This window comes from Enoplosus armatus, chromosome 7 (genome assembly GCF_043641665.1).
Source record: "Enoplosus armatus isolate fEnoArm2 chromosome 7, fEnoArm2.hap1, whole genome shotgun sequence".
Lineage (NCBI taxonomy): Eukaryota > Metazoa > Chordata > Actinopteri > Centrarchiformes > Enoplosidae > Enoplosus > Enoplosus armatus.
The window spans coordinates 26,320,488-26,464,666 of record NC_092186.1 but is presented as its reverse complement, the minus strand read 5'-3'; the positions used below and the strand labels follow the sequence as shown (position 1 = coordinate 26,464,666).

Genomic DNA, 144,179 nt, shown 5'->3' with positions numbered 1-144,179 from the left:
ATTGCACAATGGGATTTCCTGTCATCAAGAGAAAAACATGCTGTATTATGTTATAAGAAACCAACCTTTATCTTCAGATTCTGTGCCAGTTGTTGCACATGAGATTTAAAACAGAGACTGGTATTTAACCAAAAACTTTACTTAAGATGAACAACTTCAATATCAGTACAACTATGTGTATGGATGGCATGGAGATGTAAAAAAATCTTTTTCTTAAATCTTAAGTCTTAAGTCTATGTTGGTGTAATAATATTGTCTATGTAGATTGTAAATATGAAAGGACCCAATTGGTTATTAAAAGAGAGGTTGTTGTGAGACAGTACAGCTTGCCTGTGTTCTATCAGATAAATATGTTTTGAACCAGTTCTAAGCGTGGCCATCCAAACCACGACAGCGTAATTTGTTCAGTAATAAATCTGAATTGTGCTTTAATCCATCCATGAACTTTTTGAAACATTTCTCCAGTGCTGTAACAGTTGCTTTTCCAGTCGACAGCTTTCCTACAGGGAGGTGGTAATGTGCTGTGTTAGCTTCTGCTCTACATTCTCCACTTGTTTTCCAAGCAGACAGACCACTGTACAAATGAGGACTTTACATTCATCATAGATGACAGTATATCACCGACCTCTTTCCGAAAGCTTTTGACAACTGGCCAGAGCCACAGCAGACACATTAATGTGCCAGCCTCACCACAGTCATGTAGGATTATTACATTTCACTTCATTACTCGACAGGACTGGACAAATAGAAAGAAGCTACGGTATCTCTGACTCTTGTTCTGTCTGGGTTTCTTTGGCACACGCTGTGGGCTCAGTGTCAAAGGCCAAATTGTAAGATACTGACTCCAATCAGGCACCCTGACGGAAAACGGCCGAGACTGGTCTGCTTATCAATTTGCGTCAGAGAATGCACTCGCGACAGAATGCTTCTCTCATATATCTGATGAATATACCGGTGCAGAGTGGTACTCAAGAGGACTGGGAGAAACCTGACGGGCTGGGACTGTTTTGGGGCCGACACTATGTGCTGACAATGCAGAGCCTTTGCTGCGACCTGACCTGGCTCGGCCTACACATTCAAACACACACACACACACACACACACACACACACACTGGTCACAACCAAGTCTACAATCAACAAAAGAGCAGCCCTTCCTGGCACAGTGGTCTTGCCTGTCCAGTAGGTAAGTGGGTTTTGCCAATGCTTAAGGAGAGAAACATGAACATATGTCCAGTCCTCAATGACTAGATTTTATTTTTCGTTGAACTTCTTCAATAACAAATCCATCAAAGTAGTAGTAGTAGTAGTAGTAGTAGTAGTACTTCAGTTGCATTTTGCCAACCTGGATAAAACTACATACTACTTCACAGTTCACAAGTGTTGACTGTTTTACGTCTCAATTCTTGTCATTTTAACCTGCTTAGACAAATAAGGGACATACATGGGGTTGAATACAGAATGTTCTGAAGGCAATGCATGAGCTTATACATAAAGGAGTGTATAACATAACTGACAAAAGGCGCACTGCAAGACAGACAGGACAAGAAAGGAAAGGAATGGAGAGGAAAGGGAGAAGGTGAGTGGTAAATCAAGTGTGAGGAGTGTCAATGGAGCAGAAGAAAGAACAAATCACCTGCCAGGTCTGTCATGTTGTCGGTGCTTACACTCTCTCTCTCTCTCTCTCTCTCTCTCACTGTGTTAATACGAGCTGACATGTTGACACTCACATCAACAGTTCTGCTCTGATGCTTCCTGCTTTGTGAGAGTTAGTACATCAGAGCATTAGTCTCTCTCGCTCTCTCTCTGCTCTTCCTTTCCATAAAGGTGCCCTGTGTTCATTCCTAACATTAAATGCTAATGCGTATGATTAAACACAAATAAAAGTCATTGTGCCTGGGGCTTAATGATGGGCTTCAGTGGGGATGGAATGTCACATAGTATACCATTGCTTCACAACACGCACTCATGCTCAATCACAAATGCCTTGCGCATAGGTACAAGTGCCTGTTCAAACACAGGCACACACAGGCCTCTGGACAGCAGTAATGTGAAGATAAATGTGGGTGATCAATCTGCTACACCTTTTTGTTCTGTTGTGATCTGTATTGTTTGTGTGTGTGTGTGTAGCATAAAGGCACAACAAATTTTGTTAGTAACCTTGTGTTGTAAACCCACGACCATTAAACGAACCCTCGAACATCCATGTAGTCACGCTGAAGCTTCTTCCAGTCAGGAAACTTTTGTTCCCAGTTCCCTAGTGTAACCCGTCTATGGCTAGGGTCTCCATCCAAATGTAGCACAAATTTGAACCCGAGTTTTGAGAAAATGAAAAAGCAAATATTAGGAGTTGGTTCATCAAGATAAACAGCTGCTGGCACAAATTTACCAGTGCCATTAAGCCATTGCAGAAGAAGAGGGTGCAACAAGATGACCTAATTAAACGAGCACCAGTCAAACCTCATACAGTCATTTATATGTTTCATGGATTCGTTTGAGGAACACCAGTCTCCTCCTCGCCCCACACAGTTTTCATTCTTCATCTCTTCAGTGAGGCAGAAGTTTCAGTGGCTGTTTAAGTCATGTACATCTTGATTTATTATGACGCTCGGTGTGTTTCCATTGCTCTTTGTCCCATTTTGCTTTTATAGATAAACCAAGCTTATTTATAAACCAAGATATTTCATGCTTTTTTAATTTTTTTTTTCATCGTTTCCATTGAGGTTTTTTTTGTTGCATAAAAACAGGTTATGTCAGCCCTTAACAAATATGATGCGGAGTGTAAAGTAACTGTAAATAAATATATAGTTCAATAGTATGTGAACTGTGTGACAAACTTTCTAATGTTGTAGTTTTGTAGTTCTGGCCATCAGTTGTAATGAATATTCATAATACGAAGACCCACTTCAGGTTTCAACTTTGACCAACTGTACTCACTTCAAGGGCGGCGTGGTGGTGGAGTGGTGAGCGCTGTTGCACAGGGGGAAGAGCAGGGTAGAGTAGGTTGGTGTTCGATATAACGCCCCCCCCCCCCCCCCCCGTCCACATGAACCCTAAGTTGCTCCTGATGGAGGCCAGCACCTTGCATGGCATTGCATTCCATGATCGCAGTTAAGCTAAATGGCATGTTTCCCACCTTTGTAAACAGTCAGACTCCTGTGTGCATTGACAGCCAGGCAGCCAAACAATCAGCGACGGGATCGAGTGAATCAACTCAAAGGGTGGTCCAAAAATGTGGGATTTTTTTTTTTATTACTTCTGTTTTGTCAGTTGCTGAAAATTGTAAAATGATCTTTGATATAGGCTGCTTAAACATGAGCTTCTCCATAAGTTTCTTTTTAAAAAGTCAAAAAGTGGGGTAGCAAAACCATAACTTTACTCTCCCTAATTGAATAATGGCGATGCATTTGCTCCTCTTTAGGGACGGGTACCGAAAACCCAGTATTACCCCGAGGTATCGATAAGCTCTCTCTCCCCTGCCTTTTCCTCTCTCTCTATTTTCCCGTCAAATGATTTGAGATGTATATAATAACCCTTTTAAAGATTTTTATGAAAAGTAACCATTAGTCAGCTGATTGTTTAGCTCTAAATATGAGTGTGTTCATAACAAAAAGAACCAATAAGAATACTGTTAAAGTACCGTATCGATACCCATCCCTACTCCTCTTGCTCCATTGCTCAGGCGCCTATGCCCATGACATTTCATGTGCGCTCACTTTCAGTTTGACCTCCAAACAAAGTGATTTAGATCATCTGGATAAATTGTTGTTTCCCACATGTCTTACTTTTTTTTTTTTTGCTGTGTCCAATTTTGTTGTGAGTTGTGATAAACCAGAATTATGCTTTAAGCTAGTTTGACTGTCTGGGGAAAAAAAGGCTATTTCTGTGAAATCTGGACTGCCTGACCCAGGAGTCATGCACATGCTTCCTACATTTACACAAATATTGTACTTAATTACAGTTTTGCGGTACTTGTGTTTTTATTTGAGTATTTACATTTTCTACTACTTTATACTATACATTTCAGAGGGAAATATTATACTTTTTACTGCACTACATTTATCAGAGAACTAGAGTTACTGTTACTTTACAGTAACTTCACTACCATCAGCTCCATCTATCTCTCTCTCTTTCCCTCCCTGTAAACATATGCGAGCGTAGTTCCTTACCTTCTATTTGCTGGAACTGAAGTGTTCTCACTCTGGCAGGGTCAATATTGACAGAGTCAGTGTGTGTGTGTGTGTGTGTTGTGAATGTACAGTAATTCCCCTCCCAATAGCAGCTGAGCTGAGTTGCTCAACACTGAAAAGCAGACAAAGGCATCAGTCAGATAGATTTACTGAGACCTCACACAAGGAGGGGAAACAGGAGCATGGAGAGATCCTGGAAAAGCACACACACACACACACACACATTTGCAAATAGTGTGGAATAAGATTAGGCAACCCTTCAAATTAAACATTTAAATTGCAGCTCCCTCATGTCTGTGATTGCAGGCCAGACATTAGACAAAAACAAAACACATCATGGACCAACTGCTAAAGGGAAACTATGCAACTGCAGTAGCTTAGTAGGTGTTGTAATTGTTTATTTTGCCGTATAGATTCACAACCAGCATTTGTGCTGAGCTAGGCTAAACACAGACTATCTGCACCGGACACGCTGAGGTGAAACTCAGAGGCATCTTCTTGTGGCAAACAAGTGTATTTCAGAAGAAAGCCACCTTTAAAGGATAATTCATGTTTTTTACAACTTGGGTTTTGTTTTTGACCATAGCATTCAGCATATGATAACATTGTACTCACCAAGTTAATTACTGAGATCTTTGAACATAGCAACATCTTAAAAAGAAGTCAGATGGGTCAAGAAGCGCCAGCAGTCAGACGACTCACAGAAGGCTCAGTAGGTCAAAGTTGTAAATTGTGATGGACGTTTACAACGGACAGCAACGGACAAAGGGGGTAACTCCCCTGGGACTCCAGAAATCAACTGGTTTATGTTAATTTAAAGTAGGAGGCAATATTATTGAAATATAATTTTAGTTTAAAAATTTTGACCATTGCATTCCACTAACAATATCTAATTGAAGGGCTCCTTATAATAAAATGTGTCTGTGAGCACCCGCCCCCTTTGTATTTCGTCTTTTAAAAAAACTGGACCAGGTCCGAATCAAACAACCCATCAGGGCCAGCTAGCACGTAACTGGCCAATCACATCGACTCTGTACAAACAACGGCTTCTACAGAAGGTTCCACCTTCTGGATCGGAGTGTGAATCAGAACGGTTGGAAGAGAGGAATCCAAAAACAGAACCCCCTGCTTGGCATGGTCAAAATTAGTTATTTCAACCTAACTTATAATTTGATAATATTGCCTACTGTAGCTTTTTGTAGCTTTTTGTAAAGACTTTGTCTTTACACTGAAGTATATCTCTGTAGTTAAAAGCCCTCAGCAGAGCCTCTCAGTGACACCCCATATCATCTCACGTTGACAGATGGAGTAGATGGGATCTTCATAGGCAGTTAACTGCCTTTCAGCAGTGCCTTGTGCACACATGAAGGACTTAAGCTTGCACACCATTATCCTTGCATTGTGCTGCACACATGCCACGGGTGGGGAATTCACTGGCTGAAAAAGAGGTGGAACAGAATCTTTGAAGTGTGTGTTGCCAGCTTAATGCTAGTTAAAACACGAAGAAGGAATTTCCTTACAAATGAAAATAAGATTAAAGAATGTTCAGCGTGATGGAATGTTGTCAACAGTTTCACTTTTATTTCTTCTTTCTGGTCCTGGTCATTTATCAGTCAATGTTTATTTGAATGTGATCCAAAAATTGAGCGCATGAACTGAAACTTTACACACTGCAGGGTAACAATGAGACAAATACAGCATCATATATGTCTTTGAACATTTTTTTGTTAACAGCTTCAGATGAGCCAATCACTCGTCTCTAATGGGATGCTGCAATCCTCAGTCCTCTTACATTATTGGTAATCTTGGATTTAATTTTGTTATTGACTACTGCAAGTTTTAACACCACAAGCAGATACTGGTTTCATGATATTGTGAGGACAGAGGATCGGCTCATTCATCATATTGATGGTATTCTTTTCTTCATTTGATCAGCTTGAGGAAGAATACAACATTCTCATGTTGCAATATGTGACCTGTCTATGTGTTGGCAAGTATTATTTAATATACAGTACTTTCACATACTGTTTTATGGAAGGGTAGTTGTATGTACACCCAATCATCCAATATTTAGGCCAGGCTTGCATATTTAGTAAAAGGCCAAAACTTTATTTGACTGAACAGGCAACATTTTTTTGATCATACTGAGTCTTCATCAGGCAAAGGGCTGAGTATATATATAGGCATGCACTTTCACTAAGACACTCATTACATTACATATGTAACTGGCCTGGTTAAAAGGATACAGACACGCAGCTTCATTCTTTCTCTTCAGCTGCTGTGTGAGCCTCCTTCTCCCTTTCTGGGTCCAGGAGTGTGGTGTGTAACACACTGTTGTTTTATTTATTTCAGGTCGTTCAGTTTTAATTGTATTCCAGGCCAATGTTCCCAGTTCTCAGCGTTGTTCTCATGTTGCATGCGTACCTCCAGTTGGATATGCAGAGGCACCAGGCTCCGAGATTGCCGTCGGGTACGGAGATATTCTCTGCTGCATCGCTGGTTGTGGGAGGTGACAGACAGCTGAGGTAACCCTTTAAATTCATATCCTTTTTTTAATGCCTGAATATAGTATAATATAACACACACAGGTTGCACACACACTTACATAATATATATATCTGGCAGCTGTAATGTCATGAGTTACTCTTCTTTTGCAGCCTAAATATTGCCACTACTGTCTTGTCTTGCTTTTAGCCTGCCTTTAGTCGCTTTCCCTTTATTTTGTTTTACGTTTATTTTGTTTCTGTTTGCCTGCTTTTCATTTTACTGGTTGCTGTCATTGGCTGTGGCCCCTTGGATTAGCTCTTCCGCTTAGTAGGTTGTTTACTGTAACGGCTCATGCTGGACTAGTGCTCTGTTCCATGCAGATTAAATGTGTCTATTTAATTAGGATTGTTGTTGTTTATTGAATATATGGTTTGAGCCCCTACTACCGTTGTGATGTTGGGCAGGCCGGCTAAATTGTATTACTGTCAGGAGCGGTTGCAGCAGCATTATTATGGGGCATGTTGCACCGCAGGTGTGTTGATTCTCGACATAACTCTCATGCATTTGCTCCGTGTGATCCGTTGCTAGTTTATCTTCCTTTTCTCCTGTTTGCAGTGTGTGGCGCTCCGCATAGAGTTTGCAGGCCACTTGCCCTGCAATAACCCTCTGCTGCATTCAGCTGCAGGGCTCTGCCCTTCTCAGTGGTGCTCTCATTTTAGAGAAGATCCTATTTTTATGGTGATCACATAAAATTGTTTTTATATTTGTACATGCAAATGTCTCCGTATTCATTTGTGGGCTTACCTGTGTTTAATGGGGAACCCTCTTGTTGAGAGGTGGAGAAATTTAGGTAATAAATAAAGCCCAACTTTTTGATATTCACTGTGTATTCTTTTGGTGAAAGTCCCAAGATGGCGTATTGGCTTATTGGTATTTAAAGCCACATTAATCATAAAGTTTGTTTTTTGATCCACTTGGGGAGCTGAACTACAAGGTTTGACATTATGTATACAGTTGCTACAGCTAACATTTATTAGCAAACCGTTGCCTTTTTATACATCCAGCAGACACAGAGCAACCCTCCTTTTAGCTCTGTTTTTGGTCTCTACCAACTCCAGCAAGAGAAAAACATCAACTAAATGCTCCATTACACTCAACGTCTAGTCTCCACAGTGTCTGTCTGCTGTTTGCTGCTGGGCAGAGTCGTGCACAGGGGACTTATCAGAGCTCTTTTACTGAAAACAACTCCCTGGAAACAACGGTGATGAGAGAGGTGAGACTGAACCAAAATAGAGAAGTTGCAAAGCCAAAAACAATGAGCTTGAAAACACTAAAAAGCAAAGAGCTTCGCAGAGCTGAGGTGAACTGTGCGGGTTTGTCACCACGAGCGACACCTTTCACGTTTCACATAGTAATTTGACCCATTGTTTATAGAAAAGTATTGATTAGTGCATATTTTTTAAAAGGGGGCATACGACTACAATACTGTAACTGACTGTAAGATGTGGTAAAGGCTGGAAAGATTCCTCCAAACTAAGGGAAATGTAACTACATGATCAGCCACAGTATTGTCTTGTGCACTTTTTGATATTGTCATACTGACATTGCTGCCGCTTTCTCTGTATTGTTTTATTCAGTTGTGTTTCTGAAGTCTTAAGCATTTCAAATTGAACAGAATAGAGCCTGTGTGTGGATTGTTGTTCAGTATATAGAGTAAAGCAGATGTTTGCTCAGTTTATTTTTAATCAACACACACTGACACACAGGTACTTGAATTAAAGGCAAGAACGCACAAGGCCAAATACATAATGGGTGGTGAAATCACCTATTTTCGGAGAAGAAAGAAAGAGAAAGGAACTGTGTCTATACATTCCTGGGAAGTGTGCTGCAGACGGAGGAAGCTGCATTGTGCTGAAAGCGGAGTAATCTGCCCGTTTTAACTCTGCGGCATTATTGTGGCAAGAACAATGACACCGTGTCACCCTGATACACTAAACTCAAGTGTGAGAACTGTGGGTCTGTATGTAGGATTGATCATATTTCTAAGAACTGTTGCATTGCTGGCCCAGTTTTTTGTGAGTGCATGAACAATATGCTACAGCTGACACCATGAGGCAACAGCATATATACATGGCAACAACAGCCAAAGTTACATACTACCTTTTACCTTACACTTAGTCTTTATCCAAGGAATTTCAACTGATGTTCATACTGGGAGTTGTCCAGGAGTTCTGTTCAACTGTTCTGTTGAAGAAAAAGAAATGTCATTCTCTGCCTCTTCAAAGATTAAATAACATACCCACCCACAACATACGCAGTTAATTATTACAAAATAGCACTGAAATCAGTGTTGACAGATTAACTTTTCAAATTTGTACCTTACATCACATTCTAGCAGCCTGATAAGAAAAGTGCGTCGATATGCTTCCAAGTTGTTGAACCACTATGAGTCACTGTACTATCACAGGAAACTGATTAAACTCTATACGTCCTTTTATCGTCTACCTGTATGAGTGATATCAGTCACTGCACAGATATTGCTATATGCTGTTTGAATCTCCAATCCCCCACCTTTATTTATCATAGATACCGAATGTGTCAGCATATTCTATGAGTTTGTATCACCCAACTAATATAACTGGATTGATATATAGCAAATACAGGTCTACCAGGTTTTCTATATTATCACCAAGCTGTAGTTATCAAAGGTCAACATTTGATATATAGGCATGTGTACACCTCATGTGTAATCACCTTCAGTACCTACACTTATCTTGATGTACACAAGTATCTGTATGCACACACGTAGATGTGGGGAAACATCATTAAAAGAGAATGATCCTGTCTCTCCATCAGGTAAAGTGATTTTATAGATGCAGCATTTAAATTTTGGTGGATGCACAAATCAGAAAATCTAAAATACTCTGCCACTTTTAGAGGTGGAGTAGTCTTTTGGGTCTTTACACTTCAACCCCTTTCAGTGCTTCAACTTCAACTCCAAGTGACAATTCAACTCCTTTAAATGCTAACATTCAACTGACATTTCGACCCCTTTCAATGCTTCAACTCCAACTGACACTTCAGCTCCTTTAAATGCTAACATTCAATTGACATTTCGACCCCTTTCAATGCTTTAACTTCAACTGACACTTCAACTCCGACTGAAACTTCACTTCCTTTAAATGCTTAAACTTCAACTTTAGCCCGTCAGTGTTTCAACTTCAGCTGTCTCTTCAACTCCTGTTGTTCCTACAAAACCGTTCAGTCAGGAAGAAATAACAACAGAGTCAGCAAGCACTCTGGTTTGTTCCAGTTTAATTTTACTTTTTAAAATTTAACTCCAGGACTCACTCTTTGGGATTTTGTTTACACGGTCATCCATATATCAAGTGTTTTATGTCCCAGGAAAACTCTAGAGCGGAAATTCATCGTGTTTGGTCCCTCTGCCATGTGTGCATTAAGCATGTATTTTTTGCTCAGGACGAAAGCATGGTGACATCAATCAGTCATTTCAACACTCCAGAGAGAGATACTGCTAATCAGAAACATGTTGCGGAAATTCATGCTGCCCAGACTATGATACCTAATGTTTTATTGACTTTTGAGCTATTCAAATATGTCCTCCCAGAAGGGACATGACCAGAAAAGGTGAGATGGGGTTCTATCTTCTGATTTATGCTGGCCTATATGGATGGAATAGAAGATTAAGTGCCTGGAGATGCATTCTCCCCACTGTTCAAAAATATACCAGCTCTGCATTTTAGTCCACAAGATGTCTGCATACAGCCCAAGGTTTGAGACCCACCGACTGCACATGTGTGAACAAGTGCAGATGCCCAATGTAGTGTAAAGGCCCTGATATTCTCCAAAAGAGACACGGACGCGGACATAGACACAGACGTGGACAATAAATTCAGTGTACAGTTCTGTTTTACTATTATGGATGTCCACGCGGCCATAAATTTGGGCTGAACATGGACCCTTGCAACTATGTAGACATGGAAAGAATGATTTGAGCTTTAACAGAACCACATGCGCATCTGTTCTCCACGTACGTGATGGTGCATGCGAGAAGTCTGTCTCTGAGCTCTCAGAGAAACCTGAGGAATGAGTACACAGAGAGAATGAACGAAAGGTTTCATCAGGGAATGTTCTCCGCCCCGCTGGGCCTGTGCAGGAAACTCTGCACTGTTCCATATCGACTGTTGTGTGTCCAGGACAATCTGTTACCATGCTCACTATTACATAAAACCTCTGTTCCTGCGCAAATGCATTGTTTGATTTTCAGATCAGAAACGGACATCAAGCAAAGACTCTGGGCACACACACACACACACAGACAGTTAATGACAGATCATTAATTGCGTTAAATGTATGAAGTATAGTGTTTCATGTTTTATATTATGACTGGTTTGACATCATAACACACTTCACGATTTAGTTTGATTGTGTTCTATTGTACAGCACTTTTTCCCCCCAACAAAGTTAATTGCTTTAAACTTTTGTGTTAATTGTAGAAAATGTACATTTTATATTCTGGCATTTGTATTTGACTGTCATTAACTAACAGGCAGCGAGAGGGAGTGTGTGGGAGTGTACAGTGGTACAGTGTTTGTGTATGTGAAAAGATTACAAGTGTAAATGTGGGTGTGCAGAGAGAGAGAGGGAAGTGAAAGTGTGTATTCAGGGCAGTGAAAGAACAACCAGAGCATGCGAAGACATGGCAATCGCAGCAATGTTCAGAGGCCGGCTGCATGTTCATGAGGAGTGGGACATGTTGTTTGATGTTGAATAACATTGTACCACTGTTTGAAATGTTTCCAAGTAGGCCCGTAATGACGAGAAACGAGATTTGTAGTCATCCAGCTGCTATAATGCTGGTTTTAATGCGATCAGGATATTACACATTTATAGATACATTCGGTGGCATTCACTAAAAAGAAGCTTTTTCCACATTTCCAATTTGCCTGTGTGGCTACATGAATATGTTGTGCATGAAGCCTGAACTCCATAACCAAATTTGCAAAGTGCGAACAGATCACCAGGAATGAAATCCATTTTCAAAGTCATCTCTCGGTGTCTGTCAAATATCGACAGAAACATTTTTGAATGTTTATGCATCAAGCGTATTTCTGATGACTTGCCTTGAACTCGGGTTGTATACACACATTTACATTTTATTTGGGGTGACCGGCTCACTCACACCATCATATAAATATTAGCTTTAGGTTGTAGTAGCTAGCAGAGCAATATCATAGGAGATGTGTGTTTGGATGTCAGTCGGAAAAAAACTTCCAAAATAGTGCGATCGATGTCTAATTTCCATCTCTGTCTTGTCCTCCTCCTCCCAATCTAACAGTGTGAGTGAGAGAGGTGTGGGTGGAGGTCAACAGGTCCTCCTGAGGGTGCAAACACACAGAATGGCAAGTCCACCAACCAGACCAGTCAATCCAAATGCAGTTCACTGCTGTTTCCACTGATTTTCCTGTCAATGTCCACATGTGAAGTTGATCCCCTTGGCCTTCTTGTGCTCTGCGTTTTACCCTGAGAGTCCGTGGCGTGGTTGCTAAGTCGTGTCCACTACTGAGTGATAAAATCTAATCCCTAAATCTCTGTCATAATTGTTCCCCTCCTACATATTCTGTTTCCATAGACCATAGGGTTACAATTAACAAAAAACAATTGAACGCAATGAACCCCCCCCCCCCCCTGTTTCTTCAGCAGAAATGTACCCATCTTAATCAGGATTCTCTTAATAATAAATACCTCCCTAACAAAGGAGTTTGTTCTCTCTATTCAATAGATTTTATCAACTTCACTAGATAAAAAATATGGTTGGACACCTCACGGCCTAATGCAGTCATACGGAGGCCAGTGTCAGGGTTACTACAGGACACTTAGATGCGCTGCAGCACATGTGCCGCACTGCTCACTACTCTGTTTACTTTCCGACCAAAACACTGATTCCACACACACACACACACACACACACCAGCACGTCCACATCGCTATCACCGTCAGCACTTCCCCAAGTCGTACACTGGTCCACAAAACGCTGCCAACACACCACTACACAGATCCACACATACATACACACTTTAGGGAGACACACACACAGCGCCACTCGACTATCAACAGGAAACATCTTTTGCAGAACAGGAAGTGCTACTCTCTAATTGGTTGGGTGTGATTCAGTGAGAACTGTGGTCTCAGCCAATCCGGGAGCTCTTATTTTAGGGGTAGGTATAAAAGGAGAGAGGCTTGCTCTGACGATGGTCAGACTGAGAGTGACATTTCTGTGTGTGTGTGTGTGTTCACATTTCTAATGACTCACAATTTCCCTTTTGTCTTCTTACCACTGATTCATTTTTGAATTAAATGTCACATGCAGTCAACAGAATTTGAAGTTAAAAGTTTAAAGCTGGTGTCACTGATCTAACATGCTTTAACATGAAAGCCTCTAACACAAGCCATCCCCCCACGGCTCACTTTCATTTGGCTCCATGTTGCGATGTGAGGCTCTCGCTCTACTGTGTACGAGGCCACAGCATAGCAGCACACTTCATGATCAAACTCCAGGCTTATTTGTGTTGACTGTACGTTTGATCTTAAATAGCTTTGAAAAGATATTTTGGATTTAACTTGTGATTAGCTAAAGGACCAAATGTGTACTGTGTGTGCAAATGTACATTTCTGTAATGTAATGTCATGTATTGCATTTGAGTTATATATATATATGGCTGAACCTGACCTCTGACTGCAGTGGACACCTACAGTAAAGGTTAGGGAAGCAGATTTGTGACAGGAAGCTCACAAATTAAATCTCCTGATCTGAGCAGTAGTTGTTCCTCCGTCTTTACCAACACCGGAGTGCCTTTGAGCAAGGCCCTTAAAAGATTTTTGGGAAATACAGTCATCCAATTTCGCGTTGAGACTGAGATGAGAAGATGGATTTCATATCTGTTACGGTTAGGGTGTCCGTTAAGTACAGAGCTGGAGACAGAAGGTGATTAGCTTATGTTTAGCAAAAAGACTGGAAGCAGATGGGCACAGCTAGCCTGGCTCTGTCAAGTTAAAAGATCTAGGGCCAGATCTATAAACGATGTGTACGCACAAAAGCCATGTATACTTCATTTCCCACATATAAACTGGTATTTATAAAAGAAGAATGTGCTGTTAGAATGCGTGCCCCTCACGCAGACTTCAGACCAGGCTTACAGTTTTCTGGCGATAACTGCAGGTGAAATGATGAGGCGGACATGAAATATAAGGCGAGAGAAAGCAACCTTGTAGTATACAAGTATACAGTATGTATACTTGTATACTACAAGGTTGAGTTAGAGTCTACGATGATTCAGTTCATAAGACATGACGAGAAGAGTTGTTTGTTCAGACGTTTAATGACGTGTATTACATTCAGAGCCAAAGCAGGAAGTCGCGTGAAGTTCTTAAAGCGCAGTCAGGAAGTGGAGGTCCGGCGAGCAAAGGATGTCCCAAAGGGATGTCACGCGGGGCTAACCCACCATTGGGTTTGTTGGGGGAATGACATCAACATTGAATCATCCAAACAAAAGCGCACATTACTACGATATAAGTGTGTGCACTTCTCTTTTGGCTATGTGTAATGCTGCTGCCGGGGACGTTCAGTGCATGTTTGCAATGCCTGAAAAAGAAATGTTTTTTTCGTGCCCTTCATGTTGTGTGTATCCCTTTTGTTTTAACGACTCTGAAAACGTATTTCTTCTGTGAACAGTCCAACATTAACACACACCATTCTGCCAAAGTCAGATTTTTTGGTTAATTCGCAGGAGAGATTTCTGCTGATCTCACTTCTGGCCCACTCAGTCCTGATGAGGCAGTTTTAGAGTTTGATAAAGGATCTCAATTAAAGGGTGTTTTCTGTCGGACTTTAACTTTGAATGTCCTTATTTAGTTATGAATATTAATGTAATACTTGAGAATTAAAACCAAGCTTCAATTATTTGATATAATGACTTCAAAGTGCAGCAGCACTTTTGTGAACTTGTGAACTGGAAAGCTTCTCTAACTCCCATCTGTCCTTTAGTCATAGAGAAACTATGTAGCACATATGTAGTTCTGAATGTAATCTATGAGTCTGTGCAGCAGATATTCATTGGAACTCCTCTATCAGCTTGCATGACACATCTCAGTGTGAGCTGAAAACTGTGTTTTACTGTTAGAGTGTTCAGAGGATTCAGCTGACACACACACACACACACACACACACACACACTGATCTCTTACATTCCTCATCCTCTTCAGATTATGTTGAATCAAACCAGCAGATGTAATTCCACTTTCGTGTTGTGATCATGTCTGTGTGTCTTTAACCATCTCTGCTGACTGAAAACATCCCTGTTTGAGATAAATAAGCTGCTCTGATGACACTTAGAACCTGAGGTGAAAGGGCCTAGTGGCACCCATAGACATGTGAGGAGCCTGTTCACACTGTATTAAAAAGCTCTCACAAGAAAGATTTTCAAATCTTATCACTGGAAATCTATACTGTGTATAAAATGTTCGTCGCTGATTGAGCTAAACTTCTGCAGAGTTTGGAGTGGGAGGACCCACTGATTTTCAAAAGCAATGTTAGATGACTGACAGTTGGAGCACTTTAAGTCTTGGCTGAACATGAAAATGAAACTCTGGTTGAGTCATCAGAACAAAAGATCAAACATAGAACAACTGTGTTCGAAAATATCTTGTTCATTGATAAAAAGTCAAAAGTAGAAGCCTATGGACATAAAAAAGGTGCATTTCAGTAAGAAACATCCAATCACGAAGCTTAGAATTCCGTTGCGTGTGACACTAAAGAATAGCAAAAGTTACAGACCACACTTTGATGAAACCATTCTCCATAACAATGGTGGCTGAGGCTCATGGAACAACAGTAACCCCCCCTTGTCTCACATAGCCAGTCCTGTCTCCACACTTTGGAGAAAGGTCTGGCTCAACCCATCGTCATTCTGAGATAGGGGGAAAAAACGCCCTGGCTTATTTATTTTTCTTTAAACCAATCACATTCGCCTTGAGTGGCGCTAAGCCTAGGATGCAGCAACGGTGCCCTTGCAAAATAGTGACTGGGGGGAACTTGTTTTGGTGGAACATTTGCGCATGGTGAGGCGAGCCTTGGCATCAAAATGGTTAAATCCCCGTCCAAAGAAAACGCCACATAAAATAGTAAACAGCGTATGTAGACTATGTGATTTTACAACTTTTGCTAAATAAGACAAACATACCTTGATCATTGGTGTGCAAGAGGTGAAGCCTTCCTATACTTCAGTTCTGGAGTCACTGGACTCGTTAACCCCCCCCCCCAAACACACACAAACTCTATAGCTGCTGAGGTTTTTTACTGTTATTTGTATTACAGTATTGTCTTTTTTTGGATGGCTGATGGCTGAATGCAGATGAGTCTGGTTCTGCTCGAGGTTTCTGCCTCTTCAAAGGAAGTTTTTCCTTGCTGCTCTTGCCAAAGTGCTTGCTCATGGTGGGAACTGTTGGGTCTCTGTAACAATATTATAATGAGCACGGTCTAGACCGGCTCCATATGTCAAGTGTCATAAGATGACTTTTGTTGTGATTTGGCGCTAGGAATAAAATTGAATTGAATTGAACTGAAATGAATTGAATTGAATGCAGGTTAGGTGTCACCATGTGTGTGTGCACCGGGTCTCTTGCAGTTGTGAGGTGTGCCGTTTTATCTTTATCAAAATAATGTCGTAAATAAAACTGGACATCATCTGTTTACACAGAGTTTTAAAAACGCTTTTCTTCAATGGTGGGATGCAACCCGTTGCAGATAGAGCAGGGAAGTGCTGTGGCATGGCCGTGGGGTTCGTTTGTTTTTTTCGTTGATGGGGAATAAAGTTGAAAGTGGTTCTGCTCTTTAGGATACTGTGTGAATGACCTGTTAGACCACAACAGGCAGCCAGTGAGTGAGTGACAAGGAATCTGGAAAAAAAAAACTCTCCGTATTTCTATCTACAAACAACAGGGCCCACAGTATGTTTCTGTTAGCTCTCTTTTTGTAGCTTATTTCTTAGCCTATTTGTGCCCTCAGCAAAGTCTATGCTGGACTTCTGTAATGCTGTTCCATACAGATTTATGACACAGATCCAATCTGTTGATCATATACTGTATATTTTACATAAGCCTTATGAGAGTTGTTTTTTTTCCCCCCTTTTTTCTTAACATGTATGTGCACGTGTCTCTCTCTTTACTTTTGAACGTGTGCGTGTATAGTCATGTGGGTTTGTGTGTGTGGTCGTCTAACGTTGGCCGGCCCGATGTATTCTAACAAACACAATGAGAGCTGATGGGATGGAATGGAATCCAGCCAGGGCTGGCTCGATTTCAGGGGTGTTAAAAGCTGCAGGCGTCACAGTGGAGCATCGCGCCGCGCACATCTCTCATCAGCCAACCCAACTGTGATTACGCGTCTGCTGCCAGCGGCTGATGCTCAGAAATCACTGCAGGTCCCAGGCAAACACAATTATCGAAGGGGGGAAATCCAGAAACTCTGGTGCCAGCTGTATGTGTGTCAGAGTGTGTGTATGCACTATCTGTGCCAGAGCGTGTGTGAGGTCATTTTATTACACGCTTTTCGGGGGCAGCCTGCTTCCCTCTCTGCCAACCAAGTCCGAAGTTAGAAAAAGCACCTCTGGGTGCTGCCAGGAGTACCAGGGATAGATTAACAGAGTTACGGAGAGCTATGACACACGTGTGATGAAAGCTTAAAACACACACACACACACACACACACCACAACAGAGAGAGAAGGAGAGGGCTCTCACTATGTCCCCACAGTATCAAGTAGGTTGCCAAGTACACAAAAAGTCAAACAATGTTAGAAGGACAACAATCACAATGGGAGTGTGATCAACAGTGTTTAAAAAGAGGGGCTCTGTCTTGGGCCTAATTTGTGTAATTAAGACAGTGTTTGATTTATCGAGTGTGCTTTGTCCTCTTGGTTTGGGTTTTGTTTTCACAGATGACTGATGGCTTATGGGCGGAGGGCTTTGCAGTATTTCTTTTTTTCCGTGTTTGTTACAGCCTGGACCAAGGCTGCTGTCTGTCTAAAAAAAGAGAGCTGGTGTTTGGAAAATGGAATTCTCTGCGGGAGTTCCCTCTCTTTCACATGACCTTCTCTCTTTAGCGCCTATCTTTGTTTTTTTGTTTTTTTTTCAATCTTTTTTTTATATCAGGAAATGCCCTCATATGAGCTATTAAAGGATGATTACAGAGTATTACAATCTTTTTTTGGTTTTGTTTTGGCCATCATTTCTATCAGTAATGATGCCACTGTGGTTAATAGCTGAGATCTGGGACCACGGCTCACAGGTACAGTGTACCCGTGCTTAGTGCTTCTCATTGTTCCCCACAAGAGTTCCAATGCTTCCTTTAGCGTAGGGGTCACCTCCTAGTGAAGCTGGTAAAATGGCTTAAATGAAAAAAATGTCCTTGTTCGAATTAATTTGCCAAAAGAAAAATAAAAAGGTAAAATTTATATTAAGGAAACTCCAAAGATCTTCTCAGTTGCTGAATTAAGTTGTTCACTGCACAGGTCCTGTTGCCCATTACATTACATTCATTTAGAGGATGCATCTGAGCATAACAACTTACATTAAATCCAACAGGCTTACAGCTGACTGCTTGTGCTTGTCGATCTGTTGGACTTTGATGTAGAGATGTCACCGCGCTTTCCAATTAATACCCAAGTTGTAATGAAGTGGAATCCTCCTTTAATGGCTCTTTTTCCTTTATTTTGTTAGTAATTGTAATAATATTTTCAGTATTCATGTCTCATCATGTTTTGCTTCTCTCTATTAATGACTGATATAACAGTCATTCAACCTGCTGTGTGTCCACTTGATGACTGATCTAACTTCTTGGTTTCTGGCCGAAAGTCAAATCTGTGTTTTAAATAGCTTTCCTTAGCTGTGGGGAGCATGCATTAAAATGTTACCTCCACCAGTGTAGTTCCCAGTGGTTTATAATTGACGTTTTTCCATGACTGCTCAAAAGAAAAAAAGAACACCTTCCTCAACCATAGTTTGAGTTTTTGAGTGGGTGAGTGACCCTGAAATATGCTCACTTCCCTCCTCAGCCTCTATTTTTTACAGGGCCAATCCAAAACGAGCAAATGAAGACAGATGAAAGCATGTGAAACTAAAGTTAGTCTCCATTTCTAGTATGGAGGAAACGCTAAAGATAACGTAGGGGTTTAGAGGTCCTAATGAAAACATATAAATATATATACATATATTTACCCTCCCATACTGTGTAGTCAATGCAGCATTCCTAATATGGGCCCATTTCCTGGTATTTCAATCATGTTTTCGGCTTGAATCTTGCAAAACTGCTCTGTATATAACTCAGTTAGTTATACAGGCACACAGGGAGATGTTCTTATTGTGGACCAGCAGTGTGTAGGGGAGCTGCGCAATGTGTGTGTGTGTGTGTGTGTGTGTGTGTGTGTGTGTGTACACTGGTTGCCTAGGCTGAGTGGAAAGCAGCGCAGATTAACAGGTGTCTGCGTGACACTTTATAGAGCTCCACCTGGCCAGCAGGAATTTTAACTGGTTGACTAATCCTTACCGACCTCCCTGTCCTCCTTTGCGGTCTTGACACATGTACAACACTCGCTGCAGTCACACAGCAGCGCGTGTGTGCGTGTGGGAGAGTTTGCACGTCTGTCCTTGTGAGACAGATTTAAGCCATCAGACCGACATTTTTGCTAAGTGAGGTCATTTTGCTGCTCTCTTTAAGGTGCTGATTCAGAAAGAGGGTTCTCATATAAAGGTAAAAACATGTCCAATTGTCCGATAGAGCAGGTCTTGACTGCACTCTTTACAACAAGTTGTGAATTTAGTCATGGTCACAGTAACCTACCTGGGGGCCCTTATGGACACCTTAAAGTTGACAAAAGAACTTCAAAATGAAGAGGGCTCTTCTACAAGACATCATGCTCTCGAGATTATGTAGTAATGCAGGACATGGCCACATCAATTCCTGCTGATATTTTAATTTAGCGGCGCACCTTCTTAAACAGGTTTTTTTAGCCACGCTAGCACTGTGTGGCTTTGGGAATGGCATTGTCAGTCGGTTTGGTTGGACTGCCACTTTGTTCTAGACTGAAATATCTCACGAATATTTATGGTGTCCAGAGAATTCATTCGAATGACTTTAGGGATCCCCTGACTTTTCATATAGCTCCACCAGCGAGTCATTGGTCAGCTTGGGCCGCTTGTTTTTTCTCCTACAAGTTTCTGATGCAGATTGGAGTATACTGTATACGGCAGGACTCCTGTGGTTGTGTGCTTTGGAGTCCGTTTGCGGGTATGAATCTTTCAAATCAAATAGTTTTGACGACAATGGAGCATTATGGGCGCAGAGGGTTCAGATACACACACAATGCTTGTTAGCAGAATCAATTCAGACTTGCACAGTCACTTTAAAATATGTTTAAAGGACAGTAGGCACGTGTAGATGTCTATAGTGGAAATGATGGCTTAAACCATAGGTCACTAACAGGCGGACAATTTAAAATTTTGACGGGGCACTTCTATTTTAACCGGCGCAGCTTTTCTAGTCTTTACGGCACTGGTTTAGAGGATCAGGAAACTCACAGACCAATTAACAAAGAAAAAGCTTTGTTAACTGAACAAACTTTATTTTGCTTTTCTAAAATTAAGCACTTTATTTTAAGATGCACAATTTTATTTTTTTTCTCTATTTTATTTTTGAATGCAGCCCTTCTTTTACTTTACATTATACATATCTACAGTATTATATATCTGTTTAGTTCAATGTTAAGTGACAATAAATATTGTCAAAATGTTTTTGAATTGTACTTTCTTTCAACAGTCAGTTGTTGATTACGTGCAGACATTGATACAACTACGAGGCTACTTCAATATATATCACACTAAATCACAACGCAAGTTAGACGTTATGATGTTCCGGACCTTTGCTTGAGGACATTTTCTCTAACTGGACCTCTTTGAATTTTAGTTGAATACCCCTGGCTTAAACCATTCACTACTTACTTTTTCCATGGTGTGTATAGATGCACTTTTACTGCAAGTTTCCCCCTGTTCACAACATCGTGGCAGTACTCCATTTAAGAATTACACATGGAGGCCTGCCAGCTCTTCTAGCAACAATCCTACCCACTGCCGCCCCCCGCCCCCACCCCCTTCTAAGGAAGGGTGTCTGCAGGAGCGTGTGGAGGCAATGACACTGTGAAATAGCTTTTGTGCCCAGCGCCTTGTGTGCGTGGGGGGTGGGGTGGGAGGGGAGCACTCTTTGGTATGTTCCAGGAGGCTTTATATGGCACCTGTTGGAGTAGGAGGTGGGGGGGTGGGGACCTAACCTTTTGGGCTCCATGTGGAACTGAGTGTAAAAATTTGATTTGTATACAAAAACAAAGTGTGTTTCTCATACAAGTAAAAAACACTCACAATCACAGTCCTGTCTGCTTTTGATTAGGAGCACATTGTGTAGTTTGCATACTACCTCTTTTACTGTCAGGCCAGGAGATGTAGTTTACCACAGGGCTTAATGGTTCGTTGCAGAACAAATAAAAGTTGCACCCAGCCTTATGATACAAAGAGAGAGTTTGGCCAGTCTTCCTTGTAAAAATAACTGTAATGAGGGATGTGTCAGTACAGCCAGGGTACATACATGTGTCACATAAGCTGTATGTTTCTTTGACTTGGTTATAATGCTTTGTGAAGCATCTGGGGCCTCATTTATAAAACCGACTTAATTTGGAAATGGTCTTATCTCTAAGTAAACCTTAGACTTGACGTAAGTGATTTTCCTGCTGGTTATGTAGGGGTGTTGCAGTTTGGGACGTGTATGCACCCAAGCCTGTGGTGAACAATGAGATAGGAATTATCAATTAAAGGCGTGACGAATGAATTACCAGATGCAAGGAGTATATATAAATACTACTATAAACACTGTCGAATTAGAAAGAAGTAACCATGGCTGTAATTGCATTATTGGAAGACCTTGAAAACTGTGCTTTAAGAAAGCCGGAATAACTTTTTTGCACATGATGATCCATGGCTTATAAGTCGCTATCGTCTCCAAAGAAATGTTCTGTTAGATTTGAGCACAGATTTAGCCCCCCCATCTGGAAAGGAAGACACGCTGTAATCAGGTAATGCCTGTATCTGTCCAAGTTTTGTCCACTTTGGGATATGAAGGGGAAATCGCCGTAAGGCAGGTGTTTTAAGTTAATTTGAGATTTGAGATGTCTTTTATTAATCGAACGTAAGCACACCGCTGGAAATTATCTTAAAACGAAGTTCAAGTATAAATCTAAGAACATTTTTATAAATGAGGCCCCCCGATGATCCTGTTCCCAAAACCTTTCCTGCCATTGCAGTTTGTTGCTGTTCCACCCTTCTCCTCCCCAAACACCAGCAGCTTCTAGGCTCTGGAGAACCACACATAAACTTCTAATTTATAAAAGAAGAACCTTGCAGCAAAACATTGTTTGTTTAGATTTGTTTGCCAATTTTCACTGATTGCGTTATTGTTTTTGCAATCTACACAGCGATCTGTAAAAGGCGCATTTATCAATTTAATTTCAAATTATTTATGAGTGTTGGATTTTATTGTTCTTTTTGTTAACATTTTGGCAGTGGGATTACTCTTCTTCTTTTTTGTCGTTCTTCTTATTGACAGGTCCAATGAGTGGCAGAGCATGCAGAGGTAGGCCTACATGCGGCTTTCTAAATGTGTATGCATATTTCTGTCTTTGTGTGTCCACATTAGTTTTATGCATGTGGCCCCCTGCTGTCTGTTAATGGCACCCCATGTGTGAGCATGGATCCAGGTGTGAAGGCCATAGCCAAACCTTCATCACGCTTGTTATGCATGTTGCGCAAGCTTTTCACACTGCATATTCCTAGTACCCCCGTTTCACACCGGCACCTGCCTGTTTCTGTTTCTCAGAAGATAACCCTGCAAACTCAGGGCCAGCAAGCCCTAGGCTAAAGTCGGGGGTTAGCCCAGTTGGACTGTTCCAGAACTGTACCAGTGTGAAAGCTTTCTTAGCCTGGGGCTAATTGCAATGTTAAAAAACCCATATTCACCCACAGAGTATTCATAATTAAACCTCTTTCCAGGACTGTGCGGAGCATGTATGATCTAGGCTTGATCGACACTCCCCTGTGAGTTTTGTTTCACTTGTTAGGGTGGGGCAACTTAAACCTGTTTTCATTCTTATTTGGTGGATAAAGGTGTAGTGGGAAAAGGTCTGTGACATCACGTAATACTAAGCATAGCTCCACCCAGCTTTAACCTGACTAGAGGTCTAATCAGAGAAATGAAAAAGACCTGGAGACAAATTTAGAAAAATTGTGACTATGGTTAATGTATGTTTTTACCACTTCACCGCTGTAGCTATGTGCCTCTCTGAGGTTTCAGTTTTATTTTTATTCTATGTGAGCTCACCAAAGCAATTCCCTATGAACTATCTTAAGTTGCAATCAAGTTTTGAATCTCTCATCAGCCAAGTGTAAAACCTTTTTACCTTTTTTATTTGTTCTATTTACACTAAATTGAAAATGCACAGGATGGATGCAAATGGAAAATACTAAAAGTTGCAACTTTCTAGACTAATACAAACAACTAGGACTCTCCTGAGATATTCACAGTGAAAATTGTTATATTCATTGTTCCTATGTGAGTCAGATTCATAACCAGAAGAACCTTGAACCCCCACTACCCAGCATCCTCCTGGCTTCCTTTGCATTTATCAATATACTTGCAATAGCAGGTGTTTTCCAAACGCCAATGATACGATGATGTGTAGGCTAACTGCTGGCTTCTGTTCTGAGATCGCCTGACGAATGAACGACAAATGTAGCAAAATAAAGAACAAAACAGAATGAGGAGACAGGGAGAAAGACAGAGGTCACGAGGTCATGGCTGAGGACCTGTTTATCTCTTCAGTCTCACTTGAACTCCCAGGCAGATTTTATGAAGAAGCAGCACATGAGTCCATTTTCATGCTTGGGTATTTTGGGTTACAGTTACATTCCTGCACCTTTGGGTCAGTGGAAACACACGATCAAAACGAAGAGGTTTAAAGAAATGCCTAATGTGTTGCTGATTACTCATTACAAGTCATCATCTGCACATTGTAAACACACGCTATGAGTGTATTAGAGCCATTTTATGCAACAGCCTGTGTTGGGATTAGATAAGAGCTTTTCCATGGCTGCTCAACACTCAAACTTCTTTACATTTACACGTTTCTGTCCAACAGTGCTTGTTGTTTAGCAACAGTCAATTAATGACACAAGACCCACACTCCATATTATGTTATTACTTCATTATAGCATTATAAAGCTAATTTGCAAAAGCCCAGCAGCTTTAACAGTCATATCAGAGTTGTCATGAATATGATTCCTATCATTACACAACACCTACATTTCTAATGAAAGAAGACTGTATAAGTGCCAAGAATGCTCTTATGGTGCTGATGGTATGAAAAACATGAGTAATTACGCAAACTCCCCTCAAGCCTTGCCACAGTAAGTACAATCACAAAAGACCCTGGGGAGCTTCACCCTCTGGTCATCAGTTCAATTCAATTCAATTCAATTTTATTTGTATAGCGCCAAATCACAACAAAAGTCATCTCATGACACTTTACAAATAGAGCAGGTCTAGACCGACTCTTTATAATGTTATCACAGAGACCCAACAGTTCCCACCATGAGCAAGCACTTTGGCGACAGTGGCAAGGAGAAACTTCCTTTTCAGAGGCAGAAACCTCGAGCAGAACCAGACTCTAGGTGGGCGGTCATCTGCTTTGACCGGTTGGGTTTGAGAGAAAGAGAGAGAGAGAGAGAGAGAGAGAGGGGGAGAGAGAGAGGGAGAAAGAGAGAGGGGGAGAGACAGACAGACAGACAGACAGAAAGAGACAGAGAGAGAGAGATAGACGTAGAGACACAGATCGACAGACAGACAGACAGACAGACAGACAGGCAGAGATGTATGGCAGCAGTAGCAGTAGAAATAGCAGCTATAATTATAACAATACTGGAAATATGACTGATAATAGTAGTTACAGCTGTAATAGTAGCTGAGATTAATAATAGCAATAACAGCTTAATAGTAACAGAACTGCGACTAAACATAATAACTGTAGTGATGAGAGTCAAGCAGGCCCATAGCAGCAGCACCCAGGCGTGCTGCTGCTATGGGCCACGATCCACAGCAACAGGACCACGATCCACAGCAACCTGCGAGACGACAAAGCACAAAGAAACTCCGGGGAAGATATAAAGTTAGTAACATGCATTGGACTGTGATGAATGCGCAAAGATGAAGAGGGAGAGGAGGAAAGCTCAGAGCATCATGGGAAGTCCCCCGGCAGTCTAGGCCTATAGCAGCATAACTAGGGGGCTGGTCCAGGCAGGCCTGAGCCAGCCCTTAACTATAAGCGTTATCAAAAAGCAAAGTTTTAAGCCTACTCTTAAAAGTAGAGAGTGTGTCTGCCTCCCGGACCCAAACTGGGAGCCGATTCCACAGGAGAGGAGCTTGATAGCTGAAGGCTCTGGCACCTGTTCTGCTTTTGGAGACTCTAGGAACCACAAGCAACCCTGCATTCTGGGATCGCAGTGCTCTAGTGGGGTAATAGGGTACTATGAGCTCTTTAAGATATGATGGTGCCTGACCAGTAAGAGCTTTGTAAGTCAGGAGAAGGATGCATCATGCACCACCTGGCACCAAACTACCCGTGTGTCTGATATTTACTCCATCTGCCACTTTGCTGTGGACCCAGAGGGCATATATATAGAGTAGGAGGAGGAGTATGGCTGATAAGATACACAGAACAATAGTAGGGAGGGATATACTGTGACATGAATACTGGTTTTAATTTGATGGTCGCAAATATAACTGCTTCCTCCAATTTTGACTTTTTCCAAATTTCCTCAAATGTCAGTTGAGACTTTTTTCTTTCTTTGAAGGTCAGGTTCAAACACAAATTACATTTTCTTATTATTTTCAATAAGGTGCATGTTTTTTTTTTATAGATACACGTATGAGAAGTATAAATGAAAATGAAGCAGACTAGACCATTTAGGGTGGCATGGCGGCGCAGAGGTTAGCACTGTCGCACGGGAGGTAGAGGGACCTTGCCATCGGTGTGTGAATGTGTGTGTGAATGGGTGAATGAGCCCTGGTCTGTAAAGCACATTGAGAACCGTTAAGGTTGAAAAGTCCATTTATAACAACTTCATGTACAAACCATGTCCACTTTTGGTATAGATCTAAATAATAGCTTTGCATTACACATTCAAATTCATTGATTAGAGTGTCAGTCATCATCAACAAAAACTATGACGAAAACAACCTATTTTCATGACAAAAACAAGAAAAAAAAGTAACCATTGAAAACAAGAACTATTCTCACGGGGGATCGTACTGTTCGACCAAGTTAATATAGTGCAGGAAGAGACACTCAGGGCGCAGAGTTGGAATGAGTGAAGCACCATTGTCCCTATTACAAGTCAGTGTACCATCTAAGTGATAGTGAAGCTGTTATTGTGACGTGTAATTACATATAGAGCACTACTGAAACCAGCCCCAGGTTTCCATCACACTATATCCCGAGAAGGGTGTTATACAGAAACATGTCTCATGCACAAGATGAATCAACACTTGTGACAGGAAGTCAAACGGTATTTTCTTTATGACCAATTAAAAACTGCACTGCAGCCATTTTCTCTAGTCACTCAGACACAAAACACACGCACATAAGGACACAGTGTAGGAACTTATAGTAACCCCCATAGTTGTACCAGAAAACTCCTGTACCGCAGACAGGAAAGTGTGTGTATGTGTATGTGTATATGTATGCGTGTGTCTGTGCAAGCACATGTTTATGGGTGCATGTGGAGGACATTTTAGATTTTACATAGGAAAGATCATATCACTACTCATCACAGTCCCAATGTACATGATGACTTTAATCAGTTTAACTCATACAATTTTTTATTACATTCCCTTTAATTTGAATTTTGCTTTAGCCTGCAATGCCCTGACTCAAGATTGCTCAGATTTCACATGGCATTTTGCAGATGTGAACCAGTTTTTGTTTTAGTTTTTTTTTTTTAACAAAAGCTACTACAAATGCACTTTCTTACAAAATCAGGGCAACCACATTTTGCCTAAAGTCACACCTGCTTTTAGAGAGTTATGACTTAAATGGACTAGATCATGTATTTTTCAGAGATTTAACAGAAATGTTAAGAATGCTTTCCTTTGTGGGAATGTGAATTCTTGCTCGTCCTTTTGGTAGCAAACTACACCTGCCCGTGTTTATGTTTATCAGAGCATCTATATCTGCAGATTTCTGCTCCAGATGTGTGTCATCTATCTACCACCTATCACAGAAGTGCAAGGGTTCATGTCCCCATTACTAGACCACAGGGTGACTTTGATACGGGGGCACCAGGCTTGTCACAGCAATGTGACAGGTGTGGCCTACCGCTGTGGTCAGATGCAGCTGGGGCTGTAGTATACTCGACATATGCATGCACATATATAATAACACACAAATACGCACATGCTGATATCTTTTAATCTACCCAGTAAAGTGATGCTTCTTTGCAGATACAGTCATGTTTAACAAAAGAACCTCATCATAACACAACTGTTGGTCCCTGTTGTGTTTATTTCATCATAGTACCTCAAAGGATAGATAGGTGATGGTTTGAATTAAGCATGGTTGAAAGAGTATGGCTGAGTCTGATCAATGTTGAGTTGAAGAACAACTTAACACCTGGCTTTACAGGTCATAAACCTCGCCCTCTCCATGTTAGCAGATAGGATGTGGGCCAAACAAAAAAAATCAAATACATTTTTGCTAAAGATGGTTTCTGTCATTTTAGGTAGTTCTTATCACACTGATGTTTGTTCAAGTGTTCATTTTTCTGATAAGTTTGGTATTAATTAGTTATTTGATACGATATAAAGGGGGTGAGATGTCATGATTGACAGTCGTGATTGACTGTGGTGTGCTCACTGATTGGGTCGGGCGCAGACTCTTGATCCAAATTATGTTACCAACGCAAGATGGCAGCGGCCGTATCCGGGAGAGTTTGGCTTCATTTTTGCACAGCTGGAGGAAGCAGAGACGTGTCGTCCATACAGTCTATGGCCTCAACCGTCAGGCCACCAAGGCAGCTCATGCTTCAGTTTTAATCAATACATATTTATATAGTTATGTCCACAATGGCCAGGTAACAGGCATTGCGGACATAACTGCAACCCGAAACTCGCGCATAACTGCATCGCAAAGTGTATTTTTTACATGACAGGGAAAGCAGTGACGGTGACTCCAGTTTTGCAAGTGACCTGACCATTTGCAAAAAGGTAAATGGACTTCACTTACATAGTGCTCTTCAACAGTTCCCAAAGCGCTTTACAGATCAAGTCTCATTCACACACACACACACACACACACACACACACACACCAATGGCGACCGAGCTGCCATGCAAGGTGCTGGCCTCCATCAGGAGCAACTTAGGGTTCAGTGTCTTGCTCAAGGGCACTTTGACTTGTGGACGGGGGGAGCCCAGAACCCGCACTACCCTGATCTACCGCCAGTGCTAACCACTGTACCACCATACCGCCCAACAACCACAGAACAGTCTGTGTTAAAGACTCTAAAGCCAGACGGTGGGCCAGAGTGGTACTTGTTTGAACCTCTCACTAAAGTTAGCAAGACTTCTGCAGATAGGGCATAGGATAGTGAGGTAGAGAGGATGTTTGATTTGTTCCAACAGTGTAGACTGCTATAACTACCCTGGGTCACAAGTAAGTTCTCCATCTCAATCTCTTTGCAACTCCAACTCCAACAAGTCCTGCTTGCTCGCAGGTATGGGGATGAGCCAGATCCTAAAATTGCCACTACAATGGCAATTTATCCAGGGTGTTTCTCTTCTCTCTAGTATCCAGTCACTATTTACAATAGTCAGTTGTTTCTATTCAGTATTCTATTCAGCTATTCAGTGTATGAAAATATGACTCCAGTCCTCTTGTGGAGCATAAATAAAATCCTAAACTTTGCCTGCCTCACAGTTTTTCATGAAATCCAAGCATTCCTTGATGGAATGTAGAAAAAGCCATGAAAAGATGGACAGCCTGGATTTGTCTAAGATCCCAAGGTTTGGTCAACTGCTGCCTTCTCAGAGCTCTATCAAGGAGCTGTCACTGAGGGGAAACATGTATTACTGCACTAAATCACACAGCTCTGACCACAGAGGGAGTATAACGGACACACAAACACTTAGACAGACACACACACACACACACACACACACACACACACAGAGGGAGTGGCCCAATGTCGTCCACTAGAGAGAATGAGCTAAGGCCCAGCTGTGTGTGTGATGATAAAATTGCGATTGCACTGACCTCAGTGAGCGCGTCAGACTGAAAGCTGAAATGATGTAACACAGCACACGAGGAGAGCAAGAGATGGACACAGCCAGGCAAACACAAAGTGTGGGAAAGAAGGAAAGAGAGGAAAAAGTAATAGAGATAATGAAAACTGTGCTCATGACAAGACTGAGATGCTTGGAGCAAAAACAAACTGTAATAATTCCCAACAGCTGGAGCATAAACAATTCAAATCACAAAACATATGTTAGAGAGTTTAACATGTCTCTTACCTAGTACCAAAGGATAGCAAAACTGACTTTGAGTTTCTGACAATTGTGTTGTTCTAATGCTATACCTAATTAAATGGACAATAATGGAGTTAGCCTTTATGTAAACATGATTTATAGTAAAAGCCCTAAAAGATTGATAATCACTGGTAAAATACACAATACACAGTGGCCCATCTGCAGTCAAAACAACAGTTAGACAAAGACTGCAATAAATTAGAAGTAGCTATAAGAAAATGGGAACAGAAAGGTAGGAAAATTTGCACTACGCACTAAAAAACTATAACTTTTTGCTCAAAACGCTGATGTCACTACACTTTGGACAGTCCTTTTTCGCATTGGTACAGCAGGGCAGTCACATCTGCAGCTAATAAAATTGATATAGTGTTCCAGTCAGCAAGCACACAGCAATAGTGTCTATTATCAATGCTGGTCACCGGCTTACCTAAATCAAACGTTGTCTGTTAAAAAAACTTTTGGTCTCCAAGCCCAAGCCAAAATAAACATGATGACATTAGTATGGCATCGTGAGGGGTTATTTGTTTCTTGGTAAGCAAGTACACATACATTTTATTAAATATATGTCACCTTTTTTAATTTTTCTATCCAGTGACACCTACTGTATGTGAAAGGCTCCCTTCAGAAGCAGTGTAAGTATTGATCGGGGGATCAACAACAATTCAATGGAATCATATGCAAAAAAAAAAAAAATGCCAGAAGTAGAGAAAGTGAGGTAAGATCCAGGAGAGGGAAAACAAGGAAGAAAGAAATGTTAACCAGTTTGTTATTGTGAGGGATTCTGGTTGTCAAGGCAATAGAGGGGGAAACCCACACAGCTGTTGTCCAGCTAATGTTGCATTCAAGTCCTGCGAGGAAATTGTAGATACTTCTGCGTTCATGCAGTAAATCTTGCTTGCCCGATTTTCTACAACTTCCGGAATTCTTGGTAAATAGTTGGTGTAGGTCACTATTTCTCTCAACAGCATCCAAAGAAGCACCTGTTATCCAGCCAATGGACTGAAATATACGCTTGAAATGGCAGGAACAAAAATTACTTTGATTACATTACATTACATTTTGTGATCATAACATGCCAAGAAAGTAGTTGGGACGGACATTTTAAAAAGGTTTATGCAAAATGTATTATTTACTAAGTTTAATTGTCAAGTGTGAGTTTAAAAACAGTGAAAACATATCAGGAAGAACCAAAAATGACAAGAAAAATGTGTGTCACGATGTGTCCTATTACATTAAGATGTTCAAAAGGAAATTCCCGTAAGAAGTGAATGCAGCATAAAGGCAGGAGAGAGCGACTTAAGTATGGAGGGCTGGAGGAGGACGGATTGCAGTGTTGGTGTAACGTCTCCTCAGGGTCTGCTGGCTCCTGATTGGCTAGCGGGGGAGGAGGAGGAGGAGAGACCAATGGCTGTATCTTACTGTGCTGTTGAGCGCCAGGCTGGGTTTCATCATGTGAGAGGCCCAGTGCACTCTTTAACACAAAGCAGATGTCCTCAACCTCACTGGTGCCACTAACACTCTCACTGTACCGATGGAGCAATCCCCTATCCCATCTATCTCTTCCTCCACTCCTTTTGACCTCTCTCTAGCACTTGCTACCTTCCCTCTCTCCCTTCTGGATCTTTCACACGTTCCCCCAATACAGTAAAAAAAAGGGCTCTGCATAAGACTATAAAAAGGTTCTTTCAGTGTGTATTGTACCCATTACCCTAGTACACTCTCAAATGTCAAAAAATGGATCTATAGGTATTGTACTATTGTAGAACATTGTTTTCAAGCTTACATTTTGGAATTGTGGGAAGGTTTTCTGGGAAACATAATAGACTGAAGAGTTGTGCGAGTGTGAAACACCAGCACTGCATAGACAGTACAATTGCCGGTAATGTTCGGGGGGTGAGAATTCAGCGATGGAGGATAATGTCCTTGTCACTTCACTAAGGACTGGTTGGTCAAGGTGCCTACACAAAGTGGGATGGATCTGGGTAGCATGGATGGCATGAACCTCAGTACATGTCATGCCCCTACGGGGAAGCTGGCAGGTGAAGAGAAGTGGGGTAATATCTACATGTGTATCAGATGAAGCATATGGCCATCTACGAACTCCCCACACATGCAGAGTATGCACAGTCATAAATTTTGGGCTGCACACCCCTCGTGGACCCACGGGCAGATTCTGATTTTGATTTTATTGTCCCAGAGGGAGATTTGTTTTCACAGCCAATACAACACAGAGACACACACATACACACAGCAACATATGGATGTACTCAATGCACAAAATCTTCATGTATAAATTCAAGTCATCCCGGCTCACGGCAGTGTCAGTGAGGCAGTTTGTTCAGGGCTGCTATGGCAGAAGGGACAAAACTCCTGCTGTAGAGAGCTCTTCTCCATTTTAAAGTCCTGTGTCTCTGACCAGATGGTAGCAATGTTAAGTGTTGATAGATCAGTGTCATTTGCTATTGTAAGTGCTCTGCGTGTGATGGCGCAGTGGTTCATGTTTGAGAGATTGGGTGTGGGAAGGCAGACGATTTTGGAGGAAGTATGTGCAATGCCAGTGAGTTTGTTTTTGTTGGAGGTGGTTAACATGGTGAAGAAGCAAGGGGGAACAGTACAGCTGGATGGGCTGAATTATGCTTTTGAAAATCAACAACAGAAGGTGGCAATAGGCAATAGACTGATCTGAATTTGCGGACGACATGGAGTCTTTGCCGGGATTTTGGATATAAGTGACGTCTTCATCAAAACGTAGTTTATTATTAATAATGAGTCCAAGCTGCTCAACTGTTCAACTGTCTGGCCGTGGATGGAGGTGGGGTTCACTCCAGCGTGGGGTGGTGTGTTTGATGTGCTAATGACCAGTTCTTTCCCTTTGTCCACGTTCAGCTGCAGGTAGATATCAGTGCACCATTATGTGAAGTGAGAAATGGCTGTAACTGAGTTATTTTCATTGATTAGTCCAAGTATGGCGGTGTCATCAGAGTATTTGTGGTATGTGATGATGGGAGAAGGGCTGGTATAGTCATTCGAGTAGAGCGTGTAAAGGAAGGGAGTGAGGACATAGCCCAAAGGGGCTCCGGTGTTGGTGATGACAGTTGACGATGTTACAGTGGTGTGTTCTTGAGGAAATTGTGAACCCAGTGGATGAGGATTGGAGGGATGTTGAGATGGTTTTTCTGGTGGAGTTTCTGGTGGTGGTGAATTGTCTTGAAGGCGGCGCTGTAGTCAACAAAATGGATGAGGTCTCCTGGTGATTACAAATGTTGGAGGAGACATGCATCCTCTGTCCCTCGTTTGGCCTGACAGGCAAACTGGGGGGGGGGGGGGGCATCCAGCTGTGGTCTGACGGCTGGCAGGATGGTATTCAGAATCAGTTATCCCAGGCATTTCATGATAATTGGAGTGAGTTCGACGGCCAGTCAGAAATGGTTGTGTTCTGAAGCAAGTTTGTCACATTTAACTCATCCTGGCTACTGCATCTTGACTAGTTCTGACTGTGTGGTGCACCACAGACAAAAGATATAAAACCACCAAAAAGGATATTCTTTACCCTGGGAAGAGTTTTGTTGTCCCACAACAGCAAGAATGATGCGGACCACAGGGCACAGATCAGAACCTTTGTGTTGAAAAGTAAAAGAGCTCTGTCAAAAGTAGGAATGTTGTCCAGAGCACGTTTTGTTTTTTGCTGTTGATCATTGCAAAAATGTCATTATCAGCTTACAAAAATGGACTAACCCACTTAATTCATCTCCAGTCCTGCACTTTTGTTTTTCTTCATTTCATTTTTTCACCCATTTAAACTAAAGCACACTGTCACATGTATGCCTCATGTATTCTCTCACAGTCTCTCTGTCACACACCCTCTGTCCTCTCCCCTCTCGTCAGTTTGTTCTATTGGTTATAGATCTTTGCCGTATCCAGATGCTTTCCTTCTAAACATGTTTCAGGGTTTCATGCGACTACGAGCTTTGAGCTTTGCTTGTTTATATACACAACAGGCTCATATACAGCAGATGCACACGGAGGGTTCGTGTGTCTAACGGATAAGAAACACCTGTGGCTATATAGTCAAGTGGTGCTCATAGTATGTTTGGACATGCAGCGCACACACACACACACACACATAAAAGCCACCAAATAGTCTGAAAGGGGTTACATCTTTGTCTCATCTTAAGATTGCAACTTCACAGGGACAGCATGTCACCTCTCTTTAGAGAGGCAGGGCCTGCCTGTTGTTTTCCTCAGCAGTTTGCAAGCATGCTTTGACTCAGTTCAAGCAAATCTAAGTCAGGCTAACCTTGTGGACTCTGAGCAGCATGTAAGAACACCCTTGAACACTGTAGCAGTAGATGATGGTCTAACAGATGGCGCTGGTCTTGTCTTCTAGGGTCATCAGAAGGAAGACAAACAAAACAATCTCAAACTCAAAGTATACTTTCTAGCTTTTGCCATAGCTTTCAACCTCATCTCACAGTCCTCATCGGAGGATGGATCATTTGTCATCACACAAACTAATTATGGAACTTTGGTTATATGATAACAGGTGGTCATGTTTGGGGGGGAGATCCCCTCCAAAACCAGAAACAGCGTAGACTCAGAGAGTGGTCAGAGGTCATCAATCCAATCAAAGGATCAAGGAGGACACTGATGTCTGTCAATAGAGACAGGAGTTACCATCCACCCCCCCATAAACAACCACCTGTTATCACATGACCGAAGTTCCTCACTTAGGTCGCATTTTGGTGACCGAGCCAACAACTCCACTTGCCAATGAAGACCAAGACACAGGGTTGACAGCTCCTTTCCTATTTGCCCATATTGTTTGTATCAGTCATAATAACTCTGTGTCTTGACCTGTCAGCGATGTCTTCATGTTCCCAGATCTCAGGAATTTCTTTAGTGAGTACGAGGATATACAATACAAACACAAACATTACAAAAATAAGACTCAAGCTGTAATATAACAGAGATTAGCTTCACGGTAAACTCCAGTTAAGATTACTTTCAATGACGGCCCTCAGAAGTGCAGTAATACATACTTTCCCTCCTCTGCCCCCTATTAAACAGTGAAAGCCATGGCCAAATAACTCTCTCTCTCTCTCTCTCTCTCTCTCTCTCTCTCTCTCTCTCTCTCTCTGTATATCTCTCTCAGTACCAGTTTGTACCAACACTTCAGTTCTCAGTGGTTTTGGTTATATAACCCTCCCTACAGCTGTTGCTCAGTCCACCTCAAGAAACTTTACTGGCATGGCACAAGCATTTCCAAACTGTATGTGTACAGCTCAGTTCACACACACACACACACACACACACACACACACAAGCACATGTATGTTGTACTACATGGGAATAGTGCCTAAAGATGAGAGTACATGAGATGCAACTTTAGGAGAATTAGTATAGAATAAGAATTAGTTTAAAATTCAACTTTGTTTCTGAGAAATCAGTTTGCTATGGCGGTTGTCTCTAAATGTTACGATTGCCATAAGCCACATCCACCATTGCCATAGAGAAGAAGCTGGCTAGAGGTGTAGCATGTGTAGTATGTAGTCAAACATAGCATTAAAAGGAGGAGCTGGGGTGGAGGTGGGTTGCAAAGCAGTTTGCAGAGGCAGCAACAGTAGGCAGGCGAAGGTAGCTTAAATAGGGTGCTCTGTATGACATTTGCAAATGGATGCATGGAAGCTGATGTAGGCTGCCTTAAAGGTTTTTAGGAGCCTGTAAGTGCTACATGCTGGACATCGCTGTGCTCACAGCTGCAGTGAGGCATAGTGCAGCTCCTTTGTGATACCTGAGGTTTTCTGGGTTTTGCTGGTGAGAGGTTTGGTCGGGCCTGAGCATTAACACAATACATCCAGAAAAACAGATCACACACATACACACACACACACACACACACACACACACACAGACACACACACACACACACACACACACACCGAGCACATTCTTGCTGGTAGGCACAGCTCGTATGCATGCACAATTGAAGAAAGTGCAGCATGGAGGATGTGGTTTTTACTCACTCTGTGTAGAGGAAAACACCTCTGATGTTTGTTATTCACCTCTCGGAGTTTAAACGAAAAACAGCAGTTAAGCATCAAAGTTGGTTTCAGTGCTGTCAGCTTGGTTTGCATCAGCCGTGAAGGTGATAAGTCATTGCATTGCAAAAAAAAAAAGAAAAAAAAAAAGGAGACAATCCAACAATTTAAATAAATGGTGAAACAAAAATTCTGCTGCTAAATCTGACAGTCTGAGTCTGGAAAGTACCGTGCTCCTAGTGTGTGTTGTAATCCATGGTGAGTTTCAGTCGTAAGTAAGTTTTGAATAGAGTGGGTTTCTAAGAATCGTTGCTTTTGAAGATTTATTTAATCTCTTCCATCTTTAATACAGACATGCAGTCCATGTCATGGCAGATATGGTGTGGGCCTGGGAGACAATCTAGATAAATCACACAGGGGTCCTTAATGTGAGCTGTAGAAATACTCATATCTGCAAGTACCCACACTGGGTATTGTCAGTTACAAAACAGTTATGAAAATGTAGAAAACCCACAGAATCAGTTATGAAACAAATCACAGCCACCCAAAAGCAACGGGGAGTGACACGTTCCTCTCAAAATACAGATATCAAATCACTTTCAACTGTTTGAATCAGTGCTGTATCAACTCATCCTGAGACAAATCAATGTCGCGCTTGTAAACGTGCACTGGGGTTGTGCATTCAAGGTTTTACTGTACTGGTGTGTTGGAACGGGGGCTGTGTCTAACTGTAAACGTGTCTGCAAAGGAAAGTACAGTGTTTAGATGGCAGCCAACAGATCACATTATGATAGACAGAGATGAATAGAATGTGAGCTGTAGAAATACTCATCTCTGCAAGTTTGTAGGCAAACCCGGACGTTAGCATCTCCATGGTTCCCTCGACAAAAAGCTAATGGGATTTTTCCATGGGATTTTGGATCATTGCAGAAAATAAGCTCTGTGGCAAAACAAAAGTTTATGATATTTACCCGTTTTGTTCAGCAAGATAATCTTCACTAATGAACGCCACTTTTGTGATTTTTGAAGCGTAAATGGAATCGCCAGAAGTAAAAAGCTAACGTTAGGCTATAAACGAACTCCACCACGGTCGCATTACTTCAACGTCACCACCGCTAATCTTCACTTTGAAGAGAATATAGATAGATATAGGTATATAGACAGATAGATATAGAGTATAAACACAACGAGGCTGTAAAAACGGACTAGTGAGTGTCGTTAATTTCTTCTTCATTCCCCGGATGTTGGCGATGATTCGATGATGGAAGGAAACTCCGCTGATACTGACTTTTCACATAATATTCTTTATTTGCATCAAAGTTCAGGATCAACAGGCATGCGCATCTTGGCCTGGACAGCACCCGTAGCCGAATCAGTACTGCTGCCCCGAACACTGTCCAAGCTCATCTTTTATACCTTTAGACATGCATGGGGTCCTACTACAACACACAAGTCTGTAAACTTCCGTTCCCTATCTAGGGGTCAGGAAAAGAAACCTCTCAGAATGATGTTTCACGTACCTTAACCTCTCAGAGATAACTTTTCACATACCAAGGAAGATCTCGTCTAAACAACAATGCATCTTATCTTTAAGGTGCCCCAACATCTATTAATTGTTTACCTGGAACATTGCATACATGGCAACTTTGTACTACATATCATTGTCTGAAAAGACTACCTCTATGATTAGTATCAAATAATACACATCATGAGTAGATGACTTTCCGTGTTCGGCATGAAGACGTTTAATGTCCGCGACAACCTCTGTAGTCTCATTTAGCCGCTTGTTAGCAACCGCCTTTTTTAAGACAAGTAAAAGCTTCAAAATTCATGAGTGGGGGTATCTACTGACTTATTTTATGCTTGTGTTAACCACAGACCTTATTTCAGGCATCTGACCAAAAACCCATTGACTTTGAGACGAGGAAACGCGTAAGTGTAAAAAGTCTAACTAATTTCTGGGTTTTAGGACTCATACCTGCAGCACTCTATTTATTATCATCATCATTTTGCTTCCCTCCATTCATTTCCTCCAACTAATCACCTGCTTGACCATCAACTGCAGTTCTGCGCAAAAGGGTTTGCAGGTGGTGAAGAAATATGAGCAAGAACAGACTAATGCGATGGATAGATTGTGTTTGTGTTCTACCTCTATCTGTTTACAATGCACATTTGCAAAAACTGCACACATTATGTATATCTGCTCTCTTCTATCTTGATACCTGGTCATGAGATTCTCCGGCAAAACACAGTTTTCATTTTCTGTCACTGCAATGTGTACTCATCCTCCGAAAAAAAAGTTTGACTTGACTTTCAGGGCTGCACTTTGTTAAAATATCTTGTATTCTCACTATCTATCAGGCTTTGATCCTAAATTTAAAGGATAAGGACAAGGATAATAATGCCAAACAGTCAGATGAGGTTCGATAAACTTATTTCGAAGTCAAAACAAAGGTGAACAGTTAAAATTACTACCCAGCCTGTCGGTTGTAAATACAATTGTAATTACAGACCCACTTCCTGCCTCAACTTTGACCTGTAGTACTTGTGATAGTAATATAGTTGAACCATAGTTGTGTGCACACAGTTTTCCAGTGTGATGAGCAATTGTTTCCTTAATTTCAGGTGCACTCACTTTCAGTTTGACCTCCAAATAAAAATAGTGTCGATGATTATTCAGGAATACTGAATAAATCCGAATGACAACTAATTCAGGCTTTTAAAGTCAGGTAGCTTCCCCTTTGTCTCTGCTACTAACAGTTGTCACTCTCAGGGCTCGCTACAATGTGCAAGGATCACATGACCAGAGCCAGCAGGTTGCACATGATGTGGCCTGTACATCTGCTTGTTGATTTTAACAGCCGAGGAAAAGAAATGTGACAGCAGTAGGAAACAAAATAATCTGTGATCTGTTGGTTTATCAGAAAGGAAACATGAAAGGTGTGAGCGCTTTCCCACACATCCGAAATAATGAATGTAACAACCAAGTTTTGACACATCTAAAAGTGTGTGAGAACTTGTGTAACACATAGAAATGTCCCACACATTTGAAATCATGATTGCACTTCAATATCTAATCTAAGCACTGCAGGTGCACAAGTGAGCTTTGCATGAGTCAGGTAAGTGAAAACACAATATTTAATATGATAAAATAATGAGGTGCAGCCATCAATCAGACACGCCTCAGTATGTTAGTGACTGTTCATACTAGAAGCTACTGGAAATCGGTGTCAATGGATGTGACTCTGCTCTTTATAGTATTATTTGTGTCAAGAAAGAATAAGCAGTAGAATGTGCTACATCCTGTGGAGAAGTGGAAAACTAGCTCTGATGAAGTTAGTGACAGATTTCAAAAAAGAATGGTCAGATATGAAACAGCAGAGGCAAAGATATCTTGACTTTTACTCCCTAAAATGAGTCATTTCCCTCGAAGACACTGGATCCTACAATTTACCAAAAACAACGATATCTTTCAAAATTCCATCCCACTGAGGAAGACCATGACATATGGTTGAAAGCCTAAGTGGACCTTGAGTTGAAATGTGTTTTTTTTTTGTCAAACTACTGTTTCCATGGTCAAGAATGAACTTTCATGCTCTCCCACACCTCCAGTTTGTTACACATTTGCGATATCCAAGCCCATCACCAGGGTTATTGACTTTTTTCCAAAAAGGGAGAGATATCTTGAAAACAAGTGATTTTTTTAATGCAAAATTTTATACAAATTCAAATAGAAGAACAGTTTCATTTCATCCAATTTGCCATTTATCAGCGTTGTCACTCAATTAATAGGGCCTCAGAGACATAACTTGCACACACAGACACACATGCACAGTCATTCCACGCAGTCAGTTTGCAACAGTAAGGTGTTATCAGATTGGGGGAGCTAAGAGTGAGAGTCATCAACACATCAACTTAGTTTGCTACTATACTGAGACTTCTGTTAACTGAAATTAGCAATACAAGGAGCGAGACATGCCGCATGTACTGTGACTCAATCGACAGAGAAAATGAAAAGGAAGATTCCGAGAGCTAAACCAGCGGTATATATCCAAACTAAATGGAATTTGACGTGTTCTCACAGGCACTATCACCTGTGCTCCCACCACGTCAACAGAGAAAGGGGTTTGAGAACAGGTCAATGTGCTTGTCAATAGAACCGCGTCAGAACTGTCCCACGACTAAGCCAGCGCACATCTGAGTGTCAGCTTACAACAGGAAAGCCGAAAAATTGTATAGGTGCACATGTTTGTGACGTTGTAGTAAGTATTGTTGTTTTGGGAGAGGGGCGAGTTCATATCATATCTAGTCCACCAGAGCTGTTTTTAAGTAATAATAATAATAGCTTGCATTTATATAATGCCTTTCTGAGGACCCAAGTCTATGGGCCTTGGTGAAGAGGTAGGTTTTTAGAAGGGTCTTGAAGATGTCCAAATGAATGAGGATGTCTGCCGGGAGAGAGTTCCTCTGTCTCCAAAAGTCAGCTAGGCGGGTGTGAGGGGTGGGGAGCAGACCTGAGTCAGAGGACCGCAGGTTCCTTTACGGGTATAGGGGTGGAGAAGGTCTGACATTTATTGGGGGGGGGGGGCAAGGGTATGGGATGGGATTTGTAGGTGAGAAAGAGGATTTTGTATGAGATACGGGACCTGACCGGGAGCCAGTGGAGGCGGATGAGGGTAAAGTCTTTTAGGGCAAGTCCTCTCTTCTCTTCTCTCTTTTGTCCTCAGTCATAAAGCCTTGCAATAACCAAAAAACGTTCCACTCAAGTCAGAACATTTCCATCCTCCGGCGGAGGCATGAAAATTTGTTTCTGTTCACGTCCACTCATGTCTGTCTATAGAGTTCGTAAGTAGACACACCGCCTGTAAACGGCACACAGTAGGCATGGCCAGGCAAAAATACTGCGGTTCAGCACCCCAGTGTGTCTTTCGCAGGTCCTCTTTATCAAAGCTGTGTGGTTCAAAGATCATCAAGAACTAGGAATGACAGCAGAAATCACACTGGCCTGTGGTTTTAATCACATTTCACATAAAAAAAAAATAGCGACATCACACCTACAAGAAGAGTAACACTTGTCATCCTCGTGTCCAGACAGTGAGCTGCCGTTGGATACAGACAGCAAACAGGAGAAGGAGGAAACCAATAATAATAATGATGATGGTAATGGTGGGCAAGTAAAAGAGCCTCCTGAACATTGTTTGATGTGTGTGCGTAAGCATCAAACAGAGCCGGTGATGAGTGGGTTAATATAAGGGCTGAGGCTTTTTTTTTCCCTCTGTAGTTCAGAGGCTGCCGCCATGTGCCGCCACCCCTGTAGAGAACACCGCCTAATTACAAGCACTATCAAGGCACGACCGTGTGCCTTGTGTGTGTATGTACATGACGGTCTTTGTGTGTGTCTGTGTGTGAGTAATTACCCCCCCCCCGCCAATAAAACAGGTTGTCTACAGGCATCATGAAAGGAGAATGGCAGCCTAATGGAGTGGTGCGAGGAACACCCACCACTTTAAAACAAGACTACTGCTACTGGAGCCTCAACACTGTACACGCGTGTGTGTCTCTGCGCGCCATGATGTATGGTGGCGCTCAGTAAAACAATAATATAATATTTGAAATAGAATTTTAAATTTGATTGTAAAAAGAGACGGGGATCCATTGTCACCCACATGTGCTTTTGACCGTTGCAATAGTTGAGATGAGAGAAAACTGAAGCACTGATCCATGTCTGCATCAGAAAGACATGGTCTGACTGCAATACTGTGCTCTGTAGAATTCCATTATCTATTACATATTCTATAATGGACACCCAAAATTACACGGCACAGTTGAAGCACAAAAAATGAAAATATGAGTGGATCGTCTATAGGCCTCTGTGGAAAACTATTATCATGCACACAAGGGACCAGGTTACTGGCAGGGATCAGGTTAGGCGTGAAATCAGATGACGTGTGTTGAACTTGCTGTCACATCAACACTTTTTCCGTCTTTGTCCTGCACATGCACACATGTAAAAAAAAAAAAAAAAAAGGCAATTCGATTTTCAGATTCGTGTGTATACATGCTTTCTGAGGAATCTAGGCAGAGAAATCAGGTTTATCTAATCCCCCACCCTGAAACTTGGATTCTTGCAGGCACGACGTTGAAGAAATCAGATCGCTGCAGAAAGCCGACGGTAACCCTTTTACTCACAGCAACTGCAAATAAATCCCCCTGATGCTGGCAGTGGAGAATGATGAACATTATAAACAAAAACAGTTGTCCCGATCTTTCATCAGAAATCTTCATCTCTTGATTTTCACCACGCACTATAACCAGAAACTACTAGCATGTTTTTAACTCAGTTTGTATGGGATGAACTATGCCTTATTACTACTGGGCTATAAAGCAACCTCCCTTTATGCCAAACATTATGAATGTTTGCAAATTTCTTGCATGCACAAACTGCCAATGTTCACAATAATGGCTTTTTTTTTAATTTAGTATATTAATGTCTTTGGGTGGTGGAAAAAGATGTGGTTCAAACTGACAGCCATTGCAACTGTAGAATGATTTAGCCATTTGTTGTTGTTGTTTTTTTGTTAGAGAGTAGAGACACACCAGGTAATGAAGACAAAACTCTATGGATAGTCAGTATTGAGTATTGACTCCAGCCCAAGTTCCACCACCACACTTCCTGACTTCTTTTCAATAGCCTCGGTCCCAAACTAAGATTTATTTTTCTATCTTTTTTTCTGTCCGTAGTCTAAAATTCTTCAGCAATATAGAATACTTTTAAATTTGACCCATTTTAAAAAACGCACTTCTGAATGGAAAAAAAGCTATCACTGGAGATTCTATGTCCAGGTTTGGTCAAATCACCCAGTAGTTTTCCAGATTTCATGCCACCATGAGCCCTACAATGATTAAATCCCAGAATAAAAAGCACCTCACGCCATAAACACACATCTCGGTGTGTATACAGATAGACGGCTACACGGAGCCTCCAAGACACAGAGGCACCAAACACCACAACATTCCCTTACCTTCCTTTTCTTATTCCTCTGCAGATTAAACAAACACAGACATACAACCACCTCGCGCCACAAAGACACAATCATGTGGTGCCTCCAAGACACACAAGCATCACAGCCATCCGTGCTTTCCTTTTTGTCCCAACTTAGACAAACAAAGACTGACCCAACTGGTATTTTCCAGCGTCTGGTGACTTACCGTGCAGCAGTGCCCCTGCTACCCACTATTATGCCCCTCAGCCAGTCTAAATGTTCCTCGGCACAAAACCAAAAACATACACATTGCGTAACGGTATCTGTGAGTTAGTGTGTGTGTGTGTGTGTGTGTGTGTATGTGGGGTGTAAATGTATACATGTTTGTGCACGTGTCTGCAGTGTTCTTGTATACGTGTGTGTGTGTTTCTGTGTGTGAATATCTATGGTCTGTAAATATATATACTTGGCAGTATACTTAGTATACTTAGTATACTTGGCATCTGTGAGCATATGGTGCCTGAACCCGTGGTGCACATAAGTGTGCGTGTGTGTGTGTGTGAGAGAGAGAGAGAGAGAGAGAGAGAGAGAGAGAGAGAGAGAGCCCTGGAGCCACCCAGCTGCAGTTGGTATGTTTTTAACCAATTCTGTCTCCTGTGTTTGGACTGTAGGGGAAAAAAGACCACCCTGGAAAAATCCCTATTTACAGCCCCCCCCCCACCCCCACTCCCCCCTCCATTTTTCTCTCTCTCTTAACCACTATAATATTGAAGGTTTCCTAACCTGTGCCCTTGAGTTACAGTTCTGAATCCACCAAACACTCAATTACACTTTAAATATCTGTTAGAGGGACGTCTGCGAACTCTCAGTGCTATATTTCTTTCAGCATGCTGGACCGCACTGAGAATGAATTGAGCTCGAGCTGAACTTGAGCTGGCCTTGGTGTGTCTTTCAGCGGTGCAGCTCCAGTTGCCCAAATTCCTTCTCCCACTTCAGAAACAACAAGATTTTGCCAAAAACATATTGAAAATAGTGACATGTAAGGTGACATTTTTGGGCAACTTAGTATATCCTTCAGTATGATAGCTGATATCTCCATTTTGGAGCTGTGAGATGATAGAAACTTGTTACCAAAAGAAAGAATGGGAAAGCTGCACACACTGACTACTCTGACGAGACCCTTTGTTTCCACTTCGATATGGGATTTTGGTTAACTGCCTTCTTCATAATGAAATCTGACATTCAACTGACCAACGTTTATACTCAGCAGGACAAGTGTTTCAAATGACAGCTCTCGCACATTCAACTTAAAGGAAAGGAGTCCCTAGAGAGTCCTTGCATAACCAAGAAAGGCCTGCGACAAAAACATGTCCACATATCTAAAAAAACAAAAAGCGCAAAATAAAGAACTACTGGGGGAAAAATTGGAATGGAACACATTTTAGTGCTTACATTCTAAACAGGCAATGATAATGTATCCCAATCAATATCACGTTCATGAGTCTCACATTCAACATTATTACAAACCAGTAACAAAAGGACACAAAAGGTTTATTTACCATTGTCCTCTAAGTATATATATATATATATATATAAGGAGCATGCACAGAAAATCATAGAGGACAGGCTATCAATTGGGTCTGGAGTCCAAGTCCTCACTACGTCTAGGCTAGACAACCTTCTCAATCATTTTTACACATTTAAGTGTAACAATTTTCAACTATTGGGAGAGATTAGTCCACAGATTGGATTTCTTTTGCAAAGAGAGGGAACACATTAGTATGTGCTATTGCGTTGAGCCCATGCAAAAATCTGCAAACTATCAGAAGAGATGTTTAAATATGGTTTATACCAGGGGTTGGCAAACTTTCCTATGATGATGTCAACTGTCAACTCATCCATTCACACATCTAGGTAGATCTGAATGTGGAGATTAATCACCAACACGCCACAATGCCTCGGCCTGTGGCAGCATTTTCAAGCGTTTTTGCAGAGCTCTGTGACTTTGAAGATGCCTTAAACTCAATATGCTGCATATCGAACTCCCTGATCCCAATCCACTCAAAGAGGGGGAACACCATATTCATCTCTTCAAAGTGTTCGAGCTTGATAATGAAACGCTGGCTTGTACTGCAGAAGATCTTGCAATCTGAAAGTCATCTTTGAAGTTTTTCCTCATGCTTAGTTTCAAAATGATGCTTTACACTTGGCGCTTTATCGCGCTTTATACTTGACTTCAACATGCACAAGCCTTCTCTTGCAAATGCTGCTGTCAAACTAGGTTGAAAAGGCCTGCTAGATTTGCTTGCCACGCAAGCAAATGTTGGAGCTTTGCCAGGTTACAGCACCTGTGCTGTTGTATAGTAGCTGAAAGACCAGCTACTGTTTTTTGTAAATGCAGATTTGTCATTTGTCATGACCCCTGGCAGATATCCCTTATGGTCTTCACTTATATAGTGCTTTTCAACCTTAACATTTCCCAAAGCCCATGCAAGGCGCTTGCCTCCATCGGGAGCAAGTAAGAGTTCAGTGTCTTGCTCAAGGACACTTCGACATGAACCCCCAACCCGCACTACCCTGCTCCATGCCGCCCTTATGTATCTGGGTGACTTAGGCCATTGCAGGCAATGTTGCAAATGAGCAAGACTGCTGCTTTATGGCAATATTATGCAATATTAGTATCAATCAAGCTCCTTGATTTGTCAGGTATCAATATTGGCATATAAAATTATATATACTATGATATAAGAATGTATTCTTATCTGCCACTCCTAGTCAGTGCTATAGACACATACCCACTTCCATACCCAGTCCTACTGTGCAGTGGCTGCTGCCCTTTTGAATCACATGTGAGAATTTTGTTGAGAGAAGCTGCAAAACTTCAATGTTATTCTCCAGTCTACAACCATACTTACAGTGACGTTACATACTTGTCTCAAAAAGTCTCAAATCCTTTTGAAGCATCCATTCTATCTTACAGTGAGATTGAGCTTCTCCTCTCTAGATAAAGATGTAAGGTTAAAGGTTAAAGTGTGTAATCCTTTAACATCCAGTTCCCTTAAATGTCTCATCTAAGTAGCTGGAAGGTTGGAATAATCTTCCAACTCCACTATATTAATCGGCATCAGCTTGCTCCAGCTCTCTTCCTTTGAAGGAACCGGTGGCAGCCATCAGATACCACGTTGATGAAGGCAAGATAGCCGATAATGTTGTAGGATTGTGTGATTTCTTCAATGAGGAGAGAGCATTTGTGGCAGCTTCCACCTGCTTCCAGTCTTTGTGCTAAGCTAGGCTAAACACTTAGCCATTCTCTTTACTCTGCCCACAGAGGTGAAACTGACATGTAAAACGTGTGTTTGTTGAGGAGAGGTTTTGTCCTTTTGTCTTCTGTCTAACTACTTGTGAATTATCTCACCTTTGCCTGTGGGTGATGTGTGTTGCAGAGCATAGGTGTCAACCAGAATTAACTTTGCGAAGAGGAGTGTGTGATAAAACCTCTCCTGTGGTTTGTAGACCACACATCCTGCTGCAGCGATGCTAATTAAACCTGCACGTGGTCTTGCACACCGCATACATACACACAAGTTCTCTGAAACGTGTGCAGAAATTTGCACTGTAATACCTGCACATCTGCACAGACACACATACACACACACACACACACGGCCTTCATCTGTTCCTCTTAATCAAAATCATGCAAGTGAAGTGTGAATACACACTGTGAAGACAGCAGCCGTGAGTGCGATCAGCACCCGACCACAAGCTCACCACCAGTCAAAGTGAAAAACACAGCTTTTAAATGAGCTGCTGGGTGGGGGGACGCTTTCAAATCTTCATCACCAGTAACTGTCACATTACAGCTAGCAACAAATTTTCAGTCAGTCAAAGTCAGTTGTTTTTTCTTCTTTTAACCTGAGCCTGCATGTACAATAGGAGCAGAAATCCACTACGTTGTTTATTTAAAAATTTTGTCTCCATTGTTAGTGCTCAGCACTTGGTGGGATCACACTGTTTTTTTGTTGATGTAGCTGGCATGTTTCTTTTTTATTTCAGACATGCAGGCATTGTGGTTACTACCCAGCTCTTCTTTTATGTATTCCAAACATCACTTCATGTGACAGAAGACCTTCCCCAAACTAAGCAGACACCAGCTGTCTAGAACAGCAAATGTGAAAGTCCTCATCTATTGGCAATATGCTGTAAAAACATTGGGCCTCAAGCAAGAACATTTTCGTATTCTCATACTCTCTTAACTGCACAAACTCGTAGCAAATTGTTGGTTTCAGCCTGATGAATGCCACCTGTTCAGGTGATACGCATTTGTGAGATCCAATCATTAGCATAATTGATTGCCCCTAAAATTGCAATATTGGGAGCATTTTGTTCACAAAAATGTTACCAAATGGATAGTTTCAGGTAAGACTTTTTGATAAAAATAATCTCAACACAGTGATGCATGCAGATTGTGAGGGCAGAAGCACCCTCCATGTTGTTCGATGGATTATGCTCACAAATGCCCCCTTGCTGGTGCCGTATTAATGCAAGGGCTGTTGTTGAGAGACTACCGACTAACATGAGAGACTACTGTATACATTTCCTTATCAAATCGTATCGTTTTGACTCGGTAGCTCATTGTACTCACTCAAGTAATTAACTAAGCACGGTGACATCACTGAAAAGAAGTGATGCGTCAAGAAACACAGGCCGCCAGACGATCAGACATTTCATTTGTAGGTCAAACTGAAAGTGAGTGCACCTGAAATGTCACTATTAATCCCGCATTGCACAGGAAAACTGTGCACACAACTACAACAAGCACGGTAGCTGCACTTACTAATGTGAGTGTGCTGTTATGATGGCCAATATTTAGTAAATAAAACCCAAGTTGTAATAAACTGAAATTATTACCCTGACCCTACATTACATTGGTGTCAGACAGTGTTGAACTGCTGCCTTGTTGTCAACCTGTGGATGCAAGAAAAGGGAAGCTTTCTGATTGGCCCTTCACTTACTCCACGTGGGACTTCCTGGAGATCGCACAACTCAACACACTGTTGTCTACCTTAAAGGTCACATATTGTAGAAAGCGATATTTCCATGTGTTTTTTGGTTTTCGTGTGTCTAGGTGCTATATAAATACTGTAAGTATTCTGTAAGGTTGTGATGTCACAACTATACAGTCACCGCACTCAGCCATGTCCCCAGCAGGTCATCTACTCCAGGCGCCGCACGCCTACCAAGTACAGAGGCGCTCATCCACCCGCTCAGTCTGTCTAAGTTATTGGAGCGCTCTGCTCAGGACTACTCTTCAAGTTTTTGGAGGTTGTCTGACACAAGCCGTTTTAGACAAACTGAACAGAGGGTGAACTGAGGGGCTGCAGAAAGGGCCAGTAGAAGATAAATAACGACTCGTGAGTCATGCAAAGCTACTCTAGTGGAGTCCCAGGATAAAAATATAAAGCTGAAATGAGCATAAACCTTTAAAACAGAGTTACAATCAATTTAAAATCCGTTCCACTTCTCTCATATCAAAGTACAATAACATGTTTGAGGCTGCATGCACATTAACATTACCTTGCAATGCAGACTGAGAACATGGTCGTCAATGGCTCAAGCCAAGTTACTCCATGGTGCAGCTTTGTGACCAAATTCTGAAACAGCAAGTGAAACCCTGGCAGCCCACATAAAACTTTACATTTGACTTGGGCAACAAAATCATGTTACGCTCAAAAGAAAACAGCAAAGAACACATGGATTAGCGTTTAAATAACTTTGAGAGCTACTCTGAGTCTATTTGGAAAATATATGTTAAGTGTACCACTTGGCTACATAGATTTATAATATGCCTTTTATTTTGAACAAGTAAATGCTGCTGGGAGACAGATAAAAGACACAGAGGCGCATCATATTCACCAAATAAAAATAAATTGGAGGCCTTATCTTGTAAATGTGACTTCTGTATCTCATAAATAGAGAAAATGTTAAGGTGTTTATCATTGCTATTAGAGAAGACAGAGGCATGATGGCAGTACCTGATTTAGTTTGCTTTTATTTCCTCCTTGGTTTGAGACCTTGGGAGATATTAATGTCACTGGGTAGTGTAAGTGGTTTTATTATCAGCGTGGTATTCTATGCTTTGAGCGAATAATCACTTAGATGTGACTGTCTTGACTTGTCTCAGACTTCTTCAGACCTGTCTAGATGTTACATAACTGACATGAGTAAATCTCAGGTTGAACGATACGACTTGGCTTGACCTTCCCCCAGAATATCTTTTCTGGATCAGGAAAAACACATGTTAATGTAAGTTGTAAATGCACTGCAAGCATTGCAATTGGAATGCGATCGGATCAGAAAGACCACATCTGGAGATGGTCTGGCTCGCATTGTGCTTGGATCTCAGCCAGGTGTAAATGATATCTGTACAGTGTGACAACAACTATGATAAAACCCAACAAGTTGAAAGGTCACCTTAATCCACCTCTTCCTGCTTTCTCGAGCTGCGCATCAAAAAAGCTACAGACGAGCCCTTCCTCTCCGAGCGAAAAGTAATATGGGAGAGTGGCAGCACTAGTCAGAGCAAGCTCCTGCATTGGCTCTGATTGTCTTCTTACAGAATAGATAACATTAACCTAGTTATCAAGGCTACCAAAAAGTCATCACGTGACCCTCAACTTGTTGTATGTATATTGTAGCAGTCCCTTAAGTGTATCCCATGTTGTATCCAAAAGACCCCATGATCAGACACTGTTATCCAGATACAGATTACACATTTATACCAGGTGGAAATGGGGTCTAATTGGATTCAGTGACATGACATTCAACCTGTGCTGATTCCAGAAAATGCTTTCAGAAATCAGTGTCACATGCACGAGTTCAACCCTAACCTCTAGGTGAGCTGTTCATGTAGGTCACTGGCCAACGAGAAAGCCAATTTCTACAAAGCATCAATCGCTGTCCGACATGGGTTGAGAGTTTTTTGTAAAAAACCTATTACAGAGCTTAAATAATTTGGGACTTACTGTACCTTTGATTCAGCGAGGTTGCCATGGTTCCAGTAAAACTGTCTACAGAAAAACTGTCTTAAAGAAAAATATGCAAAATTTCAATGTCATAAATGATGGCATGAATGACCCTCTAAAAAGGCCCAGGATGAAGAATCCAGCACAGGAATGCTTCAGTAATTTGTGGTTGGGGAACCTTGGTATTCTGGGTCTGAAAATGCTGGAGACCAGTAAGGGCAGTGTTGGTACAAGAGGGAGTTCAAAGTGGGAGTACAGTGGAGAACCTGTTCTGCAGCCAGGACAGACTATTTGGACAGCTGGCACAGTTTAAGGAGACTTGTTAGAGTGTGACTGAGTTTGTGGTTAAGAGTTGCATATGAAAATCCTGTGGCCCTAGCAATCTGTGTTTGTCTCTGTCTTGATCTATGTCTGTTTGATAGCTCCTCATTCTGTCTCTGATTGCACATCTCTCTCCCTTATCCTCTTCTTCTTTCTTTTCTCTACATTCTCTTCTTCTCTTTGCCAAAAAAGTCAGCCCTGCATTGTAAGCATTCACTCGACAATTCCTGTCGCTCAAATAAAAGGGAGACTGCATTTCTGGCAGGCCATCCCAACAGCAATCCTGTGGCTTTGGCATCTTCAGAAATAGAGAGGGAAAGAAAGGGTGGGATAGAAGGGGAGGTAGAGAAAGAAAAAGAGGGAGAGAGATTGTCTAGGAGTTTACCAAAATGCTTCCAACTGAGGTTCAGCTCCAGAAAATTTCAACTCAACCTTATAATCTACTCTTCTGACAATCTCTGGACACTCTACCCTGCTGCTCTCCAACTCCCCAGGTCCTCCTGGTACAATTAAAACCAGGCTCAACTGAAACTGCGTGTGTGTGTATACTGTATGTGCGTATACTGCTTGCCATCTCCAATTCTCTAGTGTTCAGCAGACGTATGTCTGCCTTACTGTTGGTAAAATAACACACAGAGCACTGCAACCTCAGGATCACATTGTAACTTTTATGGACTTGCGTTGCTGGAAACTGTGCAGAACTCTACAGGAATTACAACATAAAGCTTAAACAACTCTACTATTATCAATGTGTAAGTCAGCCCAGACTCCCTAGGAGATACGTTCATATTCATTAAGTCCTCATGCCTAAACGACAGAACAGGTCACTTGTCTTCAAAAGACAATCTATGGTCTAGTGCCCCCATCAGTAGGTCGACTCAGTTTGAGAGTGCTTTCCAAAACAACCCATATGGCCATTACATCTTAATATGAGGATTTTCTGATTTGCCATGTCTATAGTTAAGCTTTAGTAGGGTTTAGGGAACCAAAAATATTTGACTGAGGTTAGGGTGAGATTGTGGTCATGGTTGAAGGAAACCAACGTTGACTGTTGGTAGGAAGCGGGATGCGCACAGGTCTCTGAAACACAGTCTCCAGTGTCGCACACTTTGTTCAGTGGTTGTACAACGCTTATTATTCTTTAAGTTCTCTGCAATTAAGTCTCTCCTGATTGAACTGAGGACAGTCTTGTACAACAACATTGAGCTTAGTTGAAACATTCATATCAATGCATTGGTAAGCCTTAGTCCTGCCTACAGTGCCATTGCAGGTAGTAGCGTTCTCCTAATGTGGTGAAAATAAAAGGTGTAGAGGTCGGGGTGGTAAGTGGGGCCATAGCATTTCTGAGTTTCATGCTGGAGTTGGGAGTTTGCTTCCCTTCAGAGATCAACAATTAACCAGTCTTTGCCTAAACTTTTCTGTCCAACTGAGGGCAGCAGAAAAAGCTGTAAACGCACACACGGACATAAGATCACAGAATCGTAAGTTCTTATTGCAAACATTGCAACTTTACATCCGACACACAGAGTAACATAAGCATTCATTTTGAGTCGTGTTTCTGTTTCAAATATTCATCTTTTTATCTGTTTTTGTCTCCCACCAACTCCTGAGAAAATGATCCGGCTCTTGAACTGCTAAATGCTCCGTGTTCACCGGCTAGTATCTTAACCATACTGTTTATTGCATGCTCAGATATTGTACATCATTTTCAAAACATGGGCATTCAATGGTCAAAAACGTCGCTGAACATAATCTGTGGTTCATCAGAATCATTAAATATTAACATTCTGTCTAGCACGTGAGCTGCATAAATGAATCCAACTCACAAGGGAAAACACAATGCTTCCTACTGAGTGACCTTCTATTCAAACCATTACAGCAAGGTGTACTGTGATATGTGGTTATCAAGAGACATTGAAAATAACTTTTAATAAACACATGCACACAGACAGCCATGTATACTTCCTTGAGCTTATTCCGCAGTGTGATCCACCTCTGTTTAGTTACATCCACCGTTGACAGGCAACTAAAGAAAACAAGAGAGGAAACAAGGCAAAGAGTGAAAATGAGGTCTTACTCTTCACCTTTAGTCAAAAAATGAAAACATTCAATTGCTCTCGGCCAGCTTGTGTGTATATCTGTGTGTGTGTGTGTGTGTGTGTGTGTGTGTGCGTGTGTGTGTGTTTGGGCTTTCAGAGCGGGTATGTGGGTGTGTGATGTTAGTGGTGGAGTGTTAACAGCTAATAAATTACTTTTTTTCTCTCTCTCCGGTGTATAACTCAACCAATAGGATCCACATGTAGCCAGTCAACACATATACACGTATGTGCACATGCATGCACACATAGATTTGCAGTATTCTGGACTTGTTGTTCGTAGAAAAAGAGTTCTTTATAGTGAACATACAACGAACGTAGGCCCTTCTGAGGGCTGGTAGTCCAGCATTAGTACACACAAATATGCACACAAGTATGGCTGAAACAGTATCCAGGTTGTTAAAACTCCAGTGGTGTTAAGAACCAATAGCTCCTCTGCTGCTTACACAAACTCCTGTGCAACACACACACACACACCAATTATCCAGTAACTGGGTAGCAGTGACCTCACAGCTCTTCACTGCCCCGAGCGCTTTAATTAAATCCCTCATAAAAACTCTCCTTTAGTATGGCCATCCAGGTGTTTTTTTTTTTAATGATGTCAAACTTCAAGAAGCAACTGATAATGACTAATATTTGGTTTTCAGATCAGGTGAAGTGTTGCTTTGAACTTGCCCGCTTCGTTTCCCACTTCTACACGTCTTAATAAAAACTAATAAAGCCACTAACACGCCAGTGTGGTTGCGGAATACAGCCTGTATCAGCCCGTTTTCATTGGCTTATGGAATGTCCACTGCCAGCAAACTGTTAATCGCACACATATGAACAATATTGACTCAACAAACATTCACATTCATACATGTCCTCGGAACTAGAACACTGGTCCAGGGAAAGGGTTTAAATTGACGATATTCCAGTCACAAACCAATGTAAAATATGAGGGTTTTCTCCATGATTTTCCTTAACTAAGCCATCTGGTTAAATGCTTTTAGCCTGTCTACAATATCTGCACATGACAATTAAGACGAAGAGGAGGTTTGAGATGCATGTTGGCTTGAAGACCTCATGGAAGTAGAAGATTTTGAGTTGGACAACAAACAACAACAATGCCAAGAAAGGATGAGATGAATAAAACCAAAGTAAAATTTGACGAGGCTAAAGAACTCATCCCAGAGGAGTGGCTATAATTAGTCGAGGATGGTAAATGGACTTCACTTATATAGCACTTTTCAACCCCAATTCTCACACCGATGGAGACCAAGCTGCCATGCAAGGATGAACTCTATAGCCAAAGGATCAAAGAAGAACTCATTGTCCATGATACATTTTCTTGTGGACTTTTGTTACTTACACAGGGAAGTTAATTTGCAGTCAACAACTTAAACAATTAACATCACAATTTGTTTGAGTGGTAATTCGTTATATTGATCATTTGTTTCTTTGTCTTTGAGCTATCATGGTTGTTGGGGGAGGTTCCTTCCTGGTTCAGCAAAAGGCGTGGCTGAGGGCTGAGGACTCTTAAATCCTGGAGCCTTGTCATGTGGGGAGGGGGGGTTTGGGTTTAGTTAGTTTTGCTTTGTATTTAGTTGTAGTTGGTGTCCATGTTGTTTACCCCTTGTGTTTTATTTGATTTGGCTGAGCCACTATATATATGTAGTTCTTGGTTTGTTCAGTTAACACCTTGATTAGTTGTTATATTGAATATGGTTATGTTTTTGACCTCTTTTTTAGGCCTAATTATCAACATCTTGGTTTATAATGTTTTTGCGTTTTTGAGGTAAATAAAAACCCAGGTTTTCAACTCCTGTTTCCTCATTGCCTCACTGCTTGGTCCCGAACAGGCATCAACAAGAAAGTGATCCCTCACCAGCTTCCCACCAAGCAAGCACTGTGTTCAATGGAGAGACACCCAGAGAGTTTTCATTTTTGTTCAGTGCAAATGATAGTTCAATGAAAGATTTGTATTTGAAATTATAAGAATTCTTGAAAATGTTACCAATCACCACCCTTTCCTGCAGAACAAAATGCAGAACCACTGTGAGCAGCAGTGAAACTAAATCAGAACTTTAGCATGTTGTATTTTGCTGTTGGCATGAAGGAAGATTAAGAGTGATTGGAGAATTGTTTGATGAATAGCTATGTCCTTTACACAAGTTCAAAACACTTTTGGATTTCCACAAAGACGTTTTTGGCTATATATACAGTATATCAATACAAATGTTAAGTAAACATACAATATTGCCCTCCTTGGTCCAGTCAAAATGTGTATAATTAATTTCACATTGAATAAAGATTGTATTTGTATATTTATATTAAACTTAGTCTTTGTTTAATGTTGTTGTTTGAATAATTCTTTTGGACAGTTTTAACCATTTTATTATAGAATATGGTTGTTGTATTTATCTATGGTTTATTTGGTGGGTATTTATTTCCTCTGTTTTTGGAAATCAGTGTTGGTTAATGGGGGTGGGAGCACTGTAATCTCAATGATTTTGTGAATGAATAAATTGAACCTTAATGAAATGAAATGTGTATAAATGGGTCCAAGATCTTTGTCGTGTAAAGGAACAATGTTCCCTTTTTTTATGACTTTTTTAGTTTACTTCAGCAAACCATCCTATCCCTCTACCTCAACTCAACCATCCATCACCCAAATCCTCAAACATATGCATTTAATTTATGGAGCTACTTGGGAGTGCTACACAGCCTGAGAGGAAGCACCACCTGACAGGCCCTTTTCAGAGTAAAATATTCCAGAAAGTTGCTCTCTCCTTGGCTTTCTGTCTGCATAGACTAACACTCACATTTACATAAATCTCTCCACACAAAGCACATTTCTCTTCCCAATGACATTACTTCTCATTATTATAAAATTATTGGCAAGTTCTTTAAGTGCTGGCATAATTAATCACAACAGAACCTAAAAAGAACCCAGTGGGACTGTGTTTTCAGCAGTCAGTTTAATCAGAGAAGGCTGTGGTGTCAATATGTGCTGCTGTCTACAAGGATTATGTTTTTTAAAACTACACTCTGTATTAAAATGATGTCTCTTTATGTTTCTACCTAAACTGTACCATACTCTCCAGATTCCCTATAAACTCCAGCTCTCCACTGTAACAGAAGTGCAGCTCGGTCCAACTAGGCCCACAGCTATGCATGGAATCCTACCCCTCCTTTTCCTACCAGAGTTCCTCTGATTTCTGTTTTCCCCTCTATTCCATTTCAACTGTGGAGTTTGTGCTCACACATCGCTTGACAATCTGCTCACATAAGGTGTTATAATCCTCCCAAATGAGCGTATTGTCATCATCATAAGTGTACCTTGGTGTGTATAATATGTGAAAATATGTCAAACGCTCCTGACAGCAAGGTCATTACACATAAGTATCAGATTCATAGCTTACTATAAGGCAAGTCATAACACATTGTGTTATTTAGGCCCACTGCTGATTTGATTCAATAAGTATGATGTAATGGGATGCAATAGTGTACATAGTGTATATAAATGACATGGCTGTGTTGCTCTGTGATGCATTGTGGGTGCACTTTAAGTGCAATGTTGCCACAAAGAAAAGAGTTATACAGTGCAGCTGAAGCGTTGGGGTTGAAATATCAAACTTGTGGCCATACAGGTTGATGGTTTACCAGCCAGAGGATTGTTAATGACTGAAGGCAACTGCCCTTTACAAGGTGTCAAGGTTTTGGTGTCAATACTGACTCTTGCTGTAGTTGACATTTAACGTGTGTCAACACCAACTAGGGTATGCGTTTCTCAACACTAGTGTGAAGTATTAGAAATGACCCCACAGTGTCATTTGTTAACGATACAGGTTTTGCCTCCATTGTAACACTATCAGGTGTAGTTATAGTTCCGTATAATTTACTCACAAATCACATCTAATAATAACAAATAATAAAAAGTGAAACATTTACATACACAATTTTTTTCAAAACAGGTAGTAATATTAGTCATAACACATTCATTTATGTTCATGTTCGTAAAAGTAGTGACATGACTTTACAACAAGACAAGACTTTAGCCAGCATCCCCATTATGCATTAGATTCAATTAAGCGTAGTTAGCTTAGCATAGTATAATTAAATCAACAAATACAAAGTTAAACTGGCCAACATGAGCCAATATCGTATATTTCTCTTAGGGAATGACTTACTTAATTCCGCATTTTGCAGATGACACTGTCTTATATGACATATATCTGTTGAACTTTGGACTTTAGTCTAAATGAGACTACCTGTTTTAATTAAAGGATAAGACATTATTCTATCTTTTCGTATAGTCAACAACTCCTATGCAAAGACCAAAACCAACAATGTTTAGTCCCTCTGTCTTACTTTTCTCCATACTTTTCGACTTCCTTACCCTGTCTGTGGCTCTCAGCCCCAAGCCCATTGGTTCCTATTACTGCTTCACATCTCTCTCATCTCTTCCCCCAACCAATGTCTGTCTCTTTGTGTTTCTCTCTTTGTGTCCATTGCTCTCTCTCTCTCTCTCTGAGGTATTCCAGAGGGACACTTTAACAAGGGCTGGAGGCAGCCCAGGCCTTCGCATGTCAGACTCTGAACAAGTGCCAGCTCCCCCCCCCCCCCTCCTCCTTTCTCTCCCTCTCTCTCTCTCTCTCTCTATGTCTCTCACCCCCAGTGCCTGACCCTCTCAGCGCTATCGCTCCCTCGGTTCCCTCCGAGTCGGCACGCCGTGCCGGCAGGAAACTCAGCCAAGTGGGCTTCCTGAGCGAGCGGGAGAGGAAGTGCAGTAATAAGGAATAAGGAAGGGGGTGTGGGTTTAAAAATAACCCGCCTATATAAGCTGAGGCAAGAGCCCACTCTCTGTCTCAAACTCTCACTCTCTGCTCAAACACTGCTCTGCCTCGGCCAGAGGCTTGCCTCCGCTCGCTCTGTCTCACACACACACACACACACACACACACACAGAACATCACAGCTTTCCTGCCGTGCAGAGGAAAGTGGAGAAGTCAAAGCAGGTGTTTCCAAGAAGTTTAACAAAGACATGAACTATGTGCGCTGAGGAGAGCCACTTTATCCCCAAACAGGCTGCAATAACTTTGACAGAGGGAGAAAGTCCCGTCTGTTTCCAATAAAAAAATCAAGGCTCATAGCAGAAACGCATTATTCTGATAAGCCTTGGACAACTGATACTTTTCCTCAGCACACTGTAAGCCAGGCTGAATTCATTGCATGCTGATAGTAGATTGGTACAGTGCTGTGTATGCAGTCATGACGCGAAGGGTGTTTTAGCCGAGCTTATGGTGTTTTAACAGCGTGCTTCGTAACCCTCACACAAGACTGGCTTTGCACTCAATGGAAGAACATTTGTCGAGAATCTAAAACACACAATTGTTTACTCTGTGTGATTTGCATCATGTGTAACACTGTGTAACATTAAGCCTTCTTGAAAGGATAGTTTCAGTTAATTACAACTTGTGTCTTATTCTTCCTGTCAGTAACTACAACAATTTCTTGATCAATCAATTGGTCTATATAACATCAACAACTTAAAGGACATCAGACAACATGTTTCATGTGTACTCCATCCACGAGAATCCATTCTGGGTTTAAACTCAGTTTCGCATCAGTGCCTTAAGCTTTACACTGTTTGTTCTATCTTTATATCAATCATGACACTATGTACAGATCCCACCTATCCTAGTAATTGCAGGGTACAGCCCGTGAGCCAATCTATCACTCTTTGCACCAGTTGACATTATTAGTTATTAGCCGTTTAGTGTGTTGACAGATGACACAGTCAAATATGTAATTCTGTCAAGGCTAACATCATAAGAGGCTGTCAATCCAAAAAAAGGATTTTAGAGAAGACTTGTGTGAAGTGTGAATTTGCTTAGCTGTACCTTACTGAGTACACATAATATTATAAAGAGTACGGTCTAGACCTGATTTATATGTAAAGTGTCGTGAGATAACTTTTATTGTGATTTGGCGCTATATAAATAAAACTGAATGGACTGGACTGGTTTCGAATCTAAATAAACATTTGAACAATTATAAAAACATACAGCTAAAAGACTGAACAAATCAAATCAAATTGAGGCATTGTTATTTTATCTTTGTAAGTTAGTATCCCCCAACATACATTGCCCATTTAGGTTTAGGGTGTAGGGTATTTGAAAATGTGAGTGATATTAAGTAGCGTTTGCAACTTTAGATATGACAAAAAAAAACATTTTAATCGTAAGATTGGTCTCATATAAACATTCATTTCAAAAGCCCAGAGCGATTTAAAACCATTATATCTGAACTGTTTTTGTGTCCATAAGTTGAAAACACTCCAAGGTAAGCCAAAATTCTCATTGGTAGTGGAAGGTAAAACAAGCAGCTCTGAGCATTTTGTCAATCCGTGTCAATGCTTTGACAATGCCGAGAGCACACCCTGCAACCTTTTTTTGAATTGCATACAGACACTCTGCGCAGGAATTGCGTCTATGTTTGATGAGCCTGCGCCTGATTTACCTCCAGAGGCAAGGTTCAGTTCCAGTGCAGGTATTAGTCGGCCCAATATATGGGTATTTGTGTTTACATGCAGATGGAGCAGCTAGTAGCTAAATCTGGTACAAGTTCACATCCTGTCACAATTAAGGTTAATCTTTTTTATTAAGGGTAACCATGATCTTTCCCTAACCTTAACCATACCATGGTTGCCATGTGCAGATATTGTAGAAAGTGAGACTTTTAATAAAAATGTCACACTACTTCAACCTTTCTAATGTCTATATCTATGTGTGTATGCCCATTTTGAACTGAATGTTTTAATTTGGGAAGGAGTTTCAAAAAGTATGTTTAGGTCATGTGTTTGCAGCCAGGCCCATCAGCCTTGCTGTGCCATGATGTAAATCTCAGTCTAAACAACGTCACAGAACCAGATGAGCACATGTGAGAACCTCTGAGGCTTGCACAAAGGAAACACCCAGCCAGCCAGTACTCACTTCCACATGGAAATCATACACCGCTCCATCATGGTGTGACAACAGGCCAAAACACACACAGACTCTAGCCTCTCAAACACAAATGTATGCATACATTTCCATGTAAAATCTAATACTTTCAGCATGTTGAGTACAGCTTTTACTGCTGGCTGAGAGAGCATACACAGCACAGGTCCACTGTTTGCTGTTCAAGTCTCAATTAAAGGATCGGATCGCCTTAGCACGGTGCGAAAAAAGTAACTGGGAGAGAAAGTGCGTTCCTGCTATGTGGGGAAAGTATGTGTTAAATATGTATTCAGTTATTGCTACAGCACCATCAGCATGGACACAGGTAACTCCAGCACACACACACACATGGGCGATTACTGAGCCATGAATCAGTGTGTTTGGAGAAGGAGAAGACAGGAGAGACAAGACGGAGATGAAAGTAGATGAGTCATTGGAGACATGAGATGAGCGTTGCGGAGGAAATAGAGGAAAAAGACAAACATTCAACAGAGAGCAGAGTGTCAGAGCCGGCAAGCTGCTGCTTTTCATCTGGCGAACAACTGTTGAAGCATGCAGAAGCATGCTATCATTATCAAAGTGATAGCAGAGGCGGAGCGCTTGGCTTTGGCAGTGACTTCTAGATGATAGGAACAAGTGGCGCATTCTGTTAGTGGAAACTGTGAAATACAGACCAGAGACTTTCTCTGTCGGGATGCATCGGTTGCCTGCCACAGCTCCAACACTGCCACTGCTGGCAAGGAAAGAAACGACAAAATGAAATGGGCATGATTGAACTGATGAGTGAAGTAAATAAATTGAGGGCTGTAAAGTGCAAGAAATCTTAGTTTTGAAATGACCCCCACGTTTTGTGCAAAACTGCAACTTTCACGCCACAGTATTAAAGAAACAGTCTGACATTTTGGTCATGTTATCCACTGAGAGGAATGATAGCAGTGTCATCTCTGCGCATCAAGTACAGAGTCTGGGTGAGAATGCAAAGTACAAGGGGTCTCTGACCTCTTATAGGAAAATTCCGGTATTCTATCAACCTGGGTCTTATTCTCATTATGTCTATTCTGACTATGGTTCATGCAAACTTTGCAATTCCTATGCAGTTAGCTACAGTACCATAGCTAATCCTGGGGGCTACTTTCTGTGTTCACTGTCGGTTGGATTCAAATCTCTACAATGGAGGAATTAAAGGTCCCATATTGTAGAAAGTGAGATTTTTACGCTCAGTCCACAGAGAAATGTACACAGCCCATATTCAGAAACCGTGCCTTTAAACGAGCCGTCAGGACTTCCGTAAGGTTGTGATGTCACAACTATACAGTCACCGCACTCTGCAGGTCATCTGCTCCAGGCACAGCACCACCCACCAAGTACAGGGACGCTCATCCACCCGCTCAGTCTGTCTAGGTTATTTGACTGCTCTGCTCAGGACTGCTCTTCAAGTTTTTGGAGGTTGTTCAGTTTGTCTAAAACGGCTTGTTTCAGACACAGGGGGAACTGAGGGGCTGCAGAAAGGACCAGTATAACATAAATAAGGATTTCTTTGTACTGTGAATCATGCAAAGCTTCTCTAGTGGAATCCAAGAATAAAAATATAGAGCTGAATTGAGCATAATAAGGGACCTTTAAGTTAAAGGTTAGTATGATCAATGACCGCAATTATGAGAATAAGATCCAGGTTAAGAAATTCCACAACATTCCTTTATTTTAACATCAAGGACCCCTGGAAAACCCAAAAATCAAATGTTAGGACGTCTGATGGTGAGGAGCAGCCCAGAAAACGTGACTGATAGACAGCTAATGCAGATCTCGCTGATGCCACAACTGCTGGCATGGATGTTGGTGCAGTTGGTTATAGTTGTGGGAAACTAAAAATAATGAGAAAATAAATAAGTTTGAAAACATGCAAAGTCTCTTAAATAAATGCATTAATCAAATGGAAAAAATTAAGTCCTGAAAACAGTCCTTATATCACAAAACAAATCTACACAACCGAACATAGTTTTAACCAGGAAGTAGTTTCAGGTTTCTTAAACTTGCTTTGAAATGTTTTCAGTGACATTTCTTTCCTGGCATATAGGATATTTAATTGTGGGGTGTTGTTGTAAAGCTACAGGACTGTGTACAGTTATCATACGGTGTTTTACACACTGGTCCAGGATGTATTAAGTCTAGTCTAGTCTAGTACAGAGACTGGAAGCAGAGAAAGGGCTAGCCTCGGTCAACAGTGAAACATGTGTCCATATGGACCTATCTCTGTGCTAGATGCGTCGAAGACCAATGCTAGACTGTGGCCATAGAGCGCTGCAGGGATGACGTATTTTTGTAGGCCAACCCGGAAGTTAGCATCGCCCTGGTTCCCTCGACAAAAAGCCAATGGGATTTTTCCATGGGATTTTGGATTATTGCAGAAAATAAGCTCTGTGGCAAACAAAAGTTTATGATATTTACACGTTTTGTTCAGCAAGATAATCTTCACTAATGAACACCACTTTTATCATTTTTGAAGCATAAATGGAATCGCCAGAAGTAAAAAGCTAATGTTAGGCTATACACAAACTACAGCACGGTCGTGTTACTTCAACGTCATCACCACTAAGCTTCACTTTGAAAAGAATATAGATAGATATAGATATAGAAGATGTTAATGTCCGCGACAACCTCTGTAGTCTCATTTAGCCACTTGTTAGCAACCGCCTTTTTTAAGACACATAAAAGCTTCAAAATTCACGAGTGGGTGTATCTACTGACGTATTTTATGTCATAGAACAAAACATTGAAACCTCTTAAGCTTGTGCTAATCGCAGACCTTATTTCAGGCATCTAACCAAAAACACATTCAAGAAACCCACTGACCTCCAGACGAGGGAACTGGAAATGTAAAAGTGCTAACTCATTTCCCGGTTTCAGGGCTCAGTCCTGCAGCACTCTATTTACATTGTATTTATAACATTAGATTTCTTTTTACACATCCACTACAAAAGAAACAGCAGTAAAGCTGGGGGGTCCATTAGGTCCAATATACATTCAAAAGCCACCAGGAGTCCTACCAAGATATTAACATCATCCAGGGACACACAGTTATGACTCTGCGTAAGACAGAATATGGATTTCCCAAAGTGTTGGAGAGTTCTGAGAACATATGACAGTGGTTTCTCCAGTCTGATAAGAGCAGATCACCAAAGGGACGTCAGCCCACTGATAGCTGAAAGGTTACTGTAAAGCTGCTTGTTACAGTAAGGCAGGCGGAATGCATCACTGGGTCAAAAAGTGATGTCTGAATCATCCTCTGCAGTACCTTCAAAACAATACTGGGAGCGCATGCTGTGAACACACTGAGGCCTCAGGCATCAATCGCATTACTAACCGTGAGCACTTAACCTGCCCCTTATAGTAAATCATGGCACAGTACGGTAAAAGACTTTTGGTGCTACATATCACCACCTGAATTCGGAAGGGAAAACCACAGAACAAGGAGTCTCACAGTCAATACATCCAGTCAGACACATCAGTCACAAGGATTACCACACATCAGAAGTGTTCAGATTAACACACTTTACTATTATACTATCACACAGTATCATCCTGGAAAACAGCACCACAAAGTGACTCACTCAGCGTGAGGAGGTTGGGTCACCATATTCAGTTTTTCTTATGACATCCATGTTTTCACAGCCTCCTCCTACTGCTGATGTGAGAACATGTGAGAGTGTTCAACATGTGCAGAAGTTTGGATCTATAACCACCGGGATAACCAAGAGTCAACTTTGGTGTTACTTACTTTCCCCCCCTCGCTGCTGTGAATCAGAATCAGAATCGGGTTTATTGCCAAATAGGTTTTTAACATACAAGGAATTTGCTTTGGTATTTAAAACGTAGTAATATATATAAACATAGTAAGAGGGGGGGTAAAAGTAAGTGTCAGTGGGAGTCCACTTGTTGATGAGGCCAGCTGCAGACAGGAAGAAACTGTTCTTGTTGCGTGAGGTTTTGGTCCTGATGGACAGCAGCCTCCTGCCAGAGGGGAGTGTCTGAAGCAGTTTGTGCATGTATCTATTACAGGGACTACTTTCGGCGGAAGAAACAGCCCCTGTGGAAACCGAGATATGTTTGGGTGAACTGACCCTTTACAAAGTCAGTATCTGCAAACAATAAAGGTGTGTACAGAGGCTGCACATTTACTCAGACTATAACTACAATGGAACGCCACCAAATCACCAACGGCCGCCAGGCTTCCAACAATAATTGGGAAACTATCAAGGGCCAGTCAGCCTTTAATTAGAGTTTAAAAATCTGCGTTCACCAGAGGGCAAAACACTGTAAAACTGCAGTATGTTATACGACACACCCCTTGTTCTCTCTCTCTCTATGTCTGCTGCCAACTGGCTGTACATCTGTCATTATTAACCAAGGAGAAGCTCCAACACAGACAAACTGGTATTTCGGATGGCTATTAGAAATGTTTGACATCTGTCTGGCTTTTTCCATTAAATGATTTAGTGAAGCAGCTCACACACTGGAGAAACGATGCTATGTGGAGACAGGACGGCGTATTTACGTTCCGTTTTGAAGGAAGAGTCAGGTGAGGTGAAGGCAGTGACAGATCTGTGGGTCAGGCGAGGTAGAAGCTTTATTGCGTGGTATGCGACTTGGAATGATGATTGTTGAGTCAATGAGTCACCCCTAAGTGGGTATATGTCATACGTAACATAGATCTGGTTTGCATAGCAGTAGTGTTCCTCCCGTTGCACGCCTTATGAAACAGGTATGAAGGCAGGGCTGGTTACCTACTGGGCAAAGTGGGCTGATCATCAGGATATTTATCTAGTGCAAGATATCCTGATAACCCTGTCACATGAGGAACAGTGTGGAAATTAAATGACATTAGAGGAGGTTAAAACAGCTATTGGCGACTTACAGAGTGGGAAATCTCCAGGGTAGGACTTTTTCAGATCTACTTTAAGGTTTTTACTTTAAGGATGCGGTAGAGGTCTCTCCCAGACCGTGTGCAAACTTCTATAATCACTTTGATTCATTAAAAAAAGGTAGGGACCCACAACATTGTGGTAGCCACCACCCTGTATCATTCATTAACATTGATGCCAAGCTACTTTCCGAGATTTCGGTGTCCAGACTTTTTTTTGTGCAAAATGAGTATTTTTGCTGTATGTATATTTTCTTGTATATTTTCTACTTACTACTTAGTAAGTACTTTTACTAATGAAACATTTTCAGTGTGGCAGTTATACTCGTAATGGAGTATTATTACGTTGTGCTATTACAACTTTTACTCAAGCAAAGGATGTGAATACTTTACTTCCACAACTTCTCCACTTTTTATTTGTCCAATCACAAGAATGCATTATGCAAATCCCAAATTTGCCCGGGGGGGGGGGGGGGGGGGCTTACTGTTCTCTATGCCGATACCAATGCGAAAACCGGAGAGCCTTATTATCACCTGAATGAGGCTTCATGGAGCAGCGAAGTATAGAGGGAGAGAAGCCGTGGTGTAGCTGGCGCCTGGTGGCTGAAGCCTGCAGCAGAAAATACCCCCCCCCCCCCCCCCCCCACACACACACACACACACACACCCGCGCGCGTTGCTCCGGGTATGACAGTCGGGTAGGAACCGACTTTTTGTGAGGAAACTGCCTGATCCGAGTCAATCATGACCGGCAGGCAGGCAGGCAGGCAGGCAGACAGACAGGCAGGCATGGGCTCTCTCTGACACCTCATCTTCTCAGAGACAAAATTCCTCTTTCTGACAGACAAACAGAAGGGTTCACATGTGGTCATATGCCCAGCTACACGGTAAACAAATGCATAGATGAAGCGACACGATCATAATTAAAGAAAGAATGCCGCATTATCTGCGTGCGTAAAAGCGCACCGTACCCAAATGCGTAATACGCGGGGCACCTGCAGCATCTCCCTTCCTCTTCGTGTAAAGCCTGCGTGCCCTTTTAGTATCGGTTTCGTTGCTCTTTTTTCAACAACGTGTTAATTGCTTGTTATGTATTTTAGTTGTACTGGTCTAGGGGCGGTTCCACCTCTCTCTCTCTCTCTCTCTCTCTCTCTCTCTCTCTCTCTCTGCCAGTTGTTTGCCAGGTTTGACGAGTGGGCGGGTTCTCCCCGAGAAGGTTAAGTAGCTGCCCACAGCGGAGTGGCGAGAGCATTCCGCACCAGTCCTCCTCCGACTCTCCCACCACCTCTCTGTCTCTGACTCGCAGGGAAACTCGGGCTTTTATACCGGGGCTAAATTTAGGGGGCTGGCCGGTGCGCAGCGTCCCCATCCTGGACGCGCTTCCTTCCCCCAGCCTCGCATTGGTCTGATTGTGCTGCGAACAATATTTATAAGAAAAGCAGCTCCCTCCAGACGCACAAGCTGCACACGAGCGAGGAGCAGCAGCTCATCGGACGACAGAAGAAGCAACGCGCTCTGCAGCTTTTTTTCTTCTTCTGGAGACTCAGCGGACTCTGGTGATTCCTTTAAAACAGAGAAAGTGTCTTTTCTCAACATTCAAGGAGGCTTTTTCTACTTTTTTTTTTAAAATAACGCATGGAAATGGCCTTGAGTGGGACCATTTTACCATCAATCTCCACGTTTGCCAACCAAAAGCAGAAATGCTGGGAAGATGTAAGTTGCGCTGTTTATACATTTACACTTGTTTTGAGCACAGAGAGAGTGTTTTTTGACTTCATCACTCAATTGAATGCACTTGTTTTGCTGCTATCAGTCTGTCATATCAGAACACATACACTGTTTGTGAATTTTGCTTAGTTTCTAGGCACAACAAGTGTGGTTAAACTATGTTTTTGTACGGTTTCTTGGTAATATCCAGCCCTCTCTTGTGCGCTGGTTTCAAGCTCTTTTATCTAATGAGTTATCTGGAAGTTCTGTGAAAACATGTCAAGTTTTTAAAAACACACTCATTCTGATCTCTCATCCTCGCTCCAGAGGTGGAAGGGCGACATGAGCAGCGTTGCGCCCGACATGGACAGCGGCTGCCTGGGCAGAAAAGACGAGGAGGACCTGGATAAGTTCTTGGATCTCGAGTTTATTCTCGCCAACACCGCCGGCTCCAACGGCGCGCCTTCCTCCGGGACGGAGTCAGAGCCCTTTCGGCTCCAGGAGTCCGGGCCGTCCGTGTATCACCAGCAGCAGCAGCACACCGGGATGCCCCAGCAGCCGGCCAATTACGCATCTGTCCCAGACATGAGCAGCCCTCCTCCGCCCTATAACAGCCTGATGGCGGAGCTCCTTCGCTCCGACGTAGACACCAGCTTCCTCCCCGGGAACAGCCCCGGCATCCAGGGCAGATTCCTGATCAGCTCCACGCCTTTTCAGACCACTCAGGATTTATTCCCCGAGCATCCCAACATTAAAGTGGAGCCCGCCTCCATGGACACGTACGGACCTGTCATGGGTCTGGTGCCTCAGAGCTGCACCAAAATCAAGCACGAGGGGAACGTCTCCTGCATGATGTCATACGAGCAGCAGCCGCGGTTGGCCAACTCCCCGCAGGCAGCGCTGGGCAGCATGACGCCGCCGCTCAGCCCGGACGACCTGATGAGCTCCGAGTGCCACCAGGCTCACCTGTGCAACTCCACCTCGCTGACGTTCCCGCAGAGCTTCCACACCCACCACCGCAGCGCGCCGGCGGGATTCCCTCACCCGCACACCGCGCTGCAGCTCCCTTTCCCCGGAGCGCACCACCATCACCAGTTCACCGGCATGTTCGGGGAGGACGCGGCCATGGGTATGCAGCAGCAGCAGCAGCAGCAGCAGCCGGCGGCCGGCCAGCGGGTCCTGCTCACCCCGCCGTCCTCCCCGCTGGAAATGATGGACACCAAGCCGAAGAGGGGTCGCCGTTCCTGGCCGAGGAAACGGACTGCGACACACACCTGCACTTTCACCGGCTGTGGGAAGACCTACACCAAAAGCTCGCACCTGAAGGCGCACCACAGGACTCACACAGGTAAGTCCAGATCCGCCCGCGGGTTGAATGTGGCTAATGACGCTTTTTATTCATCCACGCCGTCATTACGCCAAACAGTGACGTCACCACGGCTGTTTTTTTTTTGTGTGTGTTTACAGGAGAGAAACCATACCACTGCAGCTGGGAGGGTTGCGGTTGGAAGTTCGCTCGCTCCGACGAGCTCACGCGTCACTTCCGGAAGCACACCGGACACCGGCCGTTCCAATGTCACCTGTGCGAACGGGCCTTCTCCCGCTCCGACCACCTGGCCTTGCACATGAAGAGGCACATGTGAGGGAAGCCCCGAAGGACAAACAGGGACCAGACAAGGACTTCTATGCACCGCATCAACCCCATTAAAAAGAACTATAATAATCCTATGATCAGCTACAGAAGGACGCTATGCAAGTATATAGACGCAAGCTCCTATAGGAGTATTAACTGTAGTGGTACCATGACAGCATAAACTGTCATACAGTATGATGAGGCCACTATTGACTACACTGTAACACCTATAGGTATATTATAGGAGCAATATAGTGATTTCTTTCCATCGGGGCAAAATGCACATCAAGATGAGATGCCCTCAAATTCTATTTTGTAAAAGAAAAAAAAAATCTATTTAAATGTTTGTTTGTTTTTTGAGACAAACAAAAACCACAAAACAAGGAGGAAACACAGCCCAGATACGACAGAAGCAGATGAGTTCTGTTTGGACAAAACTTTTCTCAACTATGTAGCTGGTACTACTTCTTCTTCTTCTCCTTCTGTTTGTGTATGGAATGCTGTTTATATAGTCAACAAATTAAAGGAAAAACATTCCACTCAACATGTCAGGCACATGCCATTGAAGCAACTGGAAGCAGACAATCCTTTGAAGAGCGATGATTTTGTATGTGTGTGTGTGTGTGTGTGTGTGTGTGTGTGTGTGTGCTTGTGTGTGTTTCACCTTCAGTGCCTTCGATAACACATTATTACACATCTTTACGAGTGCCATATCCTCCACTGGCTAAAAGACAATCAAAGTTTGTATTCTGTGTTATATTGTAAGTGTAAGCAGCACGTGAAAATAAGCTTTGAGACAATGTTTTGTTCCAAAACTGCCTTTTTATTCTGTCCTCCTCGAAGGCTTAAATAGAATGTCGTGTCTGTGTCAACGCCACCTTGATTGACAAAGGGCTACACGGTCTTTGGCGGAAAAGACTTGTTTGTTTGTGTCTTGAAGAAATGTACTGCCTTGTAAATAGAATCTTTTTTTTTTTATATATTGTAAATAGTTTATTTTAATGTACATATTAAACTAAATGAACAACATGATTTCTGAGTCCGGGAGTGTGATTGTCAAAGATTCTGGGTAGAGGGTTGCCAATCGTATAATACACACATACACTCACAAGTTCACACTTTAAAGGCTCAGATTTGTGCCTGTGACCCCCCCCCCCCCCCCCCCCCTAATGCAGTGGTTCCTAACCTGGAGGTCTGGAGCCCCAAGACTAATCTTAACCACATTAAAAAAGAAGACACTCAAAGTAATGTTTTGTGATTTTTGTACATTTCTACAAGTCTTTGTTGTTGTTTTTTTCCTCTGAAATACTGGAGAATTTGACTTTTTTTCAAGGCTTAAGTATTAAAATGAAACATGAAACTGAGAGGGGAACATAATACTGGTCTGAACTGGTCATAGACACACACACAATCTGTGGCAGGGGGTTGTGAGTAGGGACCAAAAAGGTTAGGTACCACTGCCGAAGGTTTTCCTACTTGCAACTGCTTGCCGGACCGCCAAGGGTTCATTTTCAAAAGCAGATAGCTCCGTTTTATTCATACATTTCTTTGTGTGCTCTTCAAGGAATATTAATCTGTTTTTCTGTTTTTGCAAGTGAACTCTTTCTTTCCTTTCAGATTGTATTATTTTAATACATTTTACATGCCAGAGGAGGCAAAAATTAAGCAGTAATTCACAGAGAAAAGGGCATTAGAGAGATTACAACTAAATTCCAAAGATACCAAAATGTCAGGTTAAATTTTGGGGGCGATGTACATAAAATGAGGCACAAGACATGTAGAATATCTCTGCTTTAATCCTGAAGGTAATTGGTTTAAAGGTTTAGCGCCAGGTGAGCCATCCTCAGAAGCTGGTTCCTTCCAGGCCAGGGCCCCGAGCATCAGGCCGATGATTCCCAGCTGGGAAGGAGCAGCTGCCAGAGCGCTGTGGCAGCCGCCTATAAATACAAACATTACATTGGACATAATTACAGAGGCTCGATATAGATGGAGGCTGCGTCGGGGGCACATAAGCGAACCGCAATGAGCGGGAGGGATGGAGGGGTAAAAAGAAAGAGAAAGCCTGTCTCAAATAAACCGAAAAGACCCCGCTGGGATGAAGGAAAGTTCAGCGGGAAGGATGAAAATCCGCTCAAAGGACAGGAAAGTGTTCGGGCTGCTTGTAGGGATGGATAGTGAGGATTTTCACATGCAATCTTTTTATTTACAAAGAAAAGACATAAAACACAGTGATCCCTGTGAGCCAGCAGATTTGTTTCAACCTCCTAGAAAGCAGGTGTTCAGATGACAAAGATAACATCAGGGCTGTGGGTTGAATCACTATTGTGTTACATCAGGAGTCGGTGATAGAGAGCCCGCAACATGGAAATTATTTATATGAAAATGACTTTTGCGCCAGAGTCCACAAGAGCATGACAGAGGTGCTCAAGGGGGGAAGATAGAAAGAGTTTGTCAGCATTGCCCACACAGTGACTGGTCAGGTGTGAAAGTAGGCGAGGTTTAAAACGTCTGCTCTCAAGCTCTCTCTTCTTCTTTTTTTCATTCTTCCCACAACTACTTCTGTCACTTTTCATGTGGTCGACCGAGCGAAACACCGTGAGCGTCTTCAAGGAGAGGCCGTCTGAAAGTGCGCAACGTTACTTACTGGTACTTTTCGCCAGGCCAAGCGCTACTACAGTGTTTCAGCCTGGTTTTAGGGTTTGATGGATATTATTAAAGCTACAGTAGGCAATATTATTGAATTATAATTTCAGTTGAAATGACCAATTTTGACCACTGAATGTCACTAACAATATTTAACTGAAGGGCTCATTATAGGGAACATTATAATTCAGTAATATTGCTTGCTATAGCTTTAAGTTAAGCATGCTAATGGAAATATGATTTTAAAGGCTATTTTTGGTTGGTCATTTTTATAGTTTTGGCCATCATCACAAACAAGAGGTGATACTTGCTCATGAAACTCACACTTGCACTGGTGTCTATTTTTGGTTGTGAAAGTGCCCCACATCTCAGTGTCATCTCCAGGATGGCCCCGTGCCAGCCCTGAGAAAAGAGGAACACCCACCCTTCTATCATTAGTACATTTACTCAAGTGAAAAATCGAACATTTTCATTTCACTTTTTCAGCTGGGTACAGGAGGGTGGCTGCCACTGCAGAGCGTGGGAAGCTCCGACCTCGGGGCGGGGGTGGGGGTGGGGGGGTCAGATGGTTTTACATGGTTTCTGCGTTCTCTCAGATGTGCAGCCATGTGTGTGTGTGTGTGTGTGTGTGTGTGTATGGCTCCTAAAGACTCTCTAAAAATCCAGAAGTTTTTGAAGATACCAAATATGTCTGAATTTGGAGGGAAAGTCTATAAAAGAATGCACAAGAGATCTAGAACGTTTCCGTTTGCTGGAAAGGTGCGACTTATAATCAGCGAAAGCTGCTATATTTATGTGATGCTATCATAGTGTTGATTTCCTTTCTTGCTTTAAAGGGTCGTTTCGTCTAAGCTCCATTTTCTCACTTACCTCTCATTGTATCTACTACATGTAGGTAGTTCAGGTTCATTCGCCCAGCAGGTATCTGCCTCCACTCCAATACAATGGAGGTGAATGGGATTTCTTTTAGTAGTGCTGACAGCCGAGTCCATAGCCATGATTTAATATGGAGGTCATGAGTCCAGATTTCCTCCATCACGGTCCCGCCCACCTGAGGAAACAAAACGATATCTCCCTACATTCACAATGCTGTTTCAAAGCCTTCCTTACACAGACGAGTGTGTATTCCATTGGGTGTTATTTATTCATTTTGTCTAAAAGCAGTCCAATTTGAACACATTCAGTTTCAAAATCAGAATTGGCCAACTTCCTACATGTGGAATATGTGTGCAACCGTAGAATGTAAATGCTTCCTCATGACGTTAAAGCCCCAAACTCCTAGAAATCTGATCAAACATGACCTTGGTGTTGTTGGTAGTAGCTCTGGCCCTGCCTGCAGCATTGAAAAATTATGAATTTTAATCATAAATGTTAATAGTCTGTGACAATCCCACAGTTCTCCATCTCAATTTACTTGATTAAGATATGAAAAAAGGACAAGGGGCTTTTATTTGGTTCCCTGATTGCACATGAACCATTCCACACACACACACACACACACACACACACACACACACACACACACACACACACACACACTTCCAGTGAGGGTCGTGTTGGAGCAACACTCCTCCACCTACAATCTATAAACCTGAGGCATAAAACCCATTCCCACAGTGAGGCATTCTCCCCCATTTCGATTGCAAGATTCTCCCTCCTGCCTCGCTCTCCGAGGCTAATATTTTCAGTCGGTAAGAGGCTGTAAACACGCTCACGAGTTCTTGTGCAACAGTTTATCTCCGAGGAACTCCCCCTCCAGATAGTTTAACAGCCTATTCTTCTCCAACTCCAACATAACACACTCATAAAACCATAAGTGTGCGCGGAGAAAACTGATACCAGGAGAGGTGGAGATTAGCAGTGTTTCTCCTGAGAGTGGGGTCAAAAGGCCACTAACTAGGATTTAGGCACTCCAAAAAGTTGCATTTGAAACTGACACTGTGATACTGTGTAAGACATTTTTTTAAGGCTCAACCTGATCTTCACATATTGAGATGATAGCTTGATAAGTGGAAGCTATTATACAATATGTGATATCGTATCACGACTGCTGATTCTTTACCAGAAAAGCAAACGAGGACTTGGAGGTAACACTCATTGGACATAGTAAAAATATTTTTTCTGGTGAAATTCAGGGAATCAGTTAACTTTATCAGCTGTTTGGGTAACATCAGCTGGGGGGAAAAAATCTTATCTAAATGGATTCCCAGAGCCGCAGATGCCCAGCACTGTCGGGGAAAATAAGTGGGAATTGTATTTATGGGAAGACGATGCCATCTACTGGGACAGCAGCACCAATGTGAACAGCAGGAAACACCTGCTGGAATCCAGTCCCTGAACGCCTCATTACACTTTCACCGATACAGCAGTTTCTCAGTTAGGGAGGCAGTTTGGCGGGGGGTTGGGACCTTTTCCTACGGTTTTCCATTTCATCTACTCATTGCTCCTTCCTTGAGGAGGGCTGGGAGAGCGTTAGGGTGAAGAAGGAGTGAAATGAGGAGCAGGGAACATGGGCGGAGAGGGGAAGGGAGCAGGTTTTTTTTTTGGAGGGCCAGCCTTGCAATACAATATGCAACCTCCCAGTATAACACAACACAATTCAAAAGCTTACTTCCAAACTCAGCACAGCCTCCAAAATGACCATAAAGTGATGGAACCTGCCATATTATTTAATGCAAGGCTGTTGGATTGGACTGACTCAGTTAGGTGAACCGTATAAACTGGTAATTAGAGTCTTACATTCAGCCGCCTTAACTCGTTAAAAAAAACAGTTCCTGTATTGCATGGAACTGGGAAGCCTTACCCCATGTTCACAAGTATCAAGAAGTTCATTAATTCTTTAGCCAACAGCTGATAGATGTCGTTAAGTCATCTTAGCAATAAGGGGTGGGAAAAGACTATGATTTTCTTGGCTTTGATTGAGGCAAAGATCCTTTGAGGTCACTCCAAAATTGCTCGAAAAAAAACGTGTAGCGTTCAATTTGTGTGTCAAGAGCCTTTGTAAGAAACTGAATATTGATTGCCAGAAAATGAGTTCCCTTGGAGCAAGACCAGATCAGAGCATGTGGAAAGAGTTGTTTAGGCCACGTGCATATTTCACACACACACACACACACACACACACACACACACACACACACACACACACACACACACCTTTCATTTCTACATCCATTCTCCTCTGACTCTATGTCACCCCCCACACACACCAGGTTGTGATCACAACTGCTTTCAATCAACTCAAGCCAGAAAAGATCCTCTGCGTGTGTGTGTGTGTGTGTGCGTGCGTGCGTGCGTGCGTGTGTGCGTGCGTGCATGTGTGTGTGTGCATGACTTCAGGTGAATACCTACCCCATCTAGTCTGGTTTCAGCTCAGCAACCAAACTGGTTTTGGTTAGCATTCAAATTGCTAACAGACTTCCCCTCCCTTCAGCATGTGATTGCCATGAAAACGAGGTACAGTAGGTGTGTGTTACAACACGTACCAAAGTAAGAACTTTGCACACGGAGGTTCACACACACACACACACACACACACACACACTCACAATGGCCCTTTGGTGTGTGTGTGTGAACATGAAATTCATTTTTAGGCCAGTTTAAAATTTCACCAGCGGATTAAATGAGTTTGCAGCCGAGGTTAATTGAATGCAGGCCCGCACGGAAGGTTGGATTTACACTCCCGTTACAAAAACAGTGCGACTCTCTGCCAGTGAGCGGCATGTGTATCATTTCTGTGGAAACACGTGAAAATCTCCAATGTTTTTTTTTTTTGAAGGCAGATTTGCGTGTTTCTCGTATCTCAAACAGATCTGGTATTTGGGCAGGTGATTTCTGTTTGGAGAGCCAGAATCAGGTGTCCACAGACTTTGCAGAGAAAAGCAGGACTAAGCTTAAAAAAAAAAAAAGAATGTGAGGCTGCAGCAGCACAATGACAATGTTAGCATGCTGACGATTAGCACACATAATGAGAGTATGAGTGAAGGGTAATGCGCCTCCTCATGAGAACTTCACAACCACGTAAACAAACAGAATATATGCATATTCAATGACGAGATTTCTCCACAGACAAAGACGTTTCCTTGTTAATCATGTACATTTACTGTAAACCTGTACCAACGACAAGGTTAAGAGTTTAAAGTATCTAAGTATCTAAAATGTAGCTTTATTTAAATGGACAATGGCTTAGAAACACAATCTAACAAACTGTAAGTCAAACAACGTTGTTTCTATTTTCCCCCAATGATTAGCCCCAGATTACACAGTTCTTTCCGGTAAACTTTGTAGGGAAGCGTCTTATTTCCCAACAGGGAGGTCCCCCCCTCCCCCCTTTGCTAGTGTACCGAATACAATTCTGATGGAGAAATACTGAACCCTTTATTTAGTTTATTGGCTTAAAAGTAGCCAATTTAAATATACTGGAATGAATTGTTTTGTCAATGTACAACGACAAACACACAAAAAAACCCAGCAAATCCTGACCTTTGAGAAGCTGGAAATAGTTTCCTGTCAATGAATAATTTTAACACTAAATACATTCTTTATTTGCAGTAGCTTCCAGTGAATTTTTTCAAATGAAAGTAGCCCTCAGTTTGCTCTGCGGACCACCCTGGCACTCCCTCCCTTAAGCACCGCTGGAGGTCCCCGAACCCCTCTTTGACATCCAGCACCGCAGTACCAGAGCATCATCTTCAGCTAGGAGCTGTTGGATGAGTTCAATAGCAAGTGAACTCACACAAATGCTGGTGGCTGATACTGACAGATCTGACAAACACAGACTAGACTAGCAATTGCCCTGCTTGTGTGTATATTCATAAGGGATATCCCGCTCCCCTGGAGCAGAGGGGAGTGTTGTAGCAGTGCTTATGAGGCACACTGATAGAACAAGAGGAGAGATACTGAACTAGTGCGAGGGCAAACCAACGTTTATCCTCCAATTCTCCCTGACCCACATTCCCAGTTAAAAGCCAACAGGCTTTTCATTTCCTCCTCTCCATTACCATAGGGTAAACACAAACCTAGCGAGGAATTTCCTGTTATTTCATGCGGAGGCAGTTAGCATTCGCTAACATAGCAGACCGCTTGAGTTTCAGCTAATATGTCCAGAAATGGCCGCCGTGTTTGCACAGCATTCATTTCACGCCTCGCAGATGTATCCTTGAAATGCAGCCGAGCGTAATTCGCCGCACGTTGTGGTCGTCTGGGAGGGATGGAGTTGTTACGGCAGGTTGTGTTTAAGCTCTTTGCGAGGCCTCGGTCGGCTTTAGAGTCTGTCAGAGATGGCAAGATGCCTGTACAGCTAGTCTCGTTCCACCTAAAAGTAAGAGCCATCACTGAGGACACCTAGGCGTACTGTAATGACCTGGTAAGGGTTTAAATCTCTAATTGCAGTTACACAGTGGGTTTCTCCCTGAGATTCTTCTATCTACATCTATATGTTCAAATAGGGCTGTCAATGTCAAAATAAATTAGTTAAACGTCATTCATCTAAATTAGTTGCGCCTGTAAAAAAGGCCTATTGGGCACTCCACCGATTTCACACATACTGTGCCAGCAACCACCTGACAACTGTCATATAGTGTCCTCGTAGTCATAGTGTCGCCATCAGGGTTGCTGTTGCAGTCTGGGCTTGGAAAACCTTGTGTTACAAGTTTGAAAGACATAGGACTGGTCAAAGCAGCTGACCCCCCCCCCCCCTAGGGTTAGGGTTAGTCTGGTTCTGCTCAAGGTTTCTGCCTCTTAAAAGGAAGTTCTCCCTCGCCACTGCCGCCAAAGTGCATGCTCGTGGTGGGAACTGTTGGGTCTCTCTAATAAAGAGTCCGGTCTAGGCCGGTTCTATATGTAACTTTTAGTTACTGCAGTACTTAAGCTTCAAGAGGCATGCTCTTGAGTTCAGTTGAGTTCGGCTGGTCTGATTATCTTCAACCTGTAACAAATCAGGCAGCAGTCCAATTCTCATTTAACTGAAATGTTTATTCTAGTAAACAGTACAGACCATGTAGAGAGGATCACTGTTCAAAACAAACCAGCATCTGTTCCCCCCTCAGCTAGTGTAACCATCCTCCAAATGGTTCCTCGTCAAGTTTACTTTTTCTTCTTCGTCCCGACTTTTTAGAAGACAAATATAACAGACATGATACTATACAGACTGTATACACATCGTATGCATCTTAATAAAAGACAGCTCAGATTATTTTGCCTACATGGGAGGAAGGGCAGTTGAAGGCAGACAACAAAATCCAACAAGCTTCAGAGAAGAAACAAGCCCCCCCCCCCCCCCCCCCCCCCCCTCAAAAAAAAAGAAAATCAATTTTGGCTGCTTACTTTTGAGCATCAGTATGAAAAGAAAGAAAAAGACAGAATTCAAAGGCTTCATACCAAAATGAAATTTGAGAGAGGAATAACTTCAATTAAAACTAAAATTTGATATTTTTCAGCTGTCATCCTATAAAGATTTTGTTTTGTTTTTTTAAAACTGCTAGCTTTGCTGATAATTAAAAAAATGTTTAAGTCATGAACATTGTGTTACCATTTTCTGGCCCCAAAAGTGAGATAAAAAAGCCTTTTGGAATGAAAGGGTTTGTAGATTCCACGGCTAGTGGAATGAAATCAAAGCACTGAAATTCCTCTACAGCATCGGGACAGAGGAGTTATTAGTTAGGAGAGGTTGGCGGGTGCATAAATAATCATATTAAAAAAACATGACGCTACATATCAAAAACATCACACTGGTTTCACAGGATACACAAAACAACAATAAAAATAAACATTATCTATTGCACAATGGAGGTATCAGATGACAAATACAGTATGAATGATGGTACCGGTCTGGAACTCACCACTCTAAGCAGTACACTGCAGACGGGTGGGGGTGGGGGGGTGGACAGAAACACAGAGAGAACAGATGGAGGGTCACAGTTCAAAATAGGCTGGGGATCACGTGTCAATATTTTGTTGGTACCGACCGAAATGCGTAACAGCAAGTGTCGAAAAAAACAGCATCAAAAATCTGATTTTGATTAAATAACTCCTGATTCATTTGACTCATTTTAGGCTCATTTACATTTGTACATTTCAGAGCATTGATTTGATTTGATTTAAAAGAAAAGGGGGATTTCAGAAAAAAAAAGAAGCACCGTTTTGGTATCGGTACCCGCCACTAGAAGCAAAAAAGTTCCAAATGATAACCCAGCCCTAAGTACTCCGTGAGCATGTTGGTGTGAACACAGCTTTCAAGAAAAGCCTCGAGTTCAAGGTTTTCTAATATTCAAGTACTGAAGTTCTGCTTCTGGGAGGTGACTATAGGCAGCATTTGGCATTTCACATGACTACTGCCGCATTTTCTACGAAGACCCCTGCTTCCTGGATGTTTGCGTTTATCATAATGTGAGGGTACCACTGCATCCTATGACACTGTCCATCCGTTCTACACAATAGATTTCTGTTTCACAAATGGGGGGGGGGGGGGCTTTCAAAAAGGCTGTGATTAAAACACCACAGACACACAAATCTAAAGAGGACACTTGGGACATTTTGAACATTTTAGCCTTATTCCTCTTCACATGGTGCCTGTCACACTGTTGTGGTGGTGCTTTAGTTAACTGGAAATTACTATTCAGTTCAGGTGAAGTAGTAGTTGAAAATAAGAAAAACAGATGCAATGAAGGTTCTTCCTATAGTTAACATTCTCACTACAGTGTGACAGGAGCAAGGCGAAGATTCAAAACGCCAACGTGTGTTTTTTGCGGCTTAGAGGCAGATGGGAGTTCTTCAGCAGGTGTACAGCTTAGAGGAGCTCACTGCGTACCAGGGACGCTGCTCCCCTACAGGTACAGTTCTGTAACAGCTACAGCAAAAACGAAATATTCATGATATGTAAACAAGACAAAAAATAAAAATGGCAGGGAGAGAGGCAGTTCACATTTCCATCTGGCAGAATCAGTGGCTGCACATCAGCTTTAACTCAAGCATTTCTGTCCAATTTGGGTGAATTCACATTATATGGATTTTTTTTTCCTCACATGTATAATATCTTGGGGGGCGGGGGGGGGGGACAAAACATTACAACAATAATTCAGTCATGCTGTTGACTTCCTCGTTATCATCGTCTAGCTGTGGTGTCTGGAGAAGCAGAAGTAACACTTAAAATAACTTGAGGTCATCTTGTCGTACCAGTCAGTGCAAAGCCTTTTTTCCAGAGGTTGCTGTGGCCCAACACCCAAGACAAAAGTTTAAAGACTATCTTAGTAGTTACACATCATTCGTTTTTCATCACAATGTGCTTTTTGCAGTTATAGGATTAAAAAGGTATTTTTGTTTGTTGAGTTCCGTCCGAGAGACACAGCTTGTTAGCATTTTACAGACCAAGACCTGATCTGGAACCATTATATTAAATTATGTATCACAGTCCTGGATGGACATCTGATGGAATCTCAGACATTTTGGTAAAAGCATTCATAAAATTTGTCACCACGATGCAGGACGTCCCACCTTGCTCACAAACAGGAATCTACTCAAGAAGGAGTGCTCTGTGCTGCCATCGGTGGCCGGAGGCTATATTACAGAAAGACCACTGACTAAAACAGTAGTCTAATTTATATATATATGTGTATATTTGGCCACCAGTGGCGGAACTGAGGGCACTTCTGTTGAGCAGACTCCTGTTGGTGGACGAAGAAAAAGATCCTGCGGCATCTTTGACTTTACAAAATCCTGTTTTTGTTCCTTCATATCAGCCTTACAAGTCATTAAGGGGAGTGTGTACTTTCAAATTTCTTCCTTCAACAATTTGAATGAACAGAGGCTGAAATGTTTGAGTTTCATCAGACGACATCCGGCGCTGTGTTAAATCGTATGATGGTCCTGAGCACGGACTGTATATAAAGATGGACGACATGACAGGTCCCCGAAAGTGAAGCCAAAACGTCTCCATCGCCCCCTGGTGTCTGGCTGCGGTATAGGTCATAAGCCCCGCCCCCTCCATGTTAGCGGATGGGACATGGGCCAAACTAAAAAAATCCAAGTACTCGTTTTAATTAGTTTAAGTTGATGCTATAAAAAGGGGGTGAAACGTCATGATTGACAGCTGTGATTGACTGTGTGGTTGGGGCGGGTGTATGGGCGAGACCTCCCACCACTCCTCACCACTGCTGCAGACTCTGGCTCCAAATGACGTCACCAGCGCAAGATGGCAGCGGCCGTATCCGGGAGAGTTTGGCTTCATTTTTGTACAGTGGGAGGAAGTGGAGACACGGCGGCCATCTTTATATACGGCCTATGGTCCTGAGACCAAAGTACTGCTAAGTACAAGGTTACAATTGGTCTCAATAAAGAACACCAACGATGTCAGCAAGCGTTGCTTTAACTAAGTCAAGTGTAAGTCTTCTTTCTCCCCGCGATTACCATGTTATGGTAACGAAAAATGAGAAACTCAATGTGTCATCCCTTAAAGTAATGCTCAGAACATACAGTCTGCGCTCTGTGCAGAATCCCACTGCAGGGCATGAACGTGGCAAAAACGCTGACTGAAGCATATATGATTGGTCATGGACACAAACAGAACATGGGCTCCCGCACATGAAACACAACATGATGTTTGAAACTACAACAAGAAGCTCCAAGTGAAACTTTCTGAAAGGTTCAGCAGAATCTGTGGAATCAAACATCAGTCACCACTTCAAGTAAAAAAGGGACAACTCAGAAAAAACAAGGTGAGTGGTTAAGTCCTTGTTCAAACTATGACACATCAGAAAAAACACACTATTTCCAAGTATCCAGCCTAATGACACCTGATTTCAGCCAGCTCCAAACCCCCGCCCCCCCGCCAAACACTCTGCAGCTTGTCCTTGCTGGTCTGTAGAGCACTGGAGTCACAAAAACGACTAAAATTATACCACAAAACAAACAAAAACTACATTATTTTGGATGTTCTTTTAAAACAAAAACATGTCAAGAATAATAACGAGAATAAACCAGCGCATGAAATAAAACGTGTTGTTAAAAATCCTTGCTCTCTGAAAAGAAAAAAAAGAAAATAAATGAATTCCCTCATCTTGCCTTTCATTTGTTAGGATGTGGTGTGGCATTACAGCATCGGGACCAGAGCACAGCTGTCAAGAAGAGGCATAGTTAGCTCTGTTTGTCTATATATATATATATACACTGGACAGCAGGGGGGGGAAAGTACTGCGAACGCCACAGTACAATCTCACACGCATGGACAAAGAAAATATATCTGTACAATTTGCTTAATGTAACTCCAAAGGATGTGTTGACATTTGAAAGTGTTTTTTCCATTTGTCAGGTCCTTGTCACATTAGAGGGAACCAGTGTAATGGGGGGGGGGGGTTAACACAGTTGAAGAGCAGCTGCTTTTTCCTTCATCCCATAATATGACAAGAAATGTGAACATATCTGACTAATGTTAGTTAAAAAGTCCTCTTTTTTCCCACAGTGAGCCAGAGGAGGGGGGGGCGGGGGCGCCTCTCTCCTGGGTGACTAACTCAAACCTGAAAGTGGAAAACAGACACTCTGGACTCGGGTCCATCGGGGCAAAAGAAAAAGCCCCTACTGACCCATCCCCTTTATCCCGCTCTGTGTGCATTATGTATGTATTAGTTAGTAGTTAGTATTAGTTTGTGGTCATTTGATTGAACACACATTTATTTAGGAGTATGCAAACATGTCCCATGCAAACACAATGGGAACAAATAATAAAAGGCCTTCAAGTTCAGTTTACCGATGGAGGGAGCTTTATCAAATCGGACAAAATAACTCAGAACCTCTGAGACAATACATTTATAACCAGTGTTAACAAACTGGGGGTGTGGAGTTTGAAAAACAGGAGTACCCATTTTAATCCGGCCCCTCTGCAGCACAGGACCTCATGAATAGGTAATAATGCTTATCATGTCATGCTTCAGTGGTGCACAGCAGAGTCCTTAACAAATTCGCGACAAAATAAATGACCACAAACTAAGTGTCACACAGTGAACAAGGAGCCCCCTTGGGGCCCCCCCTGCGTTGCCTGGTTGATAATCCAGTCTGGACTGGTCAAGTCAAGTCAAGTCTCTAATCTCATGGAAGCCCCCCCCCCACCCCCCACCGGTGCTATAAAATTAAAAATGGATATTTGGGGAAATAAGCTTCAATTCACCCAGAGTCAGATGAGAAGTTCGATATTAATCGGATTTCTGTACATCCAGTACAGAGTTCAGAACTAAGCACACGGCAGAGGGGAGACAGTTAGCCTCCAGCAGAAGTGAAAAAACACTCCACTAATATCTTCTCACTTCTCACCTGAGTCTGGGTTGGTCACAGTATTTCCTGAAAAAAAAGAAAAAAAAAAACGAGAGAAAATTGTGAATTGAAATATTCTCAATCCTGAGGAGCGTCAAATCCAGCCTTCTCCATACGCCTCTCTATAAACAAATACTTGTAAAATATACTTATGTAACACCTCATCCTGTAGCATTTTTCTTACCAGCAAAGCTCAACATGAAATACCAACTGACACAGTCTATACCATCGGCTCAATGATATATCCGTGTCACCCCCTATATATATCAGGAAAGAAAATCCCTTTTTAAAATAATCCCTTGGCAGTTTGAATTGTAGTGTTGTTCTCCTCGCTGTCTCGGCTCTCTTGCCACTGATAGCAATGATTGTGTTAGCATGCCGGTATATGCCATTTCCCCACACTGTGAGTAAAGCTGGAGAAGAAAAAACAATGTATAAATTCAAACTGTCGAGGGTGGATCCGTCGCATTACTGTCCAGCCACTATAGTGCATATACACAGTGCATCCGTTTGTTCCCCCTCTCGCCTCCTCCTCCTCTCCCTCTTCATCCTTCAGTTCTCTGCCTCTACATGTCAGCAAGAGAGTTTTTTGCAGTGATGACTTCCTGACCCTCTTGTTTTTTTGTTTTTTTTAATGCAGGGTCAGCGGTGAGGTGGGTAAATAGTGGAGGTGCAGGACCTGTGTGTGTGTGTGTGTGTGTGTGTGTGTGTGTGTGTGTGTGTGTGTGGACCAGAGTTCATATGAACACTCGAGTTAGTTCAAGTGATGTGCTTGGTGTCCTAATATTTAGATGTCAGTCATGTTTGTCTGCATGTTAGCCTGTCTACCCGTTGTGTGTGTATTTGTGTGTGTGTGTGTGTGTGTGTGTGTGTGTGGTGGTGGTGGTGGGGTTCCACGTCACGCGTTGGACATCTCGGCCTTGCTGAGGGCGATGGCCAGCTCCAGGTCTTCCTGTTCCTGCTGCCTGAGCCTCTTCAGCCGCTCGCGCTCGGCTCGCTCACTCTCCCGCTTGGCCCACTCCAACTGCTGAGCCTCATTCCCAAACTACAGAGACAGAGAGATAAAACATAGGTCTACACTGTTATTCAAATAAAATGTCACCTACTACATGAGAGGGAGCACAAAGCCCCCCCCCCCCCCCCCTTTCTTCTAACCACGATGACAACAGTGATGAACAGTGAGTTTGAAAACAATAATATCAAGTGTTGGGATTTTACAACTTAATTTTCAGTTGAATAATAATGTTTATTAGAGCTGGATCGATATATAGGCACATATACTCAATGGCCACTACTAGGTACACTTCTAAAATCTAATGCAATCCAATACAACAGCTCAGCCATACATTTGACCTTTAGAAAGATAATTAAAGGTCCCATATTTTGCTCATTTCAGCTCTATATTTTTATTCTGGGATTCCACTAGAGTAGCTTTGCATGATTCACAGTTCAAATAAGTCCTTATGTATCTTCTCCTGGCCCTTTCTGCAGCCCCTCAGTCCCCCCCTCTGTCTGAAACAAGCCGTTTTAGACAAACTGAACAACCTCCAAACACTTGAAGAGCAGTCCTGAGCAGAGCGCTCCAGTAACTTAGACAGACCGAGCGGGTGGATGAGCGTCCCTGTACTTGGGTGGTGGTGCTGTGATTGGAGCAGATGACCTGGTGGGGGTGTGGCTGAGTGCGGTGACGGTATAGTTGTGACATCACACCCTTAAGGAAGTCCTGACGGCTCGTTTAAAGGCACAGTGTCTGAATACAGGCTGTGTGCATTTCTCCATGTGTGTGTTGATACTTTCACAGTATTTATACAGCACCTGCTTTATAATCAAACAAGATATGGAAATCTCACTTTCTACAATATGGGACCTTGAAAGCTTTCCTTTTTAATTACTTTTAAGAAGGAATAAGCAGTAAAAAAAAAAAAAAAGGATTCGAAGACCTTCAGACCAAATCTGGCGGTTGCGGCGTTTAATGCAGTGATGTGCGACGGTGTGGGAGCTCTGTAGCCCCAAAGTCAGGTTGCCTTTCTCCAAAAGTTGAATCCGTCTCAACTTTTCGCCGCAGTGGCGCTGCAGTTTTTTTCTGGCACCCCCTGCGGTCACCACCGCCGCAGCCTAAACTGACTACTCACATTCAAAATGAATGGGAGGACTGGCGTTTTCGCCACAATGCCGGATTTGGTCTGAATGCAGCCTAAGACTCCAATGTGTCATTACAATACCTCATGGTCAGTTCAAATAGAAGCATTGGTAAAAAAAAAAAAACTAGGGCTGTCCCGAATACCAATTTTGGGGCTTCAAAGCTTCAGTGAGAATTAACTGCAAATATTGGATTGTAATTTTTTTTTTTAAAAACCCGTTGCATTTGAATACTGATTTGGATGTCAATTACAATGGCAATGTTAGAAGCTTCGAAGCATTCGGGTCAGCCCTATAAAAACCAATACTTGTCACTGCAATTGTCACCTGGAAAAGCAAGGAAGTGAGAAATAATCCTACACATGCAGCATGTGCCCTTGATTCATGTTAGAAATTGAGCCCTTTTGCTCGTAGTTGCTGTTAATCTTAGTATGACATTTTCGGTATTTCCTTTTTTTTCCCCAGCAACACACGATGTAAGATCTATCAACATACACCTGAAATGCACTGCCTTTATGGCCATTAACTTAACATCGTTTTCGAAAACATAGCCAAATTGTCATTTTACGTGAATTTCATTGTGTGTTCAATCGCTTACCTTGACTTTGTCGGGTCCTGTCAGAGAGGTGGATTACAGAACAGAGGCGTTATAAACCAAGAAATCCCTGAAACTCAGTGGATCTAGGCTAGTTTACAGGACATCACACCTCAGCACACAGACGCCGTAAAAGGGATACCTGCTGTTCAGTCCTCTTTGACACACTGTCTTCACCATTTGTCTTTAGCTACTCAGTATTTTATTCTACCAGCTTCAAACTACAGGCTAATTAGTGTTAATTGAAGTAAATCATGAATTCTTACAATGCTAAAAAGCTACTGAAGTTGAAGTAGACACTTGTTGCCAATAAGTGCCACAGGTAAGACAAATGGAGCATGGTGAAACAGAACTGTCAGCAAATCCCTTCAAGTAGAAACAAACAACACTGAGAACTAAAAAAACAGAAAAGGAAAGAGCAGCTAAACATGACTTCAATAAGAGGAGATGTGACATGCAGAGAGTGAGAGTTAAAAAGATGGGCATCATATGGGCATCATCAAACTGCAAAATGAGGAATCAAGAGTTTACACACAAACAAGGAATTCTAGGAAATCACAGGTTATCTGAAGATATGGAACTGCAGTGGGATTGTTGTTGGACTGGAATAAGATACATTTGTAGAACAGTTTGAAAAGGAAATCAGCTGTCATGCTTGGACAATGAGGCCAAGGACAAGAAAACCTGGAGCTACGCTTGCAAAGCTGTGTCAAGTAGGATTCTAAAAGAAAGTCCTCAGTGTAGGACAGTCCAACTATTATTTAAAAAAAACAAAAAAACCTACCTGAGAATAAAGCCAAAATCTAAATCTAACAATTCCATACAAGCTACAGTGCATTACAATTTTGTCTAATTTTCATTGTATTGTATGTTTTGTGGGCAAGGCTGGAACGAGATGGTCTTGTTGGAGTAGACTTTGGTGGAACAGTCACTAGTCATACTGGTAACGCTGAGTGTTTCATGTTTCAAAGGGTGGTTCAAAGGATCCTGTTTTTGAATGCGGGCGTTCCAACCAATAGTCATATGCAAATGTTTTACTTTGTCATGGTTGCAGAACAAAGACATGTGGAGGGATGCTCGAGAGTGGTGAGAAAAAGCAAAACTACAGTAGCATAAAAAAAGACAAAGACATGCACAACGAGGACAGACAATAAACTACTAAACACCGAGGTAGGGGGTGAACACGCACAGCAAAGGTCGTGCAGGGCAGACAGATTCGAGAGCCGAGAGTTGAGTAGTGATACTGCTGTGTCTCATGTTAATCTGACAAGTAGTTAAAAATTGGAGCGCCAGACAGCAATTAGACAGAAGCATTATTCCCAGCAAAGAAAACAGTGATTATCTGCCTGTCTGAAATGTGAAATGCGCAGTGTTTTGAGGGATTACTGGGGAGTTCCTATGGGTTACAGCAGGTTTGTGTTCATTTCCATTTGTGCCTCTCTCAGAGACTACACTAGTTCAAGACTGTGAGCATCATGCCAAACACATGCTGATATTAGTCCTCAGCCTCTGAAAAGGTTCGGGGGGAAACCCGACAAACGTGATGATATTCTTCCTGCCCAAACAAACGAACCATGTAAAAAGGGGCCGAGAGTAATGCATTTAAAATGAGCTTTTTAGATACTTGGATACAGCTTTAGAAACTACATAAACAATTGTCCCGTAATTACAGCACTTTTGCAAAATATGCTTATTTGCTGTCTTTAGACTGTCTGAGAGTGTGATGAGAAGATCAGTCTCATGTCTGCATTAGCTACATAGCTGGAGTCAGGACATGGTTAGTCTAGCTTAGCATACACACTTGAGGGAGGACGGGGAAAACGGCTAGCCTGGCTACCGACACCTCTACAGCTCACGGACTAACACTTTGTATCTCGTTTGTTTAATTCGTACTCAAACAGAAATTTAAAAGGTGATGTGTGGTTTTACGGGAAGTTACGTGCTGGAACTAATTCTTAACAAACAACAGTTTATCCACCCAGTACTTTTGTGCAAGGTCTCTGACCATGGAGCAAGCTCAAAATGGGGTGAAGCGTCATGATTGATAGCTGTGATTGACCCCCCCCCCCCCCCCCCATCACCACTGTGCAGACTCTGGCTCCAAATGACATCACCAGCGCAACATGGCAGCGCCCGTATCCGGGATCATTTGTGAGAGGACACTGTTGTGTTAAAGTGAGAGGAAGTGGAGTCCTCCATCTTTATATACAGTCTATGGTCAAGAGCATGTAACTCCCCCTTAAAACACAAACTGTTATCTTTTACATTTGCATACAGCTCTGTGTACACATTAAAGCTCTTAGCACTTCAGCCTCTGGTGCGCCGCATCGCTGTGACTCCGAGCCGAAACCAATTTCCCCACAGAAAGTATATTTACATACAATATACAAAGTATATTTTTCTCTATTCCAAACAAATGAGATACGTGTTTAAGTGGTGAGCTTTAGAGGCCGAGGTACTTTAGAATACGACACAGCAGAGTGTTATTAACACACAGATAAGCCTGTTAACCTGGAGAACAGATAATGGTTAGGAGCAGAAAGTGAACAGGCTGCCTTAGTCGTGTGCTGTCCTGTCTTGTTAACCGCCTACTTGTTACACACATACTGTAGGTCAGTGCACTCAGTTTTGTTTACTTGTATCCTTTTAAGTTTTATACTATTTTCAACTTTACAGCGACAGATGATATATTCATTTCTGGTGTTGGGATATGAATACGGAAGTGGATGCTGCTTACTACATTGGACATAGGGCTGGATGACAGAGTCCAAGTTCGTATCACAGTATTAACTGTATGTAAATGTTTTTTTGACACTGATATATATACGGCAAAAGTATTACGTAATAGTAATAATTCAGCCTAATAAATTGTGATCCACTGGTATGTGTTACAAAACACTTCACCCATGTGGAGATAAATCCTCATTAAGTGTTTTTTTAATGTCTAATTACAATTTGTTTGTTTAATAATTGAATTCTGTAAAATGATAATATGGTATAATCATATTGTTACAATATAACCAGTTATATCAAATTATTACCAGCCCTACTTACACAAAACCTATGCTGCCTCATCGTTAATATTGTTCACATGGACAATATCTAGTAACCAGGTAATATTGACTCCTTAACTCTTTATACTTCGTATCAGCTTTTATGTCAGGGATGACGTATTTTTGTAGGCCAACCCGGAAGTTAGCATCGCCCTGGTTCCTTCGACTAAAAGCCTATTTTATTTTTGGATTTTGGATTATTGCAGAAAACAAGCTCTGTGGCAAACAAAAGTTTATGACACTTAAGACGTTTTGTTCTGCAAGATAATCTTCACTAATGAACACCACTTTTATGATTTTTGAAGAGTAAATGGAATCGCCAGAAGTAAAAAGCTAACGTTAGGCTATAAAGGAACTACACTGCGGTCGCATGACTTCAATGTCATCACCACTAAGCTTAACTTTGACGAGAATATAAATAGATATAGATATATAGACACATAGATATAGAGTATAAACACAGCGAGGCTGTAAAGGCGGACTAGTGAGTAGATGACTTTCCGTGTTCGGCAGGAAGACGTTAATGTCCGCGACAACCTCTGTAGTCTCATTTTAAAGACACCTAAAAAGCTTCAAAATTCACGAGTGGGGGTGTCTACTGACGTATTTCATGTCGTAGAACAAAACGTTGAAATCTCTTAAGCTTGTGTTAACCACAGACCTTACTTCAAGAAACCAAAAACCCATTCAAGAAACCCACTGACTTCGAGACGAGGGAACAGGAAGTGTAAAAATGCTGACTCATATCCAGGTTTAAGGACTCATTCCTGCAGCACTCTATTGCCACCTGGTATTAACTTGCAATCTGTATCTGGATACATTATCTGGACTAGACCTGAAACAATTAGTCAATTAATCGATTAGTCGATTGATCGAAAATGATTTGGTGTGATTTAGTCATTTCTTATTTTCTGGTTGTTTTAGTCTTTTATGACTATGGACTGAATATCTTTGAGGTTTGGACTGTTGGTCGGACAGAAACAAGACATCTTAAGATGTCACCATGAGCTCTGGGAAACCGCGATGGACATTTAACAACGATTAAAATCGATCTATCAAGAAAATATTCCATTCATCGATAATGAAAACAATTAATCCCTGATCTGGATAAGGACACGTGATCATGAACCTTTGCATTCACACCTGGTATTAATAGGCATTCTTCCTTATCTCGATTCTGCCCATATTGTGAACAGATCCCAATATGCAAATTAAGTAGGTGGAACTTTTTTTAAGTGATCCAGGAAAGCTATCAGCTACAGATCACATGTTAATGCCTGAGATGCTTTCATTACACTCAGCTCTGCTACATCCTATGCCTCAACAGCACTTCATTAGTCTTTAGGTGTGACCTTATAGTGTGCCAAAATCTCTATAACTTAAATCTAGTGACTGTGCTGGTGTCTGTGCCGTCTGGTCTAGACACTGACAGTTAAACAGTATCACCCATCTCAACTTACAGAACTGAAGTCTGCAAAATCCGAGGTAGAGTCTTTAGGGGATTTACTTGATGCCGAAGATGGAGCGAAAGGGTCTTTGCCGCTGAAGGGGTCTCCCGGGCCCTTTTTACTCTGAAAGGGGTCGACGGCGTCGCTGCCGAATGGCTGGAAGGGGTCACATGGTTTGGAAGGGTCAGCTGTGCCAGACATGCTCACTGGTGTACTCTTACCTGAAGACATAAAGGACAAAAGGAGAGTTTTCCTTACCATACACTTTTCATATCATCGCCACCATCCCAATGAGCTACAAACAGGCATAAACACCCTGTTCAAGGCACTGATGTGACTTTGTCCCGTGACAACTAAAATCTGAAATGCTAAAGGCAAAGATCAGTAAAGGGAATAAGGACACAGACGAGGTGCTTCTGGGATAGAACAGAAACAATCTGCTTTGTGGTGAGGAGACATGCTGAGAGAAGCAAAGACATATCACAGGCTTCAGGTCTCATGTATCTTCAGAGGAGGATGTAAATACACTTAGGTGCATATGTTAACTGATAGCTGAGAGATTCCATGAGTCATCACTGCAGATCGCAGTAAGTAATTCTCACCTTACTGAACTATGTTGACAACACAGGATCTGATTTGATCTGTTTTGGACTTTAAAAAAAACACACAAACACACTACACTTTCTGGTTCTCATAGTTGTGCCCACGCCCTGCTTCACCTCCGGTTTCACCTCAAAAGATAGCTACCAGCTTTTGAAAGCCGCAAAAGTTTCATCTCCGCCGCGCGGCACACCAAAACAATTCATACAGTCCCATCACAACTGTTTCTGTGCATTCTCCTGAGAGATGAAATATTTCAAAACAGCTGGTATGGGGAAAAAAAACAAACACACAGCTAAAAGGGACCAAAACCAAAGTGATACCCCCATAACCCACTGAACCGTTCTCAACGGTTTCCTGGTAAATCCCTTGGTTGGCTTTCTGCCCACATTACCAACCGTCGGTTCACCAATTTACCAACTAGACAAATAGAACGGTCATAGGTCATACACATTCATGGCCACAATAGTCCACACAGATTTATCACTGCTATATTTTATAGCAAATAACAAGCATATTGGGGAAAACTAGAGAAACAGCTTGAGTGAGAAAGTTCGACCTTGACCCTCAGAATAGTGAGTTAGGCAACTCAACAATACCAGTTCATTTTACAATATACAAAGCTATTCAATTTATAATTATATAAAAAAAAAAAACAAGTGGAGAAGCTGGAATCAGAGACTAATTTGCAGGTTAATTTCTGGCCAATCGACTAATTGTTTCAGCTCTGTATAAAACAAGAGAGGAAAAAAAAAAATGTAAAATGAAAAATAAAAAAAACAATTCAAGTCGTGAGTATGGAAGTTTATTCTTATACTTGGGATCAGCATGTGTGACAAATAATCTCAACTGAAGGTCCACTGACTAGCTTTGTTCTTGACTTAAATTTGTTACATTTAAAGATCTCTTACAGAGGCCTTGAATTTAATCAGTGAAGACTTGCAGACACGGTGATATAGACATGCTGCTATCAATACAAAATTAAAATCCCCATTTAAAAAGCATATCACACTCAGTGATGCTGTAGAACCACAGGTGGATCTATACATGGGTGAAAATATAACAAAATAGTAATGGCAAATTCTATTAACAGGGAGTTGAAGCTGGGGCTGGCAAAGGATCGTGGGAACGTTAAGAACATCATCATGTTGCTTGTGTAGGTGTTAAACCACAGGGCCAGTCAACCGTTGTCATACAACATACACGTACGCATTTTGTTCTATTGCCCAAATAACTTGGCTGATCGGGGTGAGCAGTTCATTTCACACTCCACGCCGAGCAAAACTGCATGCCTGGCAATCAGTTTTTTCCTCTTTCAGTAAACTGCGCGTACACACACACACCCGAGAAACCACAATCATGAGCTCCACCCTGTTTTAAAATAATCCACTACATTAGTGGCATCTAATTTTAATGTCTACCACAGGATTGTACGTGCAGCATGCAGTATTTCATCTACAGAAAGCAATACAGCTCCAGCAACGCGCCCTACAATTATGCCAGTTTAGTTGTAGCATTGTCGCTGCAGCCTTGTTCCATTCACACCTCATTAGGTGATGAGAGAAAGTGACAAGAGCGTGCATGAGTGCATGTGCACGAAGAGTAAGATAGGAAAAACATAAATAACGCTAAATTGATTGTATGAAGAGAAAGACGGTTGTTTTCTGTTGGTAACAATGCTGGCATTCGCTCACGACACACGGCCTGCAGCCTGACCTTCTCTGAACCACTCACCCTTGTAAACACACACGCACACACATAAAGGGAAGAGAGAGGAAGCAAGTTAGGGTGTGTCTGCAAACAACAGGCCAAGCAAACCACAGATCATCGCTCTTACAACACATGCGCCTACATGCAAACATCAGAGCAGCAGTTTGTGAGCCATCACCGTATAAAATCTATATACACATCTTGAGTTTAGCCGTTAGTTGAAGCACAGTGAATGGCGGAGGTGAGCCCGTCTGACGGCTGCTCGATTGTTGCTGTTGAACAAATGAAAAACGCACAGGCATCAAAGCTGTAAAAAGACTTATATCAAGTTCCCTTATACAACCACTGAATCAGCACGTGTGCGGGTTAGTGCAATAGCAGCAAGTTTGAGCCACAGTTTAGGCTGAAACACAGAGAGATGGGGGATTCTGGGTAACCGTTGTTCACACCAAGGGACAGTGGGGTTTTTTTTTCTTTTTTACCAAACACATCCTTTATGATCATTACATCCATTCATAAAGAACTACTGGAATTACCACAATTACCACAATTAATTAATTAAAAACATTTTTCACATATCTTTTAATGATCTTTTAATTATTATTAATAATTATGTCATGAGTGTGGGCCAGCAGTTGGATAGTTGGAGCCATACAAAGACACTAAAGCTCATGTGTTATGGACACTAAGGTGGGAAGCAAGAGAACGTTTCCTCAGCTGTGTCCAAATTCTATACTACCAACCTAACTTTAGGCTGGATTTTAGTCTGTTTGATTTTTGAGTGTACTGTTAATGCAATGCACTGCAAGGAAATAAGAGAGGTACTGCTCACAGCTGCAAAAAAAAGTTTAAATAAATTGGAAATGGTAGCCAAACTGCTCCAGGAAGATGTTGTCAAACTAATGTGTGACAAAAACGTTATTTGAGATGTTGCCAGTTTAACTAGTAGGTCAACATCATAGATGAGACTGATCTTGTCACGTCAAAAGATAACTTGTGAAGAAAAATGCATCAACGTGAAAGTGAGTTAAAGCCGGTCCTGTGTCACAGCACCATCTGAGAAGTGAGAAATACAAACTTCCAAACAACCGACAAAACTCACTGTTGTCGATATTACAGGATATCAAATCTTTAACGTGACATGTTGTAGTGCACATCACTCCTCGCCACTGCCAGTTAGGTGTTTGAATTGAGAAACTACATACAGTGTGTGATAACGGTGGTTTTGGCAAACACGACAAGACTTGTATCTTCTCTGTACCCACAATGACATTCTTTCCTGTTGACAGATCAGAAGCACCGTTTAAGACTGTGCTTTCTACATTAAAGAGAAAAAAAAAAAGCTTTTCTCTGGTAAGACAACATCAACACTGCTTACAACATAAACATTTCCATTCAAAAAGATCAAAATATCTATCTTCTATTCTTTTACTCCATGGTGAAATCTGTTTGGTAATAGTCTTGTCATTTGCATTGGGTTATTGAAATTGTTTCAAGGTAACAAGTGTAAAAAGTGGTAGTGGAATTCATTCATTAAGTTAAAGTAGACGACTCTGTGTAATATGATGTCACCCATGAACCCACAGAGGATTATCACCAACCCTGCAGCATTATTTTCACATTATGAGTGTTTTCTAGAGGTGTCATGATTTTTCCAAATCCATGATTTGATTTGACTTTTTCGATTTAAACATTTATACTTCCCACAGTGTTTATTACACAGGCAGGGACAGTACAAAAGTCAAACATACAGTGCCCCAATGCAACACAACCCCAGAATCAGCCTTATGTCAGTATGTACAGAATGTTCTCTGCTCAGTCGAGGCTTTCTTGGTTTCCACAACTGGCCCCTGGCAAAGTCCGGCATGAATGTTACCTCCTGCACTCCGGTGCAGAAGGCTCCCGGGAATGGACAGCCCGGGGGGATGAACTGATGGTTAGCAGGTAAACAGCGTGGTGGGGGAAGAGAAGCCGGATCTGGACTGTAAGGACATGGGGGGCAAACGGCAGACTTTTTTTGGCCCTGTTCAGACCTGGTATTAACACGCGTCCTGGGTGATCCGATCACAAGTGGACAGCTCCATGTACATCTGTTCACACCTGGCATCGGATCTCACTTCCCCACTTTATATGCAAATGAACAGGCACATGATTTCCATTTGCAAAGACCAAATAACTTGTTGTTTTTGACTTGAATTTACTGTTTATCAGACCACAAATGAGCCAAGAATTAGGTTGGAAAAACAATAGATGCCACCTGAGTGTTTCCGGGAGCCGTGCTTCTCTGATTACTTTACAAAAACACAACTTTATAACTTTATTCACTGATTCTGGCAAAATTGAATTGTGTTTTATGGAGAAAATATTTTCTGGTTTTCCCTCTGATGTCCTCTGGCTGCTCTGCCTCAGTGATTTACAGACTTCACTGATGGACAGATTGTTGCTTGTTGCTAAAATAACCGCTAACAGTAAATGCCGTCTGCCAAGCAAAGCTTTATTAAACCTCCTCCTCACGTGGCCTATCGTTTCTTTCCTTTCTTTTATAATTTCTTTTCTTTCCAATTCTTCCTCATCTCTTTATTCATTGTCTTTTTTTCTGGTCACAGTACATACGCACATGCACACATCTCCTTCCTTTTCATTCTGCAGCATACCAGTAATACTCAGAAGAGTGGTGATTACAAGCATGATGGTGATGTGGTTATCACACTAAACAAAATCATGTATCTTTATCTTCTTGATAAAGCCAGAGTCCCTCTTCCCTTTTAAGCCAACCTGTCACACTAGCCTCAGCCAGATAATGTATGTTTTCACAGATGCTTGGTCTTTCTGAAAAAATCGAATTATAATAATGGAGTTTTCTGCGCAATCTGAGCTAAATGGGTATCATTATATACTGAACAGTACAATACACTAGGCAGTTAAAGTCGTACACCTCACTATTTTATACAAGACACATAAATTATTTTGTTAGCTTTCAGTAAAGCTGTGATAGCATTGTGATAGTGCCCCTATTATTAAGGTGTTAGCTATAGGCTACCTCTAAAAAGCTGTTATACAGTGTTGTTTACCCTCCCTCCCCCCAAAAAGCCTATATAGTGTGACACTCACCACTGGGTGGTTTGGGTCTTGGGGGAACACTTTTCTTCGGTGGCAGAGCAGGCGTGTCATTCTTCCTGATGAATGGGTCCTCCACAAACACTGACTGGAAAAGAAAGAGTGAGGGGAAGAATATGTGGTTCTATTAGCACCCAGAAGTAACTTCAGTATACTGCTACAGTCTGACAGGCAGTGACATGACATAGGTTATAAGAGTTCTGAAATTTTTTTAAATGTGACAAAGAAAGGATGGACAGTACTATTAACCCTGCCCTTCCATGGTAAGAAAGCAAGACCTTTGATAATTGTACCATATTGGACTAAATATGAGACATCCCTCATTTTAAAGGTCCCATATTATGCTCATTTCAGCTCTATATTTTTATTCTGGGACTCCACTAGAGTAGCTTTGAATGATTCACATTCATGAAAGTCCTTATGTATCTTCTCCCTGCACTTTCTGCAGCCCCTCAGTTCCCCCCTCTGTCTGAAACAAGCCGTTTTAGACAAACTGAACAACCTCCTAAAACTTGAAGAGTAATCCTGAGCAGAGTGCTCCAATAACGTAGAAGGACTGAGCGAGTGGATGAGCGTCCCTGTACTTGGTGGGCGGTGCTGTGCCTGGAGCAGATGACCTGCTGGGGGCGTGGCTGAGTGCGATGACTGTATAGTTGTGACATCACAACCTTGCGGAAGTTCTGGTGGGCTTGTTTAAAGGCAGTGTCTGAATAGGGGCTGTGAGCTTTTCTCCGTGAACTGAGTCTTTACTTTCACAGTATTTATACAGCACCTAGACCTGCTTTATAATGAAAAAAACATGGAAATATCACTTTCTACAATATGGGACCTTTAATATTTGGGCCAATATGGCATTTTACAATGCACAAGACTTTTTTTTAAAGAGCCCATGTATGCAATGGGAGACTTTTGCGTAACATGCCTATCTCCCCAAAAAGTGTTTTGGCATCTGGTACCTTCTGGTAGTCTGGCAGCCAGCTGGCCCTGCCTTCAAAGGGGTCTCTGGGCTTCGACATGTGGCTGAAGTCTGCAAATCCAGTGGAGCTGTTACTGCTGCTGCTGAACGAACTGCTGCCAAACGGGTCCAATGTGCCAAACAGATCTAAAAAAAACAAAAACAAAAAAACAGTCACAATGCTTTTAAATCAACAAGCTCATTTACAATGAGCAACCATAATTACTAGCTTACTTAAAATCTTAAAATGTTGAGACTGATCTACTTGTTTGCGTGTTGAATGCCCGACTTGAGGCCATACCTCACTAACATACAGGAAGGAGCAAAAATTGAATCAACTCCTGTCTGACACAGTGTCAGCAACTATTTTTGACCTCATTTTGAGGTCAAAGTGACCTTGACCTTTGACCACCAAATTCTAATCAGTTCATCCTTGAGTCCAAATGGACGTTTTGGCCCTGATGGACTGCAGCCTCTTGTCGGGGGGGGGGGGGGGGGGGGTCAGTAATGGATTTGAGGTGTGACAGCACATGGAGCTCAAATGACTTCATTACCACAGAGGTCAGGGCAGCAGGGTAGTTTGTCGTTAAGTCCTATGGTCCTTATTTTTTTGGGGAAGGGGATAGTGGTGGAGGTTTTGAAGCAGACTGGTATATGGCAAACCAACATGGTAACCTCAGTCTGAGCAAACAGTGGTCCCCAGTGTGGTGACAGGCTTGAGTTCCTCCAATCACTGTGGCATTCGAGCTGACCCACAGTGTGTATGTGTTTGTATGGACGACATTAATATCCTGGAGAAAATGAGAGCTTTTCTTGTGCGACAGAGAACAAACAGCTGATTGAAAGAGGTCCAGTGCGCTGACTGACAGCAGACGTTTCATTTATTGAAGAGTTTTGAAGGATAATTTGTCTAGTTTACTAAACTGTACTAAAGTCACTATCCTATTAATATCTGTGGTTGTATTAGGCAATGTTGTGCATCAATGAACAGGACTGTTTCATGGAAATATTGGATATTGGAGAGCACAAAGACAGACAGAATCCTTTATCAGAGGTCCACAGACACTGTAGATGTGGGGGAAGAAAGACTTAAAATAATACCTGGCCCTTTGGGTTTCGGGTTGCTTGAAGAGAATGGGTCATTGCTTGTGAAGTGACTGGTTTGCTGCAGGAAGCATAAGAAGAAATACCCTGTTATTAGTAAAATAATCTATAAAATCTGAATTTACCTATATTTTATACTGTTTGAGTGAGCTGCAGAAAAGATTCCAGCAATTCTCAAGAGATTCTTACAGCACCCATCCAAAAAACTTTTCAGGTGGGCATGAAATTCTACACTGCAAAGCCTGAATACAAACAGAAGGAGCTGAGAATTAAGACTATATATGTCGGACCTTGGCAAAACAGGGTGGGTACCCCAACAACAAGCGGTCATTTAAAAAAATGTGTGAGTCTCTTGGGATTTTATATAATTATATAAATGAAAAGGCCATCTTCTGGCCTTCAAACAAGTACCTTGGAAGGTAATGTGGCACTTTTACTGAAGGGGTCTGGTGTGGAGAAGGGATCCATCTTTGTGGTCTTCTTGAAGAAATCTTCTGACGAAGCCTTGAACGGATCAGTCTCTTTGAACGGGTCTCCACCAAAAGGATCTGCAGCAGAAATGATGGACAACTTTAGATATTTTTTTTCCCTCATTGTAGTGTTTCTTAAAAGGTCTCATTAAGCAGACAACAGAACCAGAGATTGCGCAGCTATTTCAAATGTCAGTTTTCCAACTTTGAGTTACAAATTCACACAGAAATCAGCAGCAGTATCGCTTCTGTGATGGTGTGATACATGTACCCACAGTAGTATAGTTATAAAACCTAGTATGATGTTAAGGATCTGTTTTGAATACATTTGTTTTGACCACATGTTGCCTTATATATTGCGTAAGATATCAGCATGTTAAACCATTTTCAGTACAGTTAATGAACAAGGTGTAACTTCCTGGAAATTCTCAGGAAAGTCTCTGCTGAGTAAGTACCGCTATAGTTAACAGGTTGGACAACATGAGGCATTCAGTCAGTGCTCTTCCATGGAATCAAATAGATGATTATGATCAGAGGCACCCTGCGGGTCATGAACCCAGACAAGAGTTACAGATTTACAGAGAGTTAGCACTTTCTGCTTCACACACCACCATCAGATTCTATTGAGGTCTGACAGAAAGGTTCTGCTGGATGAAATGTTTGCAGTTCAAATGGATATGTGCTTGTATGATGATATATGATGGGGGTATGCACTAAGTGATCAACTCAAAAAAAAATTTTTTTTTAAAAAAGCTAACGAAGAAATGGATGGTTTCTTAAAAAAAAAAAGCAATAATGGGCCGTTTACTGTGGAGTAGCTGGAGTAGGTTTACTGCTGTGTGAAAAGGCTGATCTTGTATCACTGATCTCCATCTATTAAGCAGAGAAGTGAAACTCCACAATATCACTGAAGAGGGAAGTGTGACAGAAGTCACAGTTGCACACACTGCCGTTTCACACATGTAGAGAGGGGACATCAACAAAAGACAAGGCTGCCACTGCAAGAGCAGGCCCCTCATTTGACGTGTGTATGGCCACTCATTTGAGGGTTAAGACTAAGGTTTCAAGGTTCATTTTCTTTTATCATTACACATAGTTGTACAACGAAATGCAAAGCAGTAGTCACATCATGCATAACACACAAAACTAGTGAAAACCAATGTGTTTAAATGTGAGGTGGGGGGACAAACTATTTTATAATATATATAATATAAACCCACAGACACCAAATATTGATTTCTGCAATATATATGTTGTACAGTGGGGTTTCTTCTCTGAGACCACTACAAGACAGCCTTCTTTTGACAGTACCTTTGCTGACTGGAGTCTGGTGTTCTTTATTTAGCAAATTCTGTATCTGTGATGAAGTTGCTTTTTTTGATCACCCTGGGAACTAAGCTTGATGTGTTGATCTTCTGATGGTGTGGTCACTTTTGGTCTGCCTGATCGTGCGTTGGATACAACTGATGCCTTTTCTGCAAAGCATTTTAGAGTTCCAGGCACTGCCCCTTGATAAACCTTTAGTCTAGGCATGATTTGACACTGAGAAAGAATAACAGACACTTTCACTTAGTTCTGATGCCACGTTTCCCACTATCACAATGCTAGCTTAGCAAGCTATAGTTACAACAGGTGAACACTGGCTGCAAGCTGAGTTAATCCAGCGTCATCTGAACGCATGCTTTGATGGAAGGGAGGCCACTCAAAGGAATCTAATCTTTTGTACGAAGGAATTAAGTTGGTCAATGGTCAAATTTGCTTAAATTTGAATGCTGACCTAAAAATAGTGCAGAATCAAACTATTTCGTCTTCATGTTATAACTTCTTGCGTTTTTTTAATGTTTCTGAATCTTCAAACTTTGTCATTATTTCCAGGTTTACGTGAAAATATTTGCGATTTTCAGTGTGGTCACAGACTTTTGGACCCCACTGTATATCCGCACTATTCGAAATAGTTGTAGAAGGAGTACAGCAGCTCAACTCAAGGTCCACTTAGTAGCTTTACTTTGCCCCACTGAGTGAGTAGGCTGATGGCAACGGCTCCATTCAAATGAACTGATTTTGTTGTGAGTTTCACTATATTAAATGCAGGTGTAACTGGGTCTCAAGGCAATAAAACTGAGCCCCCCCCCCCCCCCCAAAAGTAAATACCTGTGGATGCTGACGGCTGCTTTGCAAAAGGGTCATTTTGGAAAGGGTCACCTACAGGAGAGGAATCCAGCAGAGAGGGAAGAGCAGGTGGGGGGAAACAAAGAGGAAGACACCGGAGACAGTCAGAGAGCAACTCAAGCTTAAAAACTCTATCAGCTGTATGGAAGAAAGAGAGCAGTAAACACAGTCAGCTAAGAGAGGAGAGGAGAGGAGAGGCATGATCTGTGGAAAATTGAGGGGATGAGGAAGAAAGATAGCAGGATAAATAGATAACAGAGGACAGTCGAGGAAAAGAGATACAATGAACACCGATAAAAAGAGGCGGGGGGGGGGCAGTGAAGGTAAAGGGGGGTGATAACCTTTGAATGGGTCTGTTTTGAAGGGGTCTTCAGAGTGGAAGGGGTCAGTATGAAGATCCTGAGGCTGGCTGTTGAACACAGATGGCTTCACTTTGAATGGATCCTCCTGTAGTAATGAGAAAGACAAAGATTTTTTTTTGGTAAGAGAGTTTGTTTACGTATTTTTGCTGAATAGGTGTATAAGCGTAATAAACTGAGTGTAGGCGTCTAACTAAAAGACAGACTTAGAGGAAAAATACAGCAATAATCATCGATGAACACGTCTATAATAACGCAATCTAAAAACCAAACAATGGGGTGTTGTGGTTTGTATTAATTAATAAAAATGTATTATTATTTTTTCTTATTCCATCTCTTTTTAATGTCATATAAAGTTCTCAGCTCTAAGGTTCTCCCTTAATTGGTCCCAAAAATTGGAATATTATATATTTTTGGAGTAATATTTATTTATTTTCTTGTTTTTTTTTTATTTGTTTAATCGCTGGTTGAATACGTGGAGTTATGACATACATACTTGCTGCCATTTTAACTCTGGCCCACAATTGTACAATTAAATACAACTAAATTTACGGGTTATTTTAGACAAATATATACCCCCATCGCCACCCACATACAATTACAAAAAATGGGGAAAAGCAGCCTACTTCTTTTGAAATACTTTTATGTATAAATATCTGTATGTATATTTCATTATATATATATAAAAAAACAGGGTCCCCTTAAGGAAAAGGTTGGGAACCACCGGTTTAGATAATCTGTCTATAACCTGTCTATCTACCTGTTAGACTGTCTGACTTTATTGCTTACTTCCCAGATCTGAGCCGTTCACTTGACAAATACAATGTTATGCAACCACAACTATCCCTTAATAATCTTCCACTCAGCTAGAAGGGCAGGAATCAATCTCTTTATACTTATCTCATTATTTTTGTAAGTGTCTAGGGAGAGCAAACCCTCCACATGACCGATCTGCACTGTGTTTCACAGGAAAACTCTTGACTTTCGCTGGATCCCGGGAGCCAGTTTGCCAGGTGTGGGAGGGACTGAGCCAACGACGGTAATGATGTTATTATGAGTAAAGTGAATGGAAGCAGAGATCAGTGCAAGGGGGGGGATCTCTCTGTCTCTCTCTCTCTCTCTCTCTCTCTCTCTCTCTCTCTAAAGACTCAAAGTCAGCAGGAAACACAATGGAGAGTCGGGGAGAAAAATAATAACCAGGGTTTAAGCCAAAGACAGCTCAGATGGCAGAAATGGCAGCTAAGGATTTAGCATGCCGCAGTTTGCAGACTGCTGGTAATCTCTTGTCTAGATGATAATAGGCCTGAGCAAAGAAGAGGAGAGAGTAGAGATAGATGAGGGTATGGTTATTGCAGGGGCCAGTTCCAGTCTAAAATACAGTAGTATGGTACAAATGGAATAAATAGTCATATATATGTATATATATATATATATATATATGTATATAGGATCAGTCTAAACACTAAATAGCATCCAAGTTTTAATGCACTTCCATTTAAATCCAGGGAAAAAATTGAAAAAAAAAAGTGTGTTATGTTATATGCATTTTAGTAAACTGTTACAGTTGGCTGAGATAAATAGTTTGACAGCCTACCCCTACAACATTAAGCTGCCAGTATGCTTCATCAAACTGCTGAGAAGCTTTGAGTTAATTTCTCTCTCTCTCTTTCTGTATTTCTTTTTTGCTCTGTGCTTTTCTCACGAGAATGAAGGGCTTCATTTAAAAAAGAAAATCAGATGTCACCTACATCCATGCACCAAACAGGATTTAGCAACATTTGAGTCCGAATCTGATGACAGTTGGGAGGGCTGTTATTGTCAATCACATTTGATCAAACCACACCCACATAGTCCTGATGAAGCAGATTAAAAGTTGTTAAAGTGTTAATCTCTTAAGGAGTAATGACTAAGGATGTTTTTTTTTTTAACCTGTGTTGCTTATTTAGTCATTCATATTTAATATTTTAGATAAATACTGAAGATTTGATGCTGAGTTTTCAGGAGCTTAAAGGACATCAATTGATTCTGACGAAAATAAATATAATCAGATACAGTTGTTTTGTTTAATTACCACTGAATAGAATTAAACATTGATGGCCTTTTTATTTTTGGGGCGTGCATCTCTCGCTGATCAGATCGTATCTAATGGGCTACGATACAATTCAGGGATGATACATTTTAATACAGAACGATTCAGTGCGATACGATGCAATCTGATACAGTTCTTAACATTTGTTTAATGTAGGCATTCATTCTCCATTACAAATGAATAATTCTATAAAAGTAGCATTGCTTACCTTCAAATATATATATCTGTATATTTCATAAAAGACCAGGGATTTCTGTTGCTCAACGTTCAAAATTGACTGAGTGTTAGTCGCCTATGTGACACGCTTCCTCAAACAAGACTCCAAAGACTAATCAAATAGGTATGTGTTGATGAAAAACTAATCCAGGGGTCCACGTATCAATGTTTAACATTAAACCCGGATTCTGATTCGTATCGGTGAATCGTTAAACCCCTAATGGGCCGGTATTCATAAAAAAAAGTAAATATCCGGCCTACATTGTCCATTGCAATAAACAGGTCCCAATTCTCTGGAGCTTGACAAAAATAGCTCATTTTAAAAGTACCTCCATGGGCTGTGAGTCACAGCCATTGCTGCTGCACTAATTGTTGACCATGTTGATAAAAGGGCAAAACTACAATAACCAACTTCCCATTGTTTTAGAACACCGGCAGACACCTGTCCCTTTCACCTCACGCAGTAATCTTTCTGGGGGAGCAGTACTTCACATTTTGAAAACCTCTTCTCTGGAATTTGTACAAGGTTAAATGGTAAATTAGTGCCTTCTTTTAGCCGCCATGTTAGAAGGGTCGGAAGGGTCAATCAAGGTGATTACCTCGGCTTAGACCAAGCCTGCCCCTCACTAATGGTGTACAATGCAGCCTATGTGTGTCTCTCTAACAGTATTACAGCTCACAATAGTGTGTGTATTTTTCTTCTTTTATCTGACATTCTATATCAATCTGCCGCTGCTTTTCGGATACGATCAGTAGAATAATTAAAATTTGAATTGAGGGTTTCATAAACATACAGAAATGTTTTGGAATTTTTGGAATGGGTTGGAAGTATAAGTTGCTGAAAGTATTCTAATGGCATGATGGCATTTTAACATGACACTGTCGCTCTTTCTTCCAATATTTATATGTTATGCAAATTAAACAGAATTTATGAAATACTGTCCCACTTCTGGCCTCTACGTTGGTTACAAACAAGTTGCTAGTTTTAGGGGTCTTTGTAATTTCTAACTAAAACGCAGGCCATTCAAACACACGATTACTACTGTTTCACTAGCTTATGTGAAGAGCCTAAAAGGTTAAAAAAAGCCTAAAGAAAGGTTTTCCCATTGCTGACGGCAAGTAAGTGCATGAGAGGCAGTTTCCTTTCTGCTAAGCTCAACCGTTTGTATTGTTGATGCTTTTTCATTTATGTAAATACATTGAAACCATGTGTCAGCAAGAGGCCCCTTCATCCAGGATTCAAAATATGTTATCAGCCACATTAGGAGGGGAAAAAAAGCAGAGATTCTAATAGGGATCCTGACCTGTGCTGCTCTCACCATGACTGGGAATCCTCCGTTCTCTCGGTCACTGAAGCCCTCACTCATGTCGGCCAGGTTGGTCATACTGCCTCCGTGGGTTCCATTCAAGGTGCTGTTGTACTGCTCGATGCTTTTGGACACTTCCTGCTGGCTGTCCTGAATCTGGGACAACTTGCTACGGGCCTGCAGGATACACACACACACACACACACAGTACAGTTCAGTAACAAGCGGGAAGTATGGATAGGGTATGGATAACTATGCTGCCCGGTTGTCATGGATGTCTTTGATTTGGGCAGCTTACTTCTGAACACCTGCTGGGAGTTAAACGCACGCACGCACGCACGCACTCACTCACTCACTCACTCACTCACTCACTCACAAAACTTGACATCCCTTCTGATAATAGCAGTTACACCTCATTCACGTCTTAAGGGTAATGCAGCGTGATTTCAGAAGTTTCTATTATATGTTTTGATATGTTTTACCTATGAAAACTATTGGACTCGATTGAAACTGACATGAATCCAAGAAGACCACAGCAGCTGTTCTCTGTGAAGAAAGAAAACTCCAAGTATTTGATACTCAGATAGATTTTTGGTATCACTTTAGGGCATTTCACATAAGATAGGACATGGATTCTGACCTATGATGTTTTTGGTATATGACATGAAAACCCCTGGGTGGCAGATCTTATGTGGGGGTTTTATGAATAATAAAAAAAGGTCTAAGGGGACTTTGTTATGAAAATCAACATGACTGTTCCTGGAAGCAGTAAGACTGGATATTATTACAGGTGAGCATGAGGAAATGATCTGCTGCAGAGACTCCTCAACTCTCCGTGTGACCTTCTGACTGGAGGAGGGACCACACGACTGGAAAACAGACTCCAGTCATGTGGTCGTCACGTTCAGGTGAATATAATCCCCATCAGGCCATAATGCATGACATAATGGATGTTATGTGTTATGGAGAGAGTGGAGACTACATAATGCACCAATCACACATAGTGTGTCAAGCTACAAAAGTCAAGCTGTGTATGCAAGTTGCAGGTGGTTAAGTGATGTGTGTGAGATAAGTGACTGGTAGGGAAACAGATGACACACCACACGCACACGCACACACAACCAACTGTTGTGTTCCAGTTCCTCTAGTGGTACAGGGGGACCAACTATTACTACTACTTATACAGTGCAATGGTGCCCCCTGTTGACATTTTTCAGACACACACACACACACACACACACACACACACACACACACACACACACACACACACACACACACACACACACACAAGCCCTATTTCCTACCTGGTTGATCTCATCCTGCGTGGCCTTCAGAGACTTGATGATGGTCTCCAGTTGGATCTTGCCAGCAGCCAGACTCTGCTCCAGCTGGTTCTCCTCCTGCTGTAGCCGGCCCAGGTCGGCCTTCGCCCGGCTCAGCTCTTCCTCCTGGCTCTGCAGGTCTGACTCCTGGGAGTGTATCTGACTCTGGAGGGTCGAGATCTGGAGGCAGGAGTGAACGAAGCAATGAGGACGGGGTCTGAATTGAACACTTGCCGAGCTACAATAGCCCTTGAAATCCATCCCGCACAAGCTCGTCCATTTACTGAAACCATCTGCTTGATGATATGATTGATACTTTCTTCACTTCTTCCCTTTGGCACCATCTCAGTTGCCTCTTGGTAATTCTTGCCAATTAACTGAACATTACAATAAGCCACAATTCCAAAATCAGCACCATTAACCGCCGGGAGCGCCCGTCATTTTTTTTTTTTTGCAGATTTCCTCTCGGTTTCCACTTGTAAATGTAAAAAACCTAAGCGTCCCCGTCTTTATAATCCAATGTATGCCGTAAGATTGTGTTGTGAGAGAGAGATCCTTACCACCGTGCATCGTAGCTAGCTCAACATCACATCACATAATCACCTTCGGGACAGCGGGACGTACCCGGCTCTCACTGCCAGAGACGGACGGTGCAATGAAGAGTCGGTAGGGAGGACTGACCGTGGCGCCACGACTTTTCCCACATATAAATTCAGCGATTTTCTTTTCTCATGTAAGTCACCAAAGACACTACCTGATACCACAATACTGTTGTTTGTTCTAATAAAATTGCTGTGTGGGACATGTGGGACATTTATCTTTTATTATGAAAGCCAAGCGTTATCCAGTGGAGGGTCTGTTTTGTTGTCAGAATGTTGACTCAGGAAGCAAATGGAGAGAAATGTTTCTTTCTTGTGTGTGATATGATAAATTATGAAGTTGTAGGAAACAGCTACTTAAAAGAGTTTAAGTGCAATTTGTTGTTTTATCTGTTGTTTTTAAAATGTGTTGAGTCGGTCTAAAAAGCTACACATGCCACATATTTGGTATCAAATTAAGGAGGAAGTTATGATTGTCAATTATTTAATGTTTTTGATATAAAGCTGCTTGTTTGGATTAAGTAGGGAAATGGGGTCTAGAGGATTAACAATAACACATTATAAATTGAATCAACCCCCCACCATCCCAGTTCTTCCTCTCTTCCTCACCATCTGAGACTCTTCCTGGCACTTCATCCGAACTTCGTTCAGCATGTCCTCCAATTTATGTTTCTGCTGGTCCATTTCCTCCAGACGGTCCTGGGCGTCTTGTTTCTGACCCTCCAGCTCCTGCAGGTTGGCCGTCTCTCTGTCCAGGTCATCCTGCATCTCCTGATGGAACATATGTTTCAAATCAAAACCACAAGTTATGTGTCCACCACATAAAAATTAAGTGGTCAGATAAAGCCAAGCCGTTTAGTACACTACACACACACACACACACACACACACACACACACACACACACACACACACACACACACACACACACACACACACACACACACACACACACACACACACACACACACACACACACACACACAGCACTCACTGGCCCTGTATAGAAACAAAGTATGTGTTCATATATGCAGGGCAAGGAGAGACCATTATGGTTTCAATAATCTATCAATATTTCTTTGAAAATAGAAACAGAAAGAAAGTGTAGCAATTTAATTGGAACGAGAGCATTCCACATTTAAAAACGAGCTCTATGTTTTCATACTTCAGCTGATTGACCAGCAAATAAGTTGCCTCCTCACCTGCACCTCTGCACTCTTGTGTCTGATGGCCTCCTCCGTCTCCCTGATGTCCTGTTCAAGAGTGTACTTCTCCCTGACACACACACAAAATAAACATGCACACAAGGGTACGCACAAACACACACACAAGCAGAATTATGATAACAGAAAAAAATAATAAAATAACAACCAACACCCCACCCTTACTTTGTTAATCAAATGAAATGCAAACAGCTATAACAAATACAATGTGTATTTCATTTCAAAACCTTCAGTTGTGCAGTCAAAATCATGACAAAAGCATATAAATGTACATTTTTTGCTAGGAACTGCCCAGACTTTGTGAGTCCCACAAAATTAACAAAATACTGATTTTTTTTTTATGCTATGGGAACAAGACATTATGTTGATCAAATGGCACTGTGTCCGATCCCACACATTTATTCTGTGGGCTCAGTCTAGTGCCCCTTTTTCGAATCCAACTGTAGTTTTTGACCACTGGGTGTCAGACAGACTCCTTAAAAAGAGATAGGTTCTGTCTTAAAACAATAGCCAGGCGCCATGTGAATATTGAAATGGGTCTTGACTTGCTGTTGTGAACCTATCCTTTAACAAACTCTGCATCTTGACCTCAAGGTGATCAAAATAAGCAATGAGAAGCCTACTGATAACCACTATGGAAGAAAAATAGTAGGCAGAACCATTGCTCATCTGTGTGTGTGTGTGTGTGTGTGTGTGTGTGTGTGTGTGTGTGTGTGTGTGTGTGTGTGTGTGTGTGTGTGTGTGTGTCACAGTAGATTTGACATAATGCCAGTCCATAGATATTCAGTAGCTGGTGTGTTTACCTGAGAGTATTCCACTGGGTAAAGGCAAGAGTGCTGACGCAGCATGGAGAATAAGTGGTGAACAAACAAAAATTTGATAAAATACACACATCAAAAGGAAGAGTGGACGGTTGGCTGGTTGGATGGATGGATGGATGGATGGATGGATGGAAGAAGGAAGAAAGCAGTAGGATGAGACAAAGCCAAGATGGATAGTAAAGCTCATCCACATCTGGTATGTGTGCATGTTTCCTTTTCACGTATGCATTTTAACACAGCAAAATGATCGGACCATACAGCATATAGAGTGCTGCAGGGAAGGCGCATTTCTGTGGGCCAACCCGGAAGTTAGCATCGCTCTGGTTCCCTCAACTAACAGCCAAAGGGATTGTTCCATGGGATTTTGGATCATTGCAGAAAAATAAACAAAAGTTTATGATACTTACACGTTTTGTTCTGCAAGATAATCTTCACTAATGAACACCACTTTTATGATTTTTGAAGCATAAATGGAATCACCAGAAGTAAAAATAATGTAATAACTAATGTTAGGCTATGAACGAACTACATCACAGTCGCATTACTTCAACGTCACCACCACTAAGCTGAACTTTTAAGAAAATATAGATAGATCTAGATATATGGACAGATAGATATAGAGTATAAACACAACAAGGTTGTAAAGGCGGACTAGTGAGTAGATGACTTTCCATGTTCGGCATGAAGACGTTTAATGTCCGCGACAACCTCTGTTGTCTCATTTAGCCGCTTGTTAGCAACCGCCTTTTTTTAAAGACACGTAAAAAGCTTCAAAATTCACGAGTGGGGGGTATCTACTGACGTATTTTATGTTGTAGAACAAAACCTTGAAAACTCTTGAGCTTGTGTTAACCATAGACCTTATTTCAGGCATCTAACCAAAACCTCATTCAAGAAACCCATTGATTCTGAAACAAGGAAACCTGAAGTGTAAAAATGCGAACTCATTTCCGGGTTTTAGGACTCATTCCTGCAGCACCTCCATACAGAGCTGAGTGGTATTGTAGGGTTAGATGTGGGCTGCAGGTAACCTCTGCTGCGGTTCAAACTAGCTGTGTCCGCCATCTCTGCATGTCAACATCCTTTTGTAAAAGGGACATTCCACTTAAATCCATCAGCCTAAATGTGTAACTGAGGGTCTGTATCAATACCCACATTTGCGGTAGTCAAGTCATGACACACTGGGACATGCTTGGTTAATAATCACATGGCTCAATGGAGTTCAGATGCTTGGTTGGTTTGATTTTTATATATATATAAAAAAAAAAAACTCAGTAGGATCAACCATACAGAATTGCAGTAAAATCAAATGACATTCGGGGGCTGAATGAATGGCAGAAGGAGCTGCCTCGATTACCTTTATGGGCTTTAAAGGGTTTGGAGATGTAACATACAAGGAAAGAGTTCCTTATATAAAATATGACAATGACAGTAAATTTAAAAAAGGTGACAAAATAAAACACACAACAGACCGCAGTAGCACTTTGTGTCCTCCAAAATTCTCCCCAGTTTTTTTTCTTTAACATATGTGTTCGTAAGGGGAACATCAATAAAACTTAACAAACATGGGGGCCCATAGACAATTCTTTTTTTTTTTTTTTAGTTTGGCATGATTGGCCAGTACTGAAAAAGCACTTTACTACCTAAGTGTGGTGATACAGTTTTTCTGAAACCAGTGAACTATGCTTGTACTATTTCATCTTTGTTGTCATGTTAAAATCAATTCACAGATAATTTTATCTAATCTTATTTTAGTTTTTGATTTGACTAAATTTTTTTGGGGACTTCTGAAAAGTAGGGCAAAGAAGATTCAGGAAACAATGAACCAGGATCATTCTAGACAAGACATGATGTGGTCTGTGGTCTTATTATCACTATAGAAAAGTGATAAAAGCCTGGATTGTGGGTGATGTATGGCAATGGATTGAGGGGGCTAATGTTAGAGGTTTAACTGAAGAGGCGTGTTGGCTGCTGTGTGAGTGACAGGTTTGGCAAAACTGAAAGAGCTTTGACACAGGACATCACGGAGTACATTCATCATAGAGTGAATAGTAACTAACATCCATCCAGCTATCCATTTTCTACCGCTTATTCGAGGCCGAGGTCACGGTGGCTAAGCAGGCTAAGCAAAGCAGTCCAGACACCCCCTCACCCCAGCAACGTTTTCCAGCTCCTCCTCCTCCTCCTAATCCTCCTACTCCCATGCCAGATGAGATATATATAACCTCTCCAGCGTGTTCTGGGTCCACCCCGGGGTCTCCTACGAGTTGGACGTGCCCGGAGAACCTCCAAAGGAAGGTGCCCCAGGAGGCATCCTGATCAGATGCCTGAACCTTGGACTCCAAGCTCCGTCCGGATGTCTGAGCTCCTCACCCTGAAACTAATTTCAGCCACTTGCATCTATGTTCTCATTCTTTTGGTCACTACCCAAAGCTCATGACCATATGTGAGGGTTGAAATCGAAAGCTTAGCCTTCCACAACAACAGTCAACAGTACAACGGCCACATTACTGCTGACGCCGCCTGTCGAAACTCACACACTAGCACAAACTCCTTCACTTGGGGCAGCAATTCACTCCCAACCCGGAAGGGAGCAATCCCGGAAAACATTTACAAATGGCTACACTGTTGGCATTGCTGTTACTGGATATACTGGTACAACAAATGCACGCATGTAATCTTCCATTTATTTTCTACGCAGCTTTGAAAATGAAGTAAAAGTGGTTTACACTTTCAGTGCTTGTCATGTTATTTATGCGCCAGTGATATTTGTTTGTTACCTCTGCAACTGGGCTATCTCCTGGCTGATGTCATCCAATTCCTTGATGCCAGTGAACTCCCCTGAACCCACTGAACTAGAGCTGTCCTGTAGAGAGGGAGACAAGGCAAACAGAAAGAGAGAGAGAGAGAGGAAGGGAGGAAAAAAAAGAGACAACAGGTTGGCAAAGTAAAACTTCTTTGTTGAAGAAACATGGGATGATGAAATGGTACCAACTAAGCCATGGCAGACCGGGCCAAAAGGAAAAAGGAAGAGGAAAAGAGAGGATAAGGAGAGAAACCAGCGCTCAATAAGAGGAGCAGCACAGAGGTTGAATCAGTAGGTGGGGGGCTGGGTCAATCACCAACATGTGGGGAAGTGTTACCCCCCATTGACAAACTGCCAAAGAGAGGAAAGATTCAGGATTTTGCAATTTTATGAATAATATATTCAGTCAGCCCCCCCTTTGAAAACATTTAGAAGGTTTTCATGAAGGTGGTTTTCAACAAATGTCCAGTATAAAGTGCTGCAGGAATGAGGTTTGGTTTAGTTTGGTTAGGTTTTTTTTTTTAGCACTTTTACACGTTGCCTTGTCTCAAAGTCAATGGGTTTTTGGTTAGATGCCTGAAATAAGGTCTGTGGTTAACACAAGCTTTTTTCACATTTTGTTCTATGACATAAAATACGTCAGCAGATACCCCCCACTCGTGAATTTGAAGCTTTTACATGTCTTAAAAAAGGCGGTTGCTAACAAGCGGCTAAACAAGACTACAGAGGTTGTCGCGGACATTAACGTCTTCATGCTGAACACGGAAAGTCATCTACTCACTTGTCCTCGTAGTATTTATACTCTATATCTATCTGTATATAAATTTATATCTATCTATATTCTCTAAGTTAAGCTTAGCGGTGGTGACGTTGAAGTAATGCAAGTGTGGTGTAGTTCCTTTATAGCCTAATGTTAGCTTTTTACTTCTGGCGATTCCATTTACGCTTCAAAAATCATAAAAGTGGTGTTCATTAGAGAAGATTATCTTGCTGAACAAAACGTGTAAGCATCATAATCTTTTGTTTTGCCACAGAGCTTATTTTCTGCAATAATCCAAAATCCCATTGGCTTTTTGTGGAGGGAACCAGGGCGATGCTAACTTCCGGGTTGGCCTACAAAAACACGTCATGTTGGTGATGCTAGTCCAAGCGTGTAGAGACGTTTTTTTTAAAATAAAAACAGCCCTTATAAGATGTTCCTTCATTTAACAGGAGTACTGACTTATCGGAAGTACACAGGATGCTCTTGATTTGAGTGATTTAACTTACTTATTCCAGGGGCCACAGGATTGCAGCCACTTTATCAAAAAGACTAATTCTAAAAGAATCCTGATGGTCAACTAAAAGCCATCTTGAATCTTCCCTTGATCAGCCAGACAGTTGACAGGGTTAGACAATGTCACTGCACTGTATTGGAATGAAGAGAAAAGTCTTGCAAATGCTTTCCAGTAAATCAGCCTGAACAGCCAGCCACTGAAAGCATTTATAGGTTAATAACACTGTAGGTCCGTGTTACCTACCCACAACTTGAACATTATAGCCTGAGAGAGTAGGAAGAGGGGAAAGGTAGAAACATCAGCAGTAAACGAGTTAGGATAAGAGAGAAGAACAGCCGGCAGTAGATGTCTTGATTGGTTTAATTGATTTACCTCAAATTTGCCATTTCCGTGTCTATTGTGGGTTACATTTTCCAAGTTCTTTTCCCACCAAAATAAGCGGATTTGGCAGATTGGGAAATTGGTACAGCTCAAGAAACAGGATGTATAGCAGACAAGTCTGTGCACCTTTACGCTCAAATATGCAAAGAGCAGGAGAAAGATGAGTAGGAGGGAAGAGAAGGAGAAGTATTGACTCACCCGTCTCATCTCAGACAGAGCAGCCATCTCTGATCCCACTGGGGTCATGTATCCTGACATACTCTGCAGCCATAGAGAAATGACTTAATTACTATAACAATTATAACTCCATCCCATGTTTTTTTGGAAAAAGTAATCAGTGCAAAGCAAGTTCCTTGTTCTTTTCTTGTGTTAAGTCAAGATAAAAAAAAGTTAACAATACTCTAATTTACCAGCTAATGGTCATGACAACCATACTGACAACAATGGAAAAACTTAAATGAACATTCCTATGGAGCCCTGGATGATAAGAGGCTTCCATCTGGATTTTTGGGGCAGATCGCTGATTACCGATCGCCGATTACGGGGTCTATTCTAACTATTCTTAACAATATTACATATTAAGAGATGAGAAAGTAGCTAACAGGCAACATGTGCAACATATTCCACTCTCTAGTAAACATGCACTGTTTGTTGGACCTACTGGTACAGGAGTGCCTCTCTCAGAGGGGGGGATCATGTCAGCGGTCAGGGCCTGGGGAGGGTCGATGCCCTTGCTGACTTTCTGCTGGATGAGATGCATGGCGAGGGCAAACTGCTCCCTGGTCAGCTTGCCTATCTGCCTTGTGTCTGCCAGAGCCCTGCAGGAAAAAGAGCACATGTTCAACATTACAGACACATTAGGTTAACGTCATTATACCGAGCAGAGTGACACACACACACACACACACACACACACACACACACACACACACACACACACACACACACACACACACACACACACACACACACACACACATTGCTGAGCAGAACATCACAAAGGAAAATCTAAAGAAAAAGAAGAAGAAACTGCTTGTCAGGAAGGGTTTCCACTCAAGAAATAATTTGACATTTCCACAAACATCTGTGTAAGAAATCAATATAGCATGCAGACATTTTGTGGACAATTGTTCAAAGTTACCTTTGGCACATTTTTTGGGTCTGAGTTCGTATTGTATTTCATCAATTTGCTCCATCGCTAAAAACTGTTATTCCCTTAACAAACAAAAACACCAGACCCAAGACAGACAAGTCTGCTGAGCGACAGAAGAGCACCATGTTCTCATTACTGGTTTATAAATGATTTCTTACCCATTAATAAATCGATTAGCTCCAATTTAGACTATAAACCCTTTATAAAGGTTGGCTTATTAGGAAGGGGTACCGAACTAATAATAAGCCTAGCCAAGAAAACTAACAATAATCAAATTAATGGTCAAGCATGAAACATGAAGCGGGAGCCTGGCTGAGTCCCCACCATATGTGGGCGAGAAGGTTCTGAGAAAGTCCAGACTGCATGAAGATGTCCTTCACTTCGTGTCCGCTGACAAAACCGTCCAGATCAGCATCGGTCTTCAGGAAGATGTCGTCATAGCGACCGCGGTCTGACACCGGGACCACCCAGGTCACCGTATGCTGAGGCAGAGAGAGAGAGAAAGATGCATATGTTGTAACTTTCTATATTTTTGACATGTATTCTGTTGTATTCTATACTGTTGCAGCGCTGCTCTCCTTTACCACAGCCGGGCTCTGTGCACAGCACTTCACTGCACATGTGAGTGAAAAGTAAAGAGTGTGTGAATGTGAAAAATGATTTGAGAACACCTGTGATTGGCTCCGACTTCCGCAAAAATACACGGTTTCACTAAGCTCCAAATGCTCATTATCATTAACAAACAGTGTACAGAACGTCATGAATGTAGCGGCCTCTCATTTTTTAGCCGGCGCCGACAGTCGCTTTCTCTGGCTACAATGACAAACGTCGCCGGTGGCAGGTCATATCAGCTGTCGCTAATTAATATTCAGTGAATCTCTTGATAACAGGCCAATCTGATCTGAACTTGGCTGTGGTCGGGTTTGTGTACTCTCTGTAAGCCGTGTGTAAGATAGTTTGTGAGGGAAGAATCTACACTCTGTAACCACCACTGTACAGTCAAGAGTGGCCAATGTGTTTCTTTAGTTCCAACAACTCCAACCGAGTGATTTCATTCATATCACGTGACTAATTTAAGTTTATAAACTTAATATTTCTGAACTGATTCTGAATAAAGTAGCTCGTTAAAAAAAACATGGTAAATCAGATTTAGTAGGCTACAGCTGGTATTTCAACATGTCAGATACATATTTAATCAACATTTAATTAGCATCGGGCCCAAAGAAACTTGATAGGGACATCCTTAGCTTTTATGAAACAAATTATGTAAAAGACCTGTTATTTCACCGATTCGAATCGGAATCCCACTTTAACGCTGAAGATGCGACTACATATCGATACGCAGACCCCTGGATCGATCTAAATGTACCATGAACCGGTCAATGGCCCGATTCTAAAATTACAAATCGGTTGACTGAAGATTTGGTGCCAATTCTGCACAGCATCACCACTCTCCTAAAAGGTCAAAGGTCAACGCAAGACTCTCACGTCAAGAGTAACGTTTGCATAGTGTTGCCTGCGAGGTAAAAACAAAACATGTCCGACACGGTTTACAGTGCACCATCAAATGTAAAGTTTGGAAGACGTTTGTATTTCGTAAGTAGTAAGGAACATTGGACCAATGTCTGGCCATCTGTAAGGTCTGTAGAACAGCGATTAAGTACCGCGGTAGGACGACACATCTCAACACTCACCTGGTGAGACGGCATGGTGAAACCTATGCGGGTGTTTCGGTTTAACAAGTGACCCTGTTAACTGGCGACTTTCAGCCGAATGCATCCGTTTGTCGTCGTAGTTACGACAGCTGTTGAAAACAGCAAGGTCCTCGTAGATGCCTTTGTTTAGTTTTTCATCAAAACATACCTATTTGATAAGTCTTTGGAGTCTTGTTTGAGGAAACGTGTCACATACGCAGTATAACTAATACTGAAACATAACACAATTACAAAAGGATTTATAGTGATGGATTATTGTGCGTTTACTGATTATGCTGTCTGTAGAAGTGTGTATATCAGTGTAGTGTATACAGTGTGTGTTACCTGTCCAGACTTGAGCGTGTGTTTGGGCGACAGGCTGCCGGTGCTGTTGAGTGAGTTCATGCTGCCGTGGGAGGGCGTGGAGCGCAGCGAGTCTTTTGGCGGCGGAGGGCTCGCGGGCAGTCCAGACACAGAGCCGGCCACTGAGCCCAGACTCTTCTTTCTCTTAGATGGAGGGATGAGGGAAGAGGGGAGGAGTGCGGGAACAGGCTCCTTCTCCAGGGCCCGGTACACCAGGTGCATGGCCTGGGAGAGCACATCCTGCTATTAACACATACTTGCTAGCTGCACAAAATTGTTTTTTTAAAATGAGTGTTTTGATGGAGGACAAGAAAGATAGTAGATAGTTGGCATACAAAAAACAAATAGCAACCAAATAAAGGATCAAAAATGGATCAGGTTTTACAAAACCAGCACTTGATTGTTAGCGGTCGATTATGGAGCTTAAGCTAACGTTAGCCTTTTTCTCATCGGATCTGCGCGAATCACGTAGGTGACCTATTTTGGATTCAAAACGGCAAAGTCTGCATGCCTGTACAACTAATCAGAGCAACTTCACTTGTGACGTAGCGCTTTGATGGCGTAGCATCCATATGTCTGTGAAGAATTTGAAAATACAAGGCATTATTAACCCTTTGAACTGTGCAATGGAAATGGTCCACCAGTGACTATACTGGAATTTTAGCTTATTGAGATGTCATTTCTTGGAGTATCTTCAAATGTTTCATATCCCTAAAATCTGTACAACCTAAGATAAACGATAATGTTAGTTTTAGATCGATCTGAACAGGATCATGCAAATATCGATCTCCCGCAGGTGCCCCCGAGTGGCCGTGGGAGAGCGATATTTGCACACGTAACATAACGTAAAATGACGTCTTCATGAGCGTACAACGTGATGAAGGAAAAGGCAGAAGCCTTAGCTTTCTGTTGCAAAAAAAAAAAAAGAATGCTCTAGCTATTATAGTTTTTATTTTAGATCGATTTAAACACGATCATGCAAACAGCGACCTCGAGGGTTAGTCACTCTTCTAAAATATTTGAAAAAAAAAACAGGAAAAGGCCCAAACCGTTTTTTTGATGTTGATGTTGATCTAGGATTGACTTTGATGAAAAAAATTCCAGAAAGATATACATGAATTTAAAAAAAGTGTACCAGATGCATCTGCCAGAGCAAATTTGAAAAAAAATGAACTTGCAGATTCGTCTGGTTCTCGGGCTAGAATCTCTAAGGAATGTTTCCAGCACCTTGTCGAAGGTGTTGTTCTGGTCCTATCCAGTATTAGAATGCCACTGAGTGTATATTTATGTAAGTATTGACAGCTATGTCAGGATATAGAGAACCCAAACTACATATGGCGACGATGTAGAAGATAACACTCACCACTGCAAACTCATCTTTGTCCAGGTGGCCATCTTTGTCTATGTCACTCAGGTCCCAAACCTAACAGCAGGAAATACACATGATGAGGCCATTCAGCTTAATTCAAGGAGTAACTGAACTATTACAGATTCCATTTCATTACTATAAATCCATTTTAGAAGTCATGCTTTGTCATAGTTGTGGGGAAACACAACACATTTCAGTTGTGGCTTGAGTAGTTTAATCTTCAATCATCAAAGTCTGAAGTTGATACCTTCCCAAGGACATCCAGAGGTAGCTTGGAGTTGATTAGGACTGGTTTGACCTTCTCTCCTGACAGCAGGCCATTGACTGGAGCCAAACTTTCAAAAATCCCATCAAATTTACTCTTCTCCTCAGGCTACGAAAGGAAAACAAACACTAGTTATCTAAAAAAATCTGTAAATGTTAGACTGACTGTCTTCTGACTTAATGGAAGAGCTCCTGCTTATTCACAATAAACTACAATATTCTGAACAACACCGGATTGTGGCAATATTGATTAACACTATATATATCAAAAATAAATACAAAAATACATAAGACTTAGAATTGTATTCTCCTTTTTCTTTCTGAGTCAATGTGAAACCCTTCTATAATGGTTACTTTATTATACTGTGTGTGTGTGTGTGTGTGTGTGTGTGTGTGTGTGTGTGTGTGTGTGTGTGTTTGAAACACACCCTGACAGCCCAGTGTAATTCGCCGGAGGCAGACGCTGTGCTGCTTAGAGACGGACTGCTGGTGTCCTTCTGAAATCAAATCAGACAAACAAAGATGGCCGTCATAGCACTGTCACATGATCCATTCGCTGGATTCGCTCATCTTCTCTCATGCTGAGCTTTTGATTCAAGGTTTAACGACATAAGAAAATAAAGAAGAAAGTGACTTGATGTAATGGTTTATTCACATACTGAATGATGAGTATAATGAATATAACGTATTGTACAAATGTCTGCACGTTTGATATTAATTCCATATAATAGTCGATATTATGAAATACATTTGCTGCAGCTTGTTTTTAAACAAAGACTACACAAGATTTCGGCTTTAATGTTGAAGTCACACTCACAAACTTGGGGGGAGGGACTGTGAGGTTGAGGCTGGACAGGCTGACTTCCTGACCGCTCTGAGCGCAGGCAACCAGCCGCAGAGCTACGTAGAACCCCTGAGGGAGGAAACACAAGTTACTCATCAAGTCATTCTCATTCTCTAGCTGAGCTAACTGATGGAGCAGCCCAAAGACATACAACTCTCATCATGCCTAATACATATTATTATTATTATTCTTCTTCAGAGATGAGAAAAAGGTTAGAAAACCATCTATATATAAGAAAATATTCTCTATCTTTGCGGTTTTCCACTTGTTATTTGAGAAGGACATGCTAGCATGAGCTAATTTTGAGGCATTATTACAACTGGGGTCATCTTATTAGATCAACTTGTAGAGTTTTTGATTTCATTATTATTATTATTATTATTATTGTGTCATTAAATATTTATTTCTGTTGATTTTCACTTTTCTATGCAGAGTACATTCAGTACATAATGAAAGACAGTCATCTGTTCCCCACCTGTTTGTCCAGATAGCCTTTGCCATCGGGGTCGGCCAGATCCCAGATCTGAAACACAAGACACAAGACACAAAGCATTAAAAGACAGAGTAAAATGGAGTTTTGAAGTACTCTTATCTTCATGTGTTAATTGGGATTTGGGGAAATTAGCAAACTCCACTCATCACATAAAACCACACTAGATCGGTAGGTAGTAGAGCAATATCATAGTAGGAGGTGTGTGTGTTTGGATTTCAGCTGGTAGACCTGTGACAAAGAATGTGATTGTGGTCTAATGTGTTCATTTAACCCTGAAGATGCTCTAACTTCCATTTCACTGTGACTTTCTGGCCAAGAAAACTAGCCTGGCAGACATAAAACACAATACAAATTGCACCTTACAAATTGATAGCATATCATACCAGGAGGTCTCTGACAATTCTAGCTCTGAAAAAGACGTTTTATTACCAAAAATGTAATTGACATGTGGCAAGCGCCTATGAATACATTCCAGCTTTGCCTTTCCCTTCAGTGCATTCTCTAAACGCATTCTACTGGCTTTGGCTAATGGCGCTGTTTAGTTTCAACCATTTCCTTGTAGGTCAGCATTTATTATTTTTATGGGTTGTTTTAACCCACTGACAGACAATGGTGAGGCACTCTCTTTAATCCATCTTTTCTGTTTGAACTAATTGAACAAATGCGTCTGAAATAATCATGTCGGACTCTTGTCTTCCCAAGATTTTATCAGAGTCTTTATATTTATATAATTTACAGATACATCAGAAAATCCAAAAGGCAGTGGGGGAGTTGCGAAGGGTGGGTACATTTTCCAAGGGAAGTTAAACAGCCCACACTACTGCCAACAAACAGTGCTGCACTGTCTTGAGCCAAAGGACAACACGCTTTCAGGTAGGTTTTGATTATATTACTGGAGTGAATATATCTTATATTTTTACGTGAACAGCGTATTTCTAATGTTTACCTCACAACAAAAGAATATGGAACATGGATATTCCAATATGGTAAGTATCTTCATATAACATATGTGTAGTGGGAAAATACACGACAATATGCACATTCTTTTGGTAGCTTTTATTTACAGTTTGCTTGAAAGCCTTAATTGTGACAACAGAAATTTGTAAAATACTAAAGCAATATGCAATGGGGTTGGGAGACTGGATGAACATATCGTTCATCAGCGATTGGCTGAGTCCATCGCCTGTTGTTTTTTTTGGGGCTGGGGGCAGTTTTTGTCATTTTATTTGGCTAATTTATTGGTCTGCGTCCAAAGAATGAGTGAGAGGCGCTGCCCAGTGACAAGACTCTCGTTCAGCGAGCTAACCCAGAGAGACCAGCAATGGCAGAGAGGCCCTGTTCACACCTGGTATTAACATGTGTCATGGGTGATCCGATCACAAGTGGACAGCTCTAATACCGGGGGTGAATGCACCCAAGACGCATTGACAGCTAATCTTTCATACCACATTCAGAGGTGGTCTGAGCCACATACTGCCACATTCTTTTAGCAGTGTGCATGCGAATGTGTCTGGGGCCACATTGAAGGAACCTACTCAACTGACGTCCTCTGTGTAAGCAGACGTACACACTCATTGGCTCATTAAAATGCGAAACAAGAAGACGAAGACGGGCACAACAGGCAGAAAACAGATTGTGGTGGATGAAGTACACACGAAACACGCTGTCTGATGTCCTCCGGCTGCTCTGCCTCCTGATCGATAGATAGCTTTTACTTGCTGCTAAAGTAACCGCTAACTGTAGCTGCTGTTAGTTAACCGCTAGCTCAGTTAGCCTTGCAGCTAGCACTCCGCTGCACCGGCGTTTACAATGCTAGCACAGGAGCTTTGGACCGCCGGGAGGAGGAGGTTTAATAAAGCTTTAATTCAACTTTACAGCTAATAGACCGCTAGCTGCACGACTAACTGAGCTAATTAGCTAACGGCAGCTACAGTTAGCGGTTATTTTAGCAACAAGTAAAGCTATCTGTCCATCAGTAAACCGAAAGCTGAGGCAGAGCAGCTGGAGGACATCAGAGGGAAAACATTTTCCAAAATATTTTCTCCATAAAACACAAGAAAGTTTCACCAAAATCAGTGAATAAAGTTATAAAGTTGTATTTTTGTACAGTAAACAATGAGGCACGGCCCCCAGAAACACTAAACATATATATACACATCTATCAGAAACATCTGTTGTTTTTCCAACCTAATTCTTGGCTCATTTGTGGTCTGATAAACAGTAAATTTATCAAATTCAGGTTAAAACAACAACGTCTTGTGGGGAAGTGATCGGATCACCTAGGACGCATGTTAATACCAGGTCTGAACAGGGTCAGAGTGGCAGCATGGGGGGGAAAACAGCATGTAACATTAGAGCCAGAATGAATTAACTTCAAAAACAGAGATGGTGATTGTTGGAACAGTGGAAAGACTAACCAAGATTTTGTTTCTATTGAGTTTGAATGAAGTGCGCTTTACGATGAGTTAACAAGGCAATTAAGCTAGTAGAAAAACTTTTAAAATTTAGAAGAGCGAGCTTGTGGAACGTAGTGAACTCGCGGCTCACAAACATGTCCCAGCTGAAACTGCGGAGTATTATTACCCAGCCTTAATGCATACAAATACAAACAGGACTGTCAAAACCAGCCCACTTTAAGACCAAGTCCAAGTCAAGAGTCCAGAGGTATAACTTTTAAAAAAAAGACAATATGCTGGTTTTAAACATTCAGTAGGAGGATCAGCGGCATAGTCTTTTCTGAAGTATTGTGGTGGGCAGTTCATTGAAACTTTTTGATCATGTAGCTCTGCTTCAAAATTAAAATCTGGTCATTTTTCCTTCAAACCGAGGCAACTATGTGGTACATTCTGCTATCTATGCTGCTAATAAGGGCACATCATACAATTCAATTCAATTCAAAAGAACTTTAAATATCTGCAGCGGAGCAATTAGAACAAACAAGCACAAACACACATATCTCACTAAAAACACGGAGAGAGACATCAGAAGAGACCAGCTAGTCAATGTCATTACTGACATTTTCAACATCTCGCTGTCACGGGAGAGTGTTCCCACCTGCTTCAAGACTGCTCCCCATCGTCCCTGTACCTAAAAAGTCTGCAGTGTCTAGTCTATACGACTACCGCCCTGTGGCACTCACCCCTCATTCTGATGAAGAGCTTTGAGAAACTGGTTCTCCAGCACATCAAAAGACAACATCCCGGCCAGCCTGGACCCACAGTTTGCATTCGCAACCAACAGATCCACAGAGGATACTATCTCCACTGCCCTCCACTCAGCCACGTCAGTAGGTCAAGCCAGTTGTAACCTAGTCGAAATGGCGTTTTCGGACACAAGCCTCAGAACTGACTCAAATAACATCACATTTTAAAAGATGCTACAAATTATATCCAGCTACAAAAAAAAAGCATGAAAAGCCGCCAGCTAGAACGCCACATTTGCCACACGGCAAAACAAGCTGTAAACACAACATCGGCAGTCACATTTTTATAGCATCAAATAACTAATTAAAACCAAACTCATCAGGAAAATGAACACTAAAATGAGAACAACCTAAAATGAGAAACCATATTTGGGAAAAATGTATTTGATGTGTCCCATCCACTAACATGGAGGGGGCGGGGTTTATGACCTATACTGCAGCCAGCCAACCAGGGGGCTATGGAGATGTTTTGGCTTCACTTTTGGCACTTTTGGGGGGCTGTTATGGCTGAAGGGAATTCCAGAGTTAGTTATGACTCTGCGTGGGTTCTTAACTACAAGCAGCACCTTTCAGATAACACAAAGTCATATGCATATAAGGTCTACACATACATCAGGGCCGGATTCTGTAAAATAGGCACACAGCCCTTTAATGTTAATAATAGTGTTCTAATTGGTACTGTCACGTTTTACTGTTATGAGGATCGCAAGTTTTCCCCAACCATGCTTACAGCGGACTGACATAACCACAGACCAGAGGTTGACCTTCAGTCCACTGAAAGAACAAGATCCACAAGCAGCAACCACCGTGTATGAAACAAAACACACCACACTTCTGTGCGAAGCAACACTGACACCATCAGCCACGACCTACCTTTCCCAGTGTAATGTCAGGGAGTCCGGACTTTTTTAAGAACAAGGCAGCTTCTGTTGGTCCTACTCTCCCTGTATTCCCTGGATCCACCTTTGGAGCAAACACACACACACACACACACACACACACACGTCACAGACTGAGTGCATTGTGGCATATTTACATCTTTCATTTTCCCATTTCGTGATGAACTCTCTCAGACACGTTGACTGTACTTAAACTCGTGATCTTACCTGTCTGTAAAAGTTCTCATATACAGGGTTCCCACTTGACAACTGTGGCAGAAAGAGAATATTATTGCATCAAATCGGCCATGCACTTACCTCTACAAGCGAGGTTTCCTTCAACCACAAGCACTGATAACATGTAAGTCAACGTAAGCAGTGTATTCAGATTTTACGTCAAACCTAGCCTATTTCAACCAGCTGTGTCAACTGTGCTGACTCAAATACCTAGCTAAACTTAGAATATTGCTCATTCAAATACTCGTTTAACGGTCATTTGCGGTTTTGCTGCGATAGCTCCCCAAGCCCTGCTGCTCACAATCAATAACAAAGATATCACAGATCAACTGCAATGCCATGTATGACTGTTGCGCAACCGCGGTAGGCAACGTTAGACAAACCGCCGCCGTGGATGCTCATCAGCCTTTTAACATTAACTTGGCCACCAGTGAACGTTAAGACTAGTGACAGCCAACTTACATCAGCACCATTAATGAAAGCTTAGCCCGGGTTAGCCTGCCTTCTAGCCAGCCTTCTCGAGCATGTTTATCCCCATCCTCCTCACACTACTGGACACCAAGGCTAGGCTAGTTAAGATTCGCTAGCTTAAGGACTGAACGTTATCAATAGTTTCTGACGCTTTGTCACACATACGTGCGCAGGCCAGACCGGGTCCAACTCACTATAGCGTGTCCACTGTGCTCATAATCTTTCAATTTGTAATTAGTAAGTTAATTGAGTGTTATGTCGCAGGTAAATAGCTAAACGACTAGCTAGTACCCGGCTGAAGCTAACAAGCCCGCTACCTAACGGTACTGGAATAGGCCTTATTCGACCAGCTGACTGCCTCATTTCTAGCTTCACTCCAAAGCGAGCTCGTGTTTTGTTCAAAGTAAAATGAAAATACAATGCCATGAGTGAGATATACATGTATTATGCTATTAATCATCATCGTCTGAAATTGAAGTGGAGAAACAAAATCGCTGCATCTTTACCTGGGTGAGAGATGTGTGAGCTGCCATCTTCCCTGTTGCTGCGGGAACGCACCCACCCTCCCTCTCCAAGGCAACACTCCCCTTAGCGGTCGAACCTGTGCCTCACATTCCGGTGACAGATCGCAGTCGATGCTGCGTTTAAAGATCTGCAGATTTTATGTCGCCTACACGGTCTGCGAGATAATGAATTTCTTTAAACACTTTTGACATTTGATTTTGTCGTTTGATTTGGGCTCTTCATTAATTCGGCGTAAATATATATATATATATTTTTTTACAAACAAATACTTACAGCTTAACTTGGTTTAACCCTTCAGTCATGTTGGGCTGGAGCCACACTGCAGTTTATGTCGGTTTGTAGAATTACAAATCCTGGTGTTCATACCAGATCCCCCTGCATAAATCGTGGAGTTTCATTGTTAAAAAAAAAAAAAGAGTTGCAAGAATTGACAGTAAAGGAAAACCTTCATTTGTAGAATTAACTTAAAATTGTTTATTATTAATTTGTGCTTGCACGACTTGGCTGCTATAATTATATATTATGTCTTATGTTTGTAGGCATGATACTTACACTGATATACGCTCCTTCAGCAAATGTGATGCTCTTTCACTGCTTGTCTATATTGCCAGCTAAAACTAACCCAATAAGTGTACCAGACAGTGAAAATATGTGTGAGGCTTGCACTTCATTCACTCATGAGAAAACATCACCTTGTCTCACCCACTTTGTAAAAGCCATTTATTTTACACAATGCTGAAACAAAAAGTTTTTTTCACAACTATTCAGCAAAACCTCAACTGGTGTATTTAAGGTTGTCAGTATTTTATTTTTTTTTAGAAACTCCAAAAAAAAAGAAAACAAAACATTGACAAAATGGGTAAAACAACAGATAAACTGAGATCAGAGTAACACCACACTGGTGGTTTCATCATTCCTAACCCACTGCCATGCTATAAATAACAATCTCATGCAACCAACAACCTCTCACAGCTAAAGAGCAGCATTTGTCACAGTAAAGTGCCCCATTTACAATTTAATACAAAACGTCCAGTCATTTCCAGTTCAAACACAATAAAGAAGAAGTAAAAGGGGGGAGGGGGAAGCAAAGCACATGCTGAAAGCTGAAAAAATATTATTTTTGTTTTGGCTTCTAGCACTTATTCAAATTCCCTTTAGTCCACCTTTTGAAACAACTGATTAGCTATCAATAATTAAAACTCTAATGATGATCACCAACCCTGGGACACTCTTAACACTATATTGTAAACTACAACACCATTTTTTTGTAAAATGAAACGTGTTCAAGTCTTTAACAACCCATAAGGCATGAGGGAGCAATGGCTCAAACTCTTTACAGCTTTAAGATGCATAGTAGATGTGACATGAGACAAACTGAACAGCAACAGATTGTCTGAAAGTACAGAGTGGACTATGTTTGATCATTCCGGCTAAGGAAATATTGAGAAAGAACACAACTTCAGGTCATATGTTTAGCTCACAAAGCATGCTATGTGGCACTTCAAATTCCTTCATCTGCAAAACAACAAAGCAAACAAACCCTCCCCAGTGAAATATCATAATGGCAATTCAAGCTCAGTGCTGCGTCTGGGTGTGCCCTCCTCTCCCGCAAAATGCAACAGCACACATAATCTTGATGACAAGTAATTATAATATACTGTAAGTGCACAACAAATTCATTGTATGTTCCAAATAAGAGTGCAAAGTGTCATGACTCTTCTGGTAGTGGACTTAATCGCCCTGCTTAAAGGAGACAGATTTTTACCAAACGTCTGCAGTTTTTTTTGGAAGCCCATTTCCACGCAAAAAATGGGAATAATAGAAATTAAAATAATACTCATGGTGAGTCAAAATACTAAGACAAAATGTTGACTTGCTATTGAGTCAAATGTTTTCATTTTGACTTACCAAGAGCAAGTCAAAATAATAAAGTGTGTGAGTGAAATATTAGCCTTTTAAGTCAAAATGGATAGATACCAAGTCAACATTTATTATTTATAAATCAAAATTATGAGACGTTCGCTTACAAGCTCGTCATTTTGAGTTATTTTCATAACATCTAATCTAATTTTCCTTTTTTTTTCCTGGCAGGGATTTGGCGGCAAAGTTTTCAAATACTCCTGCAGCAATTGCAATCCCCTCACAGATTTCACTTCCCACGGATAGAACCACAGAAACGCGTCTGCATGGTTAATGAAGGGTCAAAACACTACCAGAATAACCCCCTTGTGCAGTTTGGACAATTGGGATTTCTTTTCCAAGGATAAATGAAGCAGAAGAAATTAAATGATCAGACCTGAACTTTAATATAAAGCAATGCTAGCTCTCAAACAGTGAAGTCAACAGTCTGCATCACATTTTCAGGTAAATTCAACCATGGAGGGTTCAAAATATTATTCAAAATGGATACACTCTGTAATGAATGTACTATATGTACAGTAGTCAGTTTGACACGTGCTCTACAAGCAGCCTGTGAGACTGACTGCAGAGGAAACCCTGTAAATAAAAGCCTGTCGGCCTGTGAAGGTGATGCAGACTGCTGGCATATTTTTCCGGCGTGACTTTTCTCATGTGTGTATCACTCGGCACAAGCGGTAGCAGAAATGATGTAGCAGCAGTGAGGCACAGCTCAGTTCTGAGCTCCTATGATGATCATCGCAGCAGAATGAAAGAGAGTGGGCAGCACAGCTAACTTTGAACAGCATGTCGTCGTCGTCGTCGTCATCATCACCATCATCAGCCCACAGTCACATGGCGTGAAAAAAGAAATGTCCTCTTCCTCTCCTTGTCCTTGTTCCCCCCCCCCCCCCCCCCCCCCGGTGGACCCTGTGTGGCGCTGTCATCCACTCAGCGGCCCTCTGTTGAACGGTGATGTGTCAGGCGATGCTCGACTACTCATCGTCCCACGTTTGCTGTAGCAGGAAGTTAGCGGCCAGATTCTCATTCTTCTCGCAGGCGAAGTAAGCCTGGATGACTAAGCCTTCGGGGAAGCCCAGCGCTTTTAACTGGAACACAACACACATGTTCACGTTAGGAGTCAGGAGTCTAAAAACACTGGTGTTGCTTATGTCGCTGCATCAGCATCTCTACATTGCGCCGTGGACTTGACTGAAAGAACGCGCACCATACACTATGATCAAAATAGGAGGAAATACAGATACATCAATATTCACCTTCAGTATACAAAACTGAGAGGAAAACATAAGTGGGGACCAAGAGCAACAGTTTTCATGACTTCAATATATGTAGCAGCTTGCGGGGACAGTGTACAGTTTAGACAGTATAAAAATGTTGTGAATGGTTTGGTGAATCCGAAAAGAAAAATAAATATTCTATCATAGGTTTGTGTACTTAGCTAAGTATTAATAAGTCCGTTTTTACCCTATTTTGATCGTAGTGCAAGTTGTGCAATTATCCAGACAACAAGACAATTCATATTCTGCTCATTTCAGCTCTATATTTGTATTCTGGGGCCCCACTAGAGTAGCTCTGCATGATTCACAGTTTAAAAGTCCTTATTTAACTTGTACTTCATGCAGCCCCTCAGTTCACCCTGTCCTGAGCAGAGCGGTTGGCTGAGCGTAGTTGTGACATCACAACCTTGCGGAAGTCCTGACGGCTCGTTTAAAAGGCACAGTTTCTGAATACGGGCTGTTTCATTTCTCCGTGGATTGGGTGTTTTGATACTTTCACAGTATTTATAAAAGCACCTAGACCTGCTTTGTAATCAAACAAGACATGGAAATCTCACTTTCTACAATATGCAACCTTTAATATCTGTATTAAGTCCCAATAGTAACTGACCCTCTCAATGGCCTCCTTCTCCTGTGGGGTGACCTGGATGTAGTTGGTGTGTGGTGACCCCTGGGCCTCGGCCCCCTCCCCTCCCGAGTCTCCACCTCGCGGCTCATTCAGCATCTGCACAAAACGCTCCTGGTGCTGCGTGATTTGCTGCAAAGTTCATACATACAATCAATATGAATATTACCATTAGAGCTGACATACAGGTTCCCAGTGCCTAGCAGAAATGACACAGAACAGGTGCTTAGGACTATAGATCAACTACCCATTCAAACAGTATACAGTAGACATGGTAAACTGGTATTTGGTCAGACCTTTGTAGCACAACCACATCATTCACAATCTCAAAATATTATTTGAACTTATACTTAGTTGTTATGTATTTTAATGAAGTAGATATCATTTTGTAGAATATCACTTTCTAATTGATTGTTGATGCTTTCGTAACATTTTCCACTTTTATAGTGATGGACTGAATTCAAATAGCTCCTGAATTCAAAGCGGCAATTCAAATCATGTCACATTGTGTTAAACATTTGAATATGTTTGCGTGGCACATGGATGCCACATTTGTTTCTCATTCCAGTAAGTGCAGTAGTTCATAAGAAAACCGCGACAGTGATCAAAAGTGCCCTTTCAATCTTTACTTTTATTCCTAGATCTGCATAAAAGACACCTTTCCTGGGCTCACAGATTTACTTCTCTTACTACTCTGTTACCAGTTTTTTTTTAAATATCTTTCTATCTTATAAAACAGACAAACTTTAATCCCTGGCAGAAACTGCTGTGGCGTGGTGAGCGTGCTGGTGTAGTACCTGCAGCAGCTGCGGGTTGTCTCTGCCCAGCTGCTGCAGCAGGGCTGGCAGGAGGGCTGGGTTCTGCTGGATGATCTGTCTCATCTGCTGGAACTGGGGCTGGTTCCTCAGGAACTCCAGAGGGTTCCCTGCAGAGACAGAGCCTCCTCCAGCAGGGGGAGGCTGGCTGCCAGACACTGGCCCTGCTGGGGTGGGGGACGGGCTGGTTACTGTTTAGAGTGATGAGAGCACATTGTTTAGGGAGACGGTTAATAGACAAAATCACCAGATGGGAAAATCTGTGTCTGGATAGTTCAGTGAATTAAATATCTGCCAAACCATGGTACTTCATCAAATTGATGCTAAAATCAACTATTCACTATTGCAATGAAGCAGTCTGCAACATCGCCCACAAAAGAAAGGGTCCAACTGCAGATCTCCCTCGCAGATACCACAGGTCTGAGAACCAATGGAAGGAGCCAGCAGTTCCCAGAAGTTATATTTGCTTTCTGCGTGACTTTCCTACCCACATGTTGTTATTCCAAACCAACATTACTGTACCTTACCTAAATGAAAAGGAGTTAACGTCCATTTTTACAGTATAATTTCAATCAATAAAGTATTTCTGATTCTGATTCTGACTTTTGAGTAAAATAGTTCCAGGTATCAAAGAGGAACGAAGCTCAGGAACTAAAAGTCCATTTTGAGCATTCCCATTTGTGTTTCCACCGCATCTGAAGAACCAACACAGAGTCGAATGGTTCTTTGCTTTTCAATTGTCAAATGATGACAACTCAGCCAACTCAAAGACAACTGGGCAAACGCCATCCACTGATGAAGACTATGACATTTGGTTGAAAGCTTCAAGAGGGCCTTGGTTCAAGATCATTTTGTCAGATTATAAGTAATGTCTGTCCCTCGTTCGAAAACTAATGGCTAGTAGCAGCCTGAAGTTCATGTTTGACCAGTGAGCCACATTCAGCGCAAGACCAGGGAATTTTTTTGGATCCACTGTGGCTGAGGACTTTAATTTAGACCATGGGTTTGGGTTAGGGTTGGTGGAAACACAGGTAAGGTTCCTGGGTTCCAAAAAAGGTTTCTGGATTCCTAGAAAAGTTCCTTTGGTTGGAAACAAGCAATACAATAACCTGATAGTAAAGTATGTGACGGACCTCACACAATAGCATAAATACAAGTAATAAACGTGTGCTCTTACTGGTTGAGGCTGCTGGCGGCTGCGCTGGTTGTTGTGTAGTAGGGGTCGGAGGGTTGGATGGAGCGCTGTGTCTAACTGGCTCCTGAGGTGGTAGATCGCTGGCCTCTACTGGAATACCCTGCAGCACATGAACATTTACTACACACTCTAGAATACAGTGGCAGGCAGAGCTGGGAATAAAGCACACAGGGGGTCAGTTAAATCCTCACCATGAGTAGATACTCCACTGCTCGGTCTGGGTTGTTGTAACTGGCTCGGAGCGCAGCAACTACCTGGTCCCGCTCATAACCCATAGACATAATCTCTGACACCAGATTCTCATAGGCTGGACCTGTCACTGTGGAAACAACAGGAGAGGTAGGACAGACACAGGTGAAGTTAATGGAAGCACACTTCAGCGGTGGAAACAATACTTTGTGTTGTATGTTTTTGTCAGATTTTGAATTGAAGTATTTGAAATACAAGGACGCGTCACTAAATGTAATTCTTTTTCCTTTCACACAGCTGCTCTGCTGTGACAGTGATACTTTCCCTGTCTGTCTTGCACATGCTCACAAGTAAAAAGACAATTTGAAAACTGGTTACATGTAGACAAAGCCAAGAAGTATATATATAGTTTCCCTAATCCCCTACCCAGAAGTGCATGTAAACGCACTGTCTATCTCCCATGTCCATTGAGGACATTTAAGGCCTCAGCATACTTCAAATGGCCAAATGGTCTAACGGCTTCAGAACCCCCCACCAACTGTGGAATCATGTCTGCTGCATCTGACAATAACATGGCCAGCGTCTTGGACCCCTTGGACCACCAGAACCCAAGTTCAAATGAATGCAATACCATCAACGTCTTTGGGGAGAGACTGTCTGAAAGTATGCTCCGTTATCCTAACATTTGGTCATCGTGTTGAGACTAAAAAGACACGCAAAAGACAGAGTTGTTGGAGAGAGATCAGGAAGGCAGTGAGGAGGAGGGCTGTGACAGCAGCCTTCTCACCCAGTGTGGCTATCCAGAACAGGCAGAAACACTGTCTTTAAACATGGCTGAAGCATACTGAGGCCTTTGTCTTCAAAGAAAACTGCTATCACTGGAAAGAATCTGTGTTCTGTTATAGCTGTCATCACTCTTGAGAACAAAGGGTGCAATTTTTGATGCAAACTCTATCAACCAGGCACTATGGGTTAAAGCAAAAAGTACCAATGTAACCAGTACATTGGTATTTTTTTTTATTTATGACAGTGGGAAGAAAAATGTATTACCCAGTATTGACGCTGCTTCTTCAAGGAGACCCAGTTCGTCGACAAGACTAAAAGAAAAGACTAAAATCAGTACATCAACGTTCCAAAGCCCAAACAATTACAGTCAGCATCTGTTTTAACAGAGAAACAAGACAAGAAGTCTGCCTAGCTCTGTGAGGCTGCACTTGTACAGTGGTGCTTTGTGCTAAATGCTAATGTCAGAGTGCTAACATGCTGACATTTAGCAGGTGTAATATCTATCATGTTCACCATCTCAATTTAACATGTTAGCGAACCAACATTTTCTAATTGGAATTAAACATACAAGAACAGCTGATGGGAATATTATCAGTTTTACAGGTATTCTGTCATGAACCACAGTATCAGACAAATTAGAATGTGGACCTGATGATAGAATTTTTCCAATACATTTCACTATGGACCAAAGTGGTGGACCGGCGACAGACAGACCGACATTTTCATCCCTAGACCCATGACACACTGAAAAGTAACTCATATTTCTTGCTATGAGTGAACAGGACCTTGGCAAAAGTCCCGTCTTGGTTGCGCTGTTTTATGATTGGGCTACAGCAGCATTCTTAAAGTACAAGAAAAACTGCCAAGAACTGCTGGGCAACACACTCTCTGTTAAAGACACGCAATAATCCTGATTCTCTGTATGTGACAAGTAAGTAAATAGAAAGCATCAGTGAAAAAACAGGAGAAATTAACAATTTAAACCAGGTTCCCCATGATCACAATATGAGCTTACATAGTTAACCCAGGTTCCCTAACTCAGTTATGACATTTTAAAAACATTTCTTGGACAACCAGATAATAAATTCAACTCTCAGTGTACGTAAACATGGGTGTCCTCCAACCTGGAAGCAGAGGAGTGGACTGGGGCAGTGGCAGATGGTGGATTCTCAGGTTCTTCCCTTGGCTTCTCTTCTGGCTGAGCAGCAGGGGCGGGGCAGTCTGCGGGGGCAGAGGCCGGGGCCATCTGAACAGCTTCAGGAGCCGGAGCTGGGTCAGAGGCTGGAGTGGCAGCTGAAGCCGAGGCTAGAGCCGAGTCCGGGGTGTCTGCGTTTGAGTCCAGAGCTGCTGTTGCTTCAACAGAAGCTGGTGGGGTGTTTTCTGGGACCGGGGGCGGGGGTTCAGAGGGAGGTACTGACTGTGGGGCAGGCGTGGGTGCAGACACTGTATGTGTTGGTGCGGAGGGCACTTGTGTTGGGCCAGAGGCCGGGGCTGGGCCTGAGGCTGAAGGTGGTGCTGGAGCTGCAGCAGGTTGGGGAGTTGGCTGAGGGCCTGCTTGTGGGGGAGGGGCTGGTTTAGGCTAAAAAGACATTTGAGAATTGATCATTAGTAGTGTGGACGTGATAACCAAACAGGTAGCAGCACTGCATTATTCATTTCACTCAACTAGACCAGGAGCCTCATTTATAAAACGGACTTGCGATCAATTTCGAGAAGTATGACTTAAGCAGAAAACCATGTAAAAGGAGGCTTTTAATATAAAATATTTACGGAGAAAGTGTTGAGTACCATTGATGAAAGCTCAACGGCAACCATAAGCAGAAAAGCAAAAGCGACTTGAAATAATCAGCAGCAGAGGTGAGCATGACATACTCTGTCTAAAAAAAAATAAAAAAATAAAAAATAATCTGAAGAGACACTAACCTTCGTAACCATGACCACCACAAAGTTTTTCTCATCAATTTTGTAGTCTTTCAGCGGGGTGTCGTCATTTAAGATTTTGCCTGTGACAAGCAGAAACGGCAAATGAGAAGATTTATGACACAGTTCTTTTAATAAGAAGCTAGGATAGTCAACAATATGGGGAGATATGGAACAGGATCAAACATAAAGGCCTAACTTGTTCGGACATACCAGAGGTACACAGTGGATACGTTATTATCCTAAGTACCAATTTCAAGTACTGTGACTTTTTAAGCACTGTGTTTTGGTTCAACCTCTGAGCATTTTATATTCAATTCAATTAAATTTTATTTATATAGCGCCAAATCACAACAAAAGTGATTCGACACTTTACAAATAGAGCAGGTCTAGACCGACTCTTTATAATATTATTACAGAGACCCAACAGTTCCCACCATGAGCAAGCACTTTGGCGACAGTGGCGAGGAAAAACGTCCTTTTAAGAGGCAGAACCAGACTCTAATTGGGCAGTCATCTGCTTTGACCGTTTGGGTTATATATGAATTTATTTTACATTTACTATTACAGTGAGTGCTGTTTTTGAATGGTATTTACTGTAATACACGGACACAGCACCTTGACAACAAATGTGTAACATATCCCTGTCCAAAGAAGTTTTGGTGGTGGAAGTTCACCTAAAATCAAACCTTGGACTAATAATAATAATAACCTAATCAGTGAGATTACTTGTTATTTACAAGATGAGTAAAAGGTGGGGGCCACGATGTCAATCAACTCTATTTGTCACATGTAATCATATAAAGGTACAATCACAGTGAAATTTATCAGAATCAGAATCCCGCCATTTCCTTCAATTTGTGCATTAAAAAGAGTTCAAATACACTGGCTTGGTGTATTCGATACGTTCTTCCCGACCGCAGCAGGGACAATAGGCCGTTATCCAGGTGGTTGGGATCCTTAATGATTCTCCTAGCCTTATTCTTGCAGCGCCTGGTGTAAATATTCTCTAAGCAGGGTTGAGCACTGCCTATAGTACGTTCAACTGAACGAACCACTCTTTGCAGGGCTTTGCGGTTTCCGCACCAGGCAGTGATGTTCCCCATCAAGATGCTCTCAATGGTGCAGGAGCAGAAATCCCTCAGTATTTGAGGGGATACTTCCCAAAGTCCTCTATCAGCTCCTTAGGTTGATGTCCTGACACCAGCTGATCAGGTCCTCTACTTCCTTTCAGGTAGGCCTTTTCATTGTTATCAGTGATCAGGCCCACCACAGCCGTGTTGTGAACTTGATGATGGTGTTGGGAGTTGAAAGTGGCTACACATTCATGTGTGCACAGGGAGTACAGCAGGGGGCTCAAAGCACAGCCCTGGGGTGCTCCGGTGTTAACGATGAAATTACAATAATCTGTACAATAATTCACCAGTGCAATACATATATATACATACTTAAACATTGTTATTGTATATATTTTTGTACTTTTATTTTTCACTTAAATATTGTAAATGTGTATATTTTTTATTTTCTATTTCTTATTTTTATATTTTGTACATACTTTTAGTTCAAAATTTTTGCTACTTTCTACTCTTGAATGGGAGCACCAGTACTGTACAATTTCCCCCCGGGGATCAATAAAGTAATTCTGATTCTGATTCTACATGTGGAAACCTTCGAGTTCGGCTCTTACACCATGCTCACAGAAAAAAAACAGCTGCTCTGTCTGTGTTTGTTGTCATTTTAACCCATGGTTAGGTTAGTTTTACAACTGATTTAACTGGCGTAAACTGTAAGTACTGCTGCTGTGGTTACAATTAAATATATACCTTGAGAAATGATTTTAAAAGGTGAACTATAGATAGAAACAATGTGAGTTGAGTTGGCTCCATATAATCATTTTAACAACCCTTGCCAATTAAACAAAACGAGCATATGGGATCTTGGTATAACTGATCATATTTCAATATGGGGTTTTTTTTCTCTGTCAAAAGTCATCCTCTTGCTCACCTGCATAGATGAGTTTTTGTCCCGCAGCAGGAAATGCATCTTTTCCTCTGTCCTCCTCTATTTTCTCCTTCAGGGCTTCCACCTGACAAACACGAAACATTGTTATATTACCGGGAGAGTTATTGAAAGTGAAACAACTCCAAATGTTACACTGGAAATGAAAGAGGGTCAGCGTGAGGCCTGATGGTTGTTCAGGGAAATATCATACCATCATCATGTTATGGGAATGTGTTACTGTTCAAAGGCTGATGTTCTCCAGACAGTAAGTGTTGCGACCTGAAAATCTGAATTCAGCCAGATCTGGCAGTTTGTTAAACTGTCTAATCAACAATATTATGAGAAGCTGGCTATAGCTGTTGGCAAATAGAGAGATTATGTCACTCCATGCATTCATGACTGGTTAATAGCACTGTTGGAATTACTTAACTTGTCTTTTACATCATAAAAACTCTCTGGGTAATTATAACACCATGCACTCCTCTTACATCCATGTTCTGAAAACTGAGAGAATTTTAAAAGTTTGTCCGCCTACTGAGTTTTTTTGTGTGTATCCATTTGTCATGCAGACAGGGTTTTTTTGTAATTTCTTTGTATTGTTTCCTTTGTTGTTTGTACTTGAATCATGGATCACTGTTTTCTGGTAGTTTTCTCTTTGTGTAAGCAGTAAAATCTAATAATATATATAATATCAATTTAAAAACTCAATGGGAGAATTATCACAGGGTAAAATAAGTATATATGCTCGAAATTATTTGGTGAAAAAAAGGTACAACATTTGAGGTTTTAGACTTGGTTAGATCAAAGGAGATTTGAGATATGATTCACATGTTGGAAACATTATTAGTTCACTAATATACCTAATATAAAACTACTCCATATTACTTAATATATGATTAGAAAACACCAAAAAGCTTTGTTCTTTTCTCTAACAAAGATTCACTTAATAGTCTGCCCATTGCTACCTTTACAGAAAAGAGGTTTAAAATATTGCATCGTCATTCATGGTGAGAAACAAGAAACAAGTCAAATACTATCAAATTGAAAGAAAGTACAGGCAACACTTCCGGTCGGTGTTTTCAATATAAACCCTCGAATCCGCGCGTACATTGTTCCACGTCCTGGGGAATGCCAAGAGGCAAAGTCAAAACAGCTAGTGGAATAATATAATAATAATATATTTTACTGTCTGACTTAGCAAATGAAAACATAACTTTGGTTACGATGTTCTTTTGACAGAGTGTATGGTGTACATTGAAATGCATGTAATTCAATTAAAGATGTTACCGCTTTTACCTTGAAGGGAAACTCGCTCAATTCCGGTCTTACACGAGCTAACACTAGCTACATTACCTCACATGAACTCATACTGTACGATCCTTGCAGAAATGCTAACTTGTCTGCCCGCATATTTGTCATATTGACGTGACGTTACTTAAAAAATAAAGCTAAATATCTAGCCTGTCTTCTTTATAGAGTTGAGCAGCCTTTGCCGCGGCCATGTCTTAACATTAGCTAACATTCCCGTATGCTACGGTCTATGTGCCAGCCCTCCCGGCCTGACCGTGTTTACTTCAGCCCTTTAACTTCTACTCACCGTCAATTCTGGGTCTATTTCTATTTTGAACGTCTGCTGTTGGAGGGTCTTCATTGTTATCGTCAGCATCTTTCGACGCGGTGTCAGAGGCTTGCTGGGGTCAAAAACCTGTGTGTTCACGGCAATTTCTCGACTGTAGCCGCTCTTTTTTCGCACAGTATCTATTTATCTGGGTCTAAATGTATGTGTGACTCAGCTGTCTCAGCTGCCGCGGAGCAGGTTGGACAGGGACGCCATCTACTGCTGGAGGCGAGGCACAACACGCTGCCGCCTTCAAGGGCTATCGGAAATATTCCAACCATGAAAGCGCAAATAAATTAGCCAATTAAACGGCATCATGTCTTCATGTTTCGGTCCATCTGACCCTGACCATTTTCTTTCAACCTTAGATAATTTGATGGCGACGGCCCAGACAATGCATTCATAATACCTAAAGGGTAAGTCTTGAAAAAAAAAAGTTTCTAATTAGAAATCACTTTATTTTAATGCCTACGTCTCCCCTATGTTGCAAACTACACTCCTCAGTCTAAACAGCGTGACATGTCAGGAGTTGGAAACCTTATAAGCAACATTTAGGCAAGGGCAGTGGCTCGCAAATTTACATCTCAATGGTCACAAGAAAATAAATGGAATCAGAGAGCAGAAGCAAAAATGTTCCAAATGTTATTAAAACACTAACTTTACACTCTATTGGACGAAGTTATTTTAACACAGATGCATTTGTGCAGTTTGGCATATTTAGCATCAGTGGACGGCTGGTAGAAAGATCAAGGAGGACATTCATATCCAATGCCATGAGACCATCTTTGTACAAAACCACCAGTTATCATGCGACTGAGGTTCCATACTTAGATCAAATGATGACTACTGAGCCAACTTGAATTTGCTGAAGAAGGCCATGGGATGTGGTTAAAAAAATATTTTTGTCAAGAGGTTTCAATTTGTTACGGTTTTCTAGACCAAAATATCATATTGGTACAGATATTGTACACATTTTAAAAACACACCTCCCTCACACCGCACTGAAATAAGCCTGACAACATTCACACACCCATCACCACCACTACCATTGAAAACAGGTGTCAGCTTGTTGAGAGGAAAGCTTCAATTTATTCACTGAAACTCAAGAACACAGTGTGCGCCCACGGGACAGTCGCTCATTCAGAACAATGAGAAAATGAGGATTGTAAAAATCACAGTTCATCTAATGCAGTCTCACTCTCAAAACACCACACACACACATCACGCACGCACACAGAGTTGGAGGAAGGACGCATGTCCAAAAATCAGAGCTTTGCCAACTGACATGTTGTTTTTCCAGGGAACAAATGTAATGATTGAATAAATTATGAAGGGTGGTCAATTAAGAAAAGAAAACAGTACTTCATCACACAGGAGAAATAAAAGTGCATGAACCAGACAGCACAGACCCTCGCTGAATGGGACATCCAAACAAAAGGCAATAATAAAAATGGATTGGCTCACACACGCGCACACACAATGGGACCGACCACGTTCGGTAAATCACATTAAATTATGAAGACTCACAAACAGAAGGAAAACACAACATGTAATGTTCTCTAAGTTGAAGGCTTAAAAAAAAAAAAAAAAAAAGCAACAAGGGAATCAAAATAGAAATCTGATCTGACCCCACCTTCCACCCCGCCCCCACCCCTGCACCTGAATAAAAGGCTGCTGTATGAAAGTCCATAGGGCTTTCGCTGATTTTCTGACGTTAGATTGAACCTGCAGACAGAAGCACGCAGCAGTCCACCGACTGAGTCCCTTCTTCTACAACTCGTCCTTCTGTTTGCCGCCCTCCCCTTCTGTCCCAGCGTCGTTGTCCGTCTCCTCGTCATGCTCGTCCTCCTCCTCCTCCTCCTCCTCCTCGCCGTCTTCCTCCTCCTCCTCCTCCTCATCATGCTCATCGCCTTCAGCGTCCTTCTTGCTCTTCTCCTCCTCCTCCCTCAGTTTCCTCTCCATGTCCTCCTGCTCCTCCTTCATCTTCTTTTCTGGTCCCTGGTGGGCAAAGACGACACGTTATTTTAAAAAGGTCCCATATCATGCTCATTTCAGCTCTATATGTTTATTCTGGGACTCCACTAAAGTAGCTTTGCAAGAGTCACAGTTCAAATTTGTCTTCTACTGGCCCTTTCTAGGTATTTTGATGTCATGACATTTTGATTCATGTCACACTGCAGATGACAATTATTATTTTGGATTCAATAAAAAAATATGTTCTTCATGTACACCATAATGTATTTCCACTCAAAACAGAGTTTGAAACACATTCTTGGGAGTTAAATTGTGGCAAACTGATGTCCAAATTGAAAATCTTTTGAAACCAGTGCTAGCTGCGAGCCATCGCACCTGCGGAATCCGACCAAATTCTCAAGTCGACATGGTTTGGCCAAATTAACAAATCAGCTGTAGGTATGAAAATGACAACAGTCGTGCTGTTCTCGGACACTGGTGCAGTTTGAAATGCATGCCGGGACACTGAGCAAGTCAGCACCCAAAGCATCCCGGATGACGAGTATTTGTCATTATTACCTTAGTAACTCCCCAGGTTTCCTTCCCAAACTCCTCTGCTTCTTTGACATCGTCAGTGATCAGGAAGTTGTCAAAGATGGTGCCAGATTTCACCTGAACAAAGATACCAAACACATTGACATTATTTACTCAAGGAATCCAGATAAATGATTATTCTCCTCATCTTGTTTCAACTCAACTGTATCATCGATTTTTTTAAACCACACAGCAGGAGACAAGTCAGTACATTTATTTAGGCCCCCCGTAATTCAGTTATTACAACTCTCAATGGGTGAGCAGTAATCATTTACCTGCCACAGATCCAGGCCCAGTACTCCAATTTTATCAAACTTGTACATAGTGGCGTCGTGGGTGTACTCTGGGTTGTCGATCTCAGGGTGGACCCAGGCTCCCTTGTAGTCGGGGTTGTCAATCTGCTTGGGTTTCCATTCACCCTGCAAAGACAACACGAGAGGGGGTTAGGGCAAGCAGTGGTACTGGTTATCAGACAAATTGGTGATCAACCATTTAGTCTATAAAGCCTTACCTTATACTCTGGGTTGGTGATCATAGGAGGTTCCCACTCTCCGTCCATGTCCTCATCCCAGTCGTCGGGCTTCTTGGCATCCGGGTCAGGAATGGTTTCTGACTTGTCCCAGTCCTGAAAGACAGCAGATTTAGAGTTACCACTTTAGTCCTAATTGTAAAAATACAATGTTTGTGTCATGGGTATAAATTATATACACTTGGATCGAAACAGTTGAAACATTTTTTGTTAAATGTCAAGTCTAAATTAGAATTTTGATTTTAGATTGCCTTTAATCGGCTTCATTAAAAAAAGGTTACAGCAGGTTTCATTTCATAAATAGAAAACTTATGGCGTAAGACAGTGTTTCCCAACCTGGGGGTTCCAAGGGGTCGCCAAAGCCCCCCCCACCCCACCCAAATATACCATGCCAGCCAATCATAAGTAAAATATTCTCAGATAGTCTCATGATTGACTGAGTGCTGATCATGGTTTTGACTCACTACTCGCTGCCTTTTTTATTTTATTTTTCAAAATAAGAGCACACTGTTAACGTCATTGTGGTTTATTTAAAAAAAATAAGTGTTATTCAAGATAACCTCATTGACAAGTCAATCTTCAAAATGCGTTGAAAGATGAGAACTAGCAGAATTATTTTAGTCCGATAACAGCACGTTAGCCTGGATCAGTGAACCACGTTTGAAGACCAGGATTTGAGAGAGTTCCAGGTTTTACTCTGCAAAGTTAACCCAACAACTTGTTAAACCAACTTCTTGGAACTAGCCCAGGGTGTACTGTAACATGCATTCAAAAGCAAGTTTCAACAGTTCTAAAGAGTTCCATATATTGTATGCTGTAAATACAATTAAGCTGAAAACCCCAAGCCACATGTGAAGTGAAAGTGATCTCCCACCTCAGGCTTGGTGTCGCTGGGGTCATCGATCTTGGCCCTGTCGTCCCAGTCGCTGGGCTTCTTGGCCTCGGGGTCCTTGATCTTCTTCGGGGGCAGCATGTCCCAGTCGTCCTCCAGGGAGCCCGACTCCACCTTCTCGTTGTTGATCTTCACCTCGTATGTCTGGTCTGGATTCAGGATCAGCGTGTACAGGTGGGTCAGCTCGTCATCCTGGAGAGAGGGGGGGGAATTTAGAGCAAACAAGGATCTTTAAGTCCATGTTCACAAAGGACAAATATCTAAAACTATTCAGCAGGCTTTATGCAGTCGCTACCTTGCATTTGATGTCTTTCTTGATTAGGTGGTTCTGGCCCTTGTAGTTTAAGATCACATGAACTTTCTTTGTGCTGTATCCACAGATGTCCGGCCCTGAAGACACAGGATATGTTATTTATTTAACATTACAAAGAAATCACAGTAATGACTACATGTAAAACAGCCGAAATTAACAATTACTTAAATTGCAGGGAAAAGCATCCTTCCAAGGGCTCTCTCTCCTCAAAAGCCTTGTGTTCTGTGGTCAGACAAAGCACGACTCACCAAACATGACGTAATACTGCGAGTCTCCGTGCATGTCGCTCTGGTCGAGGTCAGAGGGGAAGATCTTGACGTAGCCACCCCCGCAGTCGATCTTCTGCTCATGCTTGATGGTGAACTGGATGACCAGTGGTTTTCCTTCACTGCTAAAGGGCTCAAAGCGGGCTGACAGGGCATAAAAGCGGGCGTCCTGGCTGGTCTGGATACCTGGTGTAGGTGCAGATGAGGGGGAAAAAAATAGGAGTGACCAGCTGTTAACGACAAGGGCTCAAAGCTATACATGGCTTTTGTTTGTGACTGTGCAGTAGTTTCTTGTTGATCAGGTTTCTTTGTTTTTACAATTATTCTGTATACTGTAGTGCTTAGGGATATAACCAAGCCTGGATTACCAGGTGAGTAAACAGGATAACCCTGGACTCCGGGGGCAAAAGTTCCGGGATTACTGTGTATTGACTGGTTTGTACTAACTGAAAATGTGTTTAGGAATACACGTCACTTACAAGTACAGTATCAACTGACATGATTAGGGTTGATGTGGAATCTGAAGATTGTGTCCTGAAGAGGGAGCTTCAGTCAAAAATGTAGTTCCGTCTTTATGTTAAATATTCCTAAATTAATTTGAGTTTAATCAAATGACCACAGAGAAAACCTGGGGTGAGGGAGTACTCCAGCACAGGAAACTCTGCCCAATGTAATGGCTGTACTGAGAGCAGGTCACATACACAAACCTCTTTTACCTACATTTGCATGATAAAAGGCATCATCTGCAAGTATTTGAAATATGCAAATGCCCCATTTCAGACTGACCCATTTGTATCAATTGCCTCTATGACAGAGTATATAAGAATTACCTTTATCAGCCTCAGCATCCCCATAGAACTTCCCAGCGCTCAGTTTCCATTGGCCATAGTCTGATTTGTGCTTGGACTCAAGCCAGCGGCTCTTCCATCCATCTGAAACACACAAATCCAACTCAACTGGTTAGTGCCTGCCTGCATGCCTACCTGCTGCGCTGGTTAGTCAACACCAATAAAACCAAACTACATTATACTCTATTATACTGCTGCTCCAGGCACACTTAAAGGTCCCATATTGGAGAAAGTGAGATTTCCATGTCTTGTTTGATTATAAAGCAGCTCTAGGTGCTGTATAAATACTGTGAAAGGATCAAAACGCTCAGTCCATGGAGAAATGAAACATGGTCGGTATTCAGAAACTGTGCCTTTAAACAAGCTGTCAGGACTTCCATAAGGTTGTGATGTCACAACTATACAGTCGCTGCACTCAGCCACGCCCCCAGCAGGTCATCTGATCCAATCACAGCACACCCACAAAGTACAGGGACGCTCACCCATCTGCTCAGTCTGTCTAAGTTATTGGAGCGCTCTGCTCAGGACTGCTCTTCAAGTTTTTGGAGGTTGTTAAGTTTCAGAGGGGGGAACTGAGGGGCTGCAGAAAGGGCCAGTAGAAGATAAATAAGGACTTTTTAAGAACTGTGAATCATTCAAAGCTACGCCAGTGGAGTCCCAGAATAAAAATATAGAGCTGAAATAAGCAAAATATGGGACCTTTAAAATTGCTGTGCTGCATTTGAAGACTAACGCTGCATAACACGACTTCAAAATAAAGGCTGAATTGTTGAGGGAAAATACACATGACTCACCCACTCACTGTTTTTCAGTCTACATTTGAATAGTTTGTATTGCTCAAATGTTATCCTGATAGTTAATCGGGATACGGACTTCTTCTTCTTTCTTTATTTTTGCATGTCCTTCGAAGTTCTGCATTTACTTTAACTGGTTCGGGCGCACTGAGGACGGTCACTGTGTAGTTTCAACAGAAAACAGCATACAAACAGCCCTGCAGCCGAACTGGGTTTCACCTGGAAGCCCTCAACACGACTCAGCGCGATATCAAAAGTGAAAGAACATTTGGATTCACATACGAGGATGTCGACTTAGGGATTATTTGGTATTCCCACTGCTTGAGTAAATTCAAACAACATCCGTTTTAAAAAAAATAATATTACAACATTTACTTAACTGCTGTATTAAGCTAGTCTACTTTAGCTAGTTTTTAGCTAACAATCTCTCTCACTTGACTAATAGACATAACGTGGCCTTGCCTGTTATAATGGGTTAAATGAATGCAGTAATGTTATTTTAAAAGAAATATATTCTTTAAAAAGCCAGGTTCTAAAGAGAAACGACCGAATGATAACACACTAACGCTAGCCACTTTCACAACACTATCATTCGTACATAGGACAAGAATACAGGGAGCTGGCTATACTGCACCTCCATCCAGAAACTGTTCCTTGAAGTAGGCAGTAGCGTCAATAGTGACAGCTATGGATGCAAAAACTGCAAGAATCGCCACTGGGAGCTTCATGTCTGTAGCCTCCGTCCGGTGCCAGGGGGTAGACAGGGCAGATTTGAGGTGAATCAGCTAATAAAGCTGGAGGAAATGTAACCTGAGAATTTCAACGGCGACGAGCCCTGCACAGATGGCCGCGGCTCATTGGACGAGCGTCTCGCCAATGAAATAAGACCACGAGTTACTTTTCGGAAGCGCTCGGGTTGCATCGGGAGAAGATCGGAGAGGGGCGGGAAGGTCCTGTCTTGCGGGGAGAAGGTACCAGGGTATTTGGGACCACTTGGAGGCGAGAAACGGCTCTGCTCTCCTGCTGTATTCATGGACTATTGGAAAAATGCGCGATTGGATTACTTCCTGAAAATATAACATACAACAAAAAAAAATACAACAATTAGATTTCAGGGGTAAAAGCCGTTTGCCTCGATCGAGTGCTGGGTTTTTATGTGGACCCAGGTATTACCAATGTTTGGCATTGGCATTATACTGGCAATGATAGGAATTTGATTTACAAGTTAATTTAAAAGGATGGCTCCACTGTACAACCATCAGTTTATATTATATGTACTCAAAAAGCATTTGCCTATGTTATTGTCTGTGTTGCGACCCCAGTCCGAACTCGGGTCATTTTTTAAAGTATAGTATATTATAATTCCAAGAAAGACTGCAAGATATACTACATATACTGTAAGGGTAAACACCAGCCAAGTGCGTCAAATTAAGCGACATCGTAAAAGGAGTCTGAAGTGGAGGATGACACCACGAAGAAATGGCAGCTCGCGCACGTTCAGCTCGTGGCTGTAACTGTACAGTATGAACACGCAACAGGGACCGCGCGCGCACCATAGGTCACTTAATGTCACGCGCGAGCGTATCTTCATTTTCACCGACTATTTTACACTTTGTCGGTTATTTGTTAGGCACCACAAGGGATAAATAATAGATACACTCGTTTTAATGGGTTTTCTGTGTGGTGTAGAGTTTTTCAAGTTACCGAATAGCACGAGAGCCATCCGTTACAGTATTTTAAACCTTAAAAGTGATCTCTCGGTGATCTTTTTTAATTCTTACAAATCCTTTAATCTATGCACAAAACCCATAACAGTATACACCCAATATATTACAGTTTACATGTATCCATTACAGTAATTTACCCCCAAGTTTGGTTTAGTTTGGTTAGGGCATTAATATGCACCTGCAAGTATTTCAGACAATCAACGGAACCAGAATCATTTTGATTGAATTAAAATTAAACATCAAATATCATTTAATGATGTGGTTATAACTGTAACACAAAAGAAAAGTGTTTAGTTTAATTTTGAATCACATTTATTTTAATTTGCAGAAAAAGCAGATAACAAACAGCATAAATCTAATATATAACAGTGTATTTAAATGAATGAATAAATTGTCACTCATCAAACACAGAGTCAACATCAAGACACTTTAACAAAATAGTTCAGGAACAAAGAGAAGAGAACTATTGAAAAGTGCATTACAATGATGTAGCCTAGGGATACTCAATTTGCTTTGCACGGGGGCCACTTTTGCAAGATGACACGAGGCCAGGGGCCAGTTAATAAACAAACATTAATAGGCCACAGGCCTTTCTGCCAGAAAGCCTTTCTTACATGTGATTAATGTTGTGAAACGGTTGCAGTTTGGTTAGGTTTAGGCACCAAAACTACTTGGTTAGGTTTAGGCAAAGATCACGGTTTGGGTTAAAATAATAAGTCAAACGTGGACTTTTGGTTTCGTACGGGACACGAACAGCAGTCTCCTGGGTGGAAGTCCTGTCTTTCTGTCAGAAAGGCTGTCTGGAAGAAAGCCTTGAAGGCAAACTTCTCCCACATGCCCCTGCGCAGGTCAGGTGTACATGAACTTTTTGAAACCAGGTGTCACCGCTTCTACACACTGCACAGATAGCTGATAGGCTAATATACAACGCCCCAAGTAATTGAACATTTACTAATTGGTATAAACAAACAATTGTGGAAAAAAATGTGAATCAATTTATTTTCATTGTGAATTAGAAAATGGCCGGCGGGCCACCCAGCACCCTATCGCAGGCCAGACTTGGACCACGGGCCGCAAGTTGAGTATCACTGATGTAGCCTGATGGCGTGAAAGCATGCATGATCTATGTATGAATACCTCTACCCTGGTAATGTCTCCAGTGGTTTAAGACGTTTTCAGGTAAATTTGGCCATACCACAATGTAAAAATAAGTCCTGAATTCCAAATGGTATCAGCAAAAATCAAATACATACGCAGCAGAGCAACACCTGTCAATGTTAGATCAATATATATTTTGTCATTGAATTTTTATTACTGGTGCATTAATATGTGAGCAGTATTTTACTTCTACCTTAACTACTTTATATATTGTTGGGTATTTTCATCTTCAACTATCGCTTAACAAAATTCTTAGTCTGCAAAGTAACTGTGGCTGTCAAATATAAGTAGTCAAGTAAAAAGTACAGAATTACCGTAGTGTGAGGATAAAAGAGAATACAATTCAAATAATCAAGTAAAATGTACATCAAAACTTAAGGACAGTAAGTCAATATAGGCCACGTAGTTACATTCCACCACTGAATATGTCTGAGATC

General features: G+C 41.8%; 4 protein-coding genes across 4 annotated transcripts; 1 reads left to right on the top strand and 3 right to left on the bottom strand.

Annotated features, from left to right (window-relative positions):
- The first annotated feature begins 65,049 nt into the window (after positions 1–65,049).
- LOC139287900 (Krueppel-like factor 2) lies at positions 65,050–68,160 on the top strand. Its single transcript, XM_070909111.1, has 3 exons — positions 65,050–65,501; positions 65,823–66,843; positions 66,963–68,160. Exons 1-3 carry the CDS (start codon positions 65,424–65,426, stop codon positions 67,136–67,138), a joined length of 1,275 nt encoding a protein of 424 aa, XP_070765212.1. The 5' UTR covers positions 65,050–65,423; the 3' UTR covers positions 67,139–68,160.
- Positions 68,161–81,967: 13,807 nt separating this feature from the next.
- eps15l1a (epidermal growth factor receptor pathway substrate 15-like 1a) lies at positions 81,968–122,333 on the bottom strand. Its single transcript, XM_070908973.1, has 25 exons — positions 122,307–122,333; positions 121,321–121,362; positions 121,088–121,177; positions 116,995–117,042; positions 116,493–116,588; positions 116,104–116,172; positions 115,659–115,784; positions 115,406–115,465; positions 114,025–114,267; positions 112,310–112,467; positions 111,494–111,650; positions 109,149–109,234; positions 105,527–105,599; positions 104,934–105,095; positions 103,708–103,905; positions 102,413–102,577; positions 98,762–98,876; positions 98,412–98,471; positions 96,196–96,338; positions 95,788–95,851; positions 94,720–94,833; positions 94,499–94,512; positions 93,726–93,819; positions 88,317–88,525; positions 81,968–82,114 (listed from the first exon to the last, which is right to left on the bottom strand). Exons 1-25 carry the CDS (start codon positions 122,331–122,333, stop codon positions 81,968–81,970), a joined length of 2,760 nt encoding a protein of 919 aa, XP_070765074.1.
- Positions 122,334–125,186: 2,853 nt separating this feature from the next.
- Positions 125,187–134,770, bottom strand: rad23ab (RAD23 homolog A, nucleotide excision repair protein b). Its single transcript, XM_070909574.1, has 10 exons — positions 134,648–134,770; positions 133,054–133,135; positions 131,053–131,132; positions 130,254–130,708; positions 129,394–129,440; positions 128,346–128,473; positions 128,137–128,254; positions 126,942–127,126; positions 126,130–126,276; positions 125,187–125,330 (listed from the first exon to the last, which is right to left on the bottom strand). The coding sequence occupies exons 1-10, from the start codon at positions 134,714–134,716 to the stop codon at positions 125,217–125,219; spliced, it is 1,425 nt and encodes a 474-aa protein (XP_070765675.1). The 5' UTR covers positions 134,717–134,770; the 3' UTR covers positions 125,187–125,216.
- A 1,554-nt stretch (positions 134,771–136,324) lies between these two features.
- LOC139288293 (calreticulin-like) lies at positions 136,325–141,637 on the bottom strand. Its single transcript, XM_070909575.1, has 9 exons — positions 141,492–141,637; positions 140,046–140,147; positions 139,198–139,401; positions 138,932–139,026; positions 138,619–138,828; positions 137,727–137,840; positions 137,491–137,634; positions 137,201–137,293; positions 136,325–136,666 (listed from the first exon to the last, which is right to left on the bottom strand). The coding sequence occupies exons 1-9, from the start codon at positions 141,583–141,585 to the stop codon at positions 136,439–136,441; spliced, it is 1,284 nt and encodes a 427-aa protein (XP_070765676.1). The 5' UTR covers positions 141,586–141,637; the 3' UTR covers positions 136,325–136,438.
- Between the last annotated feature and the right edge of the window lie 2,542 nt (positions 141,638–144,179).

Bases quoted from the DNA above. Each gene is read 5' to 3' on its own strand.
- LOC139287900 (XM_070909111.1), top strand. From the start codon at position 65,424: ATGGAAATGGCCTTGAGTGGGACCATTTTACCATCAATCTCCACGTTT. The intron at 65,502-65,822 runs GTAAGTTGCGCT...TCCTCGCTCCAG, and splicing joins AGCAGAAATGCTGGGAAGAT to AGGTGGAAGGGCGACATGAG. The intron at 66,844-66,962 runs GTAAGTCCAGAT...GTGTGTTTACAG, and splicing joins GCACCACAGGACTCACACAG to GAGAGAAACCATACCACTGC.
- eps15l1a (XM_070908973.1), bottom strand. From the start codon at position 122,333: ATGGCAGCTCACACATCTCTCACCCAG. The intron at 117,043-121,087 runs GTAGGTCGTGGC...CTTGTGTTTCAG, and splicing joins CTGACATTACACTGGGAAAG to ATCTGGGATCTGGCCGACCC. The intron at 95,852-96,195 runs GTTTGAAGGCCA...TGCTTCCTGCAG, and splicing joins CATTACCTTCCAAGGTACTT to CAAACCAGTCACTTCACAAG.
- rad23ab (XM_070909574.1), bottom strand. From the start codon at position 134,716: ATGCTGACGATAACAATGAAGACCCTCCAACAGCAGACGTTCAAAATA. The intron at 128,474-129,393 runs GTAATACATTTT...TTGTTTCCACAG, and splicing joins AGAAGCAGCGTCAATACTGG to TGACAGGTCCAGCCTATGAG. The intron at 125,331-126,129 runs GTCAGTTACTAT...GTTGTGTTCCAG, and splicing joins AGAAGGAGGCCATTGAGAGG to TTAAAAGCGCTGGGCTTCCC.
- LOC139288293 (XM_070909575.1), bottom strand. From the start codon at position 141,585: ATGAAGCTCCCAGTGGCGATTCTTGCAGTTTTTGCATCCATAGCTGTC. The intron at 139,027-139,197 runs GTGAGTCGTGCT...CTGTGTCTTCAG, and splicing joins GCAGTATTACGTCATGTTTG to GGCCGGACATCTGTGGATAC. The intron at 137,635-137,726 runs GTAAGGCTTTAT...TTGTCTTTGCAG, and splicing joins TCACCAACCCAGAGTATAAG to GGTGAATGGAAACCCAAGCA.